The sequence below is a fragment of the Hevea brasiliensis genome, chromosome 18 (genome assembly GCF_030052815.1).
Source record: "Hevea brasiliensis isolate MT/VB/25A 57/8 chromosome 18, ASM3005281v1, whole genome shotgun sequence".
Taxonomy (NCBI): Eukaryota; Viridiplantae; Streptophyta; class Magnoliopsida; order Malpighiales; family Euphorbiaceae; genus Hevea; species Hevea brasiliensis.
Window position 1 is genome coordinate 37,631,717 of NC_079510.1, and position 144,179 is coordinate 37,775,895.

Sequence of the window (144,179 nt, forward strand, 5' to 3'; positions counted from 1 at the left end):
AGAAGCTAGATGAGAAGCTAATGGCTATTATGAGCAAGATCTCAGAGGGAAAAGCAACTGATTATGTGGTGAAAGCAGATGGGTGCCTGTACTACAAAGGAAGACTGTGTGTACCAGATGATGGGGAATTGAAAGCCAATATATTAAAATAGGCACACACTAGTGTATATGCTATGCACCCAGGAAGTACAAAGATGTATCATGACCTGAAGCTTCAGTATTGGTGGCCTGGTATGAAGAGGGACATAGCTGACTATGTGACTAAATGCTTGACATGTCAGCAAGTCAAGGCAGAACATCAAGTTCCATCGGGTTTGCTACAGCCTATACGCATACCTGAATGGAAGTGGGATCGGGTCACCATGGATTTTGTAAGTGGGCTACCTCTCACCCGGAAGAAACATGATGCAGCATGGGTGATAGTTGATAGATTGACAAAGTCAGCTCATTTTCTGCCAGTTAGGACTGACTACTCACTGGAGAAGTTAGCAGAATTGTATATCAGTGAGATAGTTAGACTGCATGGGATTCCACTTTCCATCATATCTGATCGAGACCCAAGGTTTACATCGATATTTTGGAAGAAGTTGCATGAGTCCTTGGGTACACAACTTCATTTCAGTACAGCTTTCCATCCTCAGATGGATGGGCAATCAGAAAGAGTAATCCAGGTAAACAATTGAAACCAATGAAATTGATACAAATATTGAATTAAAATGATAACAATAACGTGAAATACTTGTCAGGTCCTTGAGGATATGCTGAGGAGTTGTGTCATTGAGTTTGAGGGAAGTTGGGATAGATACCTCCCACCGCGTAATTTGCATACAACAATAGCTACCAAGCTAGCATCCAAATGGCCCCATATGAAGCAATCGTATGGGAGAAAATGTAGAACTCAGTGTCTTTGGACTGAATTGGGCGAACAAATCGGTAGGGCCGGACACTGTGAAACAGGCTGAGGAGAAGGTAAAATCAATCAAAGCCAACTTAAAAGTTGCCTCAGACAGACAGAAATCTTATGCCGACCTGAAGAGAAAAGAAATAGAATATGTGGTTAGCGACAAAGTGTTCCTCAAGGTGTCACCATGGAAGAAAGTATTGAGGTTTGGAAGGAAAGGTAAGTTAAGCCCTAGGTTCATTGGCCCATATGAAGTCATTGAACGTGTGGGTCCAGTGGCCTATAGGCTAGCTTTACCACCAGAGCTGGACAAGATCCACAATGTGTTCCACGTGTCTATGCTCAGAAGATACTGCTCAGATCCTTCACATGTCATCTCCAGAGAAGAAATTGAAATACAACCGGATTTGACATATGAAGAAGAACCTCTACGGATCCTGGCTCGGGAAGTAAAAGAGTTGAGGAACAAGCAGATTCCACTGGTGAAAGTGCTTTGGAGGCACCACAACACCGAGGAGGCAACTTGGGAAAGTGAAGAGACGATGAGACAACAGTTCCCTCAACTGTTTGCATCAGGTAAATTTCGAGGACGAAATTTAAATTAGAGGGGAAGAGTTGTAACACCCTCCCGGTAGCAACTCCGTACATTCTACTGTTCCGGTGACGAACGTCCGAAAAAATATTTAAACTAAAGTCAGGAACCATAATTAACTCAAATATTAATAAGAAAAATTTAGTAAAAATTTTAGAAATAAAATACAACCAAGTTAAACGAGTAGGTGCCTAGCGAGGGTAACCTGAGGGAAGTTGCGGTTCTCGCAACGAGGAGCCCTAGACCTGGGGGAAAAATTATAAAATAATTTTTGGGACTCCAGAGAAGGGTCATTGAGGTTCCTATGGCATTAGAATGCCAAGAAAATATTTAGAAAAATTTTTCAATCGGTACAAACAATTTTGACCCGTTAAGCCAAACGGAGGGCATTTTGGTCATTTCGCCTTCAGAGGTGATTTTTGGCCGGCTTGTCCAGTTGAGTAAATAATTAATATGACCTAAAATATGGATAAACATTACTAGAAATTAAATTGAAGATGAGTAGTGGAGGAAAGAAAAGAAAGTGAAGAAAAAGCTTATTTATGACATCATTGTGATGTCATTTAAAATTGCCAACCAATCACCATTAAGTAACCATTTGACTAACTAATAAAAGAGCTAAATAAAGACCAAGGAAGACCAAAAACCAGCTGCCTTCTCTTCAGCAAAAAACGTGAGTTTCTCTTCTTCCTCCCTCCATTGATGTTCAATCAAGCAAGCTTAATTTCCTACCTTGTTTCACCATAAAACCCTAACCCCACTTCATTAAAATTTTACCCTACACCTTAAACAAGCTTTTGGCAGCCAAGAAGAGGAAAGAAAGAGAAGTTTGAGTTGGGAAAAAAAACTGCCCTATTCAAGGTTAGTGCACTATATACCTAAAACTCTTTAATTTCATGAAATGGAACTTGAATTTAGTAAGAAAATGTAATTTAAATGAACAAAATTCATGTGTATGTGTACATCAGTTTACCCTGCCCTAGTGAAGGAAAAGGAACCAGAGTAATTGATGAGCTTGAAGTGAACTAGAATCATGTAGGAAGTTTATAAACATAAGAATAATAAGTTGGTATGCTAACTAAGGCATTTTGTAGAAAACCTAATGTGAAGCTAGGGTTTTGGGGAGTGAAAATTGACTTGGCTTAGGAAATTGTTAGAGCACATTTTAATGGTCAATTAGTGACCGTCTTAGGTAAGTTGACCATAAAATGGACTAAAAAATAGGATTGCAAAGTGAAGTTGCAGGCTGCCCTAGGACAGCAGCAGAGGGACTGAAAATTCAGTCCACTTGCACTGCCATAACTTGGGCTGTGTAGGTCCAATTGATGTTTGGCCAATTGGACATGAAACTAGGCTTGTAATGGCACATTTTTGCTGAAGAAACCATGCCCAAAAGACCAAAGCAAGAGGACCAAAACTTGGCCCCAATCTGGACACACTGCAACAGCCCCTGCAAAATTGACCAAATGAACAATAACTGTTCATTTGGCCATAACTCACTGTAGATTTAGTCAATTGACCTGAAATTTTTACAGCAACAAGTTAAGACATAGAAAAACAACTTTCATGAAGAAACCTACCCCAAATTATGGCCAGAACCTAACTTAAATGGCAGTAGCAGTCACTGTTCATGTTACTGTAGATATGGTAATTTCTGCAGAATGGAAATCCGGCCAGCTGTGGTTTTTGGACCATATCTAGAGCTACAAAACTCCAAATGGAGTGATTCAAAAGATGAAATTCAACTACACAAAATAAGAAACAACTTTCATGTTTGCCATTTCTTCAAATTTCCACTGTAACAGTTCCAAATGGAACAGTAAAGTTATGGTACAAAATCTGAAAAATCTGCTCCTTTTGTTTAATGCTTAGAAATGGTATTAACGCTCAATGCCAACAAGTTTTAAATACAAAATGTGGTATGTTGGGAGTGCCAAAACCAATGTACCTAATTTCTACCTAAAAGTCAACATTTTAGTTGACCATAGAGGTGAATAGTAACACCGAAACTTGAAATTCAAAGATTGAAGAATTTTAAAGTATCGAATGCCCTAGTATACCTAACAAGATTGGTTTGGATAGTTTGGCATGCCAATAGGGTTCAGTTAGCAGTACTGCACATGGCAATATGTCATTCCGTGATTTTATGGCTTTTAGCCATTTTGACATTATATTGAGACTTGGCCTCGTGCCTAATATTATTCTGACTTATTAGTCATTACATTGTACACCGGGAGATGCATATGTGACCGATGGTATGACGGCCCGAGGTACTAGATACCCAATGCCAGTTTACCCGTTATCCAGTCCAGTCGTCTAGTGTAGGTTACTTGGGGCAACCAAATGAATAAAAGTGGACAAAGTAAATGATATACAAATACCAAACAAATAAAACGCATACATTCATGCACATTTAATTTCTTGCTATTTTCTTTTATTATATTATTGCACCACTAAGCATTATTGCTTAGCGCGTTGCTTTGCCACGCGTAGGTACCGGAGATACAGATCGTGAGCCCAGAGACCATAGATCGGGTGAGTCCATCCTGCACTCACGCATGTCCGTGTCACCTCAACTTGCAGGTGCATTGGTAGGACATTAGGTGTCATTTTGACATTTTGTAACTTAACTTTGTTTTTCTCCTATGTAATTAAACTTGTGTAATGTATATTGATGTTTATGTAAATTATGAAAATTGTACTTGTGAATGGAAAAGTAAATGTTTACTTGTGATTTATATGTGATCATCACATGTGATGGATGATTGAGAACTGGAATTGAAATGTTGTTGAGATCTTAATATTGAGATTTTGCTGATAAATTGAAGTTGGGATTGTTTGGTAATTATTTGGAAGTGTTTTTAACAGGTTCCGAAGAACTGTTTTCTCCATTTTTAGCCCGTACTCCGCCGGATTTTTCTTTAAAATTTTCGGAACCTCAAATAAATAATAATTTCGATAAATGGCTTAAATAAATCATATTTCATAAATTTGCTTCAAAAGCATGATACAAATTAAGTAAGGTATATTAGAGTGTGCCAGTACACCGTGTGGCATTACTTACTCGGGTATACTGTACACGGGTAAGGGGTGTCACATTACTAATTATTTGTGTTTATGGCTTCTCTAGTTGTTTTAAGTGTGGTTCTAATCCCCTTAATTATCCGGACCGACATCGGTCATCGGAACAGTGAAATATACCAGGCTATACAAATAGGGGTGTTACACTTTCAACTGACTCCTTTGAGCTTATCAGGTGCCATAACGATCTCTGAGCCGATCATTTTTTTGAAGAAACTGACCTGATCATAGTTTATGAGGAACAATTGAAAGCCGGGCTTCAGTTTCCCCTGAACGGATTCTATAGAGCCGTCCTGACGTTCCATAAGGTTTGTGTAGCCTAAGTGCATCCAAACTCCTAGCAGACTCTGATGGCTTTTAGAGGTTTATGCCAAGTCAAAAAGATCGAGCCTACGGCTAAGATTTTTACTGAGTTGCATAGGCTAGCTCAGCGAAAGGACGATCAATATTGGTTTTTCCAAGCCAAGCCGAACTGCGGGCTCTTCACTGATCTACCTTCTTCATTGAAGAACTAGAAAGATCAGTTTTTCATATTGAAGAGCAAGGATCCGAATGGCTTTGAGGGCATCCCACATATTTGGCAGTATCTGGTTCCTTCCATTCCAAAAAAGATCACTTTAAATAAAGACGAGGATGCCATGGTAAAGGAATTGAAGGATCAGGCGGCCACTCATAAGTATTCATGTTTGGATGCAGTTATGGCCGAACTAAAATGGTGGTTAATGCAAATGATCGCCCACGAGGACTATGAGCTGCAACTTTTTGACCATGGACCCGAGATCGGTATAACCTAAATCTTCAGTCTCCTAACTTTGGTGATCTCACTAACTTGTTCTCTGTGCAGGTATGATGGGAAGCTAGAGCGCAAAGGAGAGCCACAAGCGAAAAAGGGAGGTCGCCCGGAAAGTGCAAGAAATGAAAGCGTTGCTACCTCCCAGACGTCGAGGCGGGACTTGGTAGAAGTGCCGAGCTCTTCATTTCGACCTCCAGAATAGCCAACCCCAGAGGTAGAGATCGCTCCTTCCCCTCCTCAACAAGCTGAACCACCACCTCTGTCGGTCTCTTCAAGTGCAGAAGGAGGGTCTTCCCAACCAGCCTCAAGGACACTCTCTCGTGGTGCTTAGGTCCTTATCCACTCTCTAGAAAGGAACTGCTCAGTTCGGGGGAATCCTGACTTAGCCAAGGTCCTGGGCACCACCATCTATTTTCAGGAAGATCGGAATAGACTGACTCCAGATAGCATTGATGATCTCCTGGCTCAGACGATGAGCTTGAGTTTGCAGAGCATTGTGAACCAGTATATAATTAGAGAAAAGGCCCATCTCTTGAGACAGGAGATTATGAAGGCGATCCAAGATGCAGCTTCCGCCAAAGCCCAACTTTTGTCTGCTCAGGACCACATCGCCCAAATTGAAGATCGGACAAAGTCTTACGAGGTTAGGATAGCTAAACTGGAGTGGGAACTTGAAGATGCTCGGGCTTGCTGATCTGCCGATGTCACTCGCCTTACTGAAGAGATCAAAGTGAAAGAAGAATAGGCCATGGTGAGAGAAGCTGGTGCTTTTATGAATGCTCATAGCGATCTTCTGGCCGAGCTTGTGAGGCGCTATCCTGAGGAAGACTTCTCCTAGATGGTGGATCTCGTACCAAGAGCTGAAGAAGACAAAGAGGAGGAGCTTGAGAGAGAGAGACAAAGAATGATGGAACCGATAATGTACCTAGAGAGCAGGTTAGGGGAGACCCTCCTGCCAAATGACTTGTATATATATTTTTTATATTTTGAAATGAATCTAAGTCTTTTCATGCTTAATTTTCTTGATGAGATCGGAAAACATCCAAACCAAATTGCCTGAGTACTTAATTAATTCAATACAGTTGAACATTAAACCTGAGATCGATTATTAATCATAGAACATCAAACCACTTCCAGAGATCGGAAAACCATTACACGTGAACATGAGATCGGATGGCACGGTGACCGAATTTTGACTGAACCTTTTAAACATTTGAAGAGTGATTTGATAGAATTGTAAAGATTTGAAAATAACTTGAGCTTATTAGGGTCGGGATCATCACTTAGAGATTGGATAAAACCTTAGCTTTGTTTAAAGAATGTTTGAAAGGTTCGAGCGAGATACCTGATCACAACACTATATGCAGATTTGGAATTTTGAGGTATTAGAACATAGAGAGATCGCAAATCAATAGCATGTAAGGTTGAATGGTCTGGAGATCCAATATCGATCCGGACACATCGGATAAAGGTGAGGAGATTGGAAGGCAATCTAACTTGAACATGAGATCGAGTTATTCAGAAGACAAGCTATTACTGGGTTCGGAAAAACGACCTGTGATCAGGTCATCGGTTGAGATCGGGTAACGTAATGAAATTTCAATTTTAAAAGAACCTTGCATTTGAGGGTCGACCAAAATATGGTGTCTACAGCTGCCCATCTTTACATAATTTCTATTAAAGAGAATGAAATTCTCTTGTATAGATCACAACACTATATGCAGATTTGGAATTTTGAGGTTTTAGAACATAGAGAGATCGCAAATCAATAGCATGTAAGGTTGAATGGTCTGGAGATCCAATATCGAACCGGACACATCGGATAAAGGTGAGGAGATCGGAAGGCAATCTAACTTGAACATGAGATCGAGTTATTCAGAAGACAAGCTATTACTGGGTTCGGAAAAACGACCTGTGATCAGGTCATCGGTTGAGATCGGGTAACGTAATGAAATTTCAATTTTAAAAGAACCTTGCATTTGAGGGTCGACCAAAATATGGTGTCTACAGCTGCCCATCTTTACATAATTTCTATTAAAGAGAATGAAATTCTCTTGTATAGGAATCATGTAAAGATTTAAAACCATATTTTGGGCAGCTGGGACATTAGGATCCAGAGGTTGAAAATTGAAATCAACTCAGATCTTGAATAATAGGGAATTAAAGTACTTAAAATTAAAATCAACTTGGATCTTGAACCCAGAGGTTGATAACAGGAAATTAAATACTGAAAATTAAAATCAAATTGGATCTTGAACCCAGAGGTTGATGACAGGAAATCAAAGTGCTGAAAATTAAAATCAACTTGGATCTTGAACCCAGAGGTTGATGACAGGAAATTAAATGCTGAAAATTAGAATCAACTTGGATTTCGAACCAGCAGAGGTTGATGACAGGAAATTAAATGCCAAAAATTAAAATCAACTTGGATCTTGAACCCAGAGGTTGATGACAGGAAATTAAATACTGAAAATTAAAATTAACTTGGATCTCGAACCCAGAGGTTGATGACAGGAAATTAAATGCTGAAAATTAAAATCAACTTGGGTCTCGAACCCAAAGGTTAATTGTAACGCCCTCACCATAGGTAGTCTGTATATTTTACTGTTTCGACAACCAGTGTCTGTTCGAACAGTCAAAATGTTTGAAACTACGCTTAGACTATAGTGAAGAGGTATAAATTGATGAAATAAATATTAAGAAAATATAGGAAAAATTTTGAGAAAATAAAATAATAAAAATAAACAGATATGCACAATGAAGGGCATTTTGGTCATTTCACCCCAGAGGTGAATTTTGACCTAAATGTCAAATAAAAATTTGATAAATAAAATAATTAACATAAAATATTTTTGTGAATTTGAATTAGGGAAATGAGGAGAGAAAGAAGAAGAAAAGAAAAGAAAAGAAAGGAAAAGAAAAGAAAAATGGCTTATGAAAAATTAAAAAAATTAAAGTACACAAATAGAATATATATATACCATAAGATGACAAAACCCACCAACCTTTTCTTTCCATCTTCTTCTTTTTTCTCCATTGTGCCGCCCACCCTTGTCCCTCATTTCCACCATTGTCATTTAAGCTCCAAGCTTGATTTCTCCCTCATTTCCTCACCAAAACCCATAACACTCTTTATTAAAAATACTCCACACACCCTAAGAAAGCTATAGATACCAAAAAGAAGCAAGGAAAGTGAAGTTTAACAAGTTACAAAAAAAGGTTAGTGCTCAAAACTCTTAATCTCTTCTTTAAGCATGAAAATCATGCTAAACCAAGTGAAGATTTACATGAAATTAAAAAGAAAAATTTGGGGAAGAAACCCTTGAATTCGGCAGCCCTAGAGGAACCATGAAAATGATGGATTTTGTTAGTTTTAGTTTAGTTAGGGAAGTTAATTAACGAGGTATTATATGTGGGAATTGATTTCATGGTTATATATGTGAATTTGATGTTTTAAATTAGGGTTCTGCACTTGAAATTGGGGATTTTGTGACATTTTTTAATTTGACCTAATTGTGTTGAGATTGATGCTAATAGAAGTGACATGTATGCTTATTTGAAGTTTGGAGAAGGAGGAGATTGAATTTTGGGAGCGTCAAATTTTCTGTAGATTGGGACTCAATGAGTCCAGTGTGTTTGTTGAACCCTAACTGACAATGAGTGAGTCCAATTGGTATGAGACCAATTGGAGGTGTTTTGGGACATCCAAACCTTCATTTTTCAAGAAGAAATCCTGCCCAAATTCTGTCAAAATCATGACCAATTCTCTACCCAAACCCGGATGACCAAACACTAAAACCTAGAAAATGACCAAATGAACAGTACGTATTCATTTGGTCATAACTCTCTCTACACTGGTCCAAATGACCTAAAATTTATATCAATGGAAAGCTGAGATATAGGGCTACACTTTTCATGAAGACCACTTGACCTAGTCTTGCCTTTAACCAAGTCAAATTATTAGCAAAAGTTGAGTCACTAAAACTGCCAACCCAGAAATTGCCCAAAATACTGTTCCTTTTGTATGCCTAACCAGTTTTGGCAAAAATGCTATAACTTGGTCTCAAAAGCTGAAAATTTAGTGAAACTATTTCCAAATGTTTTATAAGACATAGCACAACAATTTTTATGTTTTGACCAAGCTCCAAAACCCATTGCATCCTAGGGAAAATATTAGCCAAAGTTAGAAATTGAAATCTGGAAAATGTTAAATTGAACCCAGAATGACATTTGATACCCGTGTGTTCATTTGGCCATAACTCCCACTAGGAAATTCTATTTGAGATGTGCCAATATGATCTGGAAACATGATACTTAGGGCTACAATATTGATTTTGACACCTTTGCCAAATTCTAAGTGTAAAGACCTTAAAAAGAGGGTTAAACATACTGCCCTGAAATTTGGTTATTGCCTTTATAGGATTGAGAGTCCAGGTTAATACATTGACTATAACTAACTATACCAAGATTGAAAAATTATGAAATTGTAAATGGGAGTCTCTAAGACATAGAGAAACATACCTTGTGAAGGAACCTAAGTCTAAAAATGACCATAAAATGATCAAATGCCTGGTCAAAATTTATTGACCAGGAATTATAAATTCTGGACAGCTTAGAGGCAAAGGGACCAGTTATGGTATTTTGACCATAACTTAAGTTCTATAACCCCAAATTCAGTAATTCAAAAACTAAAATTTAAGTTTAAACATAAAGGAGCAATTGTTATGAAGGAGGTGTGACTAAATAGACGTCCTAACCTAGTCAAATTCCTAGATAAAGATAACACATCAAAATGAACCTAAAGAAAGATTCATGAGAAAAATGTTATATATGATAATTAAAATACTCATAAGGATAATTAAATATTAAAAGTGATATGAATATGTAAATTGGGACAAATGTCCTATTAATATGAAATTAATGGTACCACTGAACAGTATCAGAAAATAATAACAGTGAATAGTGCTAAAATAATTAAAAATATTTAATTGCCCATAGTATACTTAGACTTATTTATTTAGTTTGGATAAATTGGTATACCAATTAGGGACTACAGATAGCAGTACTGCCTACCAAAAAAATCATGAACTAACAATATATGTCTGGTATGATTGTTCTACAGGCTATATGCCTACTTACTGGCCATTGTGCCTACTTTATTTTCGGCTTTATAAGCCTAACAGCGGGTCTCATGCCCGACAGCAGGCCTCACGCCTGACAGACTTATATTGGATAGACATATGGCTATCTAACCAATATACACCCATGCATCCAATTTTTATAATTTGTTATAGGTTTCTTGGGCACTAATAAAAATTAATTAAGACTTAAAATACAATAAGAAATCATAAAAGATCTCGATAATGTTAACTGCTTCCAAAGAGCAATAAAAATGTAAAAGACCCAGAAATTATTATTTGCACATATTATTTCAATTGCTAAATTATTATTATTATAAATTATGCACCACTAAGTGTTATGCTTAGCGCGTTGGTTTTCCATTGCGTAGGTACTGGATATCAGTCCCAGCAGCAGCACCAGTAGTGCACTGATAGAGCTCTGACCAGATCTGCCACTGTCCAAAGTCACCTCACCGGTCTTTTATATTTTGGTAGGGCCCATGTATAGACTAGTATTTTGGTTCATTATGTCTAGTCATGATGTATTTCATTTTGGACTTGTAATTAAACTTTGTGATTGAAAATAAAACTTATAATTTATTATCTATGAATTTCTATATGAATGTAATAGATGATACTTCATTTTTAGATCTCATAAATAATTGTAAATGATATGATACAAGAGAATATGATATGGAAATATGTGAAATGAATATGGACATGTTAACAGGTGATTAGTGGAACGCGCCAGATGCTAATAAAATAGAGGAGGCTCTGTCCGGGTCTCCACAGAAATAAGATATAAAAAAAAATTCTATACATAGAATACATGTTTTAAATGATATCAAAAGTTTACAGTAGATATGATAAAACAAGATAAGGTGTTCCGACACTGAATGTGACACTTCTTGCTCGGCTATACAGTAGACGGGTAAGAGGCGTCACATTGATGACAGGAAATTAAATACTGTAAATTAAAATCAACTTGGATCGTGAACCCAGAGGTTGATGACAGGAAATTAAATGCTGAAAATTAAAATCAACTTGGGTCTTGAACCCAGAGGTTGATGACAGGAAATTAAATGCTGAAAATTAAAATCAACTTGGGTCTCGAACCAGAGGTTGATAACAAGAAATTAAATGTCGAAAATTAAAATCAACTTGGGTCTTGAACCCAAAGGTTGATGACATGAAATTAAATGCTGAAAATTAAAATCAACTTGGATCTTAAACCCAGAGGTTGATAACGAGAAATTAAAAATTGACTTGGAGCTGACTTAACTAACTATCGTAGGTCAGTTTTGTGTATATACCTCAAATGTTCGCAAAACAAATCTGATGCAGGGTGTTATTCCAAACGAAGTTTACTTAACAAGATCCCAAAGATAAACGATTGATGGAAAAGGCCTGGACGTGTTACAAGGCTTGGCCCATGATTTTCTCCAGCACCCTTTTGGCTTTTACTTCTTACCATTTCTGACTAAAAGTGCCCTTTTGGGTTTTCACTCCTAGTTTTTTTTTTTTAATCTTTTTTCCAAGGCGTCCTTTCAGATTTTCACCCTTCGCTCATTTTGCAAAAAAGCGCCCTTTCAGGTTTCCGCCTTCTTTTCCTGATTTTGCTAGGAGCGCCTTTTCGGGTTTTCACTCCTACCTTTTTTTTTTTTTAGCTGGCTTTGCAAGAAATGCCCTTGCAGGTTTTTGCCTCTTAGATTACCAGTTGCCTAACGATTCTTTACCCTTCTGTAGATCTCAAAGTAAAGTATATGAAGTTACCTGTGCTTAGATTCTCAACTTATAAGAAAGCTTTCAACAAATTAATAGCTCATAAACTAAAGAAGACAAGATATGCACAAATTTATTCATGGCGTAAGAAGATAATTATCAAAAGAATAAAGGTAAAACTTTGTGGCTAAGAGTACAAAAATAAATCTCACAAACGTCCTCAGTCAATTTTGAAGTCCCTCAATTGCCATCATTTCAAGTGACATTCTGAAAAGCGTGCTATGTATTTTGCTATTCCTTGATCGTGGAATCCTTTTTGTTTCTTCGTTGTCATTGACTAGAAGCGCCCACTCGGGTTTTCACTCCTAGCTCCTCTTTTTTTTTTTAGGCACTCTTTTCCAGGGCGTCCTTTCAGATTTTCACCCTTTGCTCATTTTGCAAAAAGCGCCCTTTCAGGTTTTTGCCTTTTTTCCCTCATTTTGATAGGAGCGCCCTTTCGGGTTTTCACTCCTACCCCCCCTTTTTTTATGCATAATATCTTTTTACAATATCTGCATTCACCGGCCTCTACAATTCTTCCCTGTCCATGTGGGTTAAGATAAGTGCGCCACCTGAAAATGCTTTTTTAACCACATAAGGCCCCTCATAAATTGGTGACCACTTGCCTTGGTAGTCACTTTAATTTGGGAGGATCTTCTTTAGAACTAGATCTCCTAATTGGAATTCGCGTGGGCGTACATTCTTATCGAATGCTCTGGCCATCCTTCTTTGGTAGAGCTGACTGTGGTATATTGCCGTTAGTTTTTTCTCATCTATCAAATTTAGCTGATCTAACCTCGACTGAACCCATTCTGTCTCATCTAGTCCTGTCTCTTTTAGAATCCATAAAGAAGGAATTTCTACCTCAATTGGTAGAACAACTTTCATCCCCTAGACCAGTGAATATGGAGTTGCCCCGGTTGACGTTCGTACTGTAGTTCGATAGGCATGAAGCTCAAAGGAAAGCATATCATGCTAATCTTTATAAGTGACTGCCATTTTTCCAATTATCCGTTTGAGATTTTTATTGACAGCTTCTCTAGCTCCATTCATCTGGGGCCGATATGGCGATGAATTGAGATGCCGAATCTTATATTGATCACACAACTTTTAAATCTTTGGACCATTCAGATTTTTGGCATTATCAGTGACAAACTCCACAGGAAGACCATACCGGCAGATAATATTATTCTTGAAAAATTTCAGAAAGGTATTCTGAGTGATGTGAGCATATGAAGTCGCTTCCACTCATTTAGTGAAGTAGTCAATGGCTACTGAAATGAATATGTGCCCATTGGATGCTTTTGGATTAATCGGACCGATCACATCGATACCTCACGTTGCAAATGGCCATAATGAGGTGAGATTGTAGAGCTGATGAGGTGGGACATTTATCTAATTAGCATAAACTTGGCATTTGTGACACTTTCGAAAGTACTCAATGCAATCCTTTTCCAAGGTGGTCCAGAAGTAACTCCGCCTTAAGATCTGCTTTACTATCATATACCCATTGCTATGAGTAGCGCAGTTCCCCTCATGGGTTTCAAATAGAATTCTTCTTGCTTCTTTGGTGTTTATGCACCTCAACAACTCACCATTAGAGCTTCTCTTGTACAAGATTTCTCCATTGGGGAAGTATCCCATTGCTAATCTTCTGATCATTCTCCTTTCATTTCTGCTTGCCCCAGGAGGATATTCCCTATTTGGGATGTAAACCTGGACATCATGATACCAGGATCTGTGTCTATTTCTTCTTCAATCATAAAGTAGTATGCTAACTCAGTTCTTGCTTTGATTTGCAATAATTGCGTTATTTGCCCTTCCTCCATCTGAGTCATCACCGCCAGAGTAGCTAAGGCATCAGTAAATTGGTTCTTGTCCCAACTCAAGTGAGTGAAAGAGATCTCTTTAAATTCCTTGATTAGTTCAAGGAGATATTTTTTATACAGGATCAGTTTCGAGTCTTTAGTCTGCCATTCCCCTTTTGACTTGGTAAATAATCAAAGTTGAATCCCCATACACCTCTAACTTATTTATCTTCATTTCAATGGCCGCCTGTAAACCACTTATGCAGGCTTCATACTCAGGTCAGGGTAAATAGACTATATAGGGATTGTCCTTTGTTGATCCAAGGACACACTTTTCTATCTAATTTGATTGAAATGCCCTTCAGAGATTATGACATTATCTTGGGCATGGATTGGTTAGCCAGGCATCATGCAACGATTGACTGTAGACTGAAGATAGTCACTTTTGGTCTCCCTCAGTATGGTGATGTAGTAATACATGAGGAGAGACAGTTATTGCCATCAAACATCATTTCAGCTGCACTGGTCAGAAAAATGATTAGGAAGGGGTGTGAAGTATATTTGGCACATGTGATAGACACCCAAGTAGGTAGTCCAGCATTGAGGGACATCCCTACGGTATGTGACTTTTCGGATGTATTTCCTGATGAATTGCCAGGATTACCTCCAGAAAGAGAAGTATAGTTTGAGATTGATGTTATTCCTGGTGTGGACCCAATCTCCATAACGTCATACAGAGTGGCACCAGCAGAACTAAAAGAATTGAAAGTGCAGTTGCAAGAGCTGCTTGACAAGGGCTTTATCCGCCCTAGTGTGTCACCTTGGGGAGCGCTAGTGTTGCTTGTAAAGAAAAAAGATGGCACTCTCCGATTATGCACTGACTATCGGCAGTTGAATAAGGTGACAATAAAGAATAGATACCCATTGCCCCGCATTGATGACTTATTTGATCAGTTGAGGGATGCAGCTATGTTCTCCAAATTTGACCTGAGATCAAGTTATTATCAACTGAAAGTACAAGAGCAGAGTATTTCTAAAACTGCCTTTAGAACCCACTATGGCCATTATGAGTTCTTGGTCATGCCATTTGGGTTAACTAATGCTCTGGCTGCTTTTATGGATCTGATGAATACTATCTTCAGACCATACCTCGACCAGTTTGTTGTGGTATTCATAGATGATATATTGGTATATTTGAGGAATGCAGAAGAGCATGATAGACATCTACACATTGTACTACAAACTTTGAGGGAGAAACAACTATACGCCAAATTGTCGAAGTGTGAATTTTGGCTGAAAGAAATATCTTTCTTGGGGCATGTAGTATCGGTAGAGGGCATCAAGGTAGATCCAAGTAAAATAGAAGCTGTCCTTAATTGGAGGCCACCCAGAAATATTACAGAGATTCACAGTTTCTTGGGGTTAGCTGGATACTACCGCCGTCTTGTGAAGGGATTCTCCGTATTGGCATCTCCATTGACCAAACTGCTTAGGAAAGATGTGAAATTTCAGTGGACGGATAAATGCCAGCATAGTTTTGATGAATTGAAGAGGTGTTTGACTAAGGCTCCAGTCCTAGCATTACCTACTCTGAGTAAAGAATACACAATTTACAGTGATGCTTCTCACAATGGGTTAGGCTGTGTATTGATGCAAGATCAAAATGTCATTGCATATGCATCACGCCAGCTAAAACCGCATGAGAGGAATTATCCGACACATGATTTGGAGCTTGCAGCTATTGTGTTTGCTCTTAAGATCTGGAGACACTATTTGTATGGGGAGAAATGCTACATCTACACAGATCATAAGAGTTTGAAGTATCTGGGACCTCAGAAAGAGTTGAATTTGAGACAGAGGAGATGGTTAGAGTTGATAAAAGACTATGATTGTCTAATAGACTATCAACCAGGGAAAGCTAATGTGGTGGCTGACGCCTTAAGTCACAAGATTATGGCAAGTCTATGGGTTACTCCTTTGTCTATGGTACATGAGTTGAGATCATTACATACTAGCTAAGAGATTAATGATGAGGGGCAGACAGTAGTTGCATGGCATGTACAGCCAATGTTGATTGATCAGATCAGAATGGCTGCTCAGAATGATCAGAAGTATCAAAAGCTATTGAAAGAAGTCCAGCAGGGCAAGAAACCAGAATTCTCAATAAGAGATGATGTTCTATTGCTACACCAAGGCAGAATGTGTGTTCCTAATGATGTTGATTTGAGGCAGATCATTTTGAAGGAAGTACATGAGTCTCCTTTTGCCATGCACCCTGGTGGTGCAAAAATGTATAGAGGGCTAAAGGAGTATTACTGGTGGATGGGTATGAAAAGAGATGTGGCCGAATTTGTTTCCAAATGCCTAACTTATCAGCAAGTGAAGGCAGAGCATCAAGTACCAACTGGGTTATTACATCCACTACCAGTACCAGAATGGAAATGGAAGAGAATAACTATGGATTTTATGATGGGACTTCCGAGGACACAGAAGAGTCATGATGCGGTTTGGGTCATTGTTGATAGACTGACCAAGTCTGCTCATTTTCTGCCAGTTTGGATGGACTATAGTTTAGAAAGATTGGCCAAGTTGTATATAGATGAGATTTTGACACTGCATGGAGTGCCAGTATTCATCGTATTAGACAGAGATCCTAGGTTCACTTGTAGATTCTGGGGTAGCCTTCATAGAGCCCTAGGAACTAGATTGAACTTCAGTACTGCATTCCACCCACAGACAGATGGCCAATCTGAGAGAGTAATTCAGATCTTGGAGGACATGCTATGGGCTTGTGTGATTGAATTTGAGGGCAGTTGGGATACATACTTGCCTTTGATTGAGTTTGCTTACAACAATAGCTACCAATCAAGCATTGGGATGCCTCCATATGAAGCTTTGTATGGCAGAAAATGTAGAACCCCATTATGTTGGGATGACATGAGTGAAAGAAAGATGATTGGGCCAGAAATTGTTCAGCAAACTGAAGAAAAAATTAGATTGATCAGAGATCAACTTAAGGCTGCATCAGACTGTTAGAAGTCCTACGTTGATTTAAAGAGAAGGGATATTGAGTATGCAGTGGGTGAGAAAGTATTCCTCAAGGTTTCTCCTTAGAAGAGAATCATGAGATTCGGAAGAACGGGGAAACTGAGTCCTTGTTTCATTGGGCCATATGAGGTTCTGGAAAGAGTGGGTCCTTTGGCATATCATTTGGCACTACCTCCAGAGTTGGAGAAGATACATAATGTCTTCCATGTGTCTATGTTAAGGAGGTATCGATCAGACCCATCTCATGTACTACCAGTAGAAGAAATTGAAGTGAATCCAGACCTCACATATGAGGAATAACCCATAGAGATTCTAGCTTATGAGGTGAAGCAGCTACGGAACAAGCAGATCCCGTTAGTGAAAGTACTGTGGAACTATCATTCGGGCCAGGAGGCTACTTGGGAACGAGAGGAGGACATGAGGAAACAGCACCCACAGCTATTCAGAGATTGATACTAGGTAAAATTTCGAGCCAAAATTTATTTTAAGGGGGGGAGAATTATAACACCCCTATTTGCATAGCCTGGTATATTTCACTGTTCCGGTGATCATTGTCATTCCGGATAATTAAGGGGATTAGAACCACACTTAAGACAACTAGATAAGCCATAAACACAAATAATTAGTAATTATCAATTAGTTAAGTATAAATAAGAAAAACAGAAAATAAGAAGTTAAATGAGCCGAAAGTCACAGCAATGGATAACCTTCTCGGGAAGGATTGCGAAGTCGATTTAAACTCAAATTTCGAACTGTGAAATGTGACACTGCGGTCCTTAGGACTATTGCGAACACAGTGAAAAAGAGAAAATCATGAAAAAGAATTGTTAAGCCAGTCAAATAATTAGGTCAGGGAGCTGGAAGAAATATTGAATTATTTGCAAACTGGGTTGAACCGGCGAGGGGCAATTTGGTCAATTAACCCCGAGAGCTGACTCCTGACCTAACTGTCAAATAAAATCAGAGAAAAGAAAATTTCAAAATCGGAAATTAAATTAAAGAACTAATGGAAAAATAAATACAAAAATAAAAGGAAAATGAAAAAGGTGAAAAGAGATGACATCATGCATGACATCATGCATGATGCCATAAATATTATAATTAAAAATTAAATTTATGGTAATTTATGGTCTTCCATAAGACATAAAAAAAAAAGAAAAAAAGGAAAAAAAAAAAAGAGAAGTCATCTTCTTCAAGCCGTTTCTCACCTCTCTCTCCCTCACCCTCACTTTCCTCCATTAAAGCTCATTTTGAGCTTGAAGAACTACTTGATCTAGCCATAAATCCCATAGTTCCCTTAATTAAACTTGGTCTTTTAGTCTTGAAAAGAAGCTTGAGCAAGAAAGAAAGAAGAAAAGAAGAAGGGAATTGAAGTTTTGGAAATCCAAAGTAAGGTTAGTAAGCAAACTTAACACTTTTAGTTTGATTCTTGCACTTTTAACTTATTGAACTTAGAAATAAACTTTAAATGAAAAGAAAATTTTATTGAGGAACCATATGTGAATTCAGCCAGCTTAATAAGGTTTTAGATTTGATAGTGTTTAGTTAAACTAAACATGAATTAGAGCTTAAATAAGGTTGAATATGTGATTAGTGTAATGATTTGATTAAGGAATTGATCAATGGCATGAACTAGGGTTTTGGCATCTAGGGTTTTGGAGACAAAAATGTGAGAATGTGTTAAATGGTGTGTTGGACTTGGTTTGAGGTGAGAAATGGTCATTTGTGACCAATTGGAGTATGTTAGAAGTGTTGGAACCAAATGCAAATTCGGATTGCTTAGGGTCATGCTGCAGGCAGCAGGACCAAGGTCCCTTTTAGGGACCAAAACTGAAAATTTACAAGTCCAATTTGTAAGAGGCAAATTGGGAATGAAAATAGACACAAAATGGAACATTTTTCATTTAGAAATCATGCCCAGAAAGTGACTGAAACCTAGTGAACAAATTGACCAAATCCAGACTTAGGCAGTCTGACCTGTACAAAAATGTCCAAATGAACAGTATTTGTTCATTTGGCCATAACTTGGGCTAGGAAGGTCTAAATGACCTGAAATTTTACCAATAGAAAGCTGCGATATAGACCTAAAACTTTCATGAAGAACATAGACCCAAATTATTCTCTTAACCAAGTCATTTAGCCACCCAAAATTGGTGACCTAAAACTGCCAGAACCAGTTTGGTGCTCAAAAATCTGGGTTAAGTCCAATCCGGCAGCTATGATTCAAATGGCTATAACTTGAGCTAAAAAAACTCTAAATAGAGTGATTCAAAAAAGAGAATAAAGTTAAGACATTAAGGGACAATTTCTATGAAAAAAACTTAGCCCAATTCTAACAGTAAAATGACCGATGGAACAGTACAATATAAGACACCAAAACTAAAAATTGGCAATTTTGCTTAAAAGACCTAAGTTTTGCGAAAACAACCAAAACCAACAAAATTGGTGACCAAAATGTGGTATGTGGGTGAAGTTGGAGTTCCCATACCTATTAAGCCTTAGAAAGTCAACAAATTGACTTGAATAGTATCATGAATAATAACCTCAACATGAAATTTGTAAGAATGTAAGTTTAAGCATATTGGAATTAGTTATTAGAATTGTTATGAAGTAAGATACTGAGACACTATAAATTTTGTGTTTCAGCTGAAAAAGACTCCGAAAGTCTGAGAAACTGAGTGAAGGCTTAGAGGCGACTCACGTCAGGTTTGTGTACAATAAATCCTATTTCAGCATTTTATCCTTGAAAAATCGATTTAGTACGCATTATGAGTTTAAGAACTTTTTTGTTGCCACTTTGTGATGAAATTGTAACTTTGGAAATTGATTTTATTTTTGATGCAATATTTGAATAAAATGTTTGAAATGGATTTCTGATTCACACTTAGCATGACAGTGCCTTATTATTCCTCCTCCATTTATGGGGTTGAAATCGATTATTTTCCTCCCTCTCTGGTTTACCAGTTGAGGTTGTAGATCGGATGAGTACTCATTAGCTAACTAGCCATCTCCCTTATTGATTTCGATTAGTGGGGTTGGAGATTGCTTTGTCGTGGTGTACAACACGGCATTGATCGGAAATTTTGTGTCATGGCTTAAGTTGTGTATGAATTGGCAACACTATGTTTATTAAATTATTTGATCAAAATTGTGTTATAATGAGTTTAGATAAATTGTGAAATGTGATTATGAAATATTCAAATTGTAAATTTGTCAAGGAATGTTTCATGTACTGCATTTTAATTTTTATTGTGTACCACTGAGTATTTTTATACTCAGCGATAGCTTATTTTGTTGTCGCAGATAAGGGCAAGGAAAAAGCAGCAGAGTGAGCTGCTGGATTGACAATAACTTCTTTGATCACTTTTATATGGGTATTTATTTATACCCTTGTAATTATTTGACGTAAATATTGTAATGTTTTATGTATTAATGTAAAGTTGAGCAGTTGTACAGTAACTTATAATAATAGTATTTTAGATTTTCTTTTTGTAAATTAAGACCTGTATATGTAAATTAAATTTTATATGCAATGTGAATGAAATGACGAAACATTTTGAGATGATAAACTTTGATTGAATTGTGGAATTGATTTGAGTTATGTTGAATTGAGATTATTTAGAGGTTGGGAGTTGTGGAAAAATTTATTGGAAGTGTTTTTCTCAGGTATTTGAAGAACTGTTTTCTCAAAATACAGACGGCACTCTGTCGAAATTTTTATAAAATTTGCGAAAAAATAAAATAGGCAAAAGTTTTAACTAGTTTTGAAACTTCAATTAAATGACTTTAATTCCTACCAAAATACTCACCACTTCCAAAATGTAAGAAAATAGTTTTAAAATCCCTTGTAGCGTACTTAATGAATTATCGATAGGTGAAGTTCCGTAGTTCATTAGGTATTCTACGGAATCATGTTATGCCTTACAGAGGGGTAAGGTGTGACAAACTTAGACTGTATAAGAAATAAACAGAAAAGATACTGATAATTAATTTATTTCCAAAGTACAAAAAAGTCATAAATGACTTAGACTGTATGAGAAATGAACATAAAAGATACTGATAATTAATTTATTCCCAAAGTACAGGAAATTTATAAATGACTTAGAATTGATGACAAATTTACTGATATGAGTTTAAGGAGACTGAAAATGAAATATATGCATAGATAAGATCCTGATAAATATATTGATTCCAAAGTGTTATAAAATATGCTATTGACTTAGAATTATGAAATTACAGATCTTATTGTCATTTTAAACCATTTAGCTATTCTGCTTTAAGATCATTCACCACTAAGCAATTTGCTTAGCGCGTTGAATTTTTCATCGCGTAGGTACTGGAGATCAGCAGTCGCCACAGCAGCAGCAGCCATAATAGTATTCTGACCGCAGTTGACTAGATCTACATACAGTCCAGAGTTCACCTCATTAGTCTTTTGTATTTTGGTAGGGCCCATGTACTAGACTTAGTATTTTGGTTTATTGTATATAAACTTCATGTAGTTATGTTTTGTGTTGTAAATAAATGAAATTTACATTTTGGGATTGTAAATAAGCTTATAAGCTTTTGTGTATAAATTTCCATCTGAATGAATGAATGAGTTTCATTTCTTGAAATGATATGATATGATATGACTATGGATATATAAGACAGATATGGAATTGTTTTTAACAAGTAACTAGTGAAACTTGCTAGACGCTAATAAAACAGAGGATGCTCTGCCCGGGTAACAGAAATAAATTATTATAAAAAAAAAGAAAAAAAAAATTTCCACAAATGGAATACCTACTTTTAAATGATATTAAAAGTTTACAATAGACATGTTAAGATATGATAGGGTGTTTCGGCACTGAATATGTTACTTCTTGCTCGGCTATACAGTAAACGGGTAAGGGGCGTCACATTTAGTGATATCAAAGCAAAGGTTTAGGCGGTCCTAGACCTAGATAGATAGAAAGAAAATAGTTTGCATCACATGCATGGGCCTTTAGATAGAGTCGAGGTGACACTAATGCAGATCTGTTCTTTGTCTATTTTATAGGATTGATGGCATCCGATCCATCAGAGCACATGTCTCTAAAACTAATAGAGGAAGAGGTAGAGAGTCACGCACCTGCACCTGTGTTTAGTCGGGAGCGCAGTAGCAGTAGAGCAGAACCATCGTTGAATACTTTAATAAGGACACAGCAGGCCTTTCTAGAGCAAATGACTCAATTGCTCAGTCAGGTTACCGAAGCTATGCCACTACCTCCACAGCCAGTATATAGGACCCTAGTAGAGAGAGTTAAAAATGATGAGCAATTCAGGAGGGATAGATGGCGTAAGAGAGGGTCTGGACCTGGCTAGTCTAGCACAGCTGCTACAGAGAGCAAGAAACCCAAGGGGTCTCAAGGTCAGATTCAGAGCAGAGAACAGAAGCAGAGGTTCTGGTTTACCCCGAGGAGAGGAGGTTTGACGAGTGTATCAGTTAGCAGTTCTGCGAGTCCTATAGCAAGGAGATCAACCCAGGTGCCAGTTTGTACACATTGTGGGAAGAACCACAGAGGAAAGTGTAGACTGCTGACGGGTGGATGTTTCATATGTGGGTCAACAGAGCATTTTATGAGAGATTGCCCACAGAGGAGTGCTCCCACAGCTCCACCACAGACTCAGAGGTCTGCCCTGATAGTACAGAGGGGTAGAAGACCGATGAGACAAAAGATAGCTGGTACATCACAGAAGGCTTCTGAGACTATAGAACATCCCGAGGTTGAAGTTGCACCCTGAGTGTACGCTATGGCTCGAGAGGAGCCAAACCTAGTAGACATTGTCAGAGGTACATTTTCTAATTATAACACCTTTAAATATGTATTGATAAACCCTAATTATGTTCACTCCTATATATGCATTGTACCTCTTATTGGAAAAGGATACCGATAGATGGGTCAGAAGATGACATACTTGTCACCAACCCTTTAGGTCATCAGGTGATTGTAGATTATCAACCGAAAAGGATCGTGTTAAAAATAATGGATGGAAATAAGAAAGAGCCTGTATACGAGATGAAAGTGGATGAGTGCAGAACTGATTGAGGATAAGTATAGGAAAAACTTGATCTATTGGGATATACCATGATAACTATGCAATGTTCTCAATGTTTGTGCTATAAGCTGCAGATCATAGTACCAACTTGGGATAATTGTGTAGAGCTACATATTTTCGATAGTAAATCAAGATAGGGATAAGGTTATAGAGATAGATCTAGTAAGACAGACTAAGGATTAGCAGAGATCTACATAGCTGAGATAGTATGGTTACACAGAGTGTCGATATCACTCATATCTAACCGAGACTTGAGAATTACTTTGACAGAAGTTACAGGGATCATTGGGCACTCAACTGCACTTCAGTACGGCTTTTCATCCCCAGACGGATGGATAATCCGAAAAGGTGATATAGGTAACCCTTAAAACTTATTAAATTTGTTATAGATGTTAAAGACATGATAGTAATGATATGACATGAATTATATGATAGGTATTGGAAAATATGTTAAGAGGCTATGTCATCGATTTTGAAGGGAATTGGGAGAAATATCTTCCTTTGGTAGAATTCGCTTACAATAACAGCTACCAAGCCAGTGTAAAGATGGCTCCATATAAAGCATTATATGGGAAGAGATGCAAAACTCTCTTATGCTGGACAGAGATGGGTGAAGAAAAAGTAGTGGGCCCAGACCTGGTGTGTGACGCCCCTCACCCGTCTATAGTGTAGCCGAGCGACGTGTGACACATTTAGAATTGTAAACTTTTGATGTCATTTAAACATGTATTCTATGTATAGAATTTTTTTTTTTTTACTTATTTCTGTGGAGACCCGGACAGAGCCTTCCTTGTTTTATTAGCTTCTGGTGGGTTCCACTATCACCTGTTAACATATTCATAGTCATCTCACATATTTCCATATCATATTCTCTTTTATCATATCATTAACAATTATTTATGAGATCTCAAAATGAAGTATTATCTATTGCATTCATATGGAAATTCATAGATAATAAATTACAAGTTTTCATTTTAATCTCAAGTTTAACTACAAGTCCAAAATGAAATATATCATGACTAGACATAATGAATCAAAATACTAGTCTATATATGGGCCCTATCAAAATACAAAAGATCGTGAGGTGACTCTAGATAGTGGCGCATCTAGTCGAGCTCTGTCAATGCACTCACTGCATCGCATCTGTGCTGGGACTGATCTCCAGTACCTTCGCGATACAAAACCAACGCGCTAAGCATAACGCTTAGTGGTATATAATTTATAATAACAATAATTTAACATTTAAAATAATATCTGCAACTCATAATTTCTGGGTCTTTTACATTTTTATTGCTTTTTGGAAACAATTAACATTTTCGGGATATTTTTTGATTACTTTTTGTATTTTAAGTCTTAATTAATTTTTATCGCCCAACAAACCTATAACAAATTATAAAAGCTGGATGCACGAGTGTATACTGGTTAGATAACCATATGTCTATCCAGTATACGTCTGTCAAGCATGAGGCCAGCTGTCAGACATGAGACCCACTGTCAAGCTTGTAAAGCCAGAAATAAAGTAGGCACAATGGCCAATAAGTAGGCATATAGCCTGTAGAACAATTATACTGCATATATATTGTCGTTCATGATTTTCTCAAGAGGCGATCTTGCTATCTGTAGTCCCTAATTAGTATACTAATTTATCTATAATAAATAAATAAGTATAAGCATAATATTTGAATTAAACATTTTTAATTATTTTAGCACTATTCACTATTACTATTTTCTGGTACTGTTCATTGGTACTATTAATTTCATATTAATAGGACATTAGTCCAAATTTACATATTCATATCATTTTTAATATTTAATTATCCTCATGAGTATTTTAATTATCATATATAGCATTTTTTCCCATGAACCTTTCTTTAGGTTCATTTTGATGTGTTATCTTTATCTAGGAAAGTGACTAGGTTAGGATGTCTATTTGGTCATACTTCCTTCATAACAAATGCTCCTCTATGTTTAAACTTGAATTTTAGTTTTTGAATAACTGAATTTGGGGTTATAGAACTCAAGTTATGGTCAAAATACCATAACTAGTCCCTTTGCCTCTAAGCTGTCCAGAATTTACAATTTCTAATCAATAAATTTTGACCAGTCATTTGATCATTTTATGGTCATTTTTAGACTTAGGTTCCTTTACAAGATAGTTCCTCTATGTCTTAGGGACTCCCAAGTACAATTTCATAATTTTTTAAGCTTGGTATAGTGAGTGATAGTCAGTGTATTAACCTGGACTCTGAGTCCTATAAGGGTAATAATCAACTTCTGGGCAGTATGTTTGACCCTCTTTTTAGGGTCTTTACATTTAGAATTTAGAAAAGGTGTCTAAATCAATGTTGTAGCCCTAAGTATCATGTTTCCAGATCATATTGGCACATCTCAAATGGAATTTCCTAGTGGGAGTTATGGCCAAATGAACACACAGGTATCAAATGGCATTCTGGGTTCAACTTAACATTTTCTAGATTTCAATTCCTAATTTTGGCTAATATTTTCCCTAGGATGCAATGATTTCTAGAGCTTGGTCAAAACATAAAAATTGTTGTGCTATGTCTTATAAAACTTTTAGCACTAGTTTCACTCAATTTGCAGCTTTAGAGACCAAGTTATGGCATTTTTGCCAAAACAGGTCAAGCATACTAAAGGAACAGTATTTTGGACAATTTCTGGGTTGGCAGTTTTAGTGACTCAACTTGTGCCAACAATTTGATTTGGTTAAAAGAAAAACTAGGTCAAGTGGTCTTCATAAAAAGTGTATCCCTATGTCTAAGCTTTCCATTGATGTAATTTTAGGTCATTTGGACCAGTATAGAGAGAGTTATGACCAAATGAACATGTACTGTTCATTTGGTCATTTTCTGGGTTGGCAGTTTTAATGACTCAACTTTTGCTAACAATTTGATTTGGTTAAAAGCAAAACTGGGTCAAGTGATCTTCATGAAAAGTGTAGCCCTTTGTCTAAGCTTTCCATTGATGTAATTTTAGGTCATTTGGACTAGTATAGAGAGAGTTATGACCAAATGAACACCTACTATTTATTTAGTCATTTTTTGGGTTGGCAGTTTTAGTGACTCAAATTCTGCTAACAATTTGATTTAGTTAAAAGCAAAACTGGGTCAAGTGGTCTTCATAAAAAGTGTAGCTCTATGTCTAAGCTTTCCATTGATGTAATTTTATGTCATTTGGACCAGTATAGAGAGAGCTATGACCAAATGAACACCTACTGTTCATTTGGTCATTTTTTGGGTTTCAATGTTTGGTCATCCAAATGAACACCAAATAAGCTTTCCATTGATGGGTTTCATTTTTTGGGTTTCAAAATACATAGCACCCTATCTTGTTTTATCATATCTATTGTAAACTTTTGATGTCATTTAAAACATGTATTCTATGTATAGAATTTTTTTTTTTTTACTTATTTCTGTGGAGACCCGGACAGAGCCTTCCTTGTTTTATTAGCTTCTGGTGGGTTCCACTATCACCTGTTAACATATTCATAGTCATCTCACATATTTCCATATCATATTCTCTTTTATCATATCATTAACAATTATTTATGAGATCTCAAAATGAAGTATTATCTATTGCATTCATATGGAAATTCATAGATAATAAATTACAAGTTTTCATTTTAATCTCAAGTTTAACTACAAGTCCAAAATGAAATATATCATGACTAGACATAATGAATCAAAATACTAGTCTATATATGGGCCCTATCAAAATACAAAAGACTGGTGAGGTGACTCTAGATAGTGGCAGATCTAGTCAGAGCTCTGTCAGTGCACTACTGGTACTGCTACTGCGGCTGCTGGGACTGATCTCCAGTACCTTCGCGATACAAAACCAACGCGCTAAGCATAACGCTTAGTGGTATATAATTTATAATAACAATAATTTAACATTTAAAATAATATCTGCAACTCATAATTTCTGGGTCTTTTACATTTTTATTGCTTTTTGGAAACAATTAACATTATCGGGATCTTTTATGATTACTTATTGTATTTTAAGTCTTAATTAATTTTTATCAGTGCCCAACAAACCTATAACAAATTATAAAAGCTGGATGCACGAGTGTATACTGGTTAGATAACCATATGTCTATCCAGTATACGTCTGTCAAGCATGAGGCCAGCTGTCAGACATGAGACCCACTGTCAAGCTTGTAAAGCCAGAAATAAAGTAGGCACAATGGCCAATAAGTAGGCATATAGCCTGTAGAACAATTATACCAGACATATATTGTCAGTTCATGATTTTCTCAGTAGGCAGTACTGCTATCTGTAGTCCCTAATTAGTATACTAATTTATCTAAACTAAATAAATAAGTCTAAGCATACTATGGGAATTAAACATTTTTAATTATTTTAGCACTATTCACTATTACTATTTTCTGGTACTGTTCATTGGTACTATTAATTTCATATTAATAGGACATTAGTCCAAATTTACATATTCATATCATTTTTAATATTTAATTATCCTCATGAGTATTTTAATTATCATATATAGCATTTTTTCCCATGAACCTTTCTTTAGGTTCATTTTGATGTGTTATCTTTATCTAGGAAAGTGACTAGGTTAGGATGTCTATTTGGTCATACTTCCTTCATAACAAATGCTCCTCTATGTTTAAACTTGAATTTTAGTTTTTGAATAACTGAATTTGGGGTTATAGAACTCAAGTTATGGTCAAAATACCATAACTAGTCCCTTTGCCTCTAAGCTGTCCAGAATTTACAATTTCTAATCAATAAATTTTGACCAGTCATTTGATCATTTTATGGTCATTTTTAGACTTAGGTTCCTTTACAAGATAGTTCCTCTATGTCTTAGGGACTCCCAAGTACAATTTCATAATTTTTTAAGCTTGGTATAGTGAGTGATAGTCAGTGTATTAACCTGGACTCTGAGTCCTATAAGGGTAATAATCAACTTCTGGGCAGTATGTTTGACCCTCTTTTTAGGGTCTTTACATTTAGAATTTAGAAAAGGTGTCTAAATCAATGTTGTAGCCCTAAGTATCATGTTTCCAGATCATATTGGCACATCTCAAATGGAATTTCCTAGTGGGAGTTATGGCCAAATGAACACACAGGTATCAAATGGCATTCTGGGTTCAACTTAACATTTTCTAGATTTCAATTCCTAATTTTGGCTAATATTTTCCCTAGGATGCAATGATTTCTAGAGCTTGGTCAAAACATAAAAATTGTTGTGCTATGTCTTATAAAACTTTTAGCACTAGTTTCACTCAATTTGCAGCTTTAGAGACCAAGTTATGGCATTTTTGCCAAAACAGGTCAAGCATACTAAAGGAACAGTATTTTGGACAATTTCTGGGTTGGCAGTTTTAGTGACTCAACTTGTGCCAACAATTTGATTTGGTTAAAAGAAAAACTAGGTCAAGTGGTCTTCATAAAAAGTGTATCCCTATGTCTAAGCTTTCCATTGATGTAATTTTAGGTCATTTGGACCAGTATAGAGAGAGTTATGACCAAATGAACATGTACTGTTCATTTGGTCATTTTCTGGGTTGGCAGTTTTAATGACTCAACTTTTGCTAACAATTTGATTTGGTTAAAAGCAAAACTGGGTCAAGTGATCTTCATGAAAAGTGTAGCCCTTTGTCTAAGCTTTCCATTGATGTAATTTTAGGTCATTTGGACTAGTATAGAGAGAGTTATGACCAAATGAACACCTACTATTTATTTAGTCATTTTTTGGGTTGGCAGTTTTAGTGACTCAAATTCTGCTAACAATTTGATTTAGTTAAAAGCAAAACTGGGTCAAGTGGTCTTCATAAAAAGTGTAGCTCTATGTCTAAGCTTTCCATTGATGTAATTTTATGTCATTTGGACCAGTATAGAGAGAGCTATGACCAAATGAACACCTACTGTTCATTTGGTCATTTTTTGGGTTTCAATGTTTGGTCATCCAGGTTTGGGCAGAGAATTAGTCATGATTTGGCAAAATTTGGGCATGGTGTCTGCATGAAAAATGGGGTATTTTGAGTCTATTTTCACCTCCAATTGGCCTCATACCAATTGGAGTTACACATTTTCAGTTATGGGTAAACCCATTAGACTCATTGAGTCCAAACCTGCAGAAAATTGAACACTCCCAATATCTCAATTTCTTCAACTTCCTTACTTCAATTTACATGCAATACACTTCTATAAGCAATAATCTCAACTCAATAGGTCAATTTTAATATTTACACCAAGTCCTCAAGCATTTACACAAACCCTAGTTTTCAAAGTTTTAAATTTTTACAAACACTGCACAATCAAACACCCAAACATTTCAACTCATCACACATTCTCATGGAACCATTTTTCATCACTTAAAAGCAACAAACTTCAAGTTCTATGGCTGCCAAAAATTCAAGGGTTCTTTCCTCAAGATTTTCTTTTTGTTTTAATGATATTTATGCTTGGCTAAACATGTTTTTCATGTATAATAAAGAGAAGAAGAGGGATTAGTGCACTAACCTTACTTTAGCTTCCCTAACTTCAAATTTCTTGCTTCTAATGGGTGTCTATGGCTTCCTTAGGGTGTGGGGAGTATTTTTTGTAAAGTGGGCTATGGGTTTTGGTGTGTAAAAGCTTGGGAAATCAAGCTTGGAAGCTTGACAACAATGGAGGAAATGAGGGAAAGAGAGAGAGAAGAAATGAAGGAAGAAGATGGAAATGGGTGGGAGTTTATCCTCTAGCGCCTATTTATAATTTTTTTTTTTAATTTTCCTAAGCTTTTTCTTTTCATTTCTTTTCTTTTTTTTCTTTTCTCTTCTTTTCTTTTCTCTTCTCATTTTCCTAATCTATTTCATAAATTTTAATTAATGTTAATAATTTTATCCTCTAAATTTTTTTATTTTGATATTTAGGTCAAAATTCACCTTTAGGGATGAAATGACCAAAATGCCCTTAGTAGTGCATATTGGGTTATTTTTATTATTTTTGTTCCAATTTATAAATTCTCTAAACTTTAATTTATTTTTTTCTCTACATTTTTTCTATATTTTCTTAACATTTATTTCTTCAATTTATGTCTCCTCACTATAGTCTAGGTGTAGTTCCAGACATTTTAACTGTCCGAACAGACATTAGTCATCGGAACAGTAAAATGTACGGACTACCTGTGGTGAGGGCGTTACATGGTGGATAGACAGAGGGAAAAGTGAAACATATCAGAGATAACTTGAAAGTCACCTCAGATAGACAGAAGTCATATGCCGACCTGAAGAGAAAGGATATAGAGTATGAGATTGGTGATAAGGTGTTTCTCAAGGTATCACCTTGGAAGAAAGTGCTAAGATTTGGTAATAAGGGTAAGTTAAGCCCTAGGTTTATTGGTCCATACGATGTCATTAAATGTGTAGGTCCAGTAGCCTATAGGCTAGCTTTACCACCTGAGCTGGATAAGATTCACAATATATTCTATGTGTCGATGCTCAGGAGATACAGATCAGATCCTTCACATGTCATTTCAGCAGAGGAGATAATTGTGCAACCTGATTTGACATATGAAGAAGAACCAGTTAGAATTTTAGCACGGGAAGTGAAAGAACTCAGAAACAAGAGGATCCCATTAGTGAAAGTGTTGTGGAGACACCACAACACAGAAGAAGCGACATGGGAGAGCGAGGAGACGATGAGGCAACAGTTCCCTCAGCTCTTCACATCAGGTAAATTTCGAGGATGAAATTTCTATTTAGAAGGAAAGAATTGTAATGCCCTCACTATAGGTAGTCCGAACATTCTACTGTTCTGATAACTAATATCTATTCGGACAATCAGGATGTCTGAAACTATACTTAAACTATAGTGAGGAAGCATAAATTGATGGAATAAATGTTAAGAAAATTTAACAAAATATAGGAAATAATTTTGGGACCTAATTAAAGGTTTATTTAGGTAAAAAAATGACATCAAAGATATTAAAGAAAATTTAGAGAAAATAAAATAAAATTTAGAGAATTTATTAATTGGTACAAAAATAATAAAAATAACCCGATATGCACACTGAATGGCATTTTGGTCATTTCACCCCCTATAGGTAAATTTTAACCTAAATGTTAAATTAAAAATTGAGAGAATGAAATAATTAACATAAATTAAAATTTATGAAATGAATTGGAAAAAAAAAAGAAGGGAAAAGAAAAGAAAAGAAAAAAAAAGAAAAAAAAAAGGCTTATGAAATTTAAAAAAAAAATTAAGTACACACACACACACACACACACACACACATATATATACCCACAAGAGACAAAATCCGACCAACCATCTTCTTCTTCTTCTTCTCTCTCTCCTTGCCGTTTCCCTTGGTCTCTCCCTTCCACCATTATTGTCAAGCTTAAAGCTTGATTTCTTCTTCATTTACCCATCAAAACCTTTAGCTCTCTTTATTAAAAATCATCTCCACCCTATAAGGAAGCCATTGGTAGCCATTAGAAGAAGAGAAATTGAAGTTTGCAAGTTGGGTCACAAAGGTAAGTGCAACATACCACTTTCTCTCTTCTTTAAATCTTGTGAGAATGATGAGATGAGTGAGTATCACATGAAAATGATAAAAAAATGATAAAAAAATGAAATGTCCAAATTTCGGCAGCCATGGAACACTTGGGGTTTTATGATTTTAAATAATGAAAATGGGTTCCATGAGAATGTTTGATAAGTTGATATGTTGGGAGTTTGAATGTGTAGTGTTTGTGCAAATTGAAACTTTGAAACTAGGGTTTATGTACATGATGTGGGGACTTTATGTAAATGCTTGAAATTGACTTGGTTGAGTTGAGATTTTTGCTTATAGAAGTGCTATGCATGCCAATTGAAGTAAGGAAGATGGAGGAAATTGAAATTGGGAGTACTTGTTTTCTGCAGGTTTTGGGACTCAATGAGTCTAGCATGAGTTTTGAACTATAACTGAAATTATGTGACTCCAATTAGTATGAGACCAATTGGAGGTGAAACTAGACCCAAAATAGCCCATTTTCCATGAAGAAATTATGCTCAAATTTTATCCAAATCTTGACCTAAACACTGCCCAAATTCAAATGACTGTGCACCAAATTCAGAAAATGACCAAATGAACAGTACATATTCATTTGGTCATGACTCCCTCTATACTGGTCCAAATGATCTGAATTTGATACCATTGGAAAGCTTAGATATAGGCTACAATTTTCATGGAGACCACTAAACCCATAAATGCCAAAAACCAAACCAAATTACTGGCCCAAGTTGGGTCACAAAACTGTCCAGACCTATGTTGCCCAGAAACTGCTGGACACAAACTTACCCTACCAGTTTTAGCAAAATGGCCATAACTTGGTCTACAAGAACTCAAATGAAATGAAACCAGTGCCAAAATGTCCACAAGACATAGGTCTACAAAATTGGTGTTTTGATCAAAACCCAGAAATCAAGAGAACTAGGTCAAATTATTAGAAAAAGTTAATATATCAAACCTGGAATCTGACCAAACTTCACTTGACCCTAGAACAGTCTTTTAGTCATAACTCCCACTAAAAAAATCCAATTGGGATGAGCCATACCTTTTCAAAAACCTGAGAGTCAGGGATATAACTTTGTTTTAGGAACCTTCCTTAAATTATGAATTTAAAAATCTCAAAAAGTGACCTGCAATCACTGTCCTGAACTGAGCCCCTGTTGGCACAGGGTACATGAGCCCAGGTCAGTTAATTGGCTATAAATAATTCCAAAAAACTTAAAAAATTGTGATATAAATTTCTCAATGATCATAAGACATAGGGCAACAATTTCTATAAAGATCACCTTACCTAAAAGTGACTGCAACCTGTTCCATTAATTAGGTAAATTTTAAGTCCAAAAGCTGCCTAGTTAAGGAACCAGAATCTGGAAATGAGTCAGTTATGGTTATTCGATCATAACTTGAGTTCTAAAAATCAAATTGACGTGATTCAAAAGGGAAAATAAAGATAAGACATATAGGAACAATTTACATGAAGAAAGTGTGACCAAACAGTGGCTATAAACTGATCATATGGATAGGTAAAAGTAAGACACAAAAACTGAAACCAAAGAAAGGTCTATTAGATAAATTATCTTATGGTAAGAATTTAACCCTAACAAGCCATTAAGCACTAAACCACATGAAAAGATATGTGGGAGTTATTTTTCCACTATAAAGTGATATGTACATTTCAAAGAAATAAGTAATAATGTGTAATTGCTCAATTTGATATTTAAAGTCAAAACAATGAAACTAAACCTAAAGAAAGGTTCTTGAATTAAATTGTTTTTAGTAAGAACTTATCCCTAATAAGGCACTACATGCTAAATTACATGAAATAGGTATGTGGGACCTACTTTCTCAATACAAGGTGACATGGAATTAGTTAATACATAAAATGTAAATTTCCTAGATGGTTTGTTAAACACATAAGTCATATGAAAACATACTTGGAACCTATGTTTCCATCATATATGAAATAACAATATATAAATATGTATAGTACATGATATAAAATAATGAGAGTAATAAATATATAAGTTATACGAATAAGTGCTTGCGACCTATGTTCCCATTATAATGACATGAAAATGGTATAAAGCATTGGTAGTACATGAAGTGAAATAAAAAAAATATGTTATGAACCCTTAATAGTACATAGCATGAATAATAAAACTATAAGTGCTTAATAGTACTAATTTGCCCAAAGTATGCCTGGGCTTATATGTATATAGTTGGATCGATTGGTATATCAATTAGGGACCACAGATAGCAGTACTGCTTACAGAGCAAATCATGAACTGATAATATATGTCTAATATGATTGTTCTACAGGCTATATGCCTACCTATTGGCCATTATGCCTAATCTTATTTCTGGCTTTACAAGCTTGACAGCAGGCCTCGTGCCTAACAGTAGGCCTCGTGCCTGACAGCTGGCCTCGCGCTTGACAGATGTATACAGGGTAGACATATGGCTGTCTAACCCGTATACTCCCGTGTATCCAGCATTATAATTTGTTATAGGTTACTTGGGCATAAAAATACAGATATGACATAAAATACACCGATATGACATAAAAAACAGATATGATATGAAATACACCGATATGACATAAAATACATTGATATGATTTCAAAGTCTCTAATATGAGTTTAAAAAGCCAAAGAATAAAATTAATACCCAGAAAAGATGCTGATAATTAATTTATTACCAAAATACAGAAAAGTCATAAATGACTTAGACTGTATGAGAAATGAACAGAAAAGATACTGATAACTAATTTATTACCAAAGTACAAAAAAATCATAAATGACTTAGACTGTATGAGAAATTAAAAGAAAAGATACTGATAATTAATTTATTTTCAAAGTACAGAAAAGTCATAAATGACTTAAACTGTATAAGAAATGAACAGAAAAGATACTGATAATTAATTTATTCCCAAAGTGCAGGTAATTTATAAATGACTTAGAATTAATGACAAATTTACTAATATGAGTTTAAGGAGACTGAAAATGAAATATATGCATAGATAAGATCCTAATAAATATATTGATTCCAAAGTGCTATAAAAAATGCTATTGACTTAGAATTATGAAATTACAGATCTTATTGTCATTTTAAACCATTTAGCTATTCTGCTTTAAGATTATGCACCACTAAGCAATTTGCTTAGCACATTGGATTTTTCATTACGTAAGTACTGGAGATCAGCAGCCGCTACAATAGTTTTCTGACCGCAGTTGACCAGATTTGCATACCGTCTAGAGTTCACCTCATTAATTTTTTGTGTTTTGGTAGGGACCATGTACTAGACTTAGTATTTTGGTTTATTGTATATAAACTTCATGTAGTTATATTTTGTGTTGTAAATAAATGAAATTTACATTTTGGGATTGTAAATAAGCTTGTAAGCTTTTGTATATAAATTTCCATCTGAATGAATGAATGAGTTTCATTTCTTGAAATGATATGATATGATATGACTATGGATATATAAGACAGATATGGAATTGTTTAACAGGTAACTAGTGGAACCCGCCAGACGCTAATAAAACAAAGGAGGCTCTGCCTAGATATCCATAGAAATAAATTGTTATAAAAAAAAAATTCACATATGGAATGCCTGCTTTTAAATGATATTAAAAGTTTATAATAGACATGTTAAGATAAGATAGGGTGCTCTGACACCGAATGTGGCACTTCTTACTCGGCTATACATTAGACGGGTAAGGGGCGTCACAAAAATAATAAAAATGATTATATAATTTAATCAACTTTAAATTATTTCATATTTTTAATAAATATTTTTACTATATTGCTATATTTTTTATTATTTTTATTATAATAAAAATAAAATATAGAGTTATTAATAATAAATTTAAAATATTAACTTATTTTCATATAATAAAATTAAAAGAATATAATTAAAATTATTTATACAATTAAATTATTATTAGATTGATTTTAATTTTTCTAAATGGAAGTATATTTTCTATTTTATTTTTTATTTATAATATTTTTTAATTACCTGAAATAGTAAGTTTATACTAATAATTATTTCATTAATATTTTATATATTCTTTTATACATATGCTTGTGTAATGTTAAATTTGAATTTCTTCTATTATAATTGGTCTATTTTTATTTTAAATATAAATATATTAAAAATTAATAAATTTATGTGAAAAGCATGGGCATATATATGTGTGTGTCAGAAATTTCCAAGAGGCTGACTCGTGTTATTACATTTTGTGATACTGTCACATAGCATTTCCATAAAGAATTTACTTGATTAATAATTATTACTTTTTTATATTAAATTTAATTCTCTTTTATTATTATTATTATTATTATTATTATTATTATTATTATTATTATTATTATTTTCTTTAACAACAAACTATTAAACTAAAGATTTTTGTGATTAAATTTGTTATTTATAAATTATTATATTATTTTTTAATAAAAAAATAATTTTTTAATGTTGATAAAATTTATTTAATTTTATTTTAGTATTAATTGGTTGTTCAATTTCTTTAAATTATAATTAAATTATTAATTCTCTAAATATGTATTATATATATTATAAATTGTTTAATAGTTACCTTCTTAATACTATAATAATATAGTGATTATTATAATATAAGTTACAATGCATTAACATATGTTTGTTACATATAACTATAATTTTATGAGAAATTCTTATTTAGATTAAATATATTATAGACCTAAAATAAAAATATATAAGACTCATATATTTAATAAGTAAGTTTCACTATACATTTTATATTTTGGGTAAACCAGGACTAAAAAAAAATCCTAATTTTATGTAGTACTTATATATATATATATTTTTTTTTTCCTTTTGCACTATATTTATATTTTTTCATATCATTAATATTACTTTTAAGTTTAATATTAATATTATTAAAAGAAGATAATATTTGAATATATCAAATTTCTTAAATATATTAAGAGGATGTAACAAATTTTGATGTTTAAAATGATGAAAATAATCATATGATTGAAGCAATTTTAAATGATTCCATATTTTTAATTAATATTCATATTATATTACTATATCTTTAAGTTTACTCAATATAAAAATAAAATATAAATTAATTATTAAAAAATTTAAGATATTATTTTATTTTCATAAATTAAAATTAAAATATACAAAAATTAAAATTATTTATATATTAAGATTATTAATAGCGAACGTTTATTGGTACCGACAATTCTCTAGTTGCAAATATAAAGAGATTCTATAGAAGTAACTGAACTGCGCCTTATTGCAGATGAAAAAAAGGAGATTGAATCATACCACAAATTGCAGATGAAAGAAAGGAGATTGAAACATACCAGAAACTTTTAAGTGATTTCCAAACGACCCAGATAGACTGCATGAGAGTTCTCAAAGCGTTGATTAAATCCAAAGATTATTGGCAGCCGCTGCTTTTTCATGGAGCCACCAAGAAAAGGGTTCGATTATATTTCCCTTTTTTTTTCACTTAAATTTATTCAACAAAATAAAAATTTTCTTTCCAAAGCACACCTTCATATTCTTTTAACGATCACCCATTTCCTGAAAAAAACCTGCAGGTTAACACCCTTTTATATTTATTGTTGCTTGAATAGGTTAACATTGATGTGCTGAGAAGGAAGAATGTGCTATTGCTTGTTTCGGGGCTAGACATTTCCCACGATGAGCTTTTGCTTCTTGTACAGATTTACAATGAGTCCAGGGTCCTTGCCACCAGGCTGGAGAGTAAGTATGAGGTGGTTTGGATCCCAAATGTGGACTGTACAGTGCCCTGGAATGATTCTATGCAAAAGCAGTTTGAGGCCCTGCAGGCTACGATGCCATGGTGCTCGGTGGACCACTCGTTAATAATCGAAAAAGTGGTCTTTAGATTCATCAAGGAGGTGTGGCACTTCAGGGACAAGCCCATCCGGGTGGTGCTTGACCGTCAGGGCCTAGTGGTTTGCCCTAATGCACTACCTATGATGTGGATTTGGGGAAGCAATGCTTTCCCTTTCACTAGCTTGAGAGAAGAATCTCTCTGGAAGGAAGAAACATGGAGGCTTGACCTCCTGGTTGATGAAATTGACCCAACTATTCTCAACTGGGCAATTATTTAATTAATCACACTAATTAAACTCCTCTAAATATGTCTTTAAACTAATATTAACATCTACTAAAATTTCTTGAACAGATTAAAGAAGAAAAGTACATTTTCTTGTATGGAGACGATGTCGGGTGGGTGAGGAGGTTCACTAACAACGCACGAGCAGTTGCACTGGCAGCAAGCGTACCACTCGAGATGGTGTACGTGGGCAAGAGCAGCAAGGGGGACAAAGTCCAGCGAGTCATAGACTCAATCAATTTTGAAAAGTTCAGCTACGTCTGGCAGGACCTGACCATGATATGGTTCTTCTGGATCAGGCTAGAAAGCATGCTATTCTCCAAGATTCAACTCGTCAATATCGATGAAAATGAACCTATAATGCAAGAAATCAAGAAACTGCTTCGCTGTGACAAAGAAGGTGGATGGGCTGTGCTCAGTAAAGGGTCTAACGTTGTGGTTAATGGGCACAGCACCATAGTTTTGCCTACATTGATAGAGTATGATTTGTCCTTCAAAGAACACCATGACAAGCTTCACGGTGTCGCTCACCCTTGCTGCCCTTTCGAGTTCCCAAGCACTGCCGCTAGGATCCCTGAGCACCTGAAGTGCCCTGAGTGCCAACGCGTCATGGAGAAGTACTCCACTTTCCTCTGCTGCCACGAGGAGGGCTTTGCAGAGATACCATGTTAAACTGTGTGATCCTTTCTTGGATGTCCATGTATCATTCTTGTAATATGATGCCATGGCCGCCATGTGAGCTTTTAGCTGGCACTTGTAAGCCAGCCATAAATAAAGAATTGAGAGTTTCGGATGTAATCATCACTCTAATTACCATATTGATGAATTAGCAGAATGCATAAGATACACATGGATAATTAATTAAAAGACTTTATTTAATTTTTATATATATAAATTAATAGTAATTTTTATGATTACTTTATTAATTAAAAAAATTAAACTTTATGAAATTTTTTATCTCATAAATATGAAGTGTTTTTTTTTTTTAGTAATCACTTTGTATAAAATATACTAGACTAATGGAATAATAATGTTATTTTATATAAATATAATATTTTTTTAATTAATAGAATAAAATATTATATTAAATTAATAATAATGAATTGAATAATTTAATTTTAATAATAAAAAAAATATATGATATTATTATTAATTAAAAAATAATATTTTATTATATATTTTTTTTAATATATCTTTATATTTTTATAAAGTGTAACTTTTTTTTGGTGGGTATTGAAATATCGTCATTTTCTATTAATCTAACAAATTTTAAAAATTAAATATCATTTATTGTAATATAATGAAAATATTTATTAAAGAATTAATATAATTTGAAGTTGATTATATTATACAACGTTATTTTTATCATTTTAAAATATCACATTATTTATCTCATCTTATTATATTGAAAAAATATAATACATTCAAATATTTTTTTATTCAATAATATTGATATTACTATATAAAATAATATTAATAATAAATAAATGTATGCTAATATATTACAATTTTTTTAAACAATAATAGCTACTTATTATTACGTTGAGAGAGTAATCATTTAGTAATTTGTAATTTATATATACATAATTAGAAAATTAATAACTTAATTATAATTTAAAGTAATTGAATAATTAATTAAAAAAGAAAATTTAATACAATTAAATTAATTAATTTAAAAATAGGAAATTGCCCGCACGTGACAAATAAGAATTTTAATATATAAAATATTTTTAGTTTATATATTTTTAATTTTAATATATAAAAAAATAATATTTCAAACTTATTATTAACTATTTTATATTTTATTTTATTACTTTTTGCATACTGAACTTTTAATCACTCAAAATTTTAATAAAAATTTCAAAATAAAAATAATAAAGAATATAAAGATATAGAATAATTTGAGATTGATTAAATCATAGGATATTTTCATCATTTTAAAATATAAAATTTGTATATCCTCTTAATATATTAAACAAATATAATATATTTAAATATTATATTTATTTAATAATATTATTAATATTCTAAAAAATAATATTATTAATATGAAAAGTGTAAAGATAGTGCAAAAGAAAAAAAAATGTGTATGTATTGTATAAAATTATAGGTATATAAAATAAATATATAGTAATATATTGTAATTTATCTAATAATAATGGCTACTTATTATAGTATTAAAAATATAATCATTAAATAATTTATAATATATATATATATTATTCAAAAACTTTTTAAACAATTACTAAGCAATATAACATAATTAATATTAACCAAAGTTTATTAATTATAGTATAAATATATCAAGAAAATAATTAAAATTGAATATTAATGTAAGTTTTTTAAATTTAAACTCTAGAGCAATTTAACATCAGACTCAATAAAGTTAGTTTAATTAGCAATAATTAGAATTTTACCTTTTTATTACTTAGAGAGTTCAATTTTTTTAAAAAGCATTTTGAATTATTTAAAATTTTGAATGCATTTAATAAATAATAAAATATTTTTTTTGAAATCATTTAAAACGAAATTTAATTTTAATGCATATAAACTAATATGAGAATAACATTAACTCTAAGTAAAAATAATAATAATAAGAATAAGAATAAAAATAGAAACAATTTTATTATCTGAGTAATTGTAGTTTACAGGTTACCTTGAGTGCATATATAGTTCAAATATTTGCATTTAGAAGAGCACACACTTCAACTGTATTCTATAATTTGCGATAGAGAAGAAGACGATTCCTTTTTGGAGCATAATAGAAAGAAAGAGATGCAGTGTTTTACCAGACCATTATTGACCAAAAAGCATTGTAATTAAAAATGGAGTAAATTAATGTGCAAATCATATCTTTCGTTGGCTGTTAAATCAACATTTCTATTGTTTAGCTTCACAAAAGCAGGGAATCAAATCTCACTTTTTTTATTCTTTTTCCTGTTTGTCTCAGACAAAGGAAAGCAACACGTAAAGAAGGGAATCAAGCAAAGAAGCAAACCACAGCGTTGCCCAATCACCATGTTTCTCATGTCTTGGTTTACAATTTTGACGGCCAAGATCTTCTGAATCTTGTTTAATACTGTATATTCTCTCTTTAAGTACATTACATTACACCACAAATCCCAGTTTCCTTCTAGTTTGCATTTTGATTTCGCAGTAAAGTGAGTCTCTAAACTCCATTGTAATTCCTCAATGAATTTGGCGGGCTTGAACTGGAAGCCTCCTTTTGCCTAAACTTTTATTGTACCAAAAACAAAACTGCCGTGAGTGTTGAGCTACTTCTGGATTCTATCAATGGAGGGGAGATGGGTCCTAGGCTTCACAAAAGAGCTTACATTCTTGCCTCTAACGTTTTTAAGATTTAGATTACAATGGAAGCAAGGAAGAGGATTCAATGCTTTTGCTTATTCCATTTCTGATTACTATAAATAAGCTTCTGAATGCCCATTGCAGCATACAAGCCAATACCTCTTCCCTTCTTGTCTGCCTTGTATCCTGCTGTTTAATTACCCTTGGCTCGCCATGTCCTTCAGGTCACTCACAGCGGCTCCAGGCACCGGTGGGGCCACTCAGCAGCCGATCAAGAGTGAACGCAGCATGCTTGCTCTTTCCGATGAGAATTCAATAATGAATCAAGTTCAGGCAACTCATGCACCTGATGGCCGAGAGTTTGATGTCAGACCTCTCCTCAATATTGTTGAAGACATCCTCAATCGTGCCACCCGTCAAGTTGAGACCACCTTGACGGTATAATTAATACAAAAATTCTGTCATTTATTTCTTTTTTCTGAGTTGCTAGCTGATAGTTATCACTTCTGTTTCAATGCAGCCTGCCCTAGTTCACGCAGAGATGGAGGACAAGAATCGTCAAGTCAATTTCATTGCCACGCTTGAAGCATTGTCATTTGTTATTGACAGAATTTCGTGTGAGGTGAGTAATATTTCAATTTGCATATGTATAACCTACAATACGTACACTGGCCTCTAATTGTCTGGGGGAAAAAATGAATTTTCAGATTTCCTACAAGGCTTTGAGTGGATCAGATGCTCATGCCACAACTCTGTCATTATTCAACATGCTGTCAAGCTACTCCTGGGATGCTAAGTTGGTGCTGACTATGGCAGCTTTTGCTTTGAATTATGGAGAATTCTGGCTTCTTGCCCAGATTTACTCCTCAAACCCACTTGCCAAATCAATGGCAATCCTAAGGCAATTGCCTGTTATCCTGGAACACACAGGCCCATTGAAGCCTCGGTTTGAAGCACTTAACAATCTGATCAGGGTCATGATGGAGGTCACTAAGTGCATAGTTGAGTTCAAGGAATTACCATCTACATATATTTCCACAGAGGTGCCTGCTTTGTCCGCAGCCATTGCCCACATCCCAACTGCTGTCTACTGGACCATAAGGAGTGTTGTGGCTTGTGCAACACAGATTACCAGTCTCACCACCTTGGGACATGAGTATATATACATATATGCCTTCCTTCTCTTTTCCATCTCAACATGCATGCTTTGTTAATTGATAATTTCAATTCTGGGCCTTTCACATTCCAAGCTGGTATTAATTATTAATAATTTATAGTAATAATCTCTCTTCCACTTAATTAATTTAGGTTTGCTACCACTGAGGCATGGGAACTATCCACCTTAGCTCACAAACTCCAAAACATAAATGAGCATCTAAAGAAGCAGCTCTCTATTTGTTACCAACACATAGGTTTGCTACCTCAATGTTTTTTCTAAAGCCCATTTGGTCAATATGAAATTAGAAGACAGAATTTGGGGCAATTATATAGGAAATATCCTTGTAGAAATCAATTAATGATGTTTATTTAATATGCAGATGAGAAGAGGAATGTTGAAGCCTATCAAATGCTTCTGAATCTTTTTGATACAATCCACATTGACAACATGAAGATCTTGAAGGCCCTGATTTATGCCAAGGATGACATCCCACCACTTCTTGATGGCTCTACCAAGAGAAGGGTTTGTTCTTCTCGCACATCCATCACTACTGCTACTACCAAATTATACAATTTCAAGCTAGTGTAGGACTTTTTATGTTTATTATTGCTTGAATAGGTTAACATTGATGTGCTGAGAAGGAAGAATGTGCTATTGCTCGTTTCGGGGCTAGACATTTCGCACGACGAGCTTTCGATTCTTGAACAGATTTACAATGAGTCCAGACTCCACGCTACCAGGCTGGAGAGTCAGTATGAGGTGGTTTGGATCCCAATTGTGGACCGTACAGTGCCTTGGAATGATTCTATGCAAAAGCAGTTTGAGGCCCTGCAGGCTACGATGCCATGGTACTCGGTGCACCACCCATCAATAATTGAAAAAGTGGTCATTAAATTCATCAGGGAGGTGTGGCACTTCAGGAAGAAGCCTATCCTGGTGGTGCTTGACCGTCAGGGCCGAGTGGTTTGCCCTAATGCACTACATATGATGTGGATTTGGGGAAGCAATGCTTTCCCTTTCACTAGCTTGAGAGAAGAATCTCTCTGGAAGGAAGAGACATGGAGGCTTGAGCTCCTGGTTGATGGCATTGACCCAACTATTCTCAACTGGGTAATTAAATAATTAATCACACTAATTAACCTCTTCTAAATGTAAATCCTTAAACTACTATTGACGTCTAGTAAAATTTCTTGAACAGATTAAAGAAGGAAAGTACATTTTCTTGTATGGAGGGGACGATATCGAGTGGGTGAGGAAGTTCACTAACAACGCACGAGCAGTCGCACAGGCATCACGTATACCACTCGAGATGGTGTACGTGGGGAAGAGCAGCAAGAAGGACAAAGTCCAGCGAGTCATAGCCACAATCACTGTTGAGAAGCTCAGCTACGTCTGGCCGGACATGACCATGATATGGTTCTTCTGGACCAGGCTAGAGAGCATGGTATTCTCCAAGATTCAACAAGGCAAGATCGATGAGTATGACCCTATGATGCAAGAAATCAAGAAACTGCTTAGCTATGACAAAGAAGGTGGATGGGCCGTGCTCAGTAGAGGGTCTAACGTTGTGGTTAATGGGCATAGCACCACTGTTTTGCCTACATTGATAGAGTATGATACCTGGAAGGAGCAAGTACCAGTTAAAGGCTTTGATTTGTCTTTCAAAGAACACCATGACAAGCTTCACGGTGTCACTCATCCTTGCTGCCGTTTCGAGTTCCCAAGCACCGCCGGTAGGATCCCTGAGCACCTGAAATGCCCTGAGTGCCACCACGTCATGGAGAAGTACTTCACTTTCCTCTGCTGCCACGAGGAGGGCATTGCAGAGATACCATATTAAACACACTATTACAGCCACAATATTGAATTCCTTATATAGATTATAGTCAAATAATGGTAAACTGTGCGATCCTTTCTTTGATGTCCATGTATCTTTCTTGTAATATGATGCCAATGGGAGTTTTAAGTTGGCATTTGAAGCCATAAATAAAGATTTGAGAGTTTCTGATCTTTAATTACCATATAGATTAATATAAGTGCAATTTTTTGTTCCTTTCCAGGTTGCTTTATATATTGCTTTTGAACTGGTTTTCTTCCCACTTTCTTACTGCACGAAGATCAGGCATCTAACATAGTTTCAAATCACTGTTATGGGTCAACAGTAGTGATGTTAACCAGCAAAAAAATGTCAAAACCAAAGGTAAACTCGGTGGCCATTTTCCTTTTTTTTTAATTGATTTTTTTATATTGTGGGTTGATTATTTTTAATATTAAAATATGTTAAGTAATAATAATATATTTAATTAAAAAATTAAGAAAGTAAATACTTGAATTTAAACCTGCTTAATACATAGTTAAACTAAACTAGATTAGATGATATCATATTTACTCTTCCTTTTCCATATATTCTATTTAAATAACGGGAACTCGTACCCTTGTCCAAACAAATCTCATTTCTCACTACTTAAAAAATTTTACCTCTCCTTGTGCTGCATCCAAATATACCTTCTTTCACCCTCTTGCAAACATTTTATTATAGAGATGATTAAGTGTACTTGACATAAATATATTATATTTTATAATTATATAAAAATCATTTTATATTATAAATATCGTTCTCTACGAAACAGAGAGTACTATTTCTATATACGCGAATAATATTCTTTCAATTCTGTTAAGGAAGAAGCAGAAGCATGCACACCCTATTAACAAATACCTTGTCTCTCAAATAGTGGTAGATTTAGAATTTTCTTTTTTCCTGAGATTAATAAATAAAAAATATTTTTATTGTTATTTACATAAATACAACTACCACTTAAAAAACCAAAAGATGGTTCAACAACAAAATTTATTAAGAATTAATTTAAACAAATATATATATATATATATATATATATATAATTTTTAAAAAAAATAAAATTAATTTATTTATTTATAAAAATATTAATTTTTAAATTTTTATCTATATTAAATTTAATTATATATTATTTAAATCTCTAAGATTCAATTGATTCAATAGATTCAATACTCATAACAACTCAATTCCTTGCATCCCTATCCGCAATATAGCCCATTTGATGTAATCAGCTGAAAAATATAAGATGTTTTTTGGTGTAATAATTTTTAGTAGACCGAATATTTACAAATTTCCATGCTTCATGGATGTCATCTTGTTGTTGAGAGAAGGATATCTGCTCAGTGATCACCTAATATAACCTCCTAATCCGCCATTGTGCTTGTATTAATAAAAATACCAAAAATTTATCCTTTAATTTGCCTCCTCCCAAGCAAACAGAGTACAACTTTCTAACTTGACCCATTTCGATTCTTTGCCGTACTTATCGATGCATCCATTTGTGTTATGTTCGTACCCGATTTTATTAGCTGGGTAGATCCAAGATGTGCAGAATGACGAGGTTCGGGATGTGGGCTGATTGCGTGAAGAAGAAGAGAAAAGAGGAAGATGAACAAGCACAAGCACAAGCACAGGAAAGCTGAGGAAGAGGCTCAGAAGACAGACTTGGATTTCTTTGCTGTTTTCTTTTTCTCGGTGAGGGTTTTATTAATGGTGTTATCTTTTCCTCCTTTTTTAGAGCGGGGGCTTTATATCTGACCTGTTATTTCCTTTGGTAACTGATAAATTTCTCTTGATAATACATTCATTTATGGCATAGATGGGTAAAATCTTAGTGAGCACTTCAATTGTTAGTCATTTGTTCAAAAATAAAATCTTTTTGCAGTTCATTTTATCTGATAGGTTATTGATATTGGATTAATTTTTGGCATTGTTGCTTATGGAAATATGATGAGTTGAAAATAAGATTTACAACATTATTAGACTTGCCTTGATCATCAATGATTGGAATCTTAGTAATATATTTTAGGATGGAATGCACTCATGTTTATTGTGAGGTAGATGTAGTTGCAATGGAATCTGAATGTGTTTCTTTCTAGACATATGATTCTGCACTGCCACAATTTTACTCTTTTTTTTTTTTCTCTGCATATCTATCCTTATTAGGGGATGGGTAATGCAGGTATTCTTCCCTTTTTCTTGTTAACAGTTGAAGTGTTTATTTTGTTCAGTGCATTATGTGGGTTATTGGTAACAACAAAAGAGAATATGATGTTTATCATATACAATGCTGTAAATTGCTCAAGGTTCTTTGGAGTAGCAATGCAGAATGTTCAGTGTATAATTTAAAACCCAATTTTCTGGACAAATCTTTAATCAGTATGTGAAACTAAAAGGTGGTGATTTTCTTGACCATTTTGATTGAATTTATAAAACTCTTTCTTACTATTCTCAACAGGAGAGCTTTTGATCAAGATATTCCCACCCTCTCCATTTGAAGAAAGGAATAATACTATTACAACAGTTATACTTACAGGCTTAAAGTTCTGGTAGCATAAAGAGATATGTTTCTAATTCTATTACATATGCCTAGCTAATCCTGCATTGATAATGGAATTTCTTTGAGTTGTTATGACTTTTCTTTTCGGAGTTAAGATTTTTTATTTTTATTTTATTTATTTATTTATTTATTTTTACTGGTCTCCTTGTTGTTGCTAATTCAAGAGGAGCTAATAATTTTGTTCCCTCGCATTGACTTATGTGGAGGCAGTGATGATGATGATGATGATGCTTCTACAGCTAGCTACAATCTGTTTTCAGATGAAGAAATCTGCTGGTTCGCTTCCATGTCTTACGTAGTTGTTGGTTCAAGTATACTCTGTATTTTGCAGCTCTCTCTCTATCCCTTATTTTCCTACTTTTTTTTTTAAAGGTATATTGACATTGGCAACATCATAGGTGGGTTCTTGCCATTGATTGAGTTTTCTTGGAGTTTGGTTATGCTTAATCTCTTTGTAACATCAAACAAATAAGAACCGATAACTTTTATTTGGACCATTTAGTGGTCACTCTGGTAATAGAAATCAGTTTCTATAAATAGATAGGATTGTATGAAAGCATAAAATTAGCCATTTGTACTTTTGTTAGACTCTTGCCATGAGAATTTTGGGTCAATTGCCTGTTAAGGCAATAGTCAGGCATAGTTGCAAATATGATTGTATTTGTTATTTAATCAGTGACTTCAATCCTCCTGTTGCCTTTTATTTTATTGTTTGCTCTTAAGAATGTGATCAGGTTGTTTTCCAATTCAGGGATGAATTGTTTTTGAAAATTATAAAGCCTTTGTAATGTGTTTAGTTATCAAACATGATCAGGTATGTTCAACATCTGTTTGTTTGGCTATTAGTTGCAGATAGAGAATTTCCTGCTTGGATGTTTGAAGCCTAGTTTTGGAGTTGGAATAATTGCAAGGTATCTCTATGTTAGTTGGGTGTATTGTGTAAAAGTGGTGAATGCATTGATGTGATAGCTTTATGCTGCTTGGTCACCTAAAAGTTTTGGTCAGAGTTCAAAGTTAGTTCTAGTTTGTATGATTGTCAAAGTAAATGCCACGTTAAGTAGGCCAGAAATCAAACTTGTATATTTTATCATAACCCTATGAGAGCTGCATATGTTCATGCTTCCAGTTGAATTGAAACGAGGACCCAAGGACTGTTTGTTTTCATTACGCCAATTAGAAGATGGAAGCTTCCTTTTTTTTTTTTGGGTGGAGATTATGTGCATAATATACTTCAATTCTAGCTCTTGGATAGAATCTGTGCAAGAAGATGATTGCTTGTGATTTTAGGAGTGATTGCAGCATGCCACTAGAAACCATAAATTGAAGACAGCAATATATTTTTTTGAGCAGGATCCGCCAGTTGTGGTTTAGCTTTGGAATTTCTATATTGTCTTTTGCATTGCAGGATGACCTTTAACATATATTTATGGAGAAATATTTGCATGCAATAGCCACCATATTACAAGAATAGAATGAGAATAAAGGAGAAGATTGATGTATCAAAACCAACACTTAAGGTTAATTTGCTTAAAGGAATACACTACAATACATTTGTGGGTTAAAATGAACTTTCAACAGTGGTTACTTTATTGACCGTTTCTCAGCCTTATGGTTAACAACTTGAAGAAATTGTGGTCATGTGCTATTCATAGTGTGGATTTCTGTTCGTAATTTTGAAATTGTGAAGTGAAATTACATGCACTGTCAAGTCAATGACATAGAATCTAAGCTTCTCAGCATATATTAGACCGGTAAAGGGTGCAGAGTGGATGAAGATGCTCCATATGTTTCATTTAATCTTAGCTAGATCTATTGTGTCTGCATCTGTGATTCTGTGACTGTCTTATTGCATTTCTCTTTCTTCTTGCTTTCTTCTTTTTCCCCCTTTTTATATAATTTGCTGTGAGCCCCACTGTTCTTGATCAGGGGGACAACCCCACTAATTATTAACAAAGTCAAATTAAACTTCTTGGTGCTGACCAGCACCACACAAGCACTGCCACCTAAAAATTATAGGTGATGCTCCTGTCATATTATCTCAACTTGGTAGAGAAATGTGAAACTTTGTTTTCTTCCGCCTTGCGTTAGAAAGCACGGTTTCTAGGGTAGGGTTGCTGAATATTTTTCACATAGACATGAACTTCTATATCTGATTTCTGATGGTAATGTATTTCTGATAAGTATAGTACTTGTGTATTGTAGTCATATTACAAATCAGACTCCTCTGCAGGTCATAAATGTGTTAATGAATCTAGTATTACTTGATTTTGATAACAAGGATCGTAGGAACCACCCAGAAATTAGAAAGGAATTATGTGAGGCAACATATTTGTTGCACACAAGGGACATGTCTCATCATTCCATCTCAACAAGAAGATAGAATTAAGGTGGGTGTGACCTACTGCTATTTGTTTACTTTGCTTAATATCAAGGACCTCGTTCTGGCTAAAACATCCCTTTTATTCTCTCATTTTGTTCATATCTCAACATCATCAAATTTCTTTATTTTGTCTGCTGGGAAGCTTGATGGAGTTAAACTCCACAATGAGTAAATCTCCCCTCTTATTAACTCTTATTCAAGAACAATAATTAGCCCTTAATTCTAAATTCTAAACTAGTCGATGTCAGCTATATTAATATTTTTCGTCATACAACTCTGTTTGAGATCAATGACCCTTCTTGGTTTGTGAGTTGCTGTTAACCTAGTGACATTATGGCCCTTGATACGAAGTTTATTGTCTCTGAATTGGTGTCGATTAGCAGTAGATGAGTTGTTAAGATAAAATGAGGGAATGACCCTCCTTTGGATTGTTCTTCCCTTAAACATTTTATATTCTGAATATCAATGTGATTAGATTTGACAGGATGTCTGCGTAATATCAGCAATCTACTTTTGGAGATTTCTCATCAACCTTTTCCTCCCAGTGTGGTTAGAGTTCTTAGTAAAACAGTATATTTTTCATTACTAAGCTTATGATGAGTTGGAAATCAAATCAATCAGTCTCTTTTTTTTTTTTTTTTTTTTGTGGGGGTGGGGGGTGTGGAATCTGTCATAGTCTTGTTTTGGTTGCATTTACATGATTTATAAAATAGGATGGATTTACATCCCCTAGCAAAGTAGCAGTAAGCATTTTGTTTCATACAAAAAAAAAGAAAAATGTTCTTTAACCTGGGGTTAAAGTGCTACTCTATCTTTGTTGGGGAGCTACATTTTGTTGCTTGGTTCAACCTTCAAGGGACGCCAAGAGGGTGCACGTGCAGGGCATTATTAGTGGTACTCACAGGAGATTCATAGGGATTGGAGCAAGGATGATTAACATATAAACTTCCTGTTTAGAGTCTACATCCCTGATCAGGCACAAAAAAAAAAATTTATGAGCAATTATAATATGGTCTTTCCTTCGTTGTATTGGGCTGTTATGTTTTTACCATGGGAATAAAATACAGACATCATTTTCAGATGCTTTTTAACCCCTAAATTCTCCTGTTGAACTCATTTTAGCTCAAATCTAGATTTTTCCATTCCTGTATTAAGAATAAAAAGAAGGGTTATTTTTTTGAGGATCTCTCCAAGCCTTTTTGGTGTTTTGGCATTAATGGTACATCTATATACTTGAATGTTGTGAACCATTCTGATCATTTTAGCAGACTATATTTGGTTTGGAAGGAGCATTAGAATTTAGAACTACTCTGAAAAGAAGTGTTTTGTGGTCAGAAATGGCATATGAAGCCTGTTAGACAGGTGGGTATTTCAAGTCTTCTTTTGAAGAAAACCTAAAAAGAAGCTCAAGTTCAATTCTGTTTAAATGAAGAAACATGGAAGATTTTGTTTAGGGAGGATTGGGCTACACACAAACTGGTGAGACCCACTCACCCGATGGGATACGCAGGTGGAGTCCACCTGTTTGTATGTGTGGCCAGGCACACAGAATAACTTCTCTTTTTTATTTAGCAAACCATGAATCCTGATGATGATTAGATGAAAGTCCTCAAGATTCCATGCGCAAGCTGGCTCATTTCATTTGGATCTGATTATAACCTTTGGACTGTGGCACTGAATCCCTTAATGGCCGCCAATAACAGCTGCATAAATCAACATATGAAGAAGCCAACTGGGTCATGGTAATTGTAAAAGAATCCTATTTTTCCCAGAGTCTCATCTCAGCTGGCAAGATTATTTGCCATGAATTGGACTATATTCAGATGAAGCTTCACTGGTTTTGTTCTGGAGTAGTTACAGTAACATTAGTGGATGTACCAGGGTTGGTCTTTTTATTGATATTTCTATAAAGAAAGTATCAACCCTTCATTTATTCTTTTTCCATAATAAGAATAAGAACGAACACCTTTCACCTCTCAAGCCATTGATTCTACATAGCTTGATTCCTATTATTTTATTTTTTTTCCTGTGGAATATATATATATATATATATATATATATATATATATATATATTCTATGCAAGTGAAGTGGATTTCAGATCAATTAATTTAATATTGTCTTTAGTATATTTATTTTCAAAAAATTTTTTAAAAAAAATAATGTGTTCTATGATTTTTTAAAAAAGAAAAACATAATTAAATTCTCATTTCTTGTTAGCCAAATAAAGGATGTCAATAGTTATAACAATGTATCATTGAGCTTATTAATTCTGAATTAATTCTGAATGAGTTTGACAAGCTTGACTCTGAGCTTTTTAAACCATTTTCTCATGTATGATAAATTTCATTTGATCAGAATCTCCACCTTTAAAAATTTTTAACATGAAAAAAAAATTGTGAATGATAAAAGTGATGAAACATTAAAATAAATGCATAGAATAATAATAATAATAATAATAATAATAATAATAATAATAATAATAATTAATCTTAGTGCCAAATCAAACCATTTAATTTTTCTTTTTATTGTCTTTTAAAATATACAGTAAATGAGCAAGAGCCATATGAATGGTGCGACTCATAAAAGCATCTCAGTGATGTAAACCTGAAGTTTGATGTTTATTAAATAGATTGTACGAACACAAATGATTGTTGTGTTAATTTAAAGAAGTTGGTGACGACCGAGTGAGTCAAACAAAGTTTCTTGGTGAGGTTTAAGCATCAAACTATGAGATCAAAACTTTTTTAATCCAAAATATTAAATTATTATTTTATTTATCATTATTATTTATTTTAAAAATAAATTAAAATAATTTTAAATTTAATTCTATCAAATATTTTATCCATTTTTAAGTACATTCTAACACATTTTCTCCATTAAATGAGAAATAAAGTTTTAAAAAAATTATTAATTCATTTTTAAATTTTTATCATTATTAATATTTTTATTTCACTATTTTACAATTAAAATATTTATAAAATCATAAAATAAAATAATCAAAGTATTTAATAAAAAACAAAAGGATTCGTCAATTGTCAAATCCTAAAATAAAATCAACTTTATCCACATGGGTATGCATTGGTATGTTGTTAGGTGCCACAGGAACACAAACCCATTTCATTTTCTTTTATAACACCCTTAATTTTTAAATAATTATTTTATATATAAATAAAAATATTTTAATATAATCTTTGATATTATAAGCTTTGTGTAAGTATTTTTATTTTATAGTAATTCAATCATCATTTGGATTTATAATTTCGAGTCGAGTAGATAAGCTGTCAAAATCACTTTAGAACTGAATAAAAGTTACAGACTATCCCACCATTTTTAGATATTCCGGACGCATTTCAAGGGTCAGAATTGACATAGGTAAACCCAAACTCTGAGTTTATTCAATTTTATAGTGCTGAGTTTAGAATAAAATTTCATAAAATATTCGTGGGTAGTTAGAAAATTATAATTCATTTTGCATTAGCTCTATAATATTGCTAAAAACCGTGAAATAAAATTTTAGAATTTTTAGAATTAGTTAGAATGACTTTTACAAAATATCTATTTTAAACTTTATAATTGAATTATTAGATTATGTGAGATTTGCCTGAATTTGAGAGCCCAAGAGGGGTCATGTGTTGTTGTTGAGATGATGTGTGGCTTTAGAAGTGTGATTTGAACTACTTTGCAGGTTTGGTAGATCCTAGGTATAGGGATAAATTTGTCAGATTTTCGACACAATTTAGGGTATCTTTGTTTTCTTTTTAAGCTTGTATCGAATCAATTATATTAAATAATTGTAATGTAATTATAAGGTGAGTTAGGACAGTTTTTTTCCTCCATTCAACCGTCACAGTGACCTCATTTTACGTCTGTGAGTAAAATATTGATTTTAATTATAATTTTAATATTATTATATGTTCAAGTATGCTCATGCATCACTTATATATATATATATATATATATATAATTAAATATATAATTAAATACTAGGCACATTTTATATTATATCTTTATTTGATGAAATGTTATGAATATTATTTTATGGTAATTTAAAGCAATGTGCGTGTGGTGTGTGATATTGGATATGGACAGAAAGGGTAGACGCGGCTGGAGCTTGACTCGCTAGAACCCAAGCCTTTTATGAATAAGTCGGGGTAGGCACGGCTCGAAATGATTTTGCTAACTCCGGCATTTAGTCTATTAAGCGAAAGTCCAGCTTGAGATGTACTCTCTGGCAGATGTTGGATTAACAGAGCTGTACAGGGGATCAGCTCCCATATATATACTGTTTAAATATTATATGGGTGTGTGAGTGCTTCAAATTACCATTTTTGTTATTTATGATGTGATATGTATGAAAACTATGAAGGTGTTGCATTCCACTATTTAGGATGCATTAGTTTTAAATAGCTATAGAAATTATACTTAAAATCGGTATTTTACTCTCTGAGTTGAACACTCACTCCTGTTCACCTATTTTTTCAGGATACAGGAGGTCTTTTGTTGAGTTTAACTTGCTCTCTTCTTCGCAAGTTTACTATCAGCATTTAATTGTATTTTATTCTTTTATTCTGTTATAGAACTCTGCATGTATTATTATTATTAGTGATGTATTCATTTGGATCTGTTATATATGTATCAACTGGAATTATAAGCATGATATATGACTATGCATGGATGATAATTGGGTTAAATGAGAGAGCTGAGCCCCCATTTGAAATATTATTGTTATGAGTATGTGGAGGGTGATCTGAACTCCCCAAATTGTTATATATATAATGTGCTTACAGGTCGGATAAGTGAAAAACTCTCCGTTGAATGGTCAATGTTATGGTAGGACTCTGTCCGATTGATTTTTTGAAATTGTGCTCAATATAGGCTTAGGATTGGGCTAAGGAATAGTTAGGCTTACTATGGGTCTCAGGGGCTTTGGGTTAGGCTAGGTCCTAGTGCCAGTCCAGTCTATAATTTGGGTCGTTACACCTTTAAAATTTTCTTATCCATTATCAAAGAAAAGGGTAATTATCCTATAAATAATTTAAGTTTTAACGATAGGGATTAGAGATGTTTATTTTAATTTATAAAAATTAAAATTAAATTTTAAATTATTTTAAATTTATAAATAATTAAAATTTAAATAATTATATATTTAATTAAAATACTTACAAGTAATTGATACGTCTAATAAAAAATAATTTATAAATATATTTATTATTAAAATAATAAAAAAGCTACTAAATTATTTTTTAATAATAAATTATATTAATTTAATATTTTATTATAATATTATCAAGATTTATTTTAATTATATTATAATATAATTTAAATTAAATAAATAAATATTTTATAGACAAAAATATTTATTAAAATTAATAAAAATTAATTTTTAAATTTATTAAAATTAATATAAAGATTTTATTTAAATTATTGTTGGAAAATAATTTTTTAACATAAATATAAAAATAAATACAATAATAATATATAATAAAATTATAAAATTATATGAAAATAATAAAATAAAATATTTAATTAAATTAATTAATAAACACTTAATTTAAAAATATTAAAATAAATTTTTTTATTAAAAATATCTTAAATAAACAGGCCTAATTTAAAACAATTATAATTTATAAATTGATTCGATGGATTTCTGAATAAGACAAATGCTAACTGACCAAATGAAAAGGCATGTAGAGGCTTTTTCTCACTCTAATAGCCACTCGAGATCAAAACCTCTCTCTAGAAAAAAAATCAAATAAAATAAATCTTCTGGAAATAGCAAAAAGTGGAATGGAATAGAATGTTTTTGATCTAAACTAACTCCAGATTTCAGGTTCTCCAAAGCGGAAATTTTTTTATCTTACCAAGAAAACAGAGGAAGCAGAGCAATAAAGGAAAAGAAAAACAGAGCAAGAGTGAAGAAAGAGATGGGAGGGGTGGCATCGACCATGGCAGCGAAATTTGCCTTCTTTCCACCAAACCCACCATCATACAAGCTAATAACAGACCACCTCACTGGTCTCTTGCTTTTGAGCCCCTTCCCTCACCGTGAAAACGTTGAAATCTTGAAATTGCCCACTAAGAAAGGTACAGAGATAGTGGCAATGCACATAAGGCATCCTATGGCAACCTCCACTCTTCTTTACTCTCACGGTAACGCTGCCGATCTGGGGCAGATGTATGAGCTCTTCATCGAATTGAGCATCCACCTGAGCGTTAATCTCATGGGGTACTATTGCTATTACTTTTACTACCTTTGCTACTGTTTTTGAAGTGTATTGGCTTCTGGTTAATCTCATGGTTTTGCTGTTTTGGTAACTGGGCTTTTTGTGTTTTTTATGATTTACGTTGAGGACTTGAGGTGGGTTTGGATTTTCTCGTGGTTTTAGTTTGCAAGAAATTGGGATTTTGTTAATGCTTAGCCAGGAATTTTTCTGTCTTTAGCTGGGATTCCTTTAAATTAACTGAAAACAGATATTTGGTCAATTTATCAGTTTTTATAGTATGATTAAAGGCAGAATCGAAGTTTTATTTCATACAAAATTCATAGACAAATGATATATTTCAAGGTTGTGGGACGATAGTACTCATAAAAAGACCGTTTAGCATGATGAAGATCGGAAGAGCTTTAATTATTGCATTTGAGTCTTGGTTTTATCTTTTCCTTACTGTCTTACCAATGTAATAAGTATGTAGATTCTTGGCATATCTGCATAATTGCTGTAGTTGTTAGTGTTGCTTAGTGAATTTAGTCGAACAGCATTTTTATGGACCATAGCTCAAAAAAATGTTAATGAAGTAAATTGTGCTAGTATCTTAAGCTATACCATCCCCTTGCCCTAGTGTAATCTGGTGTTAATATTCCGAAAGTTTCAATTGTTCTTTTTTCCATCTCTGAAGATGCACTTTTCTGTCCATGTTTTTGAAGACAGTTTCTGTTGATGCATATTTGTAATCAGAAAAATATTCACAGTTTGCATTCACTTACGATTTTCAACTTTTTTCAGGTATGACTATTCAGGATATGGACAATCATCTGGAAAGGTTTGATGTTTTAAACTCCTTAATAATAAACTTAATGTATAGATATCTCTTTGTTTATGTATTATCCGCAGATTCTAACCTTTTCCCCTTTGTGTGCAGCACACACATATATATATAGTTGAGCTTTTATGAATTGTGTGGCATTAGTGGGAGAAAAATATGAGTTTCATCTAAAGCCACGTTCCTGTATTGCAGCCAAGTGAGCAGAACACATATGCAGATATTGAAGCCGCATACAAGTGTCTTGAAGAAAGTTACGGCACCAAGCAAGAAGACATTATCCTTTATGGACAATCTGTTGGAAGTGGCCCTACCTTAGATCTTGCTGCTCGACTGCCCCAGTTACGGGCTGTTGTACTGCATAGTCCCATACTATCGGGTTTAAGAGTCATGTATCCTGTCAAGCGTACATACTGGTTCGACATTTATAAGGTAATAACACATTTGGAAGTATGTTTAATTGTTTTGTTTCCTTGCTTTAGTATGAGTATTTTTTTTTCCTTTTTCAAGTAATGAACTTCTTGTTATCTTCTTTTTTTCTTTTCTTGCAGAATATTGATAAAATTCCACTAGTTGATTGTCCTGTTCTTATCATTCATGTAAGTATGCCACTGCAACACATTGAACCACCTAAGTTCTCTCTCTCTCTCTCTCTCTCTCTCTCTCTCTCTCTCTCTCTCTCTCTCTCTCTTTTAGTATCTATTTTATGTGCACATACTTTTCACACACCTTTGGACCTTTGTGTCACAATACAACTGGCATATGAGTTATTTGATTTGCCTCCTTCACTTGCTTATGTCATTCACATTTATATATACCCATCTTTTATGGTGAAATATGAAATGCATTATATTCAGGTCAAAAACGAGTTTTGAAATTGCTGAAAGAATGAGAATCTATCTTGTACCCCAGAGCGTGTTAAATTTCTGGCTCTTTAGATTTTTAGTTCCTCTAGGTATGCATGTTGAAGTTGGTTAACTAAAAGTTTCTTGGCATTCCATGCATGAAATTGATCCTAGTTTTTGAAGTTTTGACTACACATGTTATAAAATCCTTCCATTTTCTACTGCAAAGTATTGTCACATTTAAGAAATATCGCATAAGATTTCTCCTGCTGTTAGGTCTTGTAGATCCAGTTTACCATGCCATTTGCTTCAGATTTTCTAGCCAGGAAGTACTTTGTGGCACTTGTGCTTTTCTTTTAAGGGATTTTGGCAATACCCTATCATTTTCAAATGAATTTGATGTAAAGGATATGCATTAGTATTAAGGGCTATGCAGGTATCTCAAATCCAAACAAGAAAATTGATATCATGTTTAAGGTCTTTTATTTTTCCTGGTTTAAATACTTGCAGATCCATACAAATCAATTAAGCCTTCAAAAAATTCTAAATTATCATGATTTAGATGCCCAATCTTATATTTTGATACATGAAAGGAAGAAGACCAGGGGGATCACTAGTAAATTTGCTCATTTATATAGATTGTTTTAACAAAGACTCAAGTCAATTGGCAACCTAGAAAGCAGGTTGTCCAGTGAAAAAAAAAAAGGTAAGAAAAATATGAAGGCAAGAAAAATATGAAGGATAATTTTAAGAGCAGGGATATTGTGGGAAAAGGTAATTCATTTGAACCCCATAAATGGTCTATCCCAGAATGAGTTGAATGAGTATTATTTATTGCATAAATTGGGATGAATGAGTTAGGCAATTAACTATTTACCCAGAATTTAGGAACGGTTGTTTCATTTGTTTATAAAATTCTTGCTTGCTTAGTTTTGGTGTTATGGATTTGACAATTCCTTCTAACAGATCAATACAAATTAAGTAGGGAAACAGACTGTGATAAGCACTTTTTGAGAAGCTATTGCTATTCTTGAGCCTTTGATGTTTAGTTTAAGGACGATTTCCTTAGCATTTTGAAGCTGATTGCAAGAAGCCCTGGAAAAATTAATATGTTCCTTATTTTGATGTTCTTCTACTAATTTGCAGGGAACTTCAGATGAAGTTGTAAATTGTTCCCATGGGAAACAACTCTGGGAACTGTGTAAAGAAAAATACGAACCACTCTGGCTTAAAGGAGGGAACCACTGCGATCTAGAGCACTTTCCAGAGTATATCAGGCACCTGAAGAAGTTCATATCAACTGTCGAGAAACCTCCTTCCCAAAGGTACAGTTCAAAGAGAGGTACAGACCAGTTTGGGCAACCCCGGAAGAGTACTGATGTATTTGAGGTTTCCAGGAAAAGTACAGATTGGAGAGAGAAAGCAAGGCATAGTACTGACAGGCCTGAGAAACTGAAAAACCAATCCAATCATGCCGACAAACTGGAAAAACTCAAAAATCAGTCTAATAATACTGATAAGCTAGAAAAGCTGCGCATGGATCAAATGGAAAGGTCTCGACGAAGTGTTGATTGCCATGAGAAATCCCGGAAAAGCATTGATCATCAACTAGAAAGAGCACGGAAAAGCGTTGACAGGTTGGATAGAATAAGAACTGGTTAATATTTAAAACCAACGATAAAGTTTACGTATGGGTTAGGTGTTGTGGGCAATTTGTTTTGGTATTTCTTTACTAATTTATATGGTTTTTCTGGCTGTGTAATTGGCTTGTGTCATCTCTATAATAACTATTGGCATGAAATGAGAAAGGGTTTTTATGTCACATTGGTTTACTGTTAGTGACTCTTCATCGTTGTCTTCATTTTCAATTTTCAGAAAATCAAACATGGTTTTCCATTCTTGACTGAACCGTAGATCCCTTAGGTGCCTGCCAAAGAGAAAAATGTGAAAAACTGTCGGAAAGAATTGAATATTCTTGTGAACATATAGGGCTTGTTCCGGAGCCCTTGAAAGGCAATGTCTTATTTGATATCATTTAAAGGAAAAATATGAAGTAGCAGCAGCTAATCTGATAGTCATAGCATGATTCAAGGAGCTCTATCAAAGGGCTTTGTATCATTGTAACAGACATCCCAGACAGCTTCCATGGCATCCTTTGCAGCAGCTTCTGAGCAGTATGGGTTGGCAATCACTGATTTCATCGCTCTTCTTCTCACACATTCCTTCAAATTTAAAATTCAAAACTTAAGAAATATTCTGAAATTTGAAGAATGTGCTAAATAAGCAGCAGGAAAAAGCAAGACAAATCTACGAAGGGGAAAAAAAAAGAACTGTGATGCATTTCCTTGTTTTACAAGGCTCTTATTTCCTCTCAACATAGATTGGGTGGTATCTTTGCTATTAGATACACAAAATAGCATGTGTCTAAACTGAGAGAGAAGAAGCCATTCACCTGATTGTAGTTCTTATGTTCAAGCTAAACTCTAAATTGAAGTACACCATAACAAGGTCCTCTTCTGGAGGGATAACTTTATCAATCTTCTCTTCTTTGAAACCCTCTGTTAAGATGACAGTCATCATCACAGTTTGGGCCATCATACTCTCTAGATTTAGAGGAGTAACTGCAAGCAGCTCTCTAAAGCATTAGTAATTAAAACAGAGCCTAAGAGTTCAAAGATAATGCAAAATCAGACTCAGTTCTCAATTATCCATTATCCATCCCCCTTGTTGCTTTAAAATTCTTGCTCAAATATACTTTCTTTTCATTGTTAACTTTCTTATTCCCATCTCCAGTAAGGCATCAACCACTGGAATAAAGACTACAAGATCAAGAAAAGTAACTAAAATTTAACACTCAAAACAGATACATGTCAGCAATTTCTTTCAGATAGGAACGACCAAACAGACCAGACAACTGATAAAGGAAACACAGTATTTTCCTCCCTCATTCTACGGTAGTTCCACAATTTCATGTTCCAAATAAAACATGCAAAAATTTATATGTTGAATTCTGCCTAACTCAAAACAGCACTGCCATCAACCCACAAACAAATAGGTTCTTCTCAACCTCAAACTTATGAGAAAAAACAAATATCCAAGTTACTTCTACAATTTGTCATGAAGACCAGGGATTTTGTCCCTTCCTAGAGTAGTCCTTGGATATGGTAAGTTTCAATTTTCACAGAATATGAAAGGTTCATTTTCAGTTTTTCATATTAGTTAAGGGATATTATAAACTTACGTAAACAGAAATTATAATTTAGCTCTAAATCTTTTTAAAGAATCTAAAACTCACTTGTTCATGGCCTTTTATTTTCACGTAACCGCGCAGCAGTTCCCTTTTATAGTGGCAATCTCCACTTAGATGGCCAGCACGAATCTGCGTCACATAAATGACAGAAGAAAAAGGAACTAAGTATCAAATCTATAAAATGATATATTACCTTAGACTATATAATTATTACTATGTTCCTATGGATGCATAAAAATTAGTATTAACCCAAAACATCTTCATAATTGACCTACACACTCCAATCTCCATTAATCAATATGAAATATATATTGTAAGATTTCACATAGAAATGCACAAATGGACGCTGTTATAAATGCACATTCAAAGAATCAAAAACTTTAACCACCAATATTAGTGCAAGTTAATGATGCTGTATGACATCAAAGAGAAAAGGTATGGAGCACATATTTTCATGAATCTCGATCTTTCTAATTTTGTTCCTTAGAAACAGATAATTTGTATTTTAAATACATGGCACAATTTATTTTATCATGCAATACAATAATTGATGGCAAAATGGCCTATTATATTTAATGCATACCTAGTTGATCAATCATTATTGGGTTGTTGTGTACTCTTCCTCCAAGTTTTTTTTTTTCACTTAGCATAATTGTTATCAAAAGCGCGCCTCAGGCGTGAGGCGCACCAGGCGCAGCCCATAGTGCCTGAGAAATCCAAAAGCGCACAACCTCTAAGAGGCACACCTCACGAAGGCCATCCACACCCATGCAATCACAGAAAGCAAACTAAAAAAAGAAGAAGGAGAAGAAGAAGAAGAAGAAAGAAGAAGAAGATCTGAAAAACCTGACTTGAAGAAGATATGAAAATCCTGACTTGATTATATCCTCTCCTAGGCTTGGACTTATCTAATTTCCGATCTAGAACTCCAGGTATGCTTTTCTTGTTTTTCGTTCCTGCTCCTCTCCCTCTCCACCAGACCCATTTCCACCCGACCTTTCATTTCCCTTTCTCTTCTATGCTTTCTTTTCCTCCTTTCCTTTTCAAAATCTCAGATCTGCAAGAGTTCATGGCTTCATGCTCGCCATTTTTTTTTCCCTGGCTGTTATGTTCAGAAAATACCTTTTTCTGATTCTAATCTAATGGGCCAAAGCAATCTTTATCAATAGGAACTGTTGTGTATTTACATTAGAATTTTGATGGATTATTCATATCTTTATTAATTAAATTACATACATGAGTAAAACAAATACATAGTTATTCTTAATGAATTTATAAAATTTAATTTAAATTATTTTAAGTTATGTTTAGTAAGGAATTATTAAATTAAATATATAGTAAAAATTAAAATTATCATTTTAATATTATATTTCATTAAAAATAAATTCATATTATGCATTTTAATGATAATTTTTACTCATGTATATAATTTAATTGATAATGATAGTGGTCCAATAAAATAAAAATAAGTAATGAAATAAATGATATATTATATATACTTTTATATGTAATTAATATTATCTCAATTAGATTTGTAGTACTTATAATATAATTTATTTTTATGATTTTTTTTTAAAATTTTGTGCCTTACCTCGCTCAAGCGGGCACCTGCGCCTTGCGCCTAGGCTCCAGGTCCCCTTAACGTCTTGGTGTGCCTTGAGCCTTTAATAACTATGCTTAGCATCCCACTACATAGGTTGGGCGTTTCAGATTGACTTGTTGGCCTGGTTTTAGTCTATAGTGTTCATACTAAGTTTTTTTTCTAATTTATATTATTTAATAAATTTTTGCTTATCAAAAAAAGTTGACCAATTATTAGTATTAGAATTATTATTCAACTAGGGGGTACTCCAAGATTATTTATCCTAAATACTCTAGGCCGATGTGGGGAATTGCCCCTTAAAATCACTAGGGAAGGGACTTAGTCTCAATGCACGAAAGATAGGATTCCCAAACAGTAAGTACCAAAAAAAAAATGTATTATGGTTATTATTATTATCATTGTCATCATTATCAAGCTCCTATATTTTATCACATAGTTATTATCTTCAACAAATATATATTGACCATCAACAACAAAATATATACAAGAGTCAATAATGTCACAAATATTCATGTGCATTAGTGTAAGAAAAATGGCAAAACAACTCCATCAAACAAAAGATGCAAATAAGACTTAGTAGTTGGTAATTGCAACCATGATGCACACCTCACTACAGGCATGATGGGCACAATTAGCCCAGTCCAAGTTTGCAGCACGGCAGTCATCATAAGCATGAATCAGTTCATGTATGACCACCTGGTTGACCTCATCTTGAATGTTCATTTGATTACTGCACACAATTATCTTACAAAGCATAACAAGAGAAAATATAAGAATAGAGAAATAATTATTATCAGAAGATTAGATAAATGAAAATGGGAAAATAAACCAAAGCGGAAAAAAAATATTATAGGTTGATCAATCGATAAAAAAAGTTGACATAATTGACCAAGAAAAATGACATTCAATTAACCGATCTCTAGAAACTATGTTCTTTATAGATAGCTCAGATAATTTTTAAATCAAATTATTTCATGCAGACTTCTAATACTTCAACAAACTGTAAATTCAGCACATGCAAAACTACTCATTGCAATGAAATCCCAATGAAAATAAGGTGTCAACTTCCATCGCATACATAATTCAACATGGCATTTGAAAAAAGAAAAGCTTCAATTCATCAATTGCACAAATGAAATACAATCCAAAGCACAAGGGGCAGATTTAGGAATAAAAGCAAATGATTTAAACAAAGAATTCACATGAATGAGCATTGTTACCCCTTCACCACGAACATAACCACCACTGATATTCTTATCACAATTAACAGCCTTAATGAAATTGTCCCCAACCCCACACCCTGCTTTCTCCAAATACTCCTTCAAAAATTTCACTTTTGAAGCTATAGCCCACAAGAAGACAAACTCTACATCAATCAATGAACTCTACAAGCAGCTTAATTCTGGTATTAGAAAAAATTGACAGCAAAAATTTCGTTTTTTCTTTTTCATATATTCAAAATAGTCAAATGGCTTATCCGCCTTCTAAATCCCTAAACCCCAGTCAGACTTATGAAAATTAAAAGGGCTGAATAAAAGAGAGACGAAAGATTTTACTTCGGAGACTACGTCGAATCATATCCTGGCACTCTTCTACCGTCCGGCATCCGGAGCCGGGGGTGTGGATGGGCTTCTCCGCCATTCTCGACATGGGCCCTTTATCTCCTTAAGAAGGAGGATCGGTGTCTGTTTATTACTTTTAGATGGTTTATTTGTAAATAATATAATAATTAAAATTTATTTTTAAAAAATAAATTAAAACATTTTAAATTTTAGTTTATTATTTCATTCATAAATTTTATTATTATTAAAATTAAAGTTTTCTTTCTTTTAAAAAAATAGATTAAAACGTATCTAAAATAATACATTCATCCATTTTAACCTATTTAACCATTAATGCATCATTTCATTTAATTTTAAACATAAAAATCAAATAAAAATATTGCTTATTTATTAAAAAATTAGAAAGATTTTATTATTTGTGGGAAAGCATCGGATAAAATACACGCAAATTTAACGATAATAACAATTATTTTATAAAAAATTATTTTTTTCTATTTTATCTATCTGTTCCAAACTTATTTACTACAAGTCATATACTATTCGAATCTTTTATTAAGATAATCGAGATTTTTAATATATTAATATATTTTATTATATTACATTTTTATATTTATATTTTTTACTTTCAATTTTATTATATTTTATTTTTTTATTATTTACTAATTTATAATAAAATTATTTATTAATTTATATTTCTATTTATTATTAATTTTTTATTATTATTTTATATTAAATTAATTATTTTATTATTTATTTTTTTAAAATGAAATAGAATTAAAATTAATTAATAAATTGTGTTTCACACGTATACCTTAAAATAAATTAATTTATAAAAAATAAGTATGTTAATTATATCAAAATTGGAAAGAAATAATAATTTTAACTTATTATGAGTAGGAGTCTTATTATTTACATAACAACCTCTATAAGAAATACCGAAATGAATAGAAAAGGAACAGTTTGAAAAATACCTACTAACATTACTATAAACATTATTAAAATACTTTAAAGAGAAGATTTCGCCCAATTCGATTATTTTTATATTTTTACTAGAAATTTAATGTATAAAAGATATATAGGTAAAATATCAGAACTTGAATTTAAAATAATTTAAAATATTAAATAATATATGGATCTTAAAAAAAATAAAATAAAAATAATACTATAATTTTATTTCATATTTAATTTTATTAAATAAATCATTAAAGAAATCTATAAAATAAAGTTAACCATTTTCATGGGTGTTGATCCATCCTTAAAGAAGAGATTTTGAAGGATGGTTCATCTAATGTTATTTGCTGGCTCTTTAATAAATTTAATAGACCTTGGGGGGAGGCCATGCGCTATGTTGTTTGATAATGATCCCTTTGCCGTAAGTCACTTTGGGTTACTCCCGTTCCTTCTTCTCTCATTATGCCTAGCATGTGGACTTATAGCTTTGATATATTGTTTTTGATGGACATTACAATTTTATTTCATTAGTTTATATGTGTTGTTGTAGTTCTTGCCAGGGAAGAGCAGTTTTTGGTTTAAATCGAAAAATCGAACCGAACCGATTAATTCGATTCAATCGGTTCGATTTTTAAATTTAATCGGTTCGATTCGGTTTATAATTTTGATAATTTTGGTTTAATCGGTTTGGTTTGGTTATTTTCATAAAAAAATCAAAAAAATCAAACTGAACCGAAATTATTAATATATATAGGAAATAAAAAAAATCGAATCAAATTGAATCGAACCGAATAGAACCGAACCAAAATCAAAGAAAACTGAACCGAACCTTAAGATTTTTTAGTTTTGATTTCTAATTTTTTTCTGTTTTTATGTTTTTATTATTTAAATTTAATGTTAAAAAAATAAAATTTTATAAATTTCGGTTTGATCGGTTTAAAACCGAACCGAACCGATATTTATCAGTTCGATTCAGTTCGATTTTCTCTTATCAATCGGTTCGGTTCGGTTTTTAAAATTTTTAATTTTCAATTTTCGATTTTATCGGTTCGGTTCGGTTCGAAACCGAACCGACCATTTACACACCCCTAGTTCTTGCAGGGTAGAGATCAAAGAACATGCGTCAAGAAGTAAAGAGAAATTTAAAAGCATGTACCTTAATCATCAAGTTAGCTATGTCAAAATAAAAGAGCATTGTCATTTCCTTTTTGTCTTTTTTTTTGTTTTTATATATTTATTATTATTATTTTTTTATTTTTAAAAAATTCATTTGGAATAAATTATTTATAAAAAAAAGAATTTAAAAAAATTTTCATTGCATGAATTTTATTTTTTTCTAAATAAAAAATTTTAAATTAAAAATAAATTAAATTCTTTCGTTCTAAACACAATAATTAATAAAAAAATCAATTAAATTAAATTTTTATAAGATTTTACATGCTAAATAAGGAAAAAGTATTCTAAATAAATGTTCACTTTATATTATTATTATTATTAATATTTTATTCTCAACTTAAAATGTGTTTGATAGAAGGTTAAAAAAGTTTAATATCTCCAAAATTAACATTTAACTTATCAATAAGACATAAATAATTATAAAGTAAAAAATTAATATAATTTTTTTAAATATTTAATAAATAATTAAAAATTATAAAAATAATAATTATCTCATATTCACCTTATACCAAATCTCCCCTTATTATTATTCCAGAGTCAATATTAAGGTAACAATTTTTTTTTTTTTTTTAATTGAGAGGGCCGTGTACTATATATATATATATATATATATATATATATATATATATATATATATATATATATATATATATATATATATATATATATATTGTTTGCCTGGGTCCGCTCCTGTGTTCTTGTTGTTTATGGTTTATCATTTTCATGTACCTGTGTGTCATTGACCATATTACCCTAGTTGATGACTTAAACATCTCACATAAGCATTTATATATATCAAATCAATATTGCAATTAATAAAAGATTGTTGGTAATATTAAAATCAAATAGTTTTGAAGGCAATGCGCTAGCTGCAACATACAAGTGCCATTTGGCATGGCAGTGGTATCCCCATTCGATGCGGGAGGGACTTGGTTAGATTCCCCTTCCTTCCCTAATTTGGTGGGTTTTGATGTTACATTGCTATGAGTTAGGAAACATCCCTAAATTCCCCTTTCTTTCTAAACATGATTATGCACCAAAATCTTGATATTGGTCGCTCCCATGGGGAGGGATGTTGTTCAAGCTTATTCATGATTCACAGTTCAAGTTTCATTATGCTTACAACAAAAGAAAGTTAATTCATGTGCTAATTGGTTTGCTTATTACATTCAAGATTTAGGTAAAAGAAACTATAAACAAAGCAAGAATTTGGACCTTTTTTCTTTTGAGATCATATCTCTAATTAAACTGAAACCACAAATATTTTAGTAACAAAAACAAACCCAATAAACTCGGTCAAGCAACAACTAAAGTCTTCGTATTAACAATAATATAGCCAATCAAATTAATCAACCATTGAAACACAGTCCTTACATTTCCCTAACTTCCCTCCTCCCCTCATCCTATATAACTTCTCTCCCTGCCCACAACTTTCCCTCATTCTACATGTCTGCTGTGTTTCTTTATATATTGTAGAGAGATACTGCATACTGCACAGAATCAACTACACAACAAAACTCCAGAAAAAACTTAAAGTCTCCAAAACCCCCAAAAAACATCAATAACCAAATGGCACGTCAAGTTCTTGCTCTTGCTTTTATCTTTGTTGCCATTGCTGGGGCTTTCGCAGCTAATAGTACTGCACCTGCTGCCACCCCATCAACCTCTCCTTCAGGTAAGGCTCAAAATAGCTCTGCTGCTCCTGCTAAGGCTCCTGCAGGTGCTAAATCCGCCAATGCTTCAGCTTCTGCCCCTGCTGCTAATGCTTCAGCCCCTGCTGCTAATGCTAAAGCTCCTGCAGCTAATGCTAAAGCTCCTTCTGCTAATGCTAAAGCCCCAGCTGGTGATGCTAAAGCCCCTTCTGGTAATGCTAAAGCCCCAGCTGATGCACCCAAGTCCAATGCTAAAGCTCCCACCGCCGCGGATGCTCCCAAGTCCTCTGCTGATGGCCCCGCTGCCTCATCTGGCCCTTCTCCCTCCTCCTCTGATGAGGGTTCCGCCCCTGAGAGTGATGCCTCCTCTCCTCCTGCACCCGCCAGCGAGGGCTCCCCAACAGCTGCTGATGCCGATGGGCCAGCTGCATCTGATGGTCCTAGCAGCGATACCCCTGCTGCTGATGCTCCAGCCCCCAGCGACGCTGCCACCCTGAAGACCTCCGCTGTTGTTGCGGCTGCAGGCTTCTTCTTGTTGACCTTTTAAACTTATTCTGGTGGAGATGTGTTGAATCTTGATGATGAGATTGTTGTTTGTGTTTGGATAATTAGTTGTTTTGAAGAAGAAGAAGAAGAAGAATTAAGAAGCCATTATATTATTTACTGCTAGAGGCTACAGCCATTTTCGAAGTTCTATAAGCCTAATATTTATTATGTGCTTCTTTTTTTGGAGGATTACTTAATTTCAATTTTCAACCCTTTGAAGGGTAATGCGTTTGTTTCCTTTAATTTGTTCTGCCTATTCATATGTAATCCTTATTTGTTATGTTTCTAATTATCTCTTTATATATATATATATATATACATATACATAAACATGTCGTATCAACCTACATGTATAACACGAAAATGCATGGCTAATTTCAATTTGACCCGTTTAATTAATCATATCAAAGTGTTTGACCCTAACACGAATGTGTTTACGGCACAGGTTACACAACACGATCCGTGTAATCGTTTAAATAAATGAATCATTAATATGCTATACAACACGATAAATATATTTAACCTATTTAAATAAATGGGTCATTATAAATCTCACATGACACAGACACGTTTAATCCATTTGATATATTTAACCTATTTAATGAGTTAAAACACAATAAAAAATATTAAAATACATTCTTGTATGTGTGTAATAAGACCATTTAGTTTAACAATATATAAATAGGTCATAACAGGTTTAAATATATCAAAATAAAATAAATTAACCTGTTAAAATAAGCAGATTGTTATATGTTTAATCGAGTTAAGTGGGTTAACCCGATTAAACCTGTATTTTTAACATGTCTTAAATAATTAACCTATTTATGACCCAAACCTATTTATACTAAACTCAAATCCACTTAACTATGAGTTGAATTGTACCATGTAAACAAGTCATGTCAAAAATTGTGAGCTGTAATTTCATCTGTATTAATTGAAATTAAATAAAATTTGCAAAAAAATTTTCCTTCTTATCATTAATTTTGCTCTAAATCAAATCTTATTTTGCCATATTTGCATGCCAAGCTGCTAGATAGTGTGATGACCAATGGGTCTTGCAGGGATCTCCGTATTCTTCATGTAGAATATATATATATATATATATATATATATATATATATATATATATATATATATATTTATTTATTTAAAAAAGAACTATAGAATTTTATTTTTAAAATTAGATAATAAAGTATGAATAACTTATTATTTAGTCTCTAGATGACTATTATTAACACATAAAAACTTGTATTTAAGAAAATAAATTATTCAATTATTATAGTTTACTTTTTGTCAAATATTTTACTCAATTTATTTAATTTAAACGGAATATTCTATTAGTCAAAATTTTTTTACTTGGTCCAATGAAAGACAAAAAAATAATAATAATTTAAATAAAATTTTATCTTTTTAATCAGAGTTTTTTTTTTCCTCTCTTTACATTAGAGGATTTTTATTTTCTTTATGAACTTGATAAATTTATAAGATTTTAAAATAATAATCAAAATCAAATCGAATCGATTAACTGATATGCTTATTGATTTTGGTGCCAGGAATCACCAAGGTCAAGTTGTGGTTGCATGCAGCAGCCTAATCCCTATCTATCCAATGCCTCTTTAGACTGATTTGGTTTCGCTTATACATATGTGGGGTAGAGCTCATGGTGTAGGCAGTTTTCTCTTTGAATCTAAATAAGCATTAATGTAATGACATCTTCTTATTGAACATTTTATTTATTTCTTTCAATCTCTAAGCTATCTAATCTTTTCATTACTTTCCTACCAAAAACTTACTAAAAAAAAGTCAACTTTTACATTTTTCTTACAAGTTTTACTAAACTACTCCCTCCATCCAATTTATTTATTGCATTTGGCATTTAAGTTTTATATAGTGATTAAGAAAATAATTTAATAATCTCATCTTTATAAAAAAATTTTAGTAATTGATTAAATTACTTTTTATTTTATCTAATTATTTCTTTTATAAATATTTATTATATTTAGTGGATATAAACGATAAATTAAAAAAAGGGTTAATACTCTTTAATCGTCTAAATATGACAAATAATTTAGATAAAAAAGTAAATAGACCGATAAAATTAAACGGATAAAGTAATTTGCATAATACATAGAGCTCCATTCATTTGCTAAGCTATGAAATTAAGGAGCCAAATAGCATATATTTATAAATGTATGAAATCGACATATAAAATAAATAAATCTTATTTTATATTTTGAGTCTTAATGGTGGATGAAATTTAAATAGGGAATTTTTAATTATATATATTGCACTTTTTTTTCATTGCAAACGAGACTAAAGATATGATAAATTTTATTTATTTTATATGTGAATCATCATATATATTTATATTTTTATTCATTATAGATCAAATTTAAAAAAGAAATATATATATATATATATATATATATATATATATATATATATATATATATCTTGCAGTTTTTTTTTTAAATTATGCACAAATAGATTATTCACTTCTTACTTTGAACATGAGAAAAATAACATAATTTCTTTATTTGAAATTCCTTCTAAAATTTTGTAGGAAAATGGCTTTGATGGAATTTTTTTTTTCAACCATGTGGGGTTAGAGGATGATGAATATTTTTTTTTGGCAAAGTACACTTTAGCATTCTGTACTTTAGCCTTTTCAGCATTGAGGATGTAGGCCCCGTAAGCTATAATAAGCTTGGTTTTGATGATAACAAAACGTAATAAAAAATACATTAACCCTTTGTGCATAAGTATTTAAAGTGATTTTATAGGTCATGATATGCAAAGACATTAATGAAAGGACTATTCTATTGACATGATTGATATAAAAGGAGATTATCATCTTGTATAACACAAGACGAATCAAAGTCCATGAAGAATTAGGATAGAAATTAAGTTCTTAGGTCCATTGTACAAGATTGGAGAGATTATGCCATTTTGGACCTAAAATTAATTTTGTTTTTATATTCAACAGTTTAAAAAGTGTTTTTACATCATTTCTAAGGTTTTTGAATGGTCAAAATAATTTTTACAATATTCCTTCAAAAACTCAAAATTTCAAAATTTAAGTCAGATAGTAGCGAAATTAGTTAACTTATCGCGAAAATTAGTTAACTAGTTTTGTTGTCTAAAATTTTCTGTCTTACAAAACTAGTTAACCAGTGAAAATTTTAGTTAACTATTTTCATACTCTGACCTGATACAACTCTGCTGCATGACTTTCAAAGTAGTAATAGCTAGTTTTTGAAAATTAAAGAGCTGTTAGACACCCTCTCCAGCAGACGTTTTTAGCATTGGAAAGCACCTATAAAGGGCATCATTTGCTACAATCTTACCTGATGAAAGTGTTCCTATTTCATTGAGAATTTATTGAGCTATTTTTAAAGCTTTCATTTAAATACTCTTGAGCTTGAGTGGAAAATCTTATCTCTCAATCTTTGAGCATTAAATTTTGTATCTGAGAGTTATTGAGAGTGATTTCTTCTACACCAAAACCTATTTAAGGTTGTGTAAGTGTGATGACACACTTGTGGAAGGTTTTCAAGCACCTTGTGAAGCTTGTGGAAGTTTTTCAAGCACCTTATGAAGCTTGTGGTCTTTTGTGGGAAGTAAAGACATTGTAAAGGTTCTCAAGCACTTGGGAAGCTTGCTGAGAATGTAAAGGCTTTGAATCTTACCTGCTGAAAAGATCAAATAGTGGAGTGACTCTCAAAGTGGGACTTTGGGAAGAGTGGATGTAGGCTAAAAGAGCCGAACCACTATAAACATTGTGTTTGATTCTTTTCTTACCTTAACTCTTTAATTTTCAGCACTTTGATTCTCTAATTATATATTGAATGTGTTGAAAATTTGTTTTATTGAGTTAATATTGAGCTTGAATAATTAAACCTGCAAACTCTAATTTTTATGTGAGAAGATACACTTGATATTAAGTAATTATTTTGTGTATAAGCTACTATTTGTGCATAATTTATTTGATCACTTGAATTACATCTTAGAAACAGAGTTATACACATACATAGAAGTGCAAAGTCACAATTTTTCATTAAGTCTTGAGCAAGGACTGAAAAATTGCCTAAAGTGTCCAATTCACCCCCCTCTTGGTCACTTTCTTTGGGACAACAAATTGGTATAAGAGCTTGTCTCTCTTGCTTGAGGTTCAAACACCTTAGAGAGATCCTACAATGGCTTACATGTCTAACACAACTGGTATCCCTGCACCTTTAGTAGAAGGACACTCTATCACTAGACCACCTTTCTTTAATGGTTCTAATTATTCTTTCTGGAAAGTTAAGATAAGAAACTTTATTCAATCTATTGATATTGAAGCTTGGCAAAGAATTGTTAAAGGTCCTGAAGTTCCATTAGAATTGCATGCTGATGGTTATAGAGAAAAACTAGAAGATGAATATAATGAACTTGATTGGAAGAAAGTTTCTTCAAATGCTAAAGCTTTAAACATTCTTCATTGTGCACTTGATGCAACTGAGTATAATCGTATTTCAAGTTGTACATCTGCAAAAGAAGTGTGGGATAAACTTGAAGTCACATATGAAGGGACTAATCAAGTGAAGGAATCAAAAGCCAATAGGCTTATTCGGGAATATGAACTATTTGAGATGAAACCTGGAGAAACCATTTCAGAAATGAGCACAAGATTTACTGATCTGGTGAATGTTCTCAAAGCTCTTGAAAAAGAATTCACTGAAGAAGAGTTAGTCAAGAAAGTCTTGAGGTCACTACCTAAATCATGGGAAACAAAAGTGACAATGATCTTTGACACCAAAGGCTTCTCCAAATTCACTTATGATGAGCTGATTGGTTCTCTTATTACTCATGAAATGCTTTATGACAAGAGCAAGAGCAATGTAGATGATGAAAAGAAAAAGAGAGGAATTGCCTTGAAGTCAAGCCAAGAGGATGAATTAAGGAAAACTATAGCTTTTAAGGCTGCCTTAAGTGACAGCTCCAATAGTTCAAGTGATGAAGATGATCTTGCCATGATTACAAGAAGATTCAAGAAAGCATTCAAAAAGGGAGGTTTGAAATATAAGAAATTCCTAAAGAAGTATTCTCCCAAAGGTGAAACAAGCAAGGACCAAAGTGAGATTAAATATTTTGAATGCAACAAACTTGGCCGTATCAAGCCAATTTGTCCTAAACTAAAAAAGAAGAATTCAAAGGACAAGAGCAAGAAAGCTTTGATTGCTAGCTAGATGGACAGTGATGATTCCTCAAGTGATAACTCTAGTGACAAGGAAGTTGCACACATTTGTCTCATGGCTCTAGAAGAGGATAAACCAGAAAGCTCTCAACAAAGAGAAATCAATACTGAGGTAAATAATTCTGACTCTCTTAGTATTGAAGATTATGAAGATGCATTTGCCAAATTGTATGAAGAATACAAAGTTTATAAGAAAAAATGTTTTGTTTTAAACAAAGAAATTGCTTCCTTAAGATCAGAAAATGATTCTATGAGCATTATTGTGCAAGAAAATAAGTTTTATAAAAATCAAATGCTCTTATTTGATGAGTTGAATAAGGAGTTAGAAGATTCAAAAATTACTTATGAAAAACTCATTGAGAAAAATAGGATTTTAGAAACTAAGGTGGAATATTTGACAAATGATTTAGCTAAATTCACAAATGGCACACAAATTTTTGATACTTTACTTATTTCTCAAAGATTATCAAATAAAAAATATGGTCTTGGTTATGATGGATTCATGCACTATGGAAAATATAAAAATTTCTTTGTGAAAGCTTCATCTCATTCATTACCAAATGTTATTTGCTTCTATTGTAACCAAAATGGTCATATGGTTAGTCATTGCCCTATAAGGAAAGGTTCCTCAAAAGTAAAAAGGATTTGGGTACCTAAAGGAACGATTCTTAATGTCTCTAACTCTCAAGGACCCAAACTTACTTGGGTACCTAAGAAATAGTTAATTAATTTCAGGTATGTCTTCAAAGTAAGCAAGAGTGTGAACAATGGTATGTTGATAATGCTTGCTCAAAAAACATGACTGGAGACAAAGAAAAATTCTCAAACCTTATTTTAAAAAGTAGTGGACATGTGAGATTTGGAGACAAAGGCAAAGCCTACATCATTGGAAGTGGCTCTATTGGGAAAAATCCAAGCATAAAGGATGTCGCATTAGTTGAAGGTTTGAAATTCAATCTTCTTAGTGTAAGTCAAGTATGTGATAAAGGTTACAAAGTTATTTTTAATTCTACACATTGTGAGATTAGAAGTTTGCATAATGATCATACATTATTCATTGCACCTAGAAGTGAAAATGTATATTTGCTTGATTTAAATGTCATTGAAAATGGAAATGAAAGATGTCTTATATCTCTTGAAGAAGATAGTTGGTTATGGCATAGAAGACTTGGTCATGCTAGTATGCATGTAATTTCAAAACTTTTAATATATGACCTTGTTAAAGATTTGCCAAAAATTAACTTTGAAAAAGATCATGTTTGCAAGCCTTGTTCTCTTGGGAAACAAACCAAAGTTTCTTTCAAATCAAAAAATGTGGTTTTAACATCTAGACCTCTTGAGTTATTATATCTTGATTTGTTTGGTCCTATTACACCTATAAGTTTTGGAGGTAAAGCATATACTTTGGTCATAGTAGATGATTACACTAGGTACACATGGACATATTCTCTTGCACATAAGGATGAAACTTTTAGTGTATTTACATCTTTTTGTAAGAAAGTACAAAGTGAAAAAGGCTTACCCATTTCCTCCATTAGAAGTGATCATGGAAGAGAGTTTGAAAACCAATCTTTTGATGAATTTTGTTCAAACAATGGCATTTTTCTTAACTTTTCAGCTCCTAGAACCCCATAATAAAATAGAGTTGTAGAGAGGAAAAATAAAACTTTACAGGAAATGTCAAGAACAATGTTTAGTGAACACAATCTTCCAAAATATTTTTGGGCAGAAGCCATAAACACTACTTGCTATATCTTGAATAGAGCAATGATTAGGTCAATCTTAAAGAAAACCTCTTATGAATTATGGAAAGGGAGGAAGCCTAACATTTCTTACCTTTGTGCATTTGGTTGTAAGTGTTACATTTTGAACAACAAGAAGGATAACCTAAAAAAGTTTGATGTAAAATCAGATGAAGGTATTTTTCTAGGATATTCAATGCATAGCAAAGCTTATAGAGTCTTTAATAGGAGAACTTTGTTAGTTGAGGAAACTATTCATGTTGTATTTGATGAAACTAATAACTTCTTGGAAAGAAAGATTGTTTGTGATGATGATGAATGAAAAGCGGAAGCATGAAAAATATAAGGTTAGATCATTGAATTCAAAAATTTTTCTTCTAGGGTCACATGCATCATGCAAGATTCATTTTTATCTATTTTATTTTAATGATAAACAGCATATTAAAACACTTTTAATATATTTTTGGATCTACATTTTCCATTTAAGATTTTAGAATTAACAAATTAATTCTTTAGAACCCTAGATTAGAACAAGAACAAGTGCACTAACCTTTTGATGCACTGCAGTTATGTTTGGCACCTTCGAGATGCACCTAAGACACCAGATGTTGTCCCTCTAGCATGTCCACACCAAGATCACCAATGACATCCTCTTGAATAGCTTCTCAAGCCTTTCCAATTAATTAGAAAATCAGGTTTTGCCTTTAAAGATGTTATAGATGCATACAGGACACTAGAAACTATTTCTAGTATTTTTAATTCAAGAGAGTGTTGGCAATTCTCTTTGAATTGATGAGAGATGAAGAAGAAGAGAGGAAGAGCACTCCAAGGGTGGCGACACCTATGAAGAACAATAACTTATTATTTTACTCTTTCATAACAACACATTATATAGCTAGGTCACCACTTAAAACCCTTGCCACATGTCACCTTTTGATTGGCTCTTAGTTTAATTGACTCAATCACATTGTGCCAAGTGTCAAACTTAGATTTAATCTTGACTTTGATCATCTTACATGATTAAAAGACAATTGGCAAGCTTATGTGTAGTGCCATGTGTCACCATCTCATGGTGCCACATGTCACCCTGTGAAATGATCAAAATACCCCTGTGTCTTAATTTTGAGTTCTCAACCCAAAATAATTATTTCTCTTCTTCTAATAAATTTATATCGAATATAAATTAATTAATTAATCTCTATTAATTAATTTCTCATAATTAAATTCATATTTAAACACTTTAAATATAAATTTAACTTATACTATACATCCAATAACCTAGATTTGGTTTCAAGCCATGCTAAGGACTTTGCAATCTAATTGCAAACCAAACCTATTTAATTAATCACATTTAACTTGGTGATTACTTGTGTATGTGTGTGACTTACTAGACTTATCACTAATTGGTAATGAGATATGATATCAACTCTTAATATCATCAGAACTCTTTCTTACCATAAATGATTTCTCTAAATCATTTTAGGCACCTCATAGACCATGGTTAACACTTAGCATAGCATTCCATGGCCACCCAATTACAATCTTTCTAGATAAGTCATATCCTTATTGTGAAGTATCCTTGGTTGTGAACCAATTTATGATACTTTGTGCTAGAAATAATGTCACTCATATTCTTAATAACTTAAGAATAGAATTTCTAATAAAATATCAATTGACCTTTTCTATTACACATAAATATGTTATGTAAACGGAAAAGTGAAAATGCCTTTTGTTAATAAAATATGTACAAGATACATACTAAATGATATGCTTTAGGGCATGCTACTAACAATCTCCCACTAGCACTAGAGCCATTCATTACAATACCTTAGACCCATCTTCTCAAGATGTCGGTCTAACTGTGCTTGTGACAAGGGCTTAGTGAATGGATCAGCTGAATTTTCAGCTGATGCTATTTTCTGCATGGCTATATCGCCATGCCCAACTATTTCTCTGATAATGTGGTAGCATCTTTCTATGTATTTGGATTTCTAGTGAGACCGGGGTTCCATATATCCAAACAGCTTCTTTTGCAGCATCTGATGCAGCAATATACTCGGCCTCTGTAGTGGAATCTACAGTCGTACTCTATTTGGAACTCTTCCAACTGACTGCACCTCCATTACAAATCAACACATACCCAGAGGTAGACTTTCTATCATTGATATCTGATTGGAAATCAGAATCAATACAACCATCCAATTGCAAGTCACCATCTCTATAAATCAAGAATAAATCCTTAGTTCTTCTCAAGTACTCAAAGATGTTCTTAACAGCTATCCAGTGTTCCAAACCTAGATTAGATTGATACCTGCTGGTCAAACTAACAACATATGTGATATCCGGCCTAGTACACAATATTGCATACATCAAACTTCCAATAGCCAAAGCATATGGAATCCTGGCCATTTTATCTCTTTCTTCAGGTGTCTTTGGAGATATCTCTTTAGAAAGGTAGATACCATGTCTCACTGGTAATAATCCTCTCTTGGAATCAAGCATGTTAAACCTCTTTAATACCTTTTCCAAGTATAGACTTTGGGATAAACTGATTATTCTTTCCGCTCTATCTCTATAGATGCGAATCCCAAGAATATAGGTTGGCTCCCCTAAGTCTTTCATGGAGAATGTATTTGACAACTATACCTACCTGTGTCATTACCTATCAACAGAATATTATCCACATATAAGACAAAGAAAGTGATAGCACTATCACTAGCCTTCTTATATACACATGGCTTATCCTCATTTTTTATAAAACCAAATGACTTAATGGCTTCATCAAAATGGATGTTCCATCTCCTCGAAGCTTGTTTTAACCCATAAATGGATCGCTTTAGCTTGCGCACTTTGGAGCCATCTTGGGATTCAAAACTCCTAGATTGTTCCATGAAAATGTTTTCTTCAATGTATACATTGAGAAAAGCTGTTTTGACATCCATCTGCCAAATCTCATAATCATAGTATGCAGCTATTGCTAATAGAATCCTAATTAATTTAAGCATGGCAACAGGCGAGAAAGTCTCCTCATAGTCGATTCCTTGCCTTTGGCGAAACCCTTTCGCTACTAGCCTTGCTTTATAGGTCTCTACCTTTCCATCAGAACCAATTTTCTTCTTGAAAACTCATTTTTTCCCTACAGGTACAATACCTTTAGGTGGGTCAACAAGATCCCAAACTTGATTCTTATACATGGAATCAATCTCGGATTTCATAGCATCAATCCATTTTGAAGAGTCTATATCTGATATAGCTTCTTCATAGGTAAGTGGATCATCTCCATGATCTACTTCTTCATGAGTAGACAACTCTTGTTCTTCTTCACGAAGGAAACCATATCTCACTGGTGGGTGAGATACCCTAGTTGTTCTACGAGGAACAGCTGTAGATGTTTCATCAATAAATGTAGGTTGACTAGATGGATCTATATCCATCTGATCTGTTGGTTGGTCAGAATTCTCCAATTCTAACTCTATTTGCCTTCCTTTGCCTCCTTCTTGAACAAACTGTTGTTCAAGAAATGTGGCATCTCTACTTACCACAACCTTTTGTGATGTAGGCAAATAAAAATAATATCCAAAACTATCTTTTGGATATCCAACAAATCTACCCTTTTTCTGATCTGGTTTCCAATTTATCAGTGTTTAGCTTTTTGACATAAGCTGGACAACCCCAAATCTTAACATGCTTAAGACTTGGTTTTCTTCCATGCCATATCTCATAAGGTGTGGAAGATACTGATTTTGATGGAATCCTATTCAAAATATACAAAGCTGATTCTAATGCAAATCCCTAAAAGGAGATTGGCATATCAGTATAGCTCATCATACTATGTACCATATCCAATAAGGTACGATTTCTCCTTTCAGATACACTATTCAGCTGTGGTGTTCCTGGAGGAGTCAGCTGGGAAAAATTGCCATGCTCTCTCAAGTATTCATCAAATTTAGTACTCAAGTATTCACCTCCACGATCTGATCAAAGAGCTTTAATACTTTTTCCTGTTTGATTTTTTACTTTACATTTAAATTCTTTGAACTTTTCAAAGGATTCATATTTGTATTTCATCAAATACAAATACCCAAACCTTGATTTATCATCAGTAAAGGTAATAAAATAATGAAAACCGCCTCTAGCCATTTCTTTAAATGGACCACATACATCACTATGTATTAGCTCCAAAATATTTTCAGCTCTTAGCCTTGTCCAACAAAAGGTGATATAGTCATTTTGCCCTGAAGGCAGGATTCACAGGTTGGAGTAGGTTCAGAACCCAATGAGGATAGAATCTCCATTTTCTCTAATTTTGCAATCCTATCTTCTGCAACATGACCTAACCTTAAGTGCCAAATATATTTTGAACTTGAGTTGATTTTCATCATGGCATTGCATTCTTTTAGATTGCTTGCATTAGATTTGTATTTAATATTATTATCTAAATAATAAAGCCATCATGCATATAACCCAAAACAACATATTTATTTCTAAAATAAATATTGCAAACATCATTTATGAACTGAAATTCATAACCATCTCTAGTCAAACTAGATATAGAAATGATATTCTTAAAAAACACCAGGTACATGCAAAACCTTATTTAAATACAAAACATGTCCACACATGTATAAAGATTTAGATCCTGTGGCTAAAGTTTCAGCAGTTGAGCTATTGCTAATCCGGAGTTTAATATCTCGTTAGTGCAAGCTGCTACTACTTTCTATACTCTGGGCAGTTCCTATTCCTGTGCCCATCCTTCTGGCAGTGGAAACACTTTCCTTTGCCTCCATCAGCTTTAGTCTTCCCTTTCTATTTAGCTATCTTCTTAGAAGGACCAGGAATTTGAGGTTTCTTTTTCTTATTGCCCTTCTTCTTGTTGGACTTTCCAGCAGAAGAAGATGCAATCATAGCTACCTCTCTTCCTTTATTGCTCGGCATATTCTTTTAGGAAATAACCAGCATGTTGAGTAAACCAGCCAAGGTACATTCCTGCTTAGTTATATGGAAATTTGTCACAAAATTCCCAAATGACTTAGGAAGGGACTGAAGGATCAAATACGTTTGCAGTTGGAAATCTATGTTAAAGTCAAGATGTTCGAGCTGCTCAATCAGCTGAATCATCTTGTGGACATGATCTCCAAAATTCTGTCCCTCAGACATTCTCATGCGGAATAGCTGTCTAGATATCTCATACCTAGCATTCCTGTTGTGCTCACCATACAACTCTTGTAGGTGAAGGAGGAACTCACTTGCACTCTGCATGTTCTCATGCTGCTTCTGTAACTCATTACTCATAGAAGCAATCATGTAACACTTGGCTCTCATATCATGCTCCTTCCACTTGTCCAAAGTTTCATGTTCCTCTTGAGTGGCCTCTGGAGGTAAGGGACCAGGAACATTTGAGTCTAGAACATATCCTATATGTTCAAGGTTTAGGATAAGTTTCAAATTTCTTAGCCAATCAGAGAGATTAGGTCCTGTCAACCTATTACGATCAAGTATGCTTACAAGGATATTGGATGGTGGTGGATGTGGTGTGCTCATTATTATCAGAAAATTAACTGCAGAAAATAACCAGATTAATTAGTAAATATATCATGTATTTAATCAAAATGATTATGGTATTTTAATCAAATTGGTCATCCCACTAACTTAGTGAATTCTATACTTCCAAAGTAGAAAATGAAAATCCTAGTTGGATGGATTTCTAGTGGGTGATTGAATTCTTATAGTTTTATTGATCATCCTCATGTACATCCATTATTGGAATTATAATAAACTATAAGTGAGCAACTCCTTGCCCATCACATCTCATGTGAGGTTCAATCTTTTGCCTAGCCCCTAATGCTCAAAATCTCAAGTACATCCATTATTGACTTATCTTGCATTAGGTAAGTTGATCCCATTGAGCTAGTAAACATGCAAATAATTTTAATGTCCTTAGGTACATCCAATATTGGCCACCAAACCATTTACATATTATCAACATCTCATGCTTAACAACTATTCTTAAGAAAATCTCTTAAATTAATTGCATCATATGCAAATATTTAAAATTTCTTAAAATAATTGCATCAATGGAGGGCCCATATTATAATTATTTTAATTATACCATTTCCAACTTAATCATTTGTTTGGAATATTTTGTGGTCGTCCTAATTACTATTAAGGTCTCACTTTGCACATTATCCAATTAGCATGCATATATCATATACTTGCTTACATTCCCATACATCTCATGCATTCATGGATAATAAATATGATGTGATCATGGACTTTTTAAGGGATTCAATTTTGAGCCACCAAGAATTGAATCAGGGCATTCCTAGGTGCATTTCATTCATTCATATTACAAAAGTTACTGAAGGAGTACATAATCAACACTTGATCTTGAATTCCTTTCACTGGTCCCACCAATGCTCTTGACCTTCTTGATCTTCTTACAATCCAATTACATAGTAATCATTGGCATACTAAGGCGAATTTGTAAGAACTAAATAAATGAAATTACAATCCAAAAAATATTACAACCATTATAATACATGCCTAAAATAAATTAAAATAAATAAATTAATTTAAAACCCAAAGAAACATAAAAGAAATAAATCTAATCACATTGGTCTTTTATTGTCCATAATCATCCATCATGCATATCACTATTTAACAATTAAATAAAACATACATACTTAAATTAAATTGAATATCTCATATTCAACTTAAAAATCCAGATTTGAATATGATTCAAACAAATTTAAAAATTCAGATTTGAATCACATTCAAACAAATTTAAAAATTCATATTTGAATCAAAATTTAATTGTGTGATTAAAACTCCTAATTAAACACTTTAATTAGTCATGGGCCTAATTATGGGCCTTGAAACCAAGCCCACAAACAAGCCCAAACAGCCATGCGCATGGTTGAATGCATCAAACCATGCGCACCATAGTGTTCTTCATCAAGCCGCCTCCTTTGCTTTGCAACCAGCAATGAATCAATCATCTCATGATCAAATCACACAATTAAATCATATAATCAATAATCTAAATGGCAAATATAGTGGCTCTGATACCAATTGAAAGAGCAGAAGCATGAAAAACATAAGTTTAGATCATTAAATTCAAAAATTTTTCTTCTAAAGTCACATGCATCATGCAAGATTCATTTTTATCTAATTGATTTCAATGATAAACAACATTTTAAAACACTTTTAATATATTTTTGGATCTACATTTTCCATTTAAGATTTTAGAATTAACAAATTAATTCTTTAGAATCCTATATTAGAACAAGAATAAGAGTACTAACCTTTTGATGCACTGCAGTTGTGTTTAGCACCTTCGAGATGCACCTAAGACACCAGATGTTGTCCCTCTAGCTTGTCCACACCAAGATCACCAATGACAGCCCCTTGAACAGCTTCTCAAGCCTTTCCAATTAATTAGAAAATCGGGTTTTGCCTTTAGAGACGTTATAGATGCATACAGGACACTAGAAACTATTTCTAGTATTTTTAATTCAAGAGAGTGTTGGCAATTCTCTTTGAATTGATGAGAGATGAAGAAGGAGAGAGGAAGAGCACTCCAAGGGTGGCGGCACCTATGAAGAACAGCAGCTTATTATTTTACTCTTTCATAATAACACATTATATAGCTAGGTCATCACTTAAAACCCTTGCCACATGTCACCTTCTGATTGGCTCTTAGTTTAATTGACCCAATTACATTGTGCCAAGTGTCAAACTTAGATTTAATCTTGACTTTGATCATCTTATATGATTAAAAACAATTAGCAAGCTTATGTGTAGTGCCATGTGTCACCATCTCATGGTGCCACATGTCACCCTGTGAAATGACCAAAATACCCGTGTCTTAATTTTGAGTTTTCAAACCAAAATAATTATTTCTCTTCTTCTAATCAATTTATATCAAACATAAATTAATTAATTAATCTCTATTAATTAATTTCTCATAATTAAATTCATATTTAAACACTTTAAATATAAATTTAACTTATACTATACATCCAATAACCTAGATTTGGTTTCAAGCCATGCTAGGAACTTTGTAATCTAATTGCAAACCAAACCTATTTAATTAATCAATTAAACTCTTTAATTAATTAATTAAATCACATTTAACTTGGTGATTACTTATGTATGTGTGTGACTCACTAAGCTCATCACTAATTGGCAATGAGATATGATATTAACTCTTAATATCATCAGAACTCTTTCTTACCATAAATGATTTCTCTAAGTCATTTTATGCACCTCATAGACCATGGTTAATACCTAGCATAGCATGCCATGGCCACCCAATTAGTAATAAGGAATACCTTAAATGAACCTATAATCATATGTTACCATGCACTAGAATCTCTCTGTTACAAAATCTCATGGCTTATGTCAAACCCCATTTACTATGAATATTATGTTATCTTTTAATTCTAGATCTTGATTAAAAAGATTTTCTCATCAGAAACTCTTTTCTTATTAAATCTATCTGTCCTGGTCAGGAACTTGAAACATCAAGAACAATTAAATGAATATAAGATTTTATCCCTATTTACTTAGGGCAACAGATTCCATCTTGATCAACACCTACCTCCATATATAACTAGTAGGAGCCAACATATGCCCATATACCCATACACACATACACAGTACAAGTATGAAAGCAGTATCAAACTCAAACCACCTATATACAAAATAACTGTGCTATCTCAGATGAGAGGTGACACAGGACACTGGCAGATCTGACTCTCACCCAGTCTGGGATCTACTGGGCTCACGCTCCGTGTCTCCTATACTTACACATGGCAAAAGCAACGCGCTTAGCAATACTGCTTAGTGGTGCCAATAATAAAATAAAAGTAACTAGAATGAAATAAACATGCAGAGTGTATACTGACATTTTTATGCAGATTGAGTTTCTAGCAATTATTTGTGGTAATCTAATACCTTTTATGTTAATTATTTGATTAAAATTTGGTAAGATTTATTTTCATTACCCAAGTAACCTATACTAGTCGACTGGACTGGATAAATGGGTAAACTGGCACTGGGTGCCAAGTACTTCGAGCCGTCATACCATCGTTCATAATGTGTCTTTCGGTGTGTAACAGAATAGCTAATAAGCTGTAATAATTATTAGGCATGAAACCAAGTATAGTAATTTCAATCAAAATAGCCAAAGGCTATTATATCATAGAATGGCACATAAGGCTATAAAACACAGAATGGCATGAAGCCATATGCAGTACTGCCAACAGAACCCTATTGACATACCAACCTATCCAAACCAATCATTCTAGGCATACTAGGGCATTTTACACAGTTAATGATTTAATTATTTATTTTTGTAATGTAGAGGTCACTATTCACTTGACTATTTCTACTCAAAAGTTGACTTTTTAATTTATAATAGATTTGTTGAACCTAAGTTCACCAAGATACCACATTTTGGTTCACAAAAGTGTTGGAATTGGTTGCCAATCAATACTTAAAACCAATAGGAAATAAATAAAAAATTTCAGTTTTGGCTACTAGAGTTCACTGTTCCATTAGGCAATTCTACAATGAGAATTTTGCTAAATGTTCTTAATCAAAGTTGTTCCTTTATGTGTCTGCTTTAATTCTCTTTTTGAATCACTCTATTTGGAGTTTTCTAGCTCAAGTTATGCTAATTTCTTTAGGACAGGCCAGATTGGCATCTACCCAAAATTTCTGGGCAGAAATGGTTATGGCAGTTTTGATACCTTGAATTTGGTTACCAATTCAGAGGGTTATGGTCAGAATTGGGTTTGGTGTTCTTCATGAAAGTTGTTCTAAATTGTCTAAGCTTTTCATTGATGTAAATTTCAGATCAATTCGACTTTTCTACAGTGAGTTATGACCATTTGAACAAATATTGTTCATTTGGTCCTTTTCCAGGAACAACATGTTGGTCACCTGGATTAGGGTAGTTTTTAGGTCAACTTGGGTTGGTTTTCTGGATAGGGTTTCATCACTAAAGTTGTGCCATTATGTGTCTAGTTTCATGTCCAATTGTCCCTGCACCAATTGAACCTACACCTCTCAAGTTACAGCTACCCAAACTTACTAGACTCACATCCAGCCCTGCAGGTCACCTAAGGCAGCATACCTAACCTCTATTCCATTGGCATAAATCACTTCAATTCCTCATCAAATATAGCCAAATGGTCACTAATTAACCAGTACAATGTTCATATACCATTACATGAGCAAATCCTAATTTTGCTCAAGTCCCCAATTCTTCAAGTTCCATTAATGCATTAAACTTACAATTAAATGTTCAATTACTCAACTCATGTCAAGGGCAGCTAACATACCACTTTGTTTCAAGGAATTTCATCAAACCTTAATCATCCCCAGGCTGCTGAAATTATAGGGATACATACATATAAATTTTATTCTATTTTTCTTACAATTTCAACCTATCTCATGTCCTTAAACATGAATTGAGTGAGAGAGAGAAGAAATTAGACACTAACCTTGTGAGCAGAATTTTTCCTTCACTTTCTTAGCTTTTCTTAGTAGCCAAACACCTTCCCAAGTGGTGTAGATAAGTTTTAATAAAAGAGGTATAGGGTTTTGTGGAGGAAAATCAAAGAAAATTTAGAGAGATGAAGAAATTTTTCATGGGAGAGAGAAAGAGAGATTTTCGGCCATTGAAGGAAAAATGAGGAAGATGGCTGCCTTTTTTTGTTTTTATCTCTTTTTGTTTCATTTTTATCCCTTTAATGAATTTGTTAAATTGTGATTGGGTGGAGCTTTTAATGACATCATTCTTATGCAATAAATCCATTTATTTCTTTTTTTTTGTTTTGTTCTTCTTTCTATTCATTTTTAATTAAATATTTAATAATATTTATTCACATTTTATGTCATATAATTTTTTATTTAATTGGACAAGTTGATCAAAAATTATCTCTGAAGAAGAAATGACCAAAATGCCCTCCGTTTGGCTTAACGAGCTAAAATCGTATGTACCGATCGAGTTAATTTTTCTTGTGTTTTCTTAACAATTTATTGTCATTGAAACCTCAATAATCCTTCCCAGAAATTCCAAAAATTATTTCATAGGGTTTTCCCCGAGTCTAGGGTTGCTAACGGCTTTCACCGTCACTTCCCATCAGGGTCACTCATCGCTGGGGCTATGGCTCATTTAACCTTAGTGCATTTCATTTCTAAAAATTTTTCTTAATTTTTCTTATCATTATTTGGTTATAACTCCTCACTCTAGTCTAATTATAATTTCAGATATTCTAGCTGCCTGGATCGATATTGGTCACCGAAACAGTAGAACCTACGGACTACCTAAAGTGAGGATGTTACATTGAGCCCCAAAGTGCAATTGGGAATGATGTTGTCAATGAAAATGCTAATGAGAAAGATCAAGAAGGTGATCAAGAAGTATTACCCAATATTGAAGAACTCCAAATTGATGCACCATGTCGACACCATATTTTGGCCGATCTCCAGAACCAATAAATTTCAAAACCAATCCCCAACACTAAGTCTACCCTGGTTAGCCAATTACATTTCCGATCTCTCTTTGCCAGATAACCATTATTCCGATCTCCCCTCAAAAAGGAATCGAATCAATACCAAGTCATTTAAAGCCTCACTGATCTCTCAGACCAATTGTCAAATCTCCTAACTGGTCTATTACATTCCCAAGCTCTCTTGACAAACGAAATTAAACCAACACTAGCTTTTTATGTCATCAGTTTTATTACCGATCTCCCCTTTTAAGAATTTAGGAATAATCAAGGTTCCAACCCGGTTTAATGGTGATCCCGATCTTGAGTGTTTAGGCCAAAATTCCAATTTTAATCGAGTCCCGTTTAACGTTGGTTCCCTACCGATCACATGCCTATTGTGTTTTCCGATCTCTCACACTTAGATTAATAACCACTTTTAGTTGTTTCAATATACTCAAACAATCGAGTGCTCAAGTAATTTAGAGATTTTCCGATCACAACCATTCACTGAACAAAAAGAGGATTTCATTTCATATTAAATTTATACAAGTCATTCGGCTGGAGGATCACCCCCAGCCTGATCTACATTTGGTTCATTCTCTCTCTCACCTTCGGCCTCCTCCTCGCTTTCCTCTTCGTCTTGGGGAGCCAGGTCAACCATCCAGGAGAAGTTCTCCTCAGGATAGCGCCTCTTGAGCTCGGCCAAGAGATCCTTGTGAGCACTCACATAGGCACCAGCCTCTCGTGTCATCGCCTCTTCTTCTTTTGCTCTGAGCTCCTCAGTAAGGCGAGCAACTTCGCTGGCTCGGAGTGCCTGAACTTCTCCAAGAGCATGATCTCGCTCAGCCAGAACATGAGCTTGCTCGGCCAGCTTGTCCTCATAGAACTTCATTGGCCCTTAATTTGAGATATGTAGTCCTGAGCGGATGAAAGTTGAGATCGGAGAGAAGCCACGTCATGACCCATCTTCTCGACCTCCTTACCCAGGCGGTGAGCCTTCTCCCGGACTATGTGCTGGTTCACTAAGCATTCCACGTTCAGGCTCATCGATCTGGTCAAGACGTCATCAAGACTATCCGGAGACAGCCTATCCCGATCTTCCCGAAGGCAGATAGAAGACCCCAGGACCTTAGCGAAACCCGGGTTCTCCCGAACAGTCCGGTTCTTCTCCAGGGAAGTGACCAGCACTTGAGCGCCACGAGAAAGGGGCCTCACAGGAGGTTGAAAAGGACCCCCTTCTGCGCTCCGAGCAACAGGAGGAGGTGGAGGCGGCTCTTCTCGGCCAGGAGGAGATCGGACAGCTTCTACGATCGGTGGTCCCGAAGGTTGAGGCGGGCCTTCTTGTATTTCCTCGGCCTCATGCCTGGGTGTCTGCATTTCCTCAGCTCGCTTCATCTCCCGTACCTTCCGGGAGATCTCCCTCTTTCGCTTTCGGCTCTCCTTGGAGGCTTCACCGCTTGCCATACCTGCACAAAGAAGAGGTCAGTGAGATCGCTAAGGTCCAAAGATCTGAGATGTAGAAAATACCGATGTCGAGGTTAGAGAGCTGAAGCCCGCGATTTTTGCCGGTGATCAACTCCATTGTCCAGTGATGAAGTTCGGCACTCACTGCATCCAAGCAAGAGAACTTCTCTCGGCTCGCCTGTTCTTTCAGCTCCATCACCATCAGGCCTTCCTCCCTATTCAACACGAGACGCTTCGGAATTAAGGGGCCTTGGTGTAGCCAGCTACGAGGGAAACCCTCAAAGCCGTTCAGAATTTTGCTCCTTAGAATGAAAAAGCGGTTCTTCCAATTTTTCAGGGAGGAGGGCAGGTCGGTGAAGAGCCTGCAATGTGGCTTCGCCTAGAAAAACCAGTACTCGTCGTCCTTTCGACGAGTTAATCTATGCAGTTCGGCGAATACCTTAGGCGTAGGACGGAATCCCTTAGCTCGGCAGAGGCCTCGGAAGGCTACTAAGATCCGCCACGAGTTCGGGTGAACTTGGGCTATGCACACTTGGTAAAATTTTAAGACTTCCTTAAAGATGTCGTCAAGAGGGAACCGCAGCCCGGCTTTCAACTGTTCTTCGTATACTATAATCATGTCGTTCTCTTCGAAGAAGTGATCGGCCCGGTGATCGTCGTGACACTGGATAAGTTCATATGAATCAGGCTCAATGTTGTACTCCTGGCTGAACGACTGCAGATCGGTTTCTTGAAGGACCGATGGCAGCTCGTCCATGGGAAGATTCTCTCTCCCTGAAGAAGGCGCATGCCTTGATGATGCCGCTTGCCCCCGAGCTGGAACGGAGACCCTAGGAGGTTCAAGTCGCGCGCTTGGCCCGACCACCTCTACTTCATCGGACGACCACGAGAACTGAATGGAAGGAGGGCTCGTCGCTCTCTGACCTTCGGCGCCGCTCATTTTCAAAGGAAATAAAGAATTTAAACTAAAAGAAGGATCAAAACCCTTACCGGAGCTTGATCGGAGTCGGAAGAGCTTGAGAAAATGAGAGAATTTTGAAGTTGTTCGCGAGAGACTGAAAATAGCATAAGAGAGCAACTGGCTAACCCCACCCCTATTTATACTCGTCTGAGCATTTAATGCTCACGATGTTCCAGGCAATGCATCGGTTAGCGAGACTCGCCAGCTGTTCTGACACGTCTCACGAATATTCCAAAATTCCTTAAAGAGATCGGCTAACTAGAGATCGACATATTTAGATAAATATTTTGAATTGCGGATCAGTTAAGGGTTGTTCAGTTAGGAACCAGATCGGATAAACACATCAGAGATCAGAAAATAATCAATAAGATGATAATTGACAAAATAAAATTTTTTTCCAAAAGATCGGATTACATCATTTGGGCGATCTTTAGGGATCGGATTACATTAAAGGTCTAACTACATCATTTGGGCGATCTCTAGAGATCGAATTACATTGAAAGTAAAAATACATCATTTGGGAGATCTCTAAAGACCGGTGGAACATCCTATCTAAAGGCCTATGTCAAAGCCTAGTCTCGTGGCTGAGTCAAAAGATGTGTTTGACCAGGAGATCGACTGTTGACATTGGATAGATGTACAGCTCAGATGGGGTGACTATGACTCCCATGAAGATGAGAGACGTCGTCATCGATGTTACCGCTCGAAACCGAGCCGCTGTCGGAACACCCAGTGCGGAGAGGAGCAAGATGAACGCCAAGGGGCAGTCACCGGTGTTAAGGGGAATATTAGCAGTCTTCTCGCCCGAAATCAGTTTGCCGTTTGTATAGGTCGAACGATTCGAGGTCAATAAGATCGAGGTCCTCGATCCAGATCGGTAAGTTAGTCCGGTTCTCTCACGGTCATTAAGTGCAGTCATCATAATTTCCCGTTCACCGGGATCGTAAATTTTCAGTCGGGGAATAAAGAGGTCCATCGGAAAGGGATCAAAAGCCACAATCGTGGCCGGAACTACTGCCGGAGCAGCTAGAACAGGAAAGTAAGAAGGAAGAGAGGAAAATCGAATAAGGAAAGTTTCTTACACATGGTATATATAGGGGAAAATCAGGCATTTATTGCTAAGAAGAAAACGAAGCGGACGCTTCGGGAATCGAGGGGAATTAATGCTTTGACCGGACCAGGCCAGATTAAGGGAAGGATCGAAATGATAGAGATCGGAAGAGGGGAGACAGGTATGAAAGATCGAAAAAGGAGCGTGTTAAGAAGATTAGAAAAGAGGAGAGATCAGAAGGCAAAGAGAATAAGACAAATCCCAATAACCGTCATCAGAATCAGAGCCGAGGTAGTTAAAGCGTTGCAGACGAAATCTCCACTGCACACCTAAGAATCGCCCACAAATGCTGACAGGTGCCAGAGTATGTCATGACAGTCCTGTACACCCCAATCTCCACCGTTGATCTCACTTGCAAGGACGAGCCCAGAGCCTTTGGATCAAAGAAGAAGACGACAAGACCGGCGCCTTTTATTCCTAGCCATCGGATCGCCCCAGACAAGAGAATTTGTGACCGTTAGATTAGAAGAGGAAAAGGACAAATATTCTGAAGGAGATCTCGGCCGTCCGTTCTGATTCTCTTTAATTCTTGAGCCTCAGATCATGTCCTTTGAAATCCTGACCCTCCATCTCCCTCAAAATAGATCTTGACCCTTAAGATGGAGCACCCGATTCCTATAAATACCTGCATGAAAACCGTTCCAAGGGACGGACGAAAAAAAATACAAAATGTGGTAACTATAGTGGAAGAACTCTGAAACTTAATTCAGTTCGTTACTCTGCTATTTATTTTTTGAGCTTTCATAAGAAAAACTTTTGAAACCAGTTTTCTGAAGTGTTTTCTTTCAAAGGGATTTTTGAATACTGAAACTCTTCATTTTCAGTTCGTTCATTATCCTGTGGCACTCTCACTTTCTATCTTTGTTATCTTTTATTTCCACTCCTGTTGTCCAAGCTCAACTCCATTCAAACTCGGTTATTTTGACCCGACTGCATTTTAGCAAAGAATCTTTCATTTCAAGGCGAACCTTAGTCCTCCAGCTATCAACCTGCAGTCCTATTACATTCTGTGATTCCGTAGTTAGTTTAGTAGATTCGGCTCCCTACAGGTGAGTGCTTATATTGCTGCTTTATCAAATGCTCTTCTTTATTTACGTATTTCATTCATTTTTTTTTATGTTTGTAATTTTCACCAAGTTTATACTGTATTTTAAACACGAAGACGGTCATTCTCAAGTTTATTTCTTTGTTAATCAGTCCATTCTTTGGTTAATCTTTATTACTTCTTAATACAGGAGTTCTGGTCCCGAATAGCGTAGAAGTAACTAGAAAAAATGTAGGTAACTGTGTTTTAAGCATTTCTTTGAAATAATAGAAGGTCAGGATAACAAGTCAGGAAAATAGTAAAGTATTAGGTCAACATAGAAAATGATTGGGAAAATGTCACAAAGCGAAATAAAACTAAATATTAGCTAAATGAATAGAACAGATCGGATATCAAAAGGTATTGGCTAGGCGACCACTCAGGAGGTTGGTAAAATTCGGTTCAGTATCCCCTGTCTAGTCACGAGGTATCAAGGAGTTAAAAGAAGTCTTATTCCGATCCCTGGCACTCGTGAATATTAGAACCCTTGGTCTAAAGCTCTCATAATGTGTAGCTGCAATCAAACTTCAATCGGTCGGAAAAGTCCTTATCCGATCCCCATTAAATATGGGAGATCGGAGGAGAGTTCTTATCCGATCCTCAAGCTAAAAAAATTTAATAAATATTAAAGAGATCGGAGGAGAGTTCTTATCCGATTCTCACCTAAAATTTTAACAAATAATTTAAAAGAGATCGGAGGAGAGTTCTTATCTGATCCTCAAGCTAAAAATTTAATAAATATTAAAGATATTGGAGGAGAGTTCTTATCCGATTCTCACCTAAAATTTTAACAAATAATTTAAAAGAGGTCGGAGGAGAGTTCTTATCCGATCCTCAAGCTAAAAAATTTAATAAATATTAAAGAGATCGGAGGAGAGTTCTTATCCGATTCTCACCTAAAATTTTAACAAATAATTTAAAAGAGGTCGGAGGAGAGTTCTTATCCGATTCTTAATCCAAATTATAACAAATATTTAAGAAGTGATCGGAGGAGAGTTCTTATCCGATTCTCAAATTGAATTCTAATAAAATAGCCCTTCAAACAAAACTAATATACAACAGTAACTCACTAAGGTTGTCTCATTTACTTATGTATCTGGGTAATCCGAATTAGTGAAAAATCAAATATTCCTTTTGTCAAAAGGATTAACATCTCCATTCAAGCCCTCCTAATTACCAATTCTAATTTATAAAGAACGTGAAGTTAAATTTGCTTACCCCTATTGAGGGACGAGGTGGGGTGCCTAACACCTTCCCCACCCGTCTACGGACCCCGAACCTAGAATCTCTACTCTGAAGTGGTTTTATTTTAATTTATTTTCACAAATGGTTTTCTTTAATTTCCCTCAAAATTAAAGTGGCGACTCCTCACTCTTTCCCACTTCGGTGAGTGATCGTCCAGTCCGCAAAAATTCTACACGTTAATTATTGTTATTCCTGCTAACCATTTCGTTTGTCTTGCTTGTTTTACTTTCTGCAGCGCTCTTCATTTAAAAAGAAAAAAAAAAGGAAAAATAAAATCCCCCTGAATTGGGAAGAGGTAAAGGTGTCCCTTCACACACTGAACACTCACACGATGTCCTCACACACTTCAGCCCTATACCCGGGCTTTCTTACCCTTTTAGGAAAATAGGAGGAAGTCATGTAGCGGTACCCGTGGGTTTTACCCCGTTAGTATCCGTGAAGGCTTCTGCTCAAATTGAAACTCATTCTATTCACTATGATACCCGTGGAATTTTCCCGATAGTATCATGGAGGATAGAATGGGGCTCTGCTATTTACAGTAGGGGCAATTTGGGAACCTGTGGCTTTTAGAGAATTAGACCTTGAGCTAAACTATCACGGTAGCTGGAAGCCGTAGCAAGCTACCCTATAAGATAGAACTATTCAATTAGGCAGCACCCAGCCGGTACTAGGAATCTCCTTATTTTAAGATAAAAGGGGCATACTTACTCTTACCCTTTTCTCTTCGTGTTTTATTTAGTCTTTATTTTTAAGGGTAATCTTGGGCCATACTGTTAAAGAAAGCCTACACACTTTCCTACTTTGATAAATGTGTAGGTGTCACTCTGCCAACAGTATAATTCAAGATTACCTGAATTTATCCTGCTAACAGGTTTTTCCCGCAGGTATCGCCAAATTAAGGTCTGTAAAGGATAAGCATCATTTTAACATGGCATCCTCGAGTCAGTCGGCAGAAGAAGTTCTTAAATCAGGACAGAATGCTAAACCATGGCCCAAAAATAGTTCAGTGCCCCTACAAAATGATACTAGCTCATTTCCTTTATTAGACCTAAGCAAGATTGAAGTCAGAATGAACAGTCTCGAAGGTCTGGCCAATGGTTGAAAGTCATTTCCCGATCAGGTCAAAGCACAATTTGAGAAGAAATATGGGAGGATTGCAACCTTGATACAAGTCAAAGTTCAAGTCCCGACACTAAAGGCTATGTTGCCAGTTTGGAATCCTAAGTTTGGGGTGTTCTCTTTCAACGACATTGATACTGCTCCCACTATGGAAGAATATCAAGCGTTGTTAGAAATCCCTTACGTGGCGCAGAATCAGATTTACCTACACCTCGAGCATAGGCAGACCTGGAAACGGTTTGCACATATGCTGAGGATTCCACCAGAAGAAGCAAAGGCAAGAGAAATTATCAAAGGAAACACGCATGGATGGTATTAGACTTATCTCAAGAAGGGGCTAGATCAATGTATCCAAAATGAGCAATGGGATCAAGCTTCATTGATATTCGCTTTAGCAGTCTATGGCCTGATCTTGTTCCCCGGACCTTCCGGAATCATAACTTGTGGTGTTGTAGAAATGTTCTGGGCGGTGGAGAAACAGAAAATCAATACAGTACCGGCAATTCTTGCTGAGACTTTCTTAACCCTTACTTACTGCAGACAATAAGGCAAGGGGTCTATCAAGTGTTGTTCTCAATTGTTGCACCTCTGGATTATCAGTCATATGTGTCCTGTGGAGACAAAGGGATTGACTTGGTACCTTGACCAGCCTCTCATCGAGAAGATGACCTGGTTAGTAATCAGTCCGAAGAATGAACAGCAGTGGCGGGAACGGATTTTGAGTTTCAATAGCCATGATTACTGTTGGAGGAAGTTGTGGATGTCAGGTCAACCCATTTTGGTCAGCACCAAGGATGATCAATCAGTATCCCTAATCGGAGTGACTGGATACACAAGTTACACTCCGGCATTGGTAATGAGGCAGTTTGGCTCAACACAGTCCAGAATCAACATTGAAGAATACCACAAAGGTCATTTCTACCATAAGCTCAAGGAAGAGGAAGGGTTGAAAATGGCTCGCAAATCTTGGGAAAACATCACTTTGACAGAGAGGTCGCCTAAAGGTCCAAATGCCACGGGCGATTATCTTAAATGGAGGACTGACAGGGACCAAGAACACTTAACTGTGGATTCAACAAAATTCAAAAACAGCAACTCTCGCTGGGACGTCTTATCAGAGGAAGCTAGCAATCATTTGGCCGATTCCCTACAAAAGGCAAACATCGAAAACTCGCAACTGCAAAAACAAATAGAACAGTTGGAGGGCCAATAGCATATCCTCAAGAGAAAATTAAGGAGGCTCAGGGAAGAAGCTAGGACCAAGAAGATGGGGTTTGAAGAACAAGAGACGCGGTGGGAAAAAGAAAGAAGTTCCCTCCAAGCTGTCATAAAAGAAGTAGAAGTACTGAATAGCGAGCTTCAGGAGAAAATGAAATATCAGGATATACTCATAGAGGAGCATAAACAAGAAAACAAAAAGAAGAGGCTTGAACTGAAGGAACAGGCACAGCTCATCAACGACGTTCTGAAGGAATGTGCCAAAGAAAGAAAGGAAAAAGAAAGGCAAGCTGCTCTTTATCGAGAGCTGAAAGAGAACGTTGACCAGCTAGAAAAAATGATAGCGCAAGGGAAACAAGAACTCCTACCTGAATCCGAATATGCTCTGAAAGTGTTCAACCCCGCCAGACAGGAAGAAAGGTTATATGAGTATCTCAGAAAGTGTAATCTCATTATAAAGAACCTCCCTGAGCCTAGGCCAATGTAAAGAATGCCATGTATGAACTAATCAATTAATGGAATGACTTTGGGCCACTATTTAGCAAAATTGTGAATGAATAGTATGACTCCCGTAGGGACTCCCTCGCTAGAGTTATGCGAAAAATTGAAAGCGCCGTGTGGACAAGTACCATAGAGGCGAGTTCAGTCCAGTCATTTACCGCCAGACTATCGAATGATGCCATGATAAAAGTGATACAATTATCCTTCTGCAGATTTCATTTCTGGCTCTCAGATGTCACCGTATCCTTTGTCCACATCAGGACCCTATTTAATTTTGATCAAAATTCACTAAAAATTTCTTTTTATTCCCTATAGAAAATCATCATTGCTTCAAACAAAGCAAGTCTGACCAAGCATACGGTTCAACCCAAGCGAGTGTACTTAACAAGATCCCGAACAAAGAAGATAATGGAAGATCAGGAACAAGTACAGAACCTACAAGGGCAAGTTTCCGAGCTGAAAGATCAGGTCTCAGAACTTATGAGACTAATGAGGGAGATGTCCTAGAATAAACCTGCTTCAGAACCAAACTTGCCACTACCTCCTCCACCACCTACAACAAATGATCCGCACCAAGCTTCAACTTCTTTTACCTTTCAGTCACCTATTCCGGACCCGACAATCACTGTTAATCCGGCTACCATGAATAATGACCTACCTTACTCTCATTACCCAGCTGTTTCAAACACCGACCCATACCCTTCAATCCTAATCCCTCCAGTTCACTCCGCCCTTCATCTCCCAACTGGGGGAATATTTCATGCAGTGGGAGGAGAAAATAAGACGAGAGAAAATGAGAAACTATCTGCTCTAGAAGAAAGATTGAGAGCGATCGAAGGACTGAATATGTATGGTTCAGTCGATGTGGCATCGCTTAGACTCGTGCCTGATGTAGTGGTGCTGCCTAAGTTTAAAGTCCCGGATTTCGACAAGTACACTGGGAACTCAGACCCCTGAATCCACCTGGCAACCTACATTGCCAAAATATCTGCCTTGACGGAAGATGATAGACTTCTCGTCCATTTCTTTCACGAGAGTCTCTCCGGCGCAGCCCTGGGATGGTGCATACAATTGGACAGGAGCAAACTGCGCTCCTGGAAGGATTTAACTGATGCCTTTTTGAAGCAGTATAAATTTAACTGCGATGTGGCCCCCACAAGGAGAGACCTCCAAAACCTGGTACAAAGGGACAGGGAAAGTTTCAAGGAATATGCCCAGAGATGGAGAGAGAAGGCTGCAGAAGTATACCCTCCAGTAACCGACAATGAACTATGCTCCTTGTTCATCGAAACAATGAAGGCTCCTTACTTCAATTTGATAATTGGAAATACTTCCAATAGCTTCTCTGACATCATCCAAGCTGGCGAGAGAATAGAGGCTAACTTAAGGTTGGGACGACTGCAGGAATTGACTGAGAATCCTGCGAAGAAAACTGCCAATTTCGGCAAAAAGAAGGAGGGTGATGTGCATTCCATCACCCGGCAGAATAACTACTCCCCACACCCTCAAAATAACTATCGGCCATATCCTCCCCCTTAGGGCCAAACAGTCGCAAGCATTCCACCTCCTTTCCCAAATTATCCACACCCGCGCCCACAATACCCACCACCTACAAATTACCAACCCAGACCTTCTCCTCCACCTACCCAACCCAGACCACCTCAAAATAATCCCAGACCACCAAGAAATCCCGATCCACCCCTTCCCCTACCACTCAGCGAAATATACCGATATCTCATCGGTATAAACCAGATAGTACCAGTTCCCCTTGACCCAGTCCAGCCACCATACCCCAGGTGGTATGATGCCAGTGCCCGGTGCGAGTATCATGGAGGAGCACAAGGGCATTCAACTGATAATTGTGGAGCACTCAGAGGGAGGGTGCATGCCTTAATCAGAAACGGGTGGTTGAAGATTGAGGGAAATGGTTCCCTCCCCAATGTTACCTCAAACTCGTTGCCCAACCATAATGCGGGCAATGGAGTAAATATGACAGAATCGGATGGAGAGAGGGTGGTACCAGAGGTAGACAAGCTAATTCCTTACTTTGAGGAAATTTTTGCCATGGCAATGAGGGAAGGGTACCTTTGTCTTCAGGTAACTGGATCAGAAAAGGGTACGGGATGTCCTTACCATGGAGGGGCAGCTAATCACGAGCTGCGGGATTGTGAAGAGTTCAAGCAAGAGGTTCAGAACTTATTATCCCTCAAAGTTCTGAGATGCCAGAAAAGGTCAAAAATGGAAGGGGGAATGAACACAGCTAGATTCAGCCAAAACGCTTCTACCTCTAAACCTTGAATCACTTTCTCATCCCCAGTAGCCTCACCGCCAGTGACAATTATCCGAACCCCGCCTCAGCTCCCTGTCACAAACACCCATGCCATACCTTGGAATTATAACTTCCAAGTTTTCACTCAAGGAGCATCAAGCAGCACATTAGCTCCTAATCTTGCCTCACCTCCGGCACCACCAAAACCATGTTTCACTCCACATGAGCACTTTAAAATGACTTATGCCGGACCTATCACCAGTACTACTCCCCAAGTTAATCTTCAGCCCGTCGCTGCCACAAAATCCTCCTCGCTTGAGCAAGAAGTCGAGTTCATAACTCGAAGTGGGAGATGTTACGGGAACAAAGAAAAAGAAAAGAGGAAAGGGAAAGTAAAAATGGGAGAGTCACTGAAGAGCACAGAAGAGGAGGTTGAGAAGACGGAGGAAGTAGAACCTGCCGGACCTAAAGAAGAGGAAGAGCTTTTGCTCCAAATAATGAAACAGAGTGAGTATGATGTGGTGGAGCAGTTGAGAAAGACACCTGCCCGAATTTCACTGTTATATTTAATTCTGAGCTCCGAGGTGCATCGTCAAGCCTTGTAGAAAATCTTGGATCAGGCCTTTGTAAACCCCGACATCACACCGGGGCAGTTTGAGAAGATAGTGGGACAAATCCAGGCATCCAGTTTTATCACATTTTTTGAAGAGGAGATAGACCCTGCGGGTTTAAGGCACACTAAAGCTCTGCATGTGACAGTGAAATGTAAAGGTTGTATAGTGGCCAAGGTCCTTATTGATAACGGATCAGCCCTCAATGTACTGCCTAGTGCTACCTTGGCTAGGTTGCCAGTTGACCGATCCGATATACGTCAAAGTGCTATGGTGGTAAGAGTCTTTGACGGTACAAGAAGAGAAGTCCTGGGGGACATTGATTTGCCCCTCCAAATTGGCGCATGCACCTTCAACGTCACATTTCAGGTGATGAACATTGAACCGGCCTACACTATGTTGCTAGGAGGCCTTGGATCCATTCTGCGAATGCTGTTCCCTCGACTTTGCACCAGAAAATAATGTATATCATGGACGGCCAAATCATCACTGTTAGAGGGGAAGAAGCCATTTTGGTCACCAAGCCACAATCACTTCCTTATGTGGAAGCTGCCAAGGAGTCATTGGAAAGCTCTTTCCAGGCCCTCGAATTACAAGAAACCAGAAATGATGGAGCTATGGCTATGGTAGCCAAGATAATGTCAAAGAATGGGTATGAAGAGGGTAAAGGCCTAGGCGCCGCATTGCAAGGGATTGTTGAACCTATACCAGCTATCCAGAAGATAGGCCGCTGCGGTTTAGGTTATGAGGAAGATGCCCTCATGGATGGGCGATTCTAGATGAGGAACCGACTTCGGGATCAGAGATTCGATCAGAAAATCGGAAGAATGAAAGAAGTCCCGAGCATCACGGAAGTCTTCACTAAACCGGTCATTGAAAATCCGGCAGAGGTTGAAGAATCACCCGATGAACCATCCATCAATGTCATCCACCTGGGGTCCTTGTACGAGGCTCTGATCTCGCTAATGGCTGAGGGGCAAGAACTAGACAACTGGGCGGCAGAGGACATCCCTATACTAAATTTCGAGTAAAGTACCTTTGGTTATCTACACTTGATCATTTTGTCCATGATGGCAAGTGTAATATTGTAAATGGGCACTTTTCTTATGTTAAAAATGTTAATGAATTAATAGCGCATTATATATCCAATTCTCTCTTTTCCTTTTGAAATCCAGCTTTATAATATATTCTATTTTCGTTCATTCAGGACCATTCATCAATTAACACCTAATAATTCAATAGTCTCAGAAATTCCTCTGGTTAATTTTGAAATCCCTATAACTGCCATTACTTCAAGTGTTTCTGAGGTGGAGCTCACAGAAGAAAGGGACGAAAGAGATGAGCCTTCCCTAGTGCCTTGTGGAGACAAAACGTGCACCATAAACTTAGGCACGGAAGAAGAGCCAGCGGATGTATGGGAAATGTATTTCGACGGAGCTGTTAATTTGTCCGGTAATGGAATCGGAGCTGTACTGGTGTCCCTGGACGGGAAACACTTCCCGATAGCTATCAAGTTGAAATTCGATTGCACCAACAATGTCGCAGAATATGAAGCTTGTGTGATGGGTTTGCAAGCTGCCATTGAGATGAAAGTTAGGAAGTTGGAGGTATATGGAGATTCAGCCCCGATCATTTATCAAGTCAAAGGAGAATGGCAAACTAAATATCCGAAGCTAATCCCATATCAGAAGTACTTATTGGAGCTGATTAAGAAATTTGAAGAAATCTCTTTCACTCACCTCAGTCGAGATAAGAACCAATTTGCAGACGCCTTAGCCACCCTGGCTGTTATGGCTCAAATGGAGGAAGGGCAGACGACTCAGATATTAAGGATTAAAGCAAGGAGTGAGCCAGCATACTGCTTCATGATCGAGGAAGAACCCGACGGTAAACCTTGGTACCATGACATCCTGGCCTACATCAGAATCGGAGAATTCCCTTCAGGGGCAAATAGAAATGAAAGAAGGATGATTCGGAGATTAGCATTGGGATACTTCCCTAGTGGAGAGATCCTATACAAGAGAAGCTCCAACGGTGAATTGTTGAGATGTGTGGATGCAAAGGAAGCAAAGAAAATCCTTTTCGAGACTCATGAGGGAAACTGTGCAACCCATGCCAATGGGCATATGATGGCTAAGCAAATCATGAGAAGAGGATATTTCTGGATTACCATGGAAAAGGATTGCATTGAATACTTTCGAAAGTGCCATAAGTGTCAGATCTACGCGGATCCGATAAACGCCCCACCTCACAAATTGTTCAACCTCGTCTCACCATGGCCTTTCGCAATGTGGGGCATCGATGTGATTGGTCCCATCAACCCTAAGGCGTCTAATGGGCACAGATTTATCCTAGTAGCCATCAACTATTTTTCCAAATGGGTCGAAGCGACATCCTATGCTCACATCACGCAGAACACATTTCTCAAATTTCTCAGAAATAATATCATCTGCCGGCATGGCCTCCCCAATGAAATCGTCACTGATAACGCCAAAAATTTGAATGGTCCTAAAATTCAGCAATTATGTGATCAGTACAAAATCCGACATCTCAATTCCTCCCCATACCGTCCCCAAATGAATGGAGCGGTGGAAGCTGCAAACAAAAATCTCAAGAGGATAATCCGGAAAATGACGGTTACATATAGGGATTGGCATGATATGCTTCCATAAGCTCTTCACGCATACCGAACTTCTGTAAGGACCTCAACTGGTGCAACTCCTTACTCGCTGGTTTATGGGATGGAGGCTGTATTACCTATTGAGGTTGAAATTCCTTCCCTGAGGATTCTGAAGGAATCAGGGATTGATGAGTCAGAATGGATCCAGTCGAGATTGGATCAGTTAAACTTGCTGGATGAGAAAAGGTTAGCAGCAGCATGTCATGGGCAGTTATACTAGAGGAGAATGGCTAGGGCATTTGACAAAAGCATCCGCCCACGCGAATTCCAACCCGGGGACCTAGTTCTGAAGAAAGTGTTACCAAATCAAAATGACCCACGGGGCAAATGGTCACCAACCTACGAGGGACCCTATGTGGTTAAAAAGGCATTCTCTGGGGGAGCCTTGATCTTGACCCACATGGACGATGAAGAATTTCCGAGACCTGTGAATGCTGACACTGTCAAGAGATACTATGCTTAAAAAAGGAGTAGGGGTGAAAACCCGAAAGGGCGCCCCTAGCAAAATGTGTGAAAGAAGGCGAAAACCCCGAAGGGGCGCTTTCTGTAAAATGAGTGAGGAATGAAAACCCTAAAGGGCGTCCTGAAAGAGCGAGCCAAAAAAAAAATAATAATAAATAAATAAATAAATAAATCTAGGGGTGAAAACCCGAAAGGGCATCCCAAGAACCAAAAAGGAGAAATAAGGAAAGGAGCATGAAGCCGGGAAGGGAAACGAACCATCATAGCATGAGACTTCAGAGTACTAGAAATAATGGCAGTTAAGGGACTTCAAAGCTAACCGTAAGGAATATGTGGGATCTATCCTTGTACTCTCTTTCTTTGAAACTCTGTCTTTGTTTCTTAAAACCATAATAAAGCCATACTTTATTCATTTTACTTTTATCTTTCCCTTATACTCATTTCCTAACATTATCCTTCTGCAATCTCGTTATTTAATGCGCTATTAATTAGTTATAATTTTTTCCATAAGATTAGGATTCGACAATTGATAACCTCACGTATTTTGCTATGAGATTTGCAGGGGAAGGCCTATACAAAAAAAAAAAAAAAAAAAAAAAAAAAACTAGAGGTGAAAACCTGGAAGGGCGCTTCTAGTCAAATGGACAAAAGGAAAGTGAAAACCCGCAAGGGCGCTTTTCGCAAATATGAGAAGGAAGTGGAAAACAGAAAAAGGAGCATCTGAAGAAAGGGGGAGTCGTAGGTCAAGTCTTGTAACTCGTCCTCCATTAATCACCGGCCTTCAAGATCCTGTTAAGTACACTTCATCGGGAAAGAATTTCTCGTGTCGGGGTTAGACTTGCTTTGTAAGTTGATTTTAATTTCCTGTGATTTTAATTTCCTGCTATCAACCTCTGGTTCCTTGATCTAAGTTGATTTTAATTTTCAGTATTTAAATTTCCTGCTATCAACCTCTGGTTCCTTGATCTAAGTTGATTTTAATTTCCTGCAATTTAAATTTCCTGTTATCAACCTCTGGTTCCTTGATCTAAGTTGATTTTAATTTCCTGCAATTTTAATTTCCTGCTATCAACCTCTGGTTCCTTGATCTAAGTTGATTTTAATTTTCAGTATTTAAATTTCTTGCTATCAACCTTTGGTTCCTTGATCTAAGTTGATTTTAATTTCCTGCAATTTAAATTTCCTGTTATCAACCTCTGGTTCCTTGATCTAAGTTGATTTTAATTTCCTGTAATTTAAATTTCCTGTTATCAACCTTTGGTTCCTTGATCTAAGTTGATTTTAATTTCCTGTGATTTTAGTTTCCTGCTATCAACCTCTGGTTCCTTGATCTAAGTTGATTTTAAATTTCCTGTTGTCAACCTCTGGTTCCTTGATCTAAGTTGATTTTAATTTCCTGCAATTTAAATTTCCTGTTAATCAACCTCTGGTTCCTTGAACTAAGTTGATTTTTAATTTTCCTGCATTTAAATTTCCTGTTAATCAACCTCTCGTTCCTTGATCTAAGTTGATTTTAATTTTCCTGCATTTAAATTTCCTATTAATCAACCTCTGGTTCCTTGATCTAAGTTGATTTTAATTTTCTTGCATTTAAATTTCCTGTTAATCAACCTCTGGTTCCTTGATCTAAGTTGATTTTAATTTTCCTGCCTTTAAATTTCTTGCCATCAACCTCTGGGTCCTTGATCCAAGTTGGTTTTAATGTTCTAGCATTTTAACTCCTGTCACAAATCTCCAGGTCACTAACTTAAGTAGGCTTTAATTTCCTAATTTTGAACACCCAACCGCCCAAAATATGGGTCTGAATCTTTACATAATTCCTACACGGGAAAATTTTTCCCTTTAATAGAAATTATGTAAAGAGGGGCAGCTGTCGACACCATATTTTGGCCGATCTCCAGAACCAATAAATTTCAAAACCAATCCCCAGCACTAAGTCTACCTTGGTTAGCCAATTACATTTCCGATCTCTCTTTGCCAGATAACCATTATTCCGATCTCTCCTCAAAAAGGAATCGAATCAATACCAAGTCATTTAAAGCCTCACCGATCTCTCAGACCAATTGTCAAATCTCCTGACTGGTCTATTACATTCCCGAGCTCTCTTGACAAACGAAATTGAACCAACACTAGCTTTTTATGTCACCAGTTTTATTGCCGATCTCCCCTTTTAAGAATTTAGGAATAATCAAGGTTCCAACCCGGTTTAATGGTGATCCCGATCTTGAGTGTTTAGGCTAAAATTCCAATTTTAATCGAGTCCCATTTAACGTTGGTTCCCTACCGATCACATGCCTATTGTGTTTTTCGATCTCTCACACTTAGATTAATAATCACTTTTAGTTGTTTCAATATACTCAGACAATCGAGTGCTCAAGTAATTTAGAGATTTTCCGATCACAACCATTCACTGAACAAAAAGAGGATTTCATTTCATATTAAATTTATACAAGTCATTCGGCTGGAGGATCACCCCCAGCCTGATCTACATTTGGTTCGTTCTCTCTCTCACCTTCGGCCTCCTCCTCGCTTTCCTCTTCGTCTTGGGGAGCCAGGTCAACCATCCAGGAGAAGTTCTCCTCGGGATAGCGCCTCTTGAGCTCGGCCAAGAGATCCCTGTGAGCACTCACATAGGCACCGGCCTCCCGTGTCATCGCCTCTTCTTCTTTTGCTCTGAGCTCCTCAGTAAGGCGAGCAACTTCGCTGGCTCGGAGCGCCTGAACTTCTCCAAGAGCATGATCTCGCTCAGCCAGAACATGAGCTTGCTCGGCCAGCTTGTCCTCATAGAACTTCATTCGCCCCTCAATTTGAGATATGTAGTCCTGAGCGGATGAAAGTTGAGATCGGAGAGAAGCCACCTCATGACCCATCTTCTCGACCTCCTTACCCAGGCGGTGAGCCTTCTCCCGGACTATGTGCTGGTTCACTAAGCATTCCACGTTCAGGCTAATCGATCTGGTCAAGACGTCATCAAGACTATCCGGAGACAGCCTATCCCGATCTTCCCGAAGGCAGATGGAAGACCCCAGGACCTTAGCGAAACCCGAGTTCTCCCGAACAGTCCGGTTCTTCTCCAGGGAAGTGACTAGCACTTGAGCGCCACGAGAAAGGGGCCTCATAGGAGGTTGAGAAGGATCCCCTTCTGCGCTCCGAGCAACCGGAGGAGGTGGAGGCGGCTCTTCTCGGCCAGGAGGAGATCGGACAGCTTCTACGATCGGCGGTCCTGAAGGTTGAGGCGGGCCTTCTTGTATTTCCCCGGCCTCATGCCTGGGTGTTTGCATTTCCTCAGCTCGCTTCATCTCCCGTACCTTCCGGGAGATCTCCCTCTTTCGCTTTCGGCTCTCCTTGGAGGCTTCACCGCTTGCCATACCTGCACAAAGAAGAGGTCAGTGAGATCGCTAAGGTCCAAAGATCTGAGATGTAGAAAATACCGATGCCGAGGTCAGAGAGCTGAAGCCCGCGATCTTTGCCGGTGATCAACTCCATTGTCCAGTGATGAAGTTCGGCAGTCACTGCATCCAAGCAAGAGAACTTCTCTCGGCTTGCCTGTTTTTTCAGCTCCTTCACCATCAGGCCTTCCTCCCTATTCAACACGAGACGCTTCGGAATTAAGGGGCCTTGGTGTAGCCAGCTACGAGGGAAACCCTCAAAGCCGTTCAGAATTTTGCTCCTTAGAATGAAGAAGCGGTTCTTCCAATTTTTCAGGGAGGAGGGCAGGTCGGTGAAGAGCCCGCAATGTGGCTTCGCCTGGAAAAACCAGTACTCGTCGTCCTTGCGACGAGTTAATCTATGCAGCTTGGCGAATACCTTAGGCGTAGGACGGAATCCCTTAGCTCGGCAGAGGCCTCGGAAGGCTACTAAGATCCGCCATGGAATTAAAAGAGAACATAATATTCATAGCAAATGGGGTTTGACATAAACCATGACTCCAGCTCGAATTGGGATCTTGTAACAGAGAGATTCTAGTGCATGGTAACATATGATTATAGGTTCATTTAAGGTAAACCTTATTATTGATTGGGTGGCTATGGCATGCTATGCTAGGTGTTAACCATAGTCTATGAGCTGCATAAAATGATTTAGAGAAATCATTTATGGTAAGAAAGAATTCTGATGATATTAAGAGTTGATGTCATGTCTCATTGTCAATTAGTGATGAGCCTAGTAAGTCACACACATACACAAGTAATCACCAAATTAAATATGATTTAATTAATTAATTAAAGAGTTTAATTGATTAACTAAATAGGTTTGGTTTGTAATTAGATTGCAAAGTCCCTAGCATGGCTTGAAACCAAATTGAGGTTATTAGATGTATAGTATAAATAAAATTTATATTTAAAGTGTTTAAATATGAATTTAATTATGAGAAATTAATCAATAGAGATTAATTAATTTATTTATATTTGATATAAATTGATTAGAAGAAGAGAAATAATTATTTTGGGTTGAGAACTCAAAATTAAGACACAAGGGTATTTTGGTCATTTCACAAGGTGACATGTGGCATTATAAGATGGTGACACATGACACTACACATAAGCTTTCTATTTGTTTTTTAATCATGTAAGATGATCAAAGTTAAGATTAAATCTAGGTTTGACACTTGGCACAATGTGATTGGGTCAATTAAACTAAGAGCCAATCAAAAGGTGACATGTAGCAAGGGTTTTAAGTGGTGACCTAGCTATATAATGTATTGTTATGAAAGAGTAAAATAACAAGCTACTATATTCTCTTGGTGCCGCCACCCTTGGAGTGCTCTTCCTCTCTTCTTCTTCATCTCTTATCAATTCAAAGAGAATAGCCAACATTCTCTTGAATTAAAAATACTAGAAATCATTTATGTGTCCTGTATACATCTGTAATATCTCATAAGGCAAAACCTGAATTTCTAATTAATTGGAAAGGCTTGATAAGCTGTTCAAGGGGCTGCCTTTGATGATCTTGGTGTGAACAAACTAGAGGGACAATATCAGGTGTCCTAGGCGCATCCCAAAGGTGCCAAACACACTGCAGTGTATCAAAAAGGTTAGTGCACTTGTTCTTGATCTAATCTAGGGTTTTAATGAATTAATCTATTAATTATAAAATCTTAAATGGCAAATATAGATCCAAAAATATATTAAAAGAGTTTTAATATGTTGTTTATCATTGAAATCAAATAGATAAAAATGAATCTTACATGATGCATGTCACCCTAGAAGAAAAAATTTTTGAATTCAATGATCTAAACTTATGTTTTTTATGCTTCCGCTCCTTCATATTTTTCATTCTTTCCCTTTTATAATTAGGTTATCACTTAAAACCCTTGCCACATGTCATCACCTGATTGCATCTTAATTTTAATTGACCTAATCACATTAAGCCAAGTGTCAAAGCTAGACTTAATCTTGACTTTGATCATCTTGCATGATAGGAAGACAAATGGCAAGCTTATATGGTGCCATGTGTCACTATCTCATGGTGCCACATGTCACCCTATGAAATGACCAAATTACCCTTGTATTTTAATTTTCAGTTCTCAACTCAAAATAATTATTTCTCCTCTTCTAATCAATTTATATCAAATATAAATTAATTAATTAATCTCTATTAATTAATTTCTCATAATTAAATTCATATTTAAACATCTTAAATATAAATTTAACTTATACTATACATTCAATAACCTAGATTTGGTTTCAAGTCATGCTAAGGACTTTGCAATCTTATTGCAAACCAAACCTATTTAATTAATCAATTAAACTCTTTAATTAATTAATTAAATCATATTTAACTTGATGATTATGTTGTGTATGTGTGTGACTTACTAGGCTCATCACTAATTGGCAATGAGATATGATATTAACTCTTAATATCATCAGAACTCTTTCTTACCATAAATGATTTCTCTAAATCATTTTAGACATCTCATAGACCATGGTTGATATCTAGCATAGCATGCCATGGCTACCCAATCAATAACAAGGAATACCTTTAAATGAACCTATAATCATATGTTACTATGCACTAGAATCTCTCTGTTACAAAATCCCAATTCGAGTTGGAGTCATGGTTTATGTTAAACCCCATTTGCTATGAACATTATGTTCTCTTTTAATTTCAGTTCTTGATTAATTAAATTTTCTTATCAGAAACTCTTTTCTGACTAAATCTGTCTGTCCTGGCCAGGAACTTGAAACATTAAGAACAATTAAATGAATATAGGACTTTATTCCTATTTACTTAGGGTAACAGATTCCATCTTCATCAACACCTACCTTCATATATAACTAGTAGGAGCCAACACATGCCCATATACCTATACATAGTACAAGTATGAAAGCAGTATCAAACTCAAACCACCTATATACAAGATAACTGTGTTATCTCAGGTCTAAAGATTATATGCACTGGTATGATATATGACAATGCATTGACAAGAGTAAACTCTATGTGCTTGTCATATGCGTCACTGGTTCGGCCTACCTATCATGTATAAGTGCCTATCATGTTTTGTTATATGGCATGAGACTCACCATTCCATCTTATTTATATCTCATACAAATACCTTGAGAACAAACATGATTACAATCTTTCTGGATAAGTCATGTCCTTATTGTGAAGTATCCTCGATTGTGAACCAATTTATGATACTTTGTGCTAGAATTACTGTCATTCATATTCTTAACAACTTAAGAATTGAATTTCTAACAAAATATCAATGAACCTTTTCTATTACACATAAATACATTATGTAAACGGAAAAGTGAAATTGCCTTTTATTAATAAAATATGTACAAGATACATACTAAATGATATGCTCTAGGGCATACTACTAACAAGAAGATGCTGGCAATAAGGAAGAAGAGTAGTCACAAGACCCATCCTCTGATCAACCAAACCCTGCTCCTACTACCTCTCAACCAGTACCTGAATCATCCATCTCCTTACCCATGCAACATGGCCCTAGAAGAACCAAAACACAAGCCAGAATATCAGTTCTACCCATTCCTCCAAAAATCCAAGTAACCATACCTGAAAAAGAACCCCCAAAGAAGAAGAAATAAGCCAAAGCTGTTGATCTTACTCACTTTAGGAGAAGTGGCAGGATCCTTAGTAGCAAAGATAAACTTTGAGATTTTTGAAATATGATTTATGACTTTTAATTGTGTCTTTTTGTTTTTCTTCCAAAAAGGGGAGAAAATAGGAGAAAGTCTAACTTTTTGTTGATGTCAAAAAGGGGGAGAAATTAGGAGAAGATGAGAAATTAGGAGAAGATAGAAAAATGTTTTAACTGACAGAATGTTTTTAGTTAACTGGGTACATTTTTAGTTAACTAATTTTGTTCAGTAGTTGTGTGGTTCATATTTTGATATAGATATTTTGGACTTATTTTGGAAAGCTATTGAAGATATGATGATGATCTTTTATGATTGACTTATGGTTGATGTATCCTACATATGATGATTGAATTGATCTTGGAAATTATTTAACATGTTACTTATATTGTTATCTTCAAAATGCTTTGAATATTAGATTTAGGGGAAGCTATTTTGTAGCTTCTCAACTTTATTGCATTTTGAATGATTATGTGCATACATATAGGGGGAGCCTGTCTCAAAGAAAGTTCTTGCATACATGACATATCTAGATAGTTATACAATTCAATTTTTATGATCTTCATAGATTCATTAAGTTTTGACATCATCAAAAAGGGAGAGATTGTAGGCCCCGTAAGCTATAATAAGCTTAGTTTTGATGATAACAAAACTTAATGAAATATACATTGAACCTTTGTGCATAAGTATTTGAAGTGATTTTATAGGTCATGATATGCAAAGACATTGATGGAAGGACTATTCTATTGACATGGCTGATATAAAAGGAGATTATCATCTTGTATAACACAAGACGAATCAAAGTCCATGAAGAATTAGGATAGAAATTAAGTTCTTAGGTCCATTGTACAAGATTGAAAAGATTATGCCATTTAGGACCTAAAATCAATTTTGTTTTTAGATTCAAGAGTTTAAAAAGTGTTTTTACATTATTTCTAAGGTTTTTGAATGGTCAAAATAATTTTTACAACCTTCCTTCAAAAACTCAAATTTTCAAAATTTAAGTCAGACAGTAGCGAAATTAGTTAACCTATCGCGAAAATTAGTTAACTAGTTTTGTTGTCTAAAATTTTCTGTCTTACAAAACTAGTTAACCAGTGAAAATTTTAGTTAACTATTTTCATACTCTGACCTGACACAACTCTGCTGCATGACTTTCAAAGTAGTAACGATAAGTTTTTTGAAAATTAAAGAGTCGTTAGACACACTCTCCAGCAGACGTTTTTAGCAATGGAAAGCACCTATAAAAGGCATCATTTACTACAATCTTACCTAATGAAAGTGTTCCTATTCATTGAGAATTTATTGTGCTATTTTTAAAGCTTTCATTCAAATACTCTTGAGCTTGAGTGGCAAATCTTCTCTATCAATCTTTTAGCATTAAATTCTGTATCTGAGAGTTATTGAGAGTGATTTCTTCTACACCAAAATCTATTTAAGAATGTGTAAGTGTGAGGACACACTTGTGGAAGGTTTTCAAGCACCTTGTGAAGCTTGTGAAAGGTTTTCAAGCACCTTGTGAAGCTTGTGGTCTTTTGTGGGAAGCAAAGACATTGTAAAGGTTCTCAAGCACCTGAGAAGCTTGCTGAGATTGTAAAGGCTTTGAATCTTGCCTGTTGAAAAGATTAAATAGTAGAGTGACTCTCAAAGTGGGACTTTGGGAAGAGTGAATGTAGTCTACAAGAGCTAAACCACTATAAACATTGTGTTTGATTCTCTTCTTCCCTTAACTCTTTAATTTTCTGCACTTTGATTCTCTAATTATATATTAAATGTGTTGAGAATTTATTTTATTGAGTTAATACTGAGCTTGAATAATTAAACCTGCAAACTCTGATTTTTATGTGAGAAGATACACTTGATATTAAGTAATTATTTTGTGTATGAGCTGCTATTTGTGCATAATTTGTTTGATCACTTGAATAAAATCTTAGAAATAGAGTTATACACATACATAGAAGTGCAAAGCCATAATTTTTCATTAAGTCTTGAGCAAGGACTGAAAAATTACCTAAAGTGTCCAATTCACCCCCTCTTGGTCATTTTCTTTGGGACAACAGAGGATATGTATTTTATTTTGTTGCAATTAAAGACAGGAACTTTAGCTTAATTTGCACTGTAAAGAAAAATTGTTAATGATGTTAAATGATGTTGACGTGACATGCTAATGTGACACCCATGTATGACGTGGCATGCTAACGTGGTGCCATATATGTTGTGTCATGTCAACAATTTTTATATCATCATTCATTTTGTCACCTAAGTGCAAAAAAGTGAAATGCGTGTCTTAAATTGTAAAAAAATAATAATAATAAAGTTCAAACCCTAAATGCTAAAAGTGTAAAAATTTTTAAAGTATATGAAAACTTAAGGAAAGAGAGAAAGAGAGATACTGAAAGATGAATAAAGGAGACAAAGAGAGAAGGAGAGATATGGAGAGTAGGTAGAGATAGATGGAAAGAGAGGTAAAGAGAGACAGAGAATGAAAGATATGGAGAGAGATAGAGATAGAGTAGCTTGCTCATGCCTCTCTCTTCATCTCTCCCTCTCACTCTTTCTCTCATTATGTCTCCCTTTCTCTCTGTATCTCTCTCTCTTTCTCTCTCTCACTATTTAAAACTTTCACACTTTTAAATATACATGAAAAAATAAGAAAAGAGAGAGAGGAATAGGGGAGAGACAGATAGATAAGGAGATATATACGAAGAGAGAAAGAGAGAGAGAGGGAGGGAGAGATATGAAGAGAGAGGGAGACTGTGAGAGAAGGAGGGAAAGGAAGAGATGAAGAAAGAGGCATGGGAGAGTCAATATGTTTCTATCTCTCTCCATATCTTTTATTCTCTCTCTCTCTCTTTCTCCATCTATCTCTACCTACTATTCATATCTCTCCCTCTCTCTCTCTCTCTCTCTCTCTCTCTCTCTCTCTCTCTCTTCTCCTCCCACCCCTCCCCCCCCCCCTTTCCTCCCACTCTCTCTATCATTATCTTTCATTTTTTCTCTCGCTTACTTTATTTTTTCATATATTGCTTTTAACATTTAGGGTTTAAACTTTTTTTTTTCAAGTTAGGATAAGTACTTTCATCTTTTTGTACTTAGATGACAAAATGAATAATGACATAAAATTGATGATGTGATGCTGAGGTGGCATGCCACATCATACATAGCGCCACATCAACGTCATTTAATATCCTTAGCAATTTATCCGTATAGTACAAATAGAGTTAAAATTCATGTTCTTAATTACAACAAAATAAAGTACATGTCGTCAATGTTAAATGGGCCAAAGTATAGAATACTAAAGTGTATTTTTTTTAATCAATTTGCTAAAAAAGGAGAACTTGATTGCACATTTGTTTAGTTCAAGTCCTCAATCAAATATTCATTACAAATTAAGAACCTCAAATAAAAGGTCTAATAATTAATTCTAGCAAATAATAATTTAGTGTAACGGTAAATAATTTCGAAATTTTGTATTTATTTTCATATATGGATATAAAAAATTATGAACATTTAGTCGAAAGGTTATGATTTGTTATTGATAGTCAATCATGGCAATTAAATATATTAATAATTGGAAACAATTAAAAGACTAAAAAATATTTTGAAATTATAATTTTTAATATTATAATTATAATTTTAAACAGTAATTATCAAGCTTTAAAACTTATTTTAAATATTATATCTATCAAATATCACAAGGAACTCCAAATACTAATTAAGACAACCACAAATAAAAGTCATTTGATAAAGCAAATTAACGGGAAAGATTATAGAATTTTTGATGTATATATAAATAGTATTTTCTCTCTAAAAAAAAATAAATTTCCTTTATAATAAAAAATAAATCTCATATAGTTATAAAAAATAACGTAAGTAAACTGAACGTGTCTAATAATTTTTTTTAATGAACAGTGATCCCAGAATCTGGTCAAAGATAAAAAAGGTGAAAGGTTCGACTTGCAGCGGAGATGATGGGGTTCATGTCATGTCTGCAGCTATGCAATTTGCCTGCGAGAGTCGCTACACTTTACTTCCACAACCTCCCATGAGTTTAGTATATAATTATGAATGCTGTACTTGTCCCTGCCGCACTTCCAGGTGTTTCTCCACGATTGACGGGCCAAATTTTTTCCTTTTTCTTTCCCCTTTTCACATTCTCGCAGTTACTCACTAAGGTTTTTTTTTTTTTATTCATAAAAATGCTAATATTGCTTTTCTCAACTTATTTTGTTAATAACATCTAAAATAATATTAAATTTTTTTTTTACTTTGAAACTCAATATCCAATAGAGTCCCAATCATATTTTTCATTAAAATTTTTTTAAAATATAAAAATATTTTTTACGTAATAAAATGATATTAATTATGAATTTTTATGCGTTGATCTATTAATTGCAGTATAAGTTCATTAATTTTTTATTTAATAAAAAATATATTATTTGCATCAAAATTAAAAAATTTACAACTGAAGAAAATATATTTTTTTTATAATCTTATATCTTACTATTTAAATTTTGATTTTAAAGAGTGATTTTTTTATGATCGATTTTCAGATAAAGTCTTATTAACAATGGTGACTAAGAATTCAAATTCAAATTCCGGTTAATCTCAGATCAATAAAGTTGGGATTAAATCTACATACCAACCAAGTTAATGCTATTATACCAAACAAAAAGCAAAGTAAAAAAGTCAACACATCTGATCTTGCTTTTACTTTAAACAAAACAAAGGATTGCCAATGTAGTCCAATCCAATAAAGTTTTTCCAAGCAAATTACAGAGGTTGTCAAAAACAAGAGACACAACTAGAACACTATATTGGCCAGTTAAGGCCTAGGGAATATAGTGATTTTCAATTCTTCATTTTTTTTTTTTTTGTTAATTAATTAATTCTAGCTAGCAACGAGAACCCCTCCTGCAGCTAAGTGCACCAGCAGTCCTGGTTATTGAACCCACAAAAGAAGATGGTCTTGCACTCAGGCTAGCAGCTCTAGCATAGCTTGAAGAAGCTCCTGCACCTGATTGCCGGAAAAAGGCACCGTTCTCCATTAAGTCTCCATCCGACCTCCAGTTCCAGCCCCTCCACTCGCTTTCCGGTGCATCCTCGTGTTTGGTCACCTACACGTTTTATTTATATTTCTTGTAATAATTGAAGCAAAAAAGTGTTTACAGGTTTTAATGTACATAATATGAGTATCCTCACCTCTTTCTTGGACCTGTCATCAGGCGCGAGAAATCTATTCCCTTGGCTGTTGATGGTAGGGGAAGCACTCCCACCGATTGCATACATTTCCCAGTGAGTATAGTCATTGTTCACCACATGAAAATATCCATGCCTACACCTGCAATTGAACAAATATATATATACCCTTTAACAAATCCTCAACCATCGAATGTATTCAGGTATATATGATTTTGGATTTTTATTTTTTATTTTTACCTTGGCATTCTCTGCACTAGCCCTTCTCCAAAATGATTAAAGGCAATAGTAACTTGCATGTCCTTGTCTTGACTATACGAGTCGCTATGGCCCAAAAGCATGACCTTGTCATGATGGGTGAAATAGTTGTTAGAGATGGTAATGGCTGTAGATCCATGAATGGCATCTATCAGACCATCATGACAATTAGAGAGCGAGCAATGGTCAACCCAAATATGCTTGCTGGTGAAGATGGAAATACCATCACCGTCCGATTGAGTCCACCACCCAGAGTGGTGAGGAGAATCTCTTATATCACCATTCCCTCCTTGCTTACAATCATGTATGTGTAATCCATGGATGATAATATTGGTTGCATAGTGAATAGTAATGCATGGTCCTCCAGAAATGTGAACGCTAGCACCTCTACCATCAATAGTCTTGAAAGAATTCATCACCAGTTCTTGCTTCAGCTGAATAACCATATCTCTCTGGAAAATAATCCACAAGGGTTCATCTTGAATCACTGCATGCCTAAGAGTCCCTGGCTTTGGGTTCACAGCATCATCATCACCTGAATCAGTGACCAAGTAAATTCTACCATTTCTTCCTCCAATGGCATCCTTCCCAAACCCAATAGCACAGTCTGCCAGCCTCTGGCGGTTCCTCTCCCAGTTGGGGTCGCACCGCCAGCAGTCGTCGATGGGGTTGCCGGTTCCACATGAGAGGAAGGCAAGGTTCCTCCTCGAGGCATTGATGCTCCTGGAGAGAAAGAAAATGTGAAAAAAACAACTTATAGCACTAGTACAGTAGTACTACACCACACTAGCTATAGTTACAAATTAAAGAATGTACATTACCTGTGTACCTCTTGTACAACTAGCTCAGGATCCGGAACTAGGGAAGAGAAAACGAAACGTGGGGTTAGAATGGAGAAGAAGAAGAGGAGGAAAAAAGTGCTAGTAGACATTTTTCTTCTTTTTCTTCTTCGTGTTCAGTAGCTAGGTAGGAGGAGAGGGGTGGGGTGACATTGCAGAAAGGGTAGGGATTATAAAGTGGCGAAAAGCCGGGACTAATGGCGTGATTAATATAGAGAGGTGGGGTCTGCGCTAATGGTAATGGTATCGTAATTTCAGCTGTTGCTTTGGTCTTCGTTTGTTGGTAGTTTTAAACCGTTAATCAAGCCCTAACATGGAATTTCTACCTTGCACTGCTGCTTCTTAAGTCAATCTTGCTGACTATGTGCTTAATTGTGTTCTCATCCTTATATTTTTCATTTTTCTTTGTACCCACTTCATTTAATTTTGACATTTATGTACCTTGTTTTTTTCAATTATATTAGCCCTGGAGAACTTTTTAATTATTGCATTAATTACTTAGTGGAGGAGTCGAAATTTTTGGTTGGAGGGTAAAAATTTTATCTTTTTGTATTTATAAAATATTTTATAAAAAATATATATATTAGATAAAAAAAATAATTATATATTTATTTTATAAAATTATCTTTAATTGTATATTAGATACAAATATTAGTAATTACCAATCAATTAAAATATATAAGTAATATATTTGTATTAAAAATGAATTTTTTTACTTTACATTATAATTAAGCAATTGCTAAATCTAATAATCTCATTGAAGTTATTTTTTCAATAAATAATTAAATAATTATAAGATAAAATTTTTGGTAATCTTATATCAAATTTTATATTGATCAGGCGAAAAAGTTCCAATGGAGTATTGAATAGAATTTATTGGGGGTATCAAGAAAAAAAAAAAAAAATATATATATATATATATATATATATATATATATATATATATATATATATATATATATATAATCTTAATAAAAACAAAGAAAACTTAAAAAATTTCGGTGGGGTAATTGTCCCCACTAGTGGAGCTTTTTGTAGTTATTTGAGGTGAATGTGTAAAATAATAAGTGTGATGATTACAAAAAAAATAAATAAATAAATTTAAAAATGTAAACTATATAAATTGGAGGATTAGCCTAATTACATTCTTTGACCACCTTTCGTTGGTTGAGGGCTGATTTTACGGTGAAGGGAAATGAGTACATGTTATATCTTTACTTCCTACAATTTTTTTATTTGAATTTAATTTATCGTAAGTTTAAAATAAAAAATAAGTATTATTATTTATGTATTGAATGCATGACAAATTGAATTTAGACAAAACTTTTTTTTTATTTCTTTTAGCTATTAAAGTGTACCTTTTTCTTGTTCATATTATATATTTAGTTCAATTTTTTTTTTCATTGCAAAATGTCAAATCAATACTTTAATCCACAAAATATTTAAGAAAAATAGGGAGCATATATATATATATATTATGAATTTATTTTAAAGGGGAAACTTAATATTTTATCCCATTGCCAAGTATTCTTTTTTCAAAGAAAAACCATCCATTTATAAGTTTTCAAAATCTTAATTCCACTCTAATGTTGCATATAAATTGCCATAAAACCATATTTTTCTTTCTTTTTTTTTTCTTCTCTTTCCTGTGCTGTGATCAAAAGGGCCTGCTTAATTTAATTGTTCAAAGATCTTTCTTTGCGGCTGCTTATAATATATTTAGTGTGTGATAATTATGTCTAATATGGCTTGTACTTAAGATTCGATGTTTCCTTCTACAATTTGAGACCAAAAACAAACTCTCTCTGATATTAATTGAATATTAGTTCATGTTTGTACAAATTAAGTTAAAGAAATGGCCAAATCCTCTTTGGATTTTACCATTTTCTTAGAAGAAAAATGATGGCCATTGTTGATTTCTGTCTAAGATTATACAGAAATTCAGTTGCCTTTTGTTGACTTGCCAAGGATTTGTAGCAGCTGGAACTTGGAGATCACATGATTGGAGGAAAAGAAAAAAAAAATTAAACCAGAAAATTCAACATATTAATTGAACATGGTTTCCCAAAGAAATTAAGAAAAAAAAAATAGCGAAGAAATCATGAAAAGAACATTCTGAACAGCAATCGCCGACTGGCCTTCCTCTTTAATTTCCACTGACTGCGGAAACAAGCCTTGACTTGGAATTTCTTGACAATTTCTCTAGTTAATTTACCATAATTTTCAAATTCTAATGGCCTTTTACACATGATATATGCAACAATCCAAGCAAGTTGGTTATTCCACCAAAAACATATTTATTTATAATAAATCAATGGCCAAAGAATTTTGTTTGATATAAACACATAAAATTAATTTAAAATTGTGACAAATGGATTTCTATCATCATTACTTTTTTCATTTATGGTTAGAAATATTATTAGATCAAATTACATGTATTTTTTAGTAGGTACGATGGAAGATTTACTTGAAGGAAGGACTTAATTATGGCATTTTTAGTGAGAAAATCTTCTAAATTTTGGCTAATTTTTTTTACCAAAATATGGGTTAGATTTTATGGGACCACATTTGCCTAACTCAGTGACAATTTGTCAAGATGGCAATATTTGGTCAAATACATACGAGAGTGAAACTGTGAGTGGTATAGAGAGAGCAAAGTGTGAGAGATTGAGAGAAAATTAGGTATCTCTATTAAGTGTGGTATTGAAAATTAGACAGTACAAGTGGAGCTCCATATTAAGGGTGCTTGTGCGAGTTATTTGAGTGCAAAGGAGATTTTGAGTTTTGAGTTATTTGGTTGATATTGAGATAGTGGTGGTGAGAAGAGTCTGAAACGTATGGATGGATGTAAAAGAACAGTGTAATGGGAGAAGTGTTCTCCTAACCAACGTGAAACGCATACATTTTTTAATATTTTATTATAAATCATTTGGACTGTTCATGTGAACCCTGTTTACATGGAAGGCAATATGTGTTCAGACTGGATGATTCATCCTGATGACTCTCTTTCTTTTGGCAATCATAATTTTGATGACCCCTCAAGATTTATGTGGTCTGCTTCGCCATGATATTTGTAATGCTTCTTACTCGAGATTGTGTCCTGACTCGAGCCAGCAAATTATTAACGCTTCGGACCAAACCAGAGACTAACAGTGATATTATCCTTCATAAGCGTATCACATTCGAATTGTCCACTTCCACCAGCACTTGTTTGATTTGCTTGTCCAAAGCCAACTGCAGGCACGAAAAAAAACCCACAGCTCCGCTAAGGATTGAGCAGTCACCAATATCCACCTGTCCAGGGACCTGTATGAGATCGAATAACACCACCTGCAGAAGCACTTCTCGTATTGCCAATTAAAGAGCCATCAGAATTTAACTTGCACCAACTATATGTACGAGGACTCCATCCTATCCAAGACCATGACCTGTTGCACACTATGCTACCCTTCAACGCCAAATCTTTAGCAGAGAGACCTCTTTGGCAAAGGAAATAACAGTCAAAAGGCCTGTTGAAACAACATCAAAGCATTTCTCCCTTCCATAAAAACCAACAAGTGATTGCAAAGATCACGCTCCATGCCCCATCCATCAACCTGAAGATCATTCTCAACCACGAATCAATATCCATTGAAAAAAAAAAAGAGAGAGAGAGAGGAAGCAAATTCCGTTGGAAGCAGATTAATCCAAACATTCCTGGCTATGACACAGTCACGCAGAACATGGAGCAATGTCTCTCAGCAGAAACGAGAATGCACGGCCAGAGGCAGCAATCACCCAATACGTGAAGCACGTACATATGTGCATAAACATGCAAAAATGATCTAAAGAAAGGCTTTAATAAATTTGATTCATCTCTGAATGACAGCTTGAGCTTCCATATGGCAACTCAAACCGCATAATCATTATGCAGTAATCAGTATATATATCGATGGATCCCTCCTTAAATATTACTTCATCCTCCATCTCTTAATTATTTCCTACTCTTACAGCTCAGTTTTGGCTTGCCGCATATATGGCACAAATCATCAATCATGTGGTGCCAGACTTAAACATCGATCAATTGGAATGTTATTGTTTGCTTATTTCATATGCATCATGTTTATTTATGGAATAGCTATTCATGTAGGATTTGTCTGAATCGCCTAAGTTGTTAAACTCTTTTAACTATTCCTCGTTTGGTTCAAAATTATCTATTTCCCACGAAGTGTACTTCCTGAGAGCAGAGGCGGAGCCAAAAAATTAGATTAGTAGGTTAAAAAATTTTAATTTTCAATATATAATAATTATAGAATAAAAAAGAAAAACAATTTCCTAAAATAATACTCTCGTTATAATTTTAAATTTATAATTGTCCCTTATATAAAAATATTACCGTAAGTAATTTTAAAAAAATTGATTAATCTTATAGTTCTCTTCACAAAGAAATACATAGAGTTGATATGATCATTAGTGTCATCATCACCTATTAACATTATAGTAAATAATTATAACTTGTATTAGAAAGATGAATGATAGACTTTAATGTTTAAATTTAATAGCATTATATCTAAAAAAAAGCTCTAAAAAGATAATAATAATAATAATAATAATAATAATAATAATAATAATAATAATAATAATAATAATAATAAATTTTTGTAAAATAATATACCTTAACATATTAAATTTTTTTAATCATAATTAAAATTTAAAATAAATTAATCGGCTATAAATAAGAAATTAATATAAAAAAATAAATTTTAATAATTCAAGCATTTTATAATTATTATAATACATTAAAAATACTAAAATGATGATTAAACATTAAAAATAGTTCTCTCCTTATATCTATGCTATTAGAAAATGAAATATGTGGTTATAAAATATCCAAATTTAAGTTATATATATATAAAGTTGAGTGGGTCAATTAACCCCACCCAATAAGAAGTGCCTCTGCCCTTGCCTGGAAATCACTTGTAGGAAATTTATTTCCTATAATATATTATTTAAATGTGTTTAATTTATATGTTAAATTTTTAGAAAGTAAAATATATTAGTGAGAATTGACAGTGAAAATAATATAAATATCTTTATTTTAAATAAAATATAAAATTTGAGTAAGGAACGTATTAGTCCATAAGGTACGTATTCTAATAGAGAGAGAGAGGGGAGAGAGAAGGAAGCAATCATTTTCCATCCTTAATTGCCCTGTTTATAGGACAAAGTGATAGGAAAAAGTGATAAGAATATATTTTTTTGCATATTATAAAGACTATTCCTTATGAGATATATTCCTAAGCTGAAGTGGGTATATATTTTATATGATTATTTTATATGGTATCACTCTCTATTGAACCTTCTTTTTATAAAAGTTAAAATAAGTTGTTTATTTATGTGTCTTGTTTAATTTGAATTCTACTAGTTTTCCTTTCTCTTATTTTGACATGAAAAAAATTGAATAGATTAGCTTAATTTTATACTACTGAATTTTTATTTTTTATATATTGATAAAAAATTTCTAGATTCACCACTGATGCACTAATCATGATTAGTAACGTTTTGTAATAAGAGTATAACTTAAAGGGTTTTACTGTTTAATTCTTAGCTAGTGCCTTAAGACCAAGGGCACTCGTTAGAAAACAAATCCATTGATATAATGTCATGTATATATCACTATGTAAACGGGTAGGTCATATGTCACATCGTTGACAATGTTAAAAACTTTTTTTAGTAGGAAATTGGGAGAATGGGGAACTTTTTTTAGTAGGAAATTGGGAGAATTGGAGACTTAATTTGATTCTGTCAGCTGAGTTATATGCTTTTAACTACTAAATAAAGCCAAAATAGACTAAAAGCTCCTTAAAGAGACTAAAACTATAATGATATTCTCAACTTTAAGTGGATGCCATGTAATTTTGGAGGCCAACTAGATTTTGGCCAGCTACTTTGATGCTCAAGTCAAAAAATTATGGGTTGAGAATGGGAGAATATATGAGAGAATAACTCAGTAATGATTTAGACAGTATTCACATGCATGATCCCTAGTTGTTTCTGATATTTATAGGCTTTAGGAAAAATAGTCGTTGCCTCATTTATAGAGACAATCTTGGGTTGACATCCCGAGATTGTCTCTTAATAATCTAGGTTGATCTTTACTCAATGCTATTATTGCTCGATATAGGTTATGCTCAGCTTGTTTCCCAAGTGATAACATTGCTCCTTCTCTTGTTGTTGTTCGGCTTGGGCCTAGTCAAACTATCTTTTTGTTCGGTTTGATCCTACTTAGTTTAGGTGGTTGATCGGCCTCTGGCTCGGCTTTGACTCTCTGAACGAGCATTTGACTCTTTGACTGTCACATTAGATATTTTATTCCAAGTGCTGACTATTTGACTCAATTTTGAGTGAGCAATATCATATACCAATGAAAATTATCATTCATATGGCATCAACTTGAGTAAGATAAGTGAATTGTAACTTATTTTCAATTAAGCAATGCTACGTGCAGATAATTAATATTTGTATTTTTATATTATATGGATGTACAGCTGACAATATGAAATTAGAGGGTAAATTATATAAATGATATCTTAATTTAGAAGTATGTAACAGTTAGATATCTAAATTTTAAGGACTATTTGGCATTATTGTTGAAATTGCTATTAAGAAAATTATTTTTTTAAATATACTGATTAGAAAGTATTAAAAAATAATTTAAAATTAAATTTAATAAGTTTTAGTTATAAAAATACTAAAATAATAAAAGAGTTTTTTTTAACTATTTTTTTAATCGCATTTAAAATAATACTTTTATTCAAAAAAGCAGTTTGACTCTTCAATCTCAATACTCAACATGCATTAATTTATAATATAAAATCTTTAATCTTTAATTCAAGTAACATAAAACCCCTTATAACTTTCAGTTGTCGATTTCTAGGTTATTTATATTAATGTGTTGTTTATAAAATTAATAAACAATATTTTCATATATTGGTAGTTTTAATTAAATAAATTATGGGGTTGTTGAAGGATCTATATATACAAATTGAATTATTAGAATTGTGAGTAGAGAAATAATAATTAAATTTTTTTTAACAAGTGTCAAATTAATAAAAAAAAATATAATTTTTTAACTTAATTATTATCACATTAATAAAAATAATTCAAAAATTAATTACTGAAAATCATAAATAATTTTATATTACACAAGGCACCCTTAATTAGATGTCCTCACGTCACACGTGTCTCTTTATGTCGATATAATGATTTGAATAATATAAAAATATATGAAAATTCGGATATTCTTTGAGTAAAATATTTTATGAAATTACTCAAATTTGGATTAATTAACTTGGTTACTTAAACTCATCTAAAAAAAATAAAAACTCCGTCATTTTATTAAATTCCTAATCAATAAGTATCGCCGCCGCCGCCGCCGGGGACGCCAAGGTCCGAATTCAATTCTTACATTGCTCATATATATATATATTTTTTAACTTTTGCCCAAATAGACGGTCACGTTTTCGAATGTCCTGTCCTATCTTTTCAAAATTTCAATTTCACGAGCTGACAAAGCTGAAAAATATCATACAAAAATTAAGAATTTTCTAAAGGGAGATGGTCTTGATCCACATTAAATGTGATCAATAAGAATAATAAGAATATTTTATATATAAAAATTAAATTAATTAATTAAAATAATTTTTATATTATTTTTATAAAAAATATAGAGATTTAAAATATAAATTTTAAATCATGTATGTTATATTTATTATAACTATAAATTTAAATATAAATTACAAGCTTCATTTGCTCTCTCTCCCCACTTTTCTTTAATCACACAATAATTTTCTTTGTTTTTTTTTTTCAATTAAGTTTATACATTTAAAAACAAAAACATAATTATGAAAATTAAAAAATATTTAAAATTAAAAATAAATAATATATTTTTATTTAAACGTGTCAACTAATATTAAACAAATACATTATATATAATAAATGATCAATCTGAGTTTAATTTTATTGAATTTATTAAATTAAATTAATAATATAAATTAATTAAATTGATTCGATTAATATATATGATAATAAATAATTAACCAATATTATAAGTTTAAATGAATTCAATTGAATCAATTGAAAAAAAATTCATTTCATGTAGATAAATTATATATTTTTACTCATTTGACTTAATTAAAAACTATATATATTCAATTGATTCATTTAAATGATAATTGTCATAATTGACCCAAATATATATAATTAATATGATATTACAAATAATTAATTAATTCAATTAACTCAATTAAAAATTAAAATATATGATCAATGTGACGTATTATATACTCGGTTGATTCAATTAACTAAAATATATATTTAATTGAAGAATTTAAATAGTAATTATTATAACTAACTCAAAATATATATGATCAATGTGATATTATACATAATCAATTGGTTTAATTTACTCAATAAAGACTTAATTGACTAAAATATATAATCAATATGATATGTTACATAATAATTAATTCAATTAACTCAATTAAACACACAATTGATTAAAATATTTGATTAATGTGGCATGCTATATACTCAAATTGATTTAACCGATTTAAATATATATTCAATTGAATCAATTAAATTATAATTTTGGTAATTGACTCAAATATATATGATCAATGTGAAATTTTATAAAATTAATTAACTTAATTAAAGATTCAATTGACTAAAATGTATGATTAATGTGATATGTTATGTACCCAAATTAATTCGGTTGAGTTAAATATATATTCAATTAAATCAATTAAATTATAATTTTCACAATTGACTCAAATATATATAATCAATATGGCATTGCACATAACCAATTAATTTAATAGACTCAATTCAAAACTCAATTAATTAAAATATATGATCAATTTGATATGTTAAATGCTCAAATTGATTTAATTGACTCAAATATATATTCAATTCAAGCAATTAACTAATAATTTTTATAAATGACTCAAATATATATGATCAATATAACATATCACATATTCAATTAATTTGATTGATTAAAATATATATTCAATAAATTTCATATAAATTCACCCTATTCACTCAAACCAAACAAAAATATAAATTCACCCGTTACCATCTAATTCAATTTTTTTTTATCATATATCAAATTTAAATTAATTTTAAATTGAATAATAAATAAATAATTTCATTTAAATTTAAATGTTTTTGTGACAATGTTAGTGAATATTGGCTGAAACATTGTGACAGTAACATATATGGGAAAAAAGCTAACAAAATCCCCATTTGAAAAAGAACAAAGATGTAATCACAAAGATTCCCAAATAATAATAATTATTATTTTGTTCAAGAGTGCTTGCACACACTAGGCTAAGAATTTTATTATTATTATTATTATTATTATTATTATTATTTAAAAAAAAAATCATAGCCCACATAAAATTGGTGATCAACTAAGTGTCATTCAAACAAATCATTCCAGAAAGTCGCTTAAAAGACACGAAGTTATTAAAGCCTAAAATAAACATGGAAAAATTCAATTTGACAAACAAAGGGAACACAAAAACTAACTAAAAGAAAGCCATAAATTTAAAATTTAAAGCACAATTAGTCACACATTCCATAAAATCCTATAAGGGACAAAATTTAAAGATATTAAGATAGTGTTTGGCTTAATGAATTTCATAAAATTTTATAAAATTTATTTATAAATATAAAATTTAAATATTTTATTTAAATGAAAAATATATTTAAAATTCTTAATAATCAATTTCATTAAATTTATTATAATTAAATAAAATTTCATCAAAATTGATACAAATTATAAATAAATTTTAAACTTAAAATTATATATATTTCAAGTGATAAAATTATCTTTTTATTATATATTATTTTATTTATTTTAAATATAAAATTTATTTTATTTAAAATGAATTATATATTTAATATAAAATATATTAAATAAAAAAATTTATTTATAAATAAAGTTTACTAAAATAAATTTTATCATTAAATTAAACCAAACATGGTTCAAAAGTTTATGACCTAAAAGACCAAAAAAATTCCTACCCTTAACAAGAATTCCCAGCAACCTTAATCTAGCATCATACTCATCCCAGTTAACGTCCTTCCCATCAATCCGATATTCACTGCCTCAGGAGCTCGTAATGGTGCGAGTGAAGTGGAGCTCCGACCCATTACTCAAGAGGTAGACCAACCGCACAAAAGCGCCCCGCGACCTTTCTCCGACATATTTAAATTAATTAGCACGTGACAGATCATATTAGTTATATATTTATTTAAATTAATATTAATTAAATAATTTATAAAAAAAATTATAAATAATATAAATTATTAGTTAACGTATAATTTATTAATAAATGATTTAAGTATATTAATGATTGATTTATAATTTATTTTAACGAATTAATCATATTATGTTTAGTAAGCAATGAAAACTAAGCTGACGTAGCCATTTGGAAGTTATGTATGAAGTGCTGTTTCATTCATGTAAATGGAACATTAGTTTCGTGTTAGAACCACCGGATAAGTATTTGCGTTAGATTATAAGCTGCTCAGATTAGTTTATAAGTTTTAATGTCAAACAGATGCTTTTACAATATTTTTCATGTTAAATATATGATTATATTACAATTAATAAAACAAATAAATAATTTTATGGTAATAGCATGAACATGGATTAGTATATATGTAATTAAATCAAGTAAAAAAAAATTATGGATCTTTTTAGGCCTTTTTTTTAATGTTTTATCTATATATTTTTTTTTAAAATTTATGTTGTAAAATTATAATTATTACTATTATTAAAGGAATTACAAGAGAACAAAAATTCATAACAAGGAATGAAAAGCACAAAAAATGATTTTTGTTAACGTGGTTTTTAAAATACAAAATTTTCAATTTTGAAAAATAACAGGCCTCATATGTATTTTCAAAAAAAAAAAAAACACGTTATATAGAGATCCAATTTACTGTGAGGACCAGTGAAAGCCCAACAAAAGTACAAGCCCAATATTTATTTGGATAAATTATTATTTAAGTCTTAAAATTGATAATTAAATAGCTCTATTTTTATATTTTTAAAATCATATTAATTAATATTTAAAATTTCATTTCACTAACATTTTAATTCATCTATTCAATTTTTAAAACTTCTTTTTATTGTTAAATCAAGAAAAAAATCTAAAATATTATGAAATATATATATTCACATTTCCTGGCATACAAGATGAGGATAGGGGAGGCTATTTGATCAGCCGATAGCTGGTGAGTGACAACAGTTTTTATTATCTGATGGTTAATAGCCGATTATAGTTTATTTATATTAAAATTATATTTAATTAATACTTTATTTTATCATTTTATTTATTTTATTATTAAAATAAATATATAATTATTAATTTATTATATTATATTACTTATTTTATTAATAATAATATATCATTATTAATTTGATATGTTATATTATTCATTTTAATATTGAAATAAATAAATAATAATTAAATAATCTAAAAATGTAATTATAAATAATTCATTAATTGTTATTAACAAAGAAAAATTTTATAATTTTAAATTCTTAGATTTTATTTTAGGTCATTAATAAAATAAAAAAAAAGTTTTAAAAATGTTACAATATGCCTGTGGCAACGTGATTATATTGAAAAATGTAAAAGAAATGAACCACGGTGTCAATAATATTATTTGGAGTTAATAATTTGAATTACTTTTTAAAAATAGAATTAAGGTTATTTTTGAAAAAAAAATAAAAAAAAATAATACAATTATTCATTTGAAATGCAGTATATATTACTTTTTTTTATTTATAAAATATATTACTTTAATTATTTGAATGTCTTATCAGCTAGTTATCAACCGTCTCCAACGACGACTGAATCAAATACTCCTATGAAGTTGCTGCTGATATTAATAAAACAGCACTTATTCTTCCAATATCCCATGAATTTCTAGTTAAATAGGGAAAACAAAATAATTTTTTTTCTACACTACAACTTTGCAAGAAATATCACAAGTGTATCAACGAGAAAAAGATTTTCAACATTAATTCAAGTCCGTTTGATCCTTAAACATGTTGCTGCAAATTAAAAGAATTAAAGGTTTTTTTTTTGGATACAAGAAGAATCAATATTAATTAGATTTTGTGTCAACAAATTTTATTAAATGTAAATTATATACTTTTTTTTTTTTTAATTTTCATGGTAGGAAATTTGTGTACATATGGAATTGGTTAGCTTGTGAAAGCTTTTTGGTGCGAGTCAGAAAATTCAAAATTTTACTAAGATTTGCAATTTCTCTTTCACTTCTTCACTGTTTTTTTTTTTCGTATGTTCAATTCTTCTTTTTTATTTCTCTCTTTTGCATTCTGATTTCCAACTTCATCTCCATCCCAGTTAGGTTTCATTTTGGGACCTACAGGCCCTTCTTCCCCAAAAACTTCTTTTGGTATGCATTTGAAACACTTGATAATTGCTTCCACTTTCTTGCAATAACTAATTTTAGGCCCCCATTTCCCGGAGAAGTTGAGCCATGGTGATGGTTCTTTTATATTCATGCCCAAATCATCAGCGGCAACCACCAAGAATCTTGCTCCAGTATCTAAGAACATGCAACTCTTGGCAGTGAGGTCGCTAGATCGTATCCCACCACACCCTTGTAAAATTTGGCCAGGCTTAGAGTACATGGCGTGGCCGTGCAATGATGCGTAGGCCACAACTTTGTTACCGTTATAATACTCAAGCTCCGAGGCATTGAGCCAATACCCCTTACTGTGTTGGGAAAAGTAGACACTCCACAGCTCTCCATTGAAATTGCTTACCCTCAACGTCACATGCTCCCAGTCACCTACATGTTCTCCATTTCTTCTTAGTGAAAGTTTTTTGATCTTGCAACAATCAATTGTAGCAGGACCATTGAAAGGGAAAAAAACCCACACAGCTATGTCTGTGAAGGTTCCTCCAAGCATTGGTTTGATATGCAAGTAGACCTTTGCTTCTTGTAATTCTCCTTTCTTGATTCTCTCTTCGACACTTTTCTCCTTAGGAAGGTCCAGCCAGTAGGCACCATCATCTGGGTTTTTTGAACCACCTTGGGGAAGGTTCGAGCCCGGAGCTTCAATTGGGCGCCGTTTGGAGCCTTTTTTATCATATAGCATTGCGCCGTTGTTGAAGTACCAAGTCACAGAAGAAGGAAGGTACTCTTCACGGGGATGGAGATATATAAGGGGAGAATATTCTTGAAAAATTGCCTCAATTTGGTCTCCTTCAGGCATACAAGACAAAATGGAGGCGACATTCTTCAAGCAAGCCAAAGAAGTGGGGTAAACGTTGCGACATTGGGCCATAAATGTACCCACACAGACACCCGTGGCTTTAGTTCGCCTGTTGCTGGGCCTGAGACTGAAAACATTGAATACTTTTGCAGGTCTTCTCTTGGCTGGTCCCCAGATCCAGGAGTCTGTCTCACATTGGTCTGTAAGGTCTGATCGGACGCAGCGGGTTTTTTCCAGCGAAGGCTCTTGGCTGGAGTTGGTGACAACAATACCCACGGCTTTGTAGCCAACAGGAGCCATGGGTAACCAGAAGTAGCCAAACCCATCTTGCTTTATCTTCAAAGACTCGCTGCTCCAAAGAAGAGCGTAACTGGTTGGCTTCTTCAAGGCTCTATCGGCTTTATGATCTTCTGTAGTGTCTTTCCCTACAAGAACCCACCCATTAAGCGGCCTGTTGTTGGGTTGGGTGTAGCTACCGAGCATGAAGAAGCCTTCTGGGATTTCAGAAGGATCAAAGAAAGAAGCACCGAGGTTTTGTGGCCCACCTTCATAAGTGGCCCAAACTTTGTTGAAAGATGAGATCTGGCGTACTTCCAATCCACCCAGATCAATGGTTCCACTTGCAAACCCCTTACCTATATATTATTATTATTATTAATTGCAGAAAGTGTTGGAAAATGAAATGATGACAGAGAGAAATTAACAAGAAAGAAAAATTTGAGGGTATGTCACGTAGGTACCTTGTTGTGCCCAAGTTGGCAATGGAGAGGGAAGCTTGAAGGAAGTATCAATTATGCTATTATTTGGATTCTTGGAGGAAGAAATACGGTTTCCCATTGCTGATCAGAGGTTCAAATAAAACTTGAAAACAGCTGCGAAGTGAACAGAGCTTGGTTAATTAATTATAGTACAACCTAAAATGTGAAAACTGATGTGAATAAAAGGATTTCTTAGTTATTTAGGTGTAATAAAAAGAATATAAAATAGAAATAAAGCATGCATGGATTAATTACAGAAATAAAACTTTTTTTTTTTATGGTGCAGTAGTCAATACTTGACGAAAAAATTAAGAGAGCTTGGCTGTTTTGAGCTGCTGCATGTCACTGCCAAATTCATGGAGTTGCCAAGGAAATGAAGAAGATTTAAGCTGTGGAAGAGAGATAGAGAGAGAGAGAATCACCTTTGCCTTTGGCTTAATCAATTCTTGCCTTTGAAAGTAATAAAAGAATGGATACTCCTTGCTTTTAAAAAATTAAGGAATAAATATATTCTTTACTTGTTATATTGCGTATTTATTTGAATTTTTTTGATCATGTGCATGAAAAAAAAAATTTTTAAAAAACATTTATTATACAATAACAAAGTTTTCTTTTTTGTCAAATTGAATGGAACTATTAAAATTTTATTAGTATACATATCATTTGTTTCATTAGCCTATGCCTAATTTCAATAGAACAAATGAACAATGAACTCTCATAAATTTTGAAATAGAAGAATATTTGAAGTGATAACATACATCCATATGCTCCCAGAAAGTTCTTTAATTATTAAGTCCTCCACCTATTATATCATATTTTAAAGAAGAAATTTTTATATAGGGTTAATGAATTTCCTAACAAGAAATGAAAATTAAAAAAAAAAATTATGTTTTATTAATGTGATTTTTAAAATACAAAATTTTCAATTTTCCAACCACAACAATAATATTAAACATTCCTTTTATATGACATAACTTAATTTGATTCAATAACTGAAGTCATATAACTCACCTAATAAACTTATGCTCGAGTCTCTATTCTTTTAATCCCGCTTTATATGGGAGAGGTCCAATTTATTTTAAGGACTAGTAAGAGCTCAACAGATGAACAAGCTCAATATTTATTTAGATAAATTATTATTTAATCATTGAGATTTTAACAACTTTATTCCTGCAAAGATCTTCGCCAACAGTGCTGCAGGGTACAAGGAAGCAAGATACAAGGCTGTTTGGGAGGATGGAAAACTGAAAGGGAACAAAAATAATGAATAAAATTTAAAGGAAAGAAATTAATTAAATTTGATTTATCTAGAAATTAGAACAAAATATAATCTAATATATGTAAAAGAATTTAAATTTTTTAATTAAAAAAATCATTTTAAAAGAAAGGCCTTTTGGTTAAATTAGTTTTTTTTTAATGTATATTGTAAATTTTTTGTACTCTCGTTATATTCGTAATTTGATATTTTTATATTTTATTTTTATTAATTTTTTATATGATATATTATTATAATATATTAATTATTATAATAATATAATATTTTTTTATTTTTCATGATATATATGTTATATATGCACTTATCATTTCTAGATTAAGTTAATAAAAATAAAAGTATATCAATAGAAATAAGAAATTGTAAAGGTGAAATTTATAATGAAAATTTTATTATTATAATATAATTTTATAATTTTAAGTGTTTTATAAATATATAAATTTAATTATTTATTATTTTATTAGTTCATAAGTGTTGAATTTATCAAAATTAACTAGTTTTTATAATTTTATATTTTTTATAAACCATACATAATTAATGTGAAAAATTTAAATTTTTTTCAATACTATTTAAGAGTTTATACATAATAGTAAAATAAATTCAATTTGATATAATTTCATATAATATTAATTTTTTAATTTCTAGTTATTTTTAATTTTATTTTTTAATTTTGTTTGACGAAATTAATTATACACGTCCATATTAATAAGTATAACATTATTAATTTTTATTTGATATATAAAATTTAACATAATTTTATATTTTTTTATGATATGGAGAAAAATTTTAAAAATAAGATTGAAAAATATATTAATACTAATAAATAATTTATAAATAATAAATTAATAATTAACAAATCAATACTAATAGAATAAAAAATACTTATATTAATATATTATTATTTTAATTGAAATAATTATAATAAAAAATGTATAAACAATTATTTGGTTTACAATAAAATATTTATCAAACTAATTTATAATATATTTTTAAATTAAAATTTTTTTATAATTATTTTTCTAAAAGTAAACGTAAAATTTTAATAAAAGAAAGTGTTGAATCCAAATAAATAAAAATTCTATTAAATAATGTAATGTTTATATTCGTATGAAAATTGTAACGTCCCAAGAATTTCAAGCTCTGAATAGCACTATTTTCGGTATGTGAATAATATTATTCAAAGCTAGCTCGAAGACTAAAAATGAGATAAAAATTAATTAAGATAAGCATAATAAAAACCGAAGTGACCATCGAGTTATAGACTTAATCGGTATTATTGAAAAAGATGGACTATAACCGATGAAGGGCATTTTAATCAATTCACTTGAAGAGTTGACTTTTGACTGAAATATCAATTAAATTAAGTGAGATTGATGTATTAGAATGGAACTTAATTAACTAAAAGGAGTATAAAATAATTAGAATATTATAATTAGAATTAGAATTTAATAATTAGAATTAGATTTATAATTATATTTATTTAGATAATTATGTAACAAATAAGACAAACATATTAATTAAAGGGACAACTCACTAATACACTTCATCACCACCATCATTTCATCTTCATCATCTTCTTCTTCCATTCCCTTTTACCGTCCCACTCTCTCTTTCTTTTCCTCCATTAGAGCTTCATCTTCCAAGTTTTAAACACATAAATTTCTCCATAATTTTTATAGGAAATTAAGAGAAAACCTTGTATCAAGCCTTGATTTGAAGAAAGTAAGCAATAATTCTAAGAAATTTGGAAGATTAGTGAAGAAGAATTGTTGACCAATTAAGATAAGTTATGATTTAAGCTTAGTTATGAATTAATGGAATTTAAGGTTGATTGTGGAGATTTCTATGAATATTGATTGAAATTATGGATGCTATTGAAGGAAGGGATTTCGGATTGGGGGACAACAAGAAGGAGAATCAAGGTTTTGGTGAATTGAAGGTTGATTGAGGTTGATTAGGACTTGTAATCAAGGTTAGTGCTAAGAAATTTCATGAATTTTGAAAGTTATGACTAATTAAGTTAGGATTTTTATACAATTAGGGTTTTTATTGTATAAAGCCTATTTAATGCTATTATGTTTATATTATAATTACTTGATGTGTATTTGTTGAGAAACATTAATGATATGGTGAAGAAATTAAATGGATTGGTATTGTGCATTAAGTGTGAATCTAGATAGCTTGAGTCTAGTGGGATTAAATGTTTATGACTTGAGCTATATAATTCCAATTGATGTGACACCAAAGGCAAATTAAAGATAAGACAATATACTAAAATTTTCATGAAGAACCCTTGACCTGAAACTGACTGGAAGATACCTGAATTATGGCTGGAATCTGGCAATGCAAATATGAAATCCTGAAAAATGACTAAATGAACAGTATGCACTAAATTGAGCATAACTTACTTTACAAAACTTCAAATTGAGTAATTCTTAAACTTGTGTAATCCTGAGACATAGGGAAACAATTCATATGAAGATCATGATGCTAAATTATGATTGTAACATATCCAAATTTGCTTAACAAAATGAGTCCAGAAATCTGTCTGGATTCTGGAAGTGACCTGAAAAACTAAGATTAACAGTTTTAGCAAAATGGCCATAACTCAAGCTACACAAATACAAATTGAATGATTCTAAAGCCAAAATAAACATTAGACATAGATCTACAATTCTTATGAAGAATGTATGGTCTAATTCCTACTGTACCTTAGCCAAATTTATTAAGGAAGTTAAGGTACCAAATTTGGAATTTATGAAATGTAAGTATAATTATTTAAAATGTGAATTGTGATTAATACCAATGGCATGTTAAGCATGAATAGCATGTGAAATTGTGTTTGGGACCTATGTTCCCGTGATAAATGAGATGATGATGGAATGATGAAAGAAATGATAATGGAATGATGAAATAATGAGAACCTTGAATTGCTAATGATAATAAATTAGCCCGAGTATACCTAGACAGTAGTGAATGGATTGGATAGATTGGCATGCCAAGAAGAGACGAGATTAGAAATACTGCCCATGGCTTTTATGCCTGGATACCTGTAACACCATCATATTAGGTAGTTCCGTACATTCTATTGTTCATGTGACTAATGTCTGTTCGGACAGTTAAAATGTTTGGAACTACACTTAAATCATAGAGAGAAGCCATAAATTAAATAAATAAAGATAAAAAAAGGGTGAGGAAAAATAAAAGAAATGGAGTATAAATCAGTTAAATGAGTTTAAGTTCCCAGCGATAGGTGACCTATCCGGAGAGCGATGGTGAGTGCAGTTGCCACTCCAAATTCGTGGGGAACCCTATAAAATCCTTAATTAAGGATTAATTGAGGAATTATTGGGAATTAATAAATCAAAGAAATGAAAAGGAAATAAGCACAAAAAAGTAAATCAAAACCTAAGGTGAAAAACAAGTGCTAAGAACTTATCAGGTATTATAGAAAAGATGAACAAAAACCCGGTAAACGTAAAAATTGATTAATTAATTTTAAGAGTCCAAAATTGATAAAAAAATGAGACAAATTAAATTAATGAAAATTGGATTAGTATAATTAATTTTGATTAGAAAAAAATAAACATAATTATCTAAAGTCAAATTCTAATGATTATGAAAGACCACTTATTTACAAGTTTGCCACCCACATAATTACCAAAATGCCATGAATGAATTAAATAGGTTAAATATTAAGGAAAAAGAAAAAAAATTTCATTCATCTTCCTCCCTTGGTTGCCGTCCTCCTCCCTCTCTCTCTACCTCCATTGTTGATCAAACCAAACTCTAAAATCTTTGATTTCATCCATGATTCCCATAGCAAATCAAATTAAAATCTTGAATTAGCCCTAGATTGAAAGAAAGGAAACAAGGAACTTAAGAAATTTGGGTGATTTGTGAAGATAGAAATTGGGCCAAGTGAGATAAGTTAAGATTCAAGTTTAATTATTTGTTAATTCATTGAATTTGAGTTGATTATGTAGAAATTGTTGTGAAAATTGCTTGAAATCATACAAGATGTGAAGAAGAAATAGGTCTAGGGCTATGGAGTTATGCTTTTGATGGTATGAAACCTAATTGATGCTATTAGATGTGTATTATGACCATTTGAAGTGTATTTATTAAGAAACAACTTTGGTTTGATTAAGAAATTAATGAAATTGAAGTTGTGCTTGATGTGTCATAAATGCTGAATCTGGACAGCTTGAGTCCAGTGGGGTTATTAGCTCATAACTTGAGCTACATAACTGCAAATGGGGTGAGACCAACAGGAAATGAAACCTAAGACAAAATACTAAAACTTTCATGTAGGGCATTTGACCAAAAAATGGCCAGAAGGTACCTTAATTAGGGCTAGAATCCGGCAATGAAAACCTGAAACATGGAAAACTGACCAAATGAATAGTACTTAATTAAGCATAACTCACTCTACAAAACTCTAAATTGAGTGAATCTTGAACCTGTGTAATCCTGAGACATAGGAGAACAATTCATATGAAGACCATAATGCTAAATTATGGTTGTAACCCACCCAAATTAGCAGCTAAATAAAGTAGGACTAGAAACTTGACTGGATTCTGGAACTAACCTGGAAACCTGAGAAATTGCCACTTGAATAGTTTTGGCAAAATGGCCATAACTGAAGCCACATAGATGCAAATTAGGTGATTCCAAAGCCAAAATAACCATAAGACATAGAACTACAACTTTCATGTTTTGACCTAGACCCAGATGTAAGGGCAAGGTGGTTGAAATATTAGAGAAAATCAGAACTTCAAAACTGAGAATTTCCTGCAACTCAGCAATTTTGCCCTATGACCTCCGTGTGGTTAATAGAGCATAACTTCCTTTGTATATCTCCAATTGAGATGATACAAAATGATTTGGAAACTTAAGATAAAGGCCTAAAACTTTGTTTTAGAGACTGATACAAATTCTGAGCATAAGGTGCTCGATTATGGAATGCAAATTTAGGTGAAAATTTGGAAAAACCTGAGAATTGCAGGGTAACATACCCTAGAGCAGTACCCAGTATTTTGACCATAATTGATGATCTAGACCTCCAAATTAAGTGATTCGAAATGGAAATTAAAGCTAAGACATAGAGGAACAACTTTCATGAAGATTACTTTGATAAATCATGACTGGAACTAGGTTGAAATTGAGTTTTAAAGTCAGGTGCAAATGCGGCCCTGAATCTGGAAAAGTTGGAATATGTAGTTAGTTTAGGAATTTTACTAGGGATTTATTTGATTTTTTATTGGGGACATTAGAATGAGTATTGAAGCTTTGAAATTGTGTATTTTCAGTGGAGAAGAATACTTGAAGTGAAAGGGAGAATTAAGCCAAGTAAAGGGAAATTAAGACAAGGTTTGTGCATAACTTGATTTCCTTGTGTTTTAAATTTCAAATGAAATGAATAAACTTTCTATAAATCAAATTTGAGTTTCCTTTGTAATTGTGAATTATTTATGGTGTTTTGAGAATATTTGAATGTTTAAATGAGTTATTATTGTGTTGAAAAGGCGGATGTTGGCCATTAATGTTATTATAGCAAGGGGGTGGCCAGAATGAATGTCTTTTAGAAGTGTTTGAGAAATTATTGTGTTGTCAACCCTATGTGTTGAATTATGATGATTTGAAATGTTGTCAACCCTATGTGTTGAATTATGATGATTTGAAATGCTTGGGTATTTGAATGGAAATTATTTAAATTGTTTTGAAACTACAGTTGGCATGACAAATTTGTTTACTTCCTTCATTAGTAATGGCTAGTGAGGTTGAGATTATTTATATTACCTCCCTCTTTGACTTGCCAGTTGAGGTTGAGATCGGATGAGTACTCATATTTGCTAGCTAGCCCTCCCTCATTAATAATGGTTACTGAGGTTGAGATAGCTTTGTCGTGGTGTACAACACGGCATTGATCTTGAAATTTTGTGTCATGGCTTAAACTGTGTGATTGTTGGCAACACTAATTGTTTCTAAATGTTATTTGTGACATTGACTATTTCTACATGATTTGAGAAATGTGTTATTGAAGATTTTAATATTATTTTTGTGTTTCATGGAATTATGAATAAAGAAATATTTTGTTGTGAAATGATTTCATGGTTTATGATGATTTTATAAATTATTAAGTTGTGCACCACTGAGTAAAATACTCAGCGATAGCTGTTCTCATGTTGTTGGAGGTAAAGGAAAGGAAAAGACTGCAGAGTGATAACAGTTGAACCTGTGTTATTTTGGCACTCGAGTATATCTTAGTTATACCTTTTTTGAAGTTTATGTTTAATGTAATGATAATTATATGTATGTAAGAATCATTTGAGCAGTTATACAAAGGTGTTGTTATATTATTTTTTTTGTAACCTTTAATGATTGTAAATTTGTAAAAAAATGTTTCTTTGGGTTGTAAATTGAAAATTTTTATTCTTTTAGTATTGAATGAAGAAAAGCCCTTACTTGAATGTTGATTTGAGAAATTATTGATTTGATGAGTGATTGTGAATTATATATGTTGTATAGATTTTTGACAGGTTTCAAATTTTTGGTTAATCATGTTTTTAGCCGTCACCATGTTAGTTTTCCACCAAATTTCCTAAAGTTTTAATATTTCTTATTTCTTCTCTCAAATAAATTTCATGGTATTATCTTAATCTCAAAACCACTAATAACCTTTTTATTGAAAATTTTAAATTGGAAAATGAATTTGAATTCGTTTTAAAATCCCTAGTAGTATGTTTAATGGATTATCGGTAGACAGAGTGCGGTAATTCATTAGGCATATTATGGGATCATGTCATATCTTACGAAAGGGTAAGGTGTGACATGTTTTAGTGGTATCAGAGCAAGTTTTAATGAAGATTTTGAATTGCAAAATTGAAATATTTCTTAATAATGCTCAAATGTTATTGATTGATACATATAGTATATTTACATCCTGACAATGGACTTATGAGTACAATTTCTTGTGTTGGTTGTTCAGGAAGTAGACATCCCTGTGAGTTACAATGGAAGAGGGGGATAATTATGCAAAATAGTCTGTGGCAGCTGAAGTTCATGGGGAGGCCCCAGCCCCTCAGGGTGCAGAAGGGCCACCTGCCCAAGCCCCACCTATGCAGTTTCTTGCTCAACTGGCTCAGCAGATGGCTGCATTCTTCCAGTAGATGGCTGGCAATGTGCAAGTACAACTCCAACCATCACAGAGACAATATGAAAAGTTGATGAAGTATGGGGCTACAGAGTTTAAGGGTACTATAGACTCATTAGAGATAGAGCAATGGTTGGAAAGAATGGATCGAGTCTTTAAGAAGTTACAATGTATAGAAGCTTTAATGTTTGAATATGTTGTATCACTGTTACAGGGTGATGCATATGAATGGTGGAAGACCATCCCAAATAGCCTGATGGAGCCCCCTATTCTGACCTGGGGTGACTTTTTAAGGGAGTTCAGGTAAAAATATGTCGACTGAGCTACTATGCTAGAGGCCTACTCACTATCGGCAGAGACAGATGCAAGAGGTTTGAGGCTGAGTTAAGCCCGAGTATTAGACTGCAAGTGTTGGGCTTTAGGTATACAAATTTTTCAGAACTGATTTCATAAGCTCTTGAGATAGAGAGGGTAGAACTCGAGGCAACAGCTGAGAAGAGTGTGGGGAAGAAAGACAAAAGTATGAAGATAACTGGTCAAAGTTCAAGCAGTGGATTAGGGAAAAGGAAGAGTTTTGGGGGAACCAGTACTCGTAGATTTGGCAGAGGCAGATCCTCAGTACAGAGGCCATCCAGATCTAGTCAGCAAATGCCCAGGGGATCCTTATCTGTTCACACCTGTGAGACTTGTGATAAAGTGCATGGAGGAGTCTGTTATAAGGCCACAGGAGCATGTTATAATTATGGAGGAACTGGACATTTTGCCAAGGATTGCACTAGTGCACACTGACTTGTGCCATATACTCCAGCAGAGGGGTTAATTCAAGGTTCTACCCCTAGAGTGTCACAGACTGTTAGTAGAGGTAGAAGCAGAGCCCGAGGCAGTGGTACAGCTAGCCAAGGTACAGTAAACCAGCATGAGCTAAGTGGTGCACCAGCCCGAGTATACACCATGCAACAGAGGAAAGAAGTAGAGACTCCAGATGTGGTAGCTGGTATATTCTCCTTCCTTGAACAAGATGTGTATGTGTTGTTTGATCCTGGCTCTACCCATTCATATGTTAGTACTGGGGTTATTTGTGATATTGCTATTCCTTGTGTCAAAATGGACTATGATGTGTTGGTGACTAGTCCATTAGGGTAAGAGGTGAAGGTGAATAGGCTATATAGGGATTGTCCATTGGTGATCCAAGAGCATACATTTTTGTCTGATTTAATTGAGATGCCCTTCAAAGACTATGATATTATTTTGGGCATAGATTGGCTATCTAAGCACCATGCAATGATTAACTGTAGATTGAAGACAGTCACTTTTGGTCTCCCTGAGTATGCAGATGTGGTGATACAAGGGGAGAAATAGTTATTGCCTTCTAATCTCATTTCAGCTGCACTAGCTAAAAAGATGATTCAAAAGGGGTGTGAGGCTTATCTTGCACATGTGGTAGACATACGTATGGGGAGTCCAGATCTTAAGGATATCCTTACAGTATGTGATTTTCCCGATGTCTTTCCTGATGAATTGCCAGGATTGGCCCCAATAAGAGAGGTGTAGTTTGAGATTGAGGTTATGCCTGGAGTGGAACCAATATCTATCACTCCATACATGATGGAGCCTGCAGAGTTAAAAGAACTAAAGGTGCAATTGTAGGAATTGCTTAACAAAGGGTTCATACGCCCTAGTGTGTCACCGTAGGGAGCACCAGTGTTATTTATTAAGAAGAAAGATGATACTCTCCATCTGTGCATAGACTACAGACAATTAAACAGGGTGACAGTGAAGAACAGATATCCTCTACCAAGAATTGATGACCTGTTTGATTAGTTGAAAGATACAACTGTATTCTCCAAGATAGATTTGAGATCAGGGTACTATCAATTGAGGGTGCAAGAGCAAAGTATCCCAAAGACTACTCTTAGGACTCGGTATGGCCACTATAAATTTTTGGTGATGCCATTCGGGTTGACTAATGCTCCAGCTGCATCTATGAGTTTGATGAACACGATCTTCAGGCCATATCTTGATCAATTCGTGGTGGTGTTTATTGATGACATTTTGGTGTATTCGAAGAATGCAGAGGAGCATGACAAATACTTGAGGATTGTATTACAGATTTTGAGAGAGAAATAGTTATATGCTAAATTATTTAAGTGTGAGTTTTGGTTGAAGGAGATTGCCTTTTTAGGGCATATTGTGTCAGCAGAGGGAATTAAGGTGGATCCTAATAAAGTGGAAGCCATCATTAATTAGAAATTACCGAAGAATGTTATAGAAGTTTGCAGTTTCCTGTGCTTAGCTGGTTATTATCGCAGATTTGTGAGGGATTATCTATGTTGGCATCTCCATTGACTAAATTGCTGTAGAAAGATGTGAAATTTCAATGGACTGATCGATGCAAGGAGAGCTTTGATGAGTTGAAAAAGTATTTGATTGAAGCTCTAGTCTTGACTTTACCTACACTGGGTAAAGAGTACACTATCTACAGTGATGCTTCTCATAATGGATTAGGCTATGTGTTGATGTAAAATAGGAATGCCATTGCCTAAGCTTCACGCCAGCTTAAGCCATATGAGAGAAATTATCCCACTCATAATTTGGAGTTAACAGCAATTGTTTTTGCTCTAAAGATCTGGAGGCATTACTTGTATGGAGAAAGATGTTATATCTACATAGATCATAAGAGTTTAAAGTACTTGGGCACCCAGAAGGAATTGAATTTGAGGCAAAGGAGATGGCTGGAGTTGATAAAAGATTATGACTGTTTGATTGATTATCAGTAAGGGAAAGTTAATGTGGTGGCAGATGCCTTAAGTCGGAAGACCATAGCTAGTTTGAAAGTTTCACCCTTATCTATGGTGCATGACTTAAGAGCATTACATGTTGAGTTGGTGAATGATACGGATGGGCGGATTATGGCTACTCTGCAAGTGAAATCACTGTTAATCGAACAAATTAAAGCCGCAGCTCAGAATGATGATGGCTACTTGAGTTAGTGGAAGAGACTCAGGATGGCATGAAACCAGAATTCTAAGTAAATGGGGAAGGTATGTTGCTATACCAGAGCAGAATGTGTATTCCTAATGATATTGAATTGAAGAAGATCATCTTACAGTAAGCACATGATTCACCATTTGTAATGCATCCTGGTGTAACTAAAATATACAGAACCATAAAAGAGCACTACTGGTGGAGAGGAATGAAGAAAGACATTGTTGAATTTGTAGCCAAATGCCTAACTTGTTAGCAAGTGAAGGCAGAATATCAAGTGCCAGCAGGGTTGTTACAGCCATTGCCTATTCCCGAGTGAAAATGGGAAAGAATTACCATAGATTTTGTGATGGGACTTGCTCATACTTAAAAGAATCATGATGCAGTTTGGGTAATCGTGGACAGATTGACTAAGTCTGCTTATTTCCTGCCAGTAAGGATGGATTATAGTCTAGACAGATTGGCTAAGTTGTATATTGATGAAGTAGTGAGACTACATAGAGTGCCAGTATTAATTGTATCTAATAGAGATCTGAGATTTACTTCTAGATTATGGGGTAGCCTTCAAAAAGCCCTAAGAACTAGGTTAAATTTTAGCACAACATTTCATCCACAGATAGATGTCCAATCTGAAAGAATAATTCAGATCTTGGAGGATATGCATCGAGCCTATGTTATTGAATTTGAAGGAAGTTGGGATATACACTTTCCTTTGATTGAGTTTGCTTACAATAATAGCTACTAATCAAGCATTGGGATGCCTCCTTATGAAGCGTTGTATGGCAGAAAATGCAGAACTCCCTTATGTTGGGATGAAGTGGGTGAAAAGAAGTTGATTGGTCTAGAGATTGTGCAGCAAACTGAAGAAAAGATTAGAATCATTCAGAATAGACTAAAGACTGTATCTGACCGACAGAAGTCCTATGTGGATTGGAAAAGGTGGGACATTGAATATAATGTGGGTGACAAGGTATTTTTGAAAGTGTCTCCTTGGAAGAGGATCATGAGGTTTGGAAGAAAGGGGAAATTGAGTCCCCGCTTCATAGGTCCATATGAAATTCTGGAAAGAGTAGGTCCATTGGCATATAGACTAGCCTTGCCTCCGGAGTTGGATAGAATTCATAATGTATTTCATGTGTCCATGCTTCAAAGGTATAGGTCAGATCCTTCACATGTGTTACCTTTGGAGTCCATTGAAGTCAGTACATACCTTGCCTATGATAAGGATCCCATGGCTATTCTTGTAAGGGAGACAAAACAGCTGAGAAATAAGTAAATTCCTCTGGTGAAAGTGTTATAGAGGAACCACTTCAAAGAAGAAGCCACATGGGAATGCGAGGAGGATATGAGGAGACAACACCCAAAACTATTCAAAGATTGATACCAGGTAAATTTCGGGATGAAATTTCTTTTAAAGAGGGGAGAATTGTAACACCCTCACATTAGGTAGTTCCGTACATTCTACTGTTCTGGTGACTAATGTCTATTCGGACGGTTAGAATGTCTGGAACCACACTTAAATCACAGAAAGGAGCCATAAATTAAATTAATAAAGATCAAATAAGAGTGAGGAAAAATAAAAAAAATAAAGTATAAATCGATTAAATAAGTTTAAGTTCCCGGCGATGGGCTACCTATCCGGGAAGCGACGGTGAGTGCAGTTGCCACTCCAAATTTGTGTGGAACCTGTCGACACCATATTTTGGCCGATCCCTAGAATCAATAAAAATCTTTTCTTTGAACAGCTAATCACATTTCCGATCTCTCCTCACAGAGAATTGAATCAATGCTAAGTCCTCACATTCATTAAAGCCTCGCCGATCTCTCAAAATCATTTTACCGACCTCTCAAACCCGATGTCGGATTTTCGGACCTGTCAAGAATATTCCTGATCTCTGTTGATGAATAAAATGAACGGGCACTAGATCTTTTCCTACCAGTTTTATTGCCGACCTCCTTTCCGAAAGTTTAAGAGCTAAAGTTTTGGTTCGATTCCGATCTTAAGTGTTCGAGTTAAATTTTGGTCAAGTTACATTCAGCATTTCTTCCCTACCGATCTCATGTTCAAAGTGCTTTCCGATCTCTCATACTTAGATTAATAATCACATTTAGTTTTTGTTTTGCTGTGCTCATACAATCAAATACTCAGACAAATAATGGTTTAAAATTTTCCGATCACAATCATTCATTGAACAAAAGGCATTTCATTTCATGTCATAATTTGTACAAGTTATTCGGCTGGGGGATCACCCCCAGCCTGATCTACATTTGGATCACTCCCTCTCTCCCTCTCACCCTCGGCTTCATCCTCACTATCTTCATCATTGTCCTCAGGAGCCACATCGGCCATCCAAGAAAAGTCTTCTTCTGGGTAACGCTCCTGGAGTGCGGCCAAGAGGTCCTTGTGAGCCTTCACATAGGCCTCGGCTATCCCCGTCACCATCTCTTCATCCCTCTCCTTAAGCTCCTTATCTTTATCCTTAAGCTCCTTATCCTTCGCCTCAAGTTCCTCTATAAGTTGAGCGACACAGCTAACCGTTGGCATGAAGCACTGGACTTCCTTAAGAGCACGGTCCCTCTCATCAAAGCACGATTCTGTTCGCCAACCGGTCTTCATGGAGCTTTGCGTCCCTCGACTTGAGATATGTAATCCGGCGGATGAGAGTTGGGATCGGAGAGAATCCACCTCCTGATTTTTCTTCCCGATCTCCTTACCCGGGCTGAATCCTCTCGGATCATGGTGCGGTTCACGGACACTCCACGTTTAAGCTCATGGTCCGAGTCAATATGTCGTCGAGACCATTCAGGATAACTGTCCGATCCTCTGAAAGAAGATGGTAGACCCGGGACTTTGGCGAAATCGAGTTCTCCTTGTGATCCGGTTATTCCTCAAGCGATCGTCGGTGCTTGGCGCCCAGAAGAGGTCCTCGAGAAGTTTGAGTAGGCCCCCTTCCTGCTTGGAACAAGCAGAGTCGGAGAGGCTGCTCCTCGATCTAGGAGGAGATCGGGTAGCCGGTGGTCGGCGGACCGAAGGTTGGGAGGATCACTTTGTATCTCCCGGGTTCGTGGCCAGGCGTTTGGAGTCGTTCGACGCTTTATCTCCTTTATCTTCCGGAGATCTCTCTCTCCTTCTTAGTTTCCTTGAACCCTCACCACCCGCCATACCGCACAAAGAAAAGGTTAGTGAGATCACTAAGGTCGTGAGAATTGAGATATAGAAAATACCGATGCCGAGGTTAGAGAGCGGAAGTTCGCGGTCTTGGCGATGGCGGTGAGCAGTCAATGGTGCGGCTCGGCGATCCAGAATCCAAACAAGAATACTTTTAGTGGCAGCCTCACTCTTGAGATCCATCACTATCAAACTTTCCTCTTCGCTCGAGGTAATATGGTTGGAAGCAAGGGTCCACTGGTACCACCAGTGCGGGGAAGTCCTCAAAGCGGCTCGGATCTTTGCTCCTCACAATGAAGAAGCGATTCTTCGGTTCTTAAGAGGCGAGGCGGTCGGAAAAGAGCCGCAATTAGGCCGCTGAAAGAACCGATGGTCATCGTCCTTTCGGTGAGTTAGCCAGGTGCGGCTTGGCGAACACTTTAGGCTGTAGTCTGATTCCCTTAGCTCGGCATAGACCTCGGAAAGCAACCAAGATCCGCCACGAGTTGGGGTGGATTTGAACAATGGATATTCGGTGAAATTTTAGGACCTCCTTATAGAAATCGGCTAGAGGAACCTCGGACCGGCCTTTAAGCGTTCTTCGTACACCATGACCATGTCATCCTCTTCAAAAGAATGATCGACACGAAGATCGCCATGGCACTTGATCGGCTCATATGAATCGGGACAAATGTTGTATTCTTGAACAAGCGATTGCAGATCAGATTCGAAGAACCGATGGAAGCTCGTCTATAGGAAGGTCTCCCTCCTTGAAGAAGAGCGCGTGCGCCTTAATGGTACGACCCGACCCCAGGCACTGGAGCGAGAGACCTAAGGGGTCGGGTTGCGCGCTTGGCCCGTGCCTCTTCTTCATCGACGATGACCAAGAGAACTCAATGGAAGGAGGGCTCGCGCTCTCGACCTTGGCACCGCTCATTTTCAAAAGAAACAAAGAACTTAAACAAAAAAGAAGATCAAAGTCCTTACGAGTCTAATCGTCGGGCGGAGAAAATGAGAAAACTTGAAGCTATGAGCAGCGGGGCGAAAATGAAATGAGAAAACAAGCGGCTAACCCTCCCTATTTATACTAGTCAGAGCATTTAATGCTCGCGAGGTTCTAAGCGGCGCATCGATTGGTGAGACTCGGCAATTTGTTACGACACTTCTCTCAAATATCAGAATGTTCAAAGATCGGTTAATTGGAGATCGGC

At 34.4% G+C, this 144,179-nt stretch overlaps 9 protein-coding genes and 1 long non-coding RNA gene across 10 annotated transcripts; 7 read left to right on the forward strand and 3 right to left on the reverse strand.

Moving 5' to 3' along the window:
• Nucleotides 1–22,150: 22,150 nt before the first annotated feature.
• Nucleotides 22,151–38,517, forward strand: LOC110667499 (protein SIEVE ELEMENT OCCLUSION B-like). Its single transcript, XM_058140545.1, has 4 exons — nucleotides 22,151–22,424; nucleotides 37,035–37,180; nucleotides 37,337–37,828; nucleotides 37,915–38,517. The coding sequence occupies exons 1-4, from the start codon at nucleotides 22,151–22,153 to the stop codon at nucleotides 38,515–38,517; spliced, it is 1,515 nt and encodes a 504-aa protein (XP_057996528.1).
• Nucleotides 38,518–41,305: 2,788 nt separating this feature from the next.
• LOC110667498 (protein SIEVE ELEMENT OCCLUSION B) lies at nucleotides 41,306–44,328 on the forward strand. Its single transcript, XM_021828364.2, has 7 exons — nucleotides 41,306–41,592; nucleotides 41,675–41,776; nucleotides 41,862–42,310; nucleotides 42,463–42,566; nucleotides 42,693–42,835; nucleotides 42,932–43,423; nucleotides 43,512–44,328. Exons 1-7 carry the CDS (start codon nucleotides 41,368–41,370, stop codon nucleotides 44,151–44,153), a joined length of 2,157 nt encoding a protein of 718 aa, XP_021684056.2. The 5' UTR covers nucleotides 41,306–41,367; the 3' UTR covers nucleotides 44,154–44,328.
• Nucleotides 44,329–45,391: 1,063 nt separating this feature from the next.
• LOC110667496 (uncharacterized) lies at nucleotides 45,392–47,400 on the forward strand. The gene is made up of 2 exons (XR_002497308.2): nucleotides 45,392–45,863; nucleotides 46,939–47,400. It is a non-coding gene; the product is annotated as an uncharacterized LOC110667496 (long non-coding RNA).
• Nucleotides 47,401–54,818: 7,418 nt separating this feature from the next.
• LOC110667552 (uncharacterized) lies at nucleotides 54,819–58,818 on the forward strand. Its single transcript, XM_021828431.2, has 5 exons — nucleotides 54,819–55,336; nucleotides 56,115–56,151; nucleotides 56,347–56,583; nucleotides 56,703–56,750; nucleotides 58,143–58,818. The coding sequence occupies exons 1-5, from the start codon at nucleotides 55,035–55,037 to the stop codon at nucleotides 58,656–58,658; spliced, it is 1,140 nt and encodes a 379-aa protein (XP_021684123.2). The 5' UTR covers nucleotides 54,819–55,034; the 3' UTR covers nucleotides 58,659–58,818.
• Nucleotides 58,819–58,929: 111 nt separating this feature from the next.
• LOC110667554 (mitochondrial inner membrane protease ATP23) lies at nucleotides 58,930–63,552 on the reverse strand. The gene is made up of 5 exons (XM_058141083.1): nucleotides 63,406–63,552; nucleotides 63,070–63,191; nucleotides 62,456–62,593; nucleotides 60,292–60,375; nucleotides 58,930–59,218 (listed from the first exon to the last, which is right to left on the reverse strand). The coding sequence occupies exons 1-5, from the start codon at nucleotides 63,497–63,499 to the stop codon at nucleotides 59,084–59,086; spliced, it is 573 nt and encodes a 190-aa protein (XP_057997066.1). The 5' UTR covers nucleotides 63,500–63,552; the 3' UTR covers nucleotides 58,930–59,083.
• A 3,555-nt stretch (nucleotides 63,553–67,107) lies between these two features.
• Nucleotides 67,108–67,737, forward strand: LOC110667537 (classical arabinogalactan protein 6-like). The gene has a single exon (XM_021828394.2). The coding sequence runs from the start codon at nucleotides 67,108–67,110 to the stop codon at nucleotides 67,735–67,737; it is 630 nt and encodes a 209-aa protein (XP_021684086.2).
• A 4,195-nt stretch (nucleotides 67,738–71,932) lies between these two features.
• On the forward strand, nucleotides 71,933–72,964 carry LOC110667521 (uncharacterized). Its single transcript, XM_058140546.1, has one exon. It carries the CDS (start codon nucleotides 71,933–71,935, stop codon nucleotides 72,962–72,964), a length of 1,032 nt encoding a protein of 343 aa, XP_057996529.1.
• LOC131175867 (uncharacterized) lies at nucleotides 72,965–75,036 on the forward strand. Its single transcript, XM_058140547.1, has 3 exons — nucleotides 72,965–73,357; nucleotides 73,708–73,947; nucleotides 74,830–75,036. The coding sequence occupies exons 1-3, from the start codon at nucleotides 72,965–72,967 to the stop codon at nucleotides 75,034–75,036; spliced, it is 840 nt and encodes a 279-aa protein (XP_057996530.1).
• A 37,691-nt stretch (nucleotides 75,037–112,727) lies between these two features.
• LOC110667497 (pectate lyase) lies at nucleotides 112,728–114,517 on the reverse strand. The gene is made up of 4 exons (XM_021828363.2): nucleotides 114,325–114,517; nucleotides 113,486–114,226; nucleotides 113,249–113,387; nucleotides 112,728–113,163 (listed from the first exon to the last, which is right to left on the reverse strand). Exons 1-4 carry the CDS (start codon nucleotides 114,432–114,434, stop codon nucleotides 112,942–112,944), a joined length of 1,212 nt encoding a protein of 403 aa, XP_021684055.2. The 5' UTR covers nucleotides 114,435–114,517; the 3' UTR covers nucleotides 112,728–112,941.
• A 12,011-nt stretch (nucleotides 114,518–126,528) lies between these two features.
• On the reverse strand, nucleotides 126,529–128,798 carry LOC110667506 (hypothetical protein At1g04090). The gene is made up of 3 exons (XM_021828372.2): nucleotides 128,703–128,798; nucleotides 128,389–128,520; nucleotides 126,529–128,283 (listed from the first exon to the last, which is right to left on the reverse strand). The coding sequence occupies exons 2-3, from the start codon at nucleotides 128,483–128,485 to the stop codon at nucleotides 126,677–126,679; spliced, it is 1,704 nt and encodes a 567-aa protein (XP_021684064.2). The 5' UTR covers nucleotides 128,486–128,520; nucleotides 128,703–128,798; the 3' UTR covers nucleotides 126,529–126,676.
• Nucleotides 128,799–144,179: the final 15,381 nt, after the last annotated feature.

What these genes read in the sequence shown, in the direction of transcription:
- LOC110667499 (XM_058140545.1), top strand. Translation starts at nt 22,151, where the DNA reads ATGGCATCCGATCCATCAGAGCACATGTCTCTAAAACTAATAGAGGAA. An exon ending in ATGGAGCCACCAAGAAAAGG is followed by an intron (nt 37,181 to 37,336) that starts GTTCGATTATAT and finishes TTGCTTGAATAG; the next exon opens with GTTAACATTGATGTGCTGAG. An exon ending in ACCCAACTATTCTCAACTGG is followed by an intron (nt 37,829 to 37,914) that starts GCAATTATTTAA and finishes TTTCTTGAACAG; the next exon opens with ATTAAAGAAGAAAAGTACAT.
- LOC110667498 (XM_021828364.2), top strand. Translation starts at nt 41,368, where the DNA reads ATGTCCTTCAGGTCACTCACAGCGGCTCCAGGCACCGGTGGGGCCACT. An exon ending in AAGTTGAGACCACCTTGACG is followed by an intron (nt 41,593 to 41,674) that starts GTATAATTAATA and finishes GTTTCAATGCAG; the next exon opens with CCTGCCCTAGTTCACGCAGA. An exon ending in TATTTGTTACCAACACATAG is followed by an intron (nt 42,567 to 42,692) that starts GTTTGCTACCTC and finishes TTTAATATGCAG; the next exon opens with ATGAGAAGAGGAATGTTGAA.
- LOC110667552 (XM_021828431.2), top strand. Translation starts at nt 55,035, where the DNA reads ATGGGAGGGGTGGCATCGACCATGGCAGCGAAATTTGCCTTCTTTCCA. An exon ending in ATGGACAATCATCTGGAAAG is followed by an intron (nt 56,152 to 56,346) that starts GTTTGATGTTTT and finishes CCTGTATTGCAG; the next exon opens with CCAAGTGAGCAGAACACATA. An exon ending in GTCCTGTTCTTATCATTCAT is followed by an intron (nt 56,751 to 58,142) that starts GTAAGTATGCCA and finishes ACTAATTTGCAG; the next exon opens with GGAACTTCAGATGAAGTTGT.
- LOC110667554 (XM_058141083.1), bottom strand. Translation starts at nt 63,499, where the DNA reads ATGTCGAGAATGGCGGAGAAGCCCATCCACACCCCCGGCTCCGGATGC. An exon ending in GATTCGACGTAGTCTCCGAA is followed by an intron (nt 63,192 to 63,405) that starts GTAAAATCTTTC and finishes TGTGGGCTATAG; the next exon opens with CTTCAAAAGTGAAATTTTTG. An exon ending in CCCATCATGCCTGTAGTGAG is followed by an intron (nt 60,376 to 62,455) that starts GTGTGCATCATG and finishes TATGTGACGCAG; the next exon opens with ATTCGTGCTGGCCATCTAAG.
- LOC110667537 (XM_021828394.2), top strand. Translation starts at nt 67,108, where the DNA reads ATGGCACGTCAAGTTCTTGCTCTTGCTTTTATCTTTGTTGCCATTGCT.
- LOC110667521 (XM_058140546.1), top strand. Translation starts at nt 71,933, where the DNA reads ATGGCTTACATGTCTAACACAACTGGTATCCCTGCACCTTTAGTAGAA.
- LOC131175867 (XM_058140547.1), top strand. Translation starts at nt 72,965, where the DNA reads ATGGACAGTGATGATTCCTCAAGTGATAACTCTAGTGACAAGGAAGTT. An exon ending in ATAGGATTTTAGAAACTAAG is followed by an intron (nt 73,358 to 73,707) that starts GTGGAATATTTG and finishes AATTAATTTCAG; the next exon opens with GTATGTCTTCAAAGTAAGCA. An exon ending in ATCTTCTTAGTGTAAGTCAA is followed by an intron (nt 73,948 to 74,829) that starts GTATGTGATAAA and finishes TTTGGTTGTAAG; the next exon opens with TGTTACATTTTGAACAACAA.
- LOC110667497 (XM_021828363.2), bottom strand. Translation starts at nt 114,434, where the DNA reads ATGTCTACTAGCACTTTTTTCCTCCTCTTCTTCTTCTCCATTCTAACC. An exon ending in GTTGTACAAGAGGTACACAG is followed by an intron (nt 114,227 to 114,324) that starts GTAATGTACATT and finishes CTTTCTCTCCAG; the next exon opens with GAGCATCAATGCCTCGAGGA. An exon ending in CTAGTGCAGAGAATGCCAAG is followed by an intron (nt 113,388 to 113,485) that starts GTAAAAATAAAA and finishes GTTCAATTGCAG; the next exon opens with GTGTAGGCATGGATATTTTC.
- LOC110667506 (XM_021828372.2), bottom strand. Translation starts at nt 128,485, where the DNA reads ATGGGAAACCGTATTTCTTCCTCCAAGAATCCAAATAATAGCATAATT. An exon ending in GCCAACTTGGGCACAACAAG is followed by an intron (nt 128,284 to 128,388) that starts GTACCTACGTGA and finishes AATAATATATAG; the next exon opens with GTAAGGGGTTTGCAAGTGGA.